Consider the following 144,179-nt stretch of genomic DNA (forward strand, 5'->3'; position numbering starts at 1 on the left):
CTAGAAGTGTAGAGTTTACCTGTAAATCTTTGTGACTGTTTTGACTATATATACAGTGGCAAATATCACTGTAAATATTAAAATATTTTTATAATTGCTCTTTTTTTCCTAGGAGGAGAGTATCTTTGGAATTGGCTTTGTTGTTTCTGTTGTTGGGGTTTTTTTTTTGTGTGTGTGTGTTATCAGTAATTGTGTCATGAAATAATATATCCATAATTCAAATATCAGATCACACAGATTGTTTCTGCCCTTGAAGAAGTAGTTAAAACTAAAACTGCAGAATTCTCTAATCAACTACTGGATTACACTTGGTTGAGCTGGCTAGTGAAGTTTCTATTACCATACCGAAAGCTATTTTCTCCTCCTCTTTTTTACTTCTCACTGAAAGAGAAGCCAAGAAGAAGTGGCAAAATCCACTTCTTTCTGTATTTGGCTACATTTAACAACTACATGCCAAACATTGCCTGTTGCCCAGAATTCATGTCTTTGGTTGCCTTGTTTGTTTGAAGGGGACTGGAAACATGAAATCAGTTGAGAAAATTCTGACTCAGAGAACTGTCTGGCTTTTCATGTTAGCTTTTCAAACTAGAATAGATATGACCATGTTTTTAAATGATACCAGAATGGCTAATGGGGATGTCTGCATGTTTTAATTCTGGCCATAACATGCCCTTTTTTCATCTGGACTTGGGGCAAATTTTGTGCCTTGCTGATGATCCTTTACAAACTCAGTGCCACTGAGGTTGTCTGCTTCTCCTGAGGTAACCTTGGAGAGGTAGAAATCCACTTCCTCAGACAAAGGCCCCTCTGCTACCAGTGGTCTTTCTCTTAACCTTCCCTCACATGACAAAGGTTGTGTGCTGATGGCTCCTCATGCACTGAAATTGAAGGTAAAGGACAGAATTGTCAGAAGAAACTGACGGTTGGCTTAAGCAGAATATGTGAGATTTTTAAGTTTTCTCTGACTTTTCCACCCATCAAGTCAGCTCATAGGTCTTTATAGTGCACTTTTATTCCTCAAATTCTTCAAAACAAAAAGGTGCAAAAATAAGCTCTTCTTCCTGTTCCCAAGTTTTTACAGCGAGACCATTCACTCTGTAAAATTTGATTTCATTAAGTATCATTATCTTGTCACTACACTTTAAGAAAAACAGAGGTCACCGGCCACCCTAGATACTGTGTTAATTCACATTGTATGTTTTCAGCTAGATCTTGACTGAAGATAATCAAAAGAAAATAAAAAGGAGGTAATAAAAATATCTCACTGTGATAGTATCACTACTAAAGGTAATGCTTTGCATTGATTGAATATATTCCTCTTCCACAAACATTAACTAACAGTGCTTTCTTAATTTAGTCCTTTGAGGGAGTAGAGGGTCAATCCTGAAAATAATTCAGGACTGGTGTCTATAAAATCTCCACGTAACTGTCAGGAGTCTTTTCTACATATTTTCATAGCTAAAGCCTGGTTGCAGAGACAAATTCCTTGGCCTGACAAGTTGGCATATGTGGCTCTGCAGCACTGCCTAAACTTTGGGGGCAGAATATGAAAGCCAATTCTCAGACTGACTTTTCTTTTTTTCCCCTTTTTTAAAGATAAATTGTTAGTATGTTCTTTGAGAAGATCTTGAACCATTTGTTTTATGCAAAACACTCAAAAGATGACAAGAATTCATCAACTGGATTTATCATTCATTAACTCAGGTGTAGTTCTGCATCCTGAATTTTCTACAGGCTTGGACAAGAAAACAACAGTCTAGAAATACAATGGTCCAGTGAGGTCTTGACTGACTTATTGCTGTTCTCCTCCTCAAGCAGAGGAACTCAAGAGAGTGCTGGTGACTTGTCATTGCATACTAGAGCAAAGGTACATTCACAGAAACTCAGCTGCAGAGTACAATGGGGTTTTTTCTGATAAGACTGCAGATAGTGGAGCTGTGGCTCTATGAATGCTAAGCAGGTTAGATGTAAGGGAATAGTTTTATCCTCAAATCCCTGCATAATTCAAGTGCCTGTTGCCTGTGTTTCCACTTTGTTCCTCTGGTTCTGGGAACAACCAGAGTTACCTCACATTTCTCAAACAGCTTTTTGAAGTTAACCCCAGTGTTTTCTCACTAAATTGCTGAGTGTGCCACAAAGCAGGGGCTGTTAATAAACTGGGAGCACAAGCAGAAATGCAGCACAACTAGTTTTTTCCATATTCCTGTTTTGGAAAGTCAAAAATACTGAAGTTTCATATGAATCATAATGAAGCACATAACTCATTATTCTGCATGATTTCACACAACATGTAATTGTGCTGAGCTGAAAGTGTAGGAGTAAGAGTTTCGCTACATAGGCAATGCAGAATAAAGGTGAGAGTTACACTTCCCCTGCCCCACTCCTTAGTCAGATCATCCATACCTTCTGCTTGTTTTTCTTTCCTGAAGAATATGAATATCATCCATATGTCTATTTCCCTCCTGTATCTTTTGATGACCTTGGCTATTGCAAATCAAGTGTGAAAGGGAGAAATCTCCAACTTGTCTAGAAGGCAGCAGTTTGATACGAGAGAAGAAAACCAACCAGAGCCTCTGCTAGAGGAGGACCACCAAGCCACGGAGACCACAGCTTCCACAAAAAGTGCTTGGCAGCTGCATTGCGGTGTCCTACCCTCTGAGCACCTACAGCTCCACACTGTCTATGGTGCAGCTCTCTCTTGTTCAGTGATGATTGAAAAAGAAATGGAAAGAATGAAGAGGAGACAAAACAGAGCTTCAAAATTCATTGATTCTGCCCTCTTGCTACTTTTTCTGGCATCCTTGTTGACTGTCTGATTCCCCGTTTTGTTTTTCATGTACTTGTGGAAGATCCCACAGCTATCTCTGCATCTTCACTGAAGTCTGACAGCCTCTTGGAATGAAGAATTGTAGCTAAGGAGAGCAAGAGGGAGCACATTCCTACCTGTGATGTTTTTGTAAAGAAACCAAAGTGTGCTGAAGAAAATGAGCAGTGCAATTCTATCCTTGGCTACAGAGATCAGGCCTTTGCACTACAAGCAGGCAGCCCACAAAAGAGGCAAAGGCAGGATGAGTTTTGCTTTTCTCTTTGACTTCTAATCACATGAAATCTTCTTGGGTAAGTGAAACCACTAAAGATGCAACATCCTGTGACTGCCAAGTATGATGTGACAATGTACTTCTCATCAGTGGCAGAAACCAACAATGATAATAAACATCAATAATTTTCCTAACAAAACATCTTAGAAAAGGAGTTAGACTGAAAGAATCATCACTAAAGGTAAACATATTACATGAGATAACAGTTATCTAATACACATTTTAAAAGCAGAACACCTTCCCGTTTCTGTATTTAGAACACTTGGCAGGAACCTCCAGCCATCCTGGTTCTGAAAACAGTGAAAAACCATGCCCTGTATTATTATCCACAGAAGAGGTTTCATATAATTCTCTGAATTCATTCACACAAATGAACTACACACACACTTTTAAATGTCTGCTGGACTGAGCCCTAGGCACCTAAGCTGCTTCAGTGGGATGGAAGAATTGATTCTTTCTGTGCCAGCAATAGCTGATCACACCAAGTCTATGCACTTGTAATGCACTGTGTGAATTTTTTTTACAGCACTGTAGCACTATATTTCAGGAAGACTAAAAATAAAAACTAATTATAGGGCACATATATGCAATTTAGTGAAAAAATGTGTTTTGCAGAGTGTATAACTTAAGACAATATTTCTCAGAGGACTAAATAGAGAGTAACCTGATATTTTTTGACAGCTAACTTGGGAAATTAACAATTTTGTAAAAGTTGTGTAAGTAAATTTTATGCTATGGAGGCCAAGTGAAACTTAAGAAGAAATTTTCTCCCTGCCCCAAAGCTGCTGTGAAGACCACACAGCAGCTTTTGATAGTGTTGCTTTCTGCAGTGAAGAATATAAGGATCATTTGTGTTTAGTTTCAATCTGTATAGGTGTTACAGCAATATTTTATAGTTATACATATCCATGTCCAAAGAGTCCAAACTCAGGGCTTGGTTATGGTGGTGATGCAATGGTAGTGGCACCTCATGCTAGGGGGATGCTTCTCATTCTCTTCCAAATCATTCTGGTTTTCTTCCCACAAAGGTTATTTGTACTGACGTGTGAAGGAGAATGCTCTGAATGTCACAAGCTGAGCAATTTGTTTAGGCAGAGCTCATGAAGCTATGGCACTCACAAATGAGATCAGCAGTCACTCAGTTGCACATGGAAACTGGCAGGGTGAGGGCAGAAGATCAGAGTTGCTGTTTTACATAGACCTTGTTACAGCCTGTTTTTCATTTGTCTTTGGGCCTTGCTTTATATTATTTCTTGTTCTACAGCCTCTGTAGAGTTTTATTTTGTCACTGGAATAACCTGATTTCTCCTGAGCTTCCTCAGGCTGGAATGGATGTGTTTGGTTTGCTTCATGTCCCTCTCTTTTTGACTAAAAAGTTATCCCCTATGCTGTAAACACCCCTGAAAAAGTTTGTTTTCCTTCTTCTCAGGTTGTTGCCCAGCTACCTATCTCCTTGGGGAAGACGTAACTGAAAGCATGAAGGAAAAGATGATGTGGAGGACATTCTGCTCTGTAGTGCCTTCTTCATTATGGAGCCTGGTCAGAGTTGGGGAAATTCACACACCGCTGACATAGAAGAATGTGGCACCCAAAAAGCTTGACCAAGAAAAGCATTATGCTCTTCCTTCGAAAAATAAAACAACTCCCAGACTCTTTCTGCTGCTGCAGAAGTAGCATGTGCCCAGATATGTTCCCATCCAACAAAGCATTTCCAGGGATGTTTAGATGTGAGAAGCCAGAGCATTGTTAGTACTGTGACTTCAAATGCATGAGTCCACACATGACTTACTTGGCTAGCAGCTATAGCAACGAAACAAGTTTTGCCAGTAGCTTGGGTCGACATAGTCTTTTTCCCTTTAAATAGGTCACAATAATTTTTTTTGATTTGCGCTCTTGTTTTTCCTGGATTCTTACCCTGACTGACAGATAGCCTGAAGACATGATGTTGCAAAGGGCTGTAGGTCCTTTGAGAGATTCAACCCTCATTCTTCAGTGCCCTTTGTACCTCTGGAGAAGCCCCCGTACAGACAGAAAGGAGGTGAGTGAGGGGAGAAGTTGGGGTCAGGGCGTTCTGTGCTATGCAAGTTGGTAATTGTGCAATGCTGTGTCCTCAGACAGAGACTTAAATTGAAGTAGTGAACTCCAGTGTCTCCCTCCACCTGACATCTCCCCTTATTTTACCAGAATTCATTGCATACAGGCCATGCAGGAAATTGAATGTAGTAGATATACAGTTATATTGGGGAAAAAAAATGACTGTGTGAAATCAGCATGTTTGTTTATCTTACAGACTGGTCACATGAGAGAGCCCTCACCTCCTTTCATGGGTGAATTGTACAGATTGTACCTTCAAGGGTGAAGGGGGACAAAACAAGACCATCTGTCTCACCTGCCAATGGCAAGTGTGCTGACAGGAGTTGAGGAAGAATTATAGAACAGCCAAACAAATGAGGAATGTTGCAATGATCATTTTGAAATACACTTGTTTGTGATGAGCTGTGACTCTGGCAATATTTACGCTATGATTAAAGCCAAAGTGCAGCACTTGCAGTTTTAGTCTGGATGACTTTTAGGATAGAAGCAGCTGCTTTTACTATTCTAACATTTAATAGTGAGAAAGCAGACATCAAAATGCTCCTGACTCTGGGACTGCATTAACTTAGAGTAGGACTTTTGCAAGAGGTGGCTGGCAGGATCTTTTCACTGCCAGATGCGTGTTACCTACAACTGACTCACAGCAGACAGGCGTTCACAGTTAGTTGCCTATCTCTCTATATTCACTTGCAGTTCCTCTTTTTTATGTGACAATTGCAATTACAATGAACTCCTAGCTGGTTTATACCACACCACCTTAGTGCTCCTTGAGGATGCTCTCAGAAAGTCCTTTACTCTGCCTCCCACTCCTCCTTGATGCCAAGACTGAACTTCCTTATCTGTGTCTATGCTAGATTGTCAGTCTGTCTCTGTGTCGGTAAGCTCCAGGCAGCTGCTAGCAGCCTTCTTACAGCAGTCCTTGCAGACAGACATGCATGTTATTCTCTCAGCACTACTGATAAACAAACTGCTGCAGCCAGGAAGAGGTCAGAGATGGCCATTTCTTTGTGTGGCTGGTTGTTGATGCTGTTGGGAGGCACATTTTACAAACTCATCAAATTCCCGTGTTTACCAGTGGAAGCTGCATGTGATAACATGGGGGAAACAGCTCCTCTAGGTGAATCAAAACGTCAAGTTCCTGTTAGTTTACAGAAACTGAGCTTCAGAATATAGGACTGTACTCCCTCCCACTCCTGCCCTAAGAATATTGTCAAATACCTAGCTAGTGAAAATCGCTGGCTTACTGGCTGTCTTAGCAGGGGAAAATGAGTTCAGGAAAGTAAATGTCTATAGATTATGGCCTCCAAGAAGATCTTTGCTTCCAACAAAATCTTCAATATTCAGATTCTCACTCCAGTTCTCAAAGGAACTCTGTTTTTTTCCACAAGTTCACAAAATACTTGCAAGTGCAGGGAAGAATCTTCACAAACACTGGTTGGATGATTCCTCTACTTAGCTCTACACATGTTCTTTTGTTTTTTTCCTGTACTCAGCTGCTGGAGTTAGTTTTGAACAGTTAAAAGAAAACACCCTCAAACACTTAAGGAGGAGAGGGGAAAGAATTAAAACCCCTGTTGTTCAAATTGGAAAATGCCTATCCAAAAAACTAAAAGAACTGCTTACTTTGGGAAATTTGTTCATGCAGGTTTTGCCCTTCTCACCTGTCTTTAATTTTCCAATTGAAGAAATTTTTTTTCCTTTCCATTTCAGGCAATGAAGCTGACTTCCTGTCTTCTAAGTCAATGCAAATGTCTCTGAGATCCTAACCAGTGTATTTTTTTTTTAACTGCTGGAAAGGTAAAAATTGTACTTCTGCACTTGCAGGTATGAAAGCAAGTGTTATCCACATCTGAAGCAATGATGGACCCCTTGCCTGTCCTGAGCAGCTTTTCCCCACAACCCAGCCCTGTCCTTCCTATTTATTTATTTTGATCGATCTTTGCATTTACTTTATCCATGAAGATGAAATAATTCATAAATACAGACTTCCAAAGCCCTGATATATTAGTGTGATTTTCCATATATATAAATAAAAGACAAATAAAATAAGTAAATAAAAGACAAAACATACAGATAAGTAGACTTAGCTTTCTTGCACTCCCTTTTATTACATATACTCACTACTTTGAGACACAAAGACTCTGGAAGTTGTATTAATGAGCATCATTCTCCATTCACATCAAGCATAACCTTCCCAATCGGCACATTTCCCTTCAGTGCAGAAAACATCACAGGGTATTGTGAGGAGGCTGCATCATTGATAAGTCTGCAGCTGATGTTGTTACACCAGAAACAGCCTCTTCCTGGCAAGCAGGGTCAAGGGGTGAGAAGACATGTGCTATAACTTCTTTAGTGAGAAAACACAGACCACTTAGAGAAAAGCTCACCCTGATCTACAGTAGGTTTAGCTGTGATACTGTCCACAGTCTGGTATCCGGCTGCAGTGCCTGGGAAACCCAATATCCAAAAGCAATTCCCTGATTCTTGGTCACACCTGATCTGTTATCAGGGTCTAAGCTGACCTCTGCTCTGGCTCTCAGGGGTGGCAATTTCTTGGGAAGGCTTTCCCTGAGCATGGCCCCCCTAGACAACCAGGGCCATGTCAGCTATAGCATGGCAATCCCTGCTGCTTTGAGGGTGAAGAGTGTTCTTCAGAAGCAGAATCCTAGAGAATCCTTTAAATTCATCAGGATTTGTTGAAATAGGAGGGAAAATGCTTTCTGGTTCACTTAACAGAACCAGCATAGTTCATTGGCTTGGGTTTTTTAATGCTTTCCCAGACAGAGTGATCTAGACTCAGGTGTTGAAACCATCAGTCGTATTTGGTGTGCAAGAAATAGAAAACTGAGCCTTGCTTTGTAATAGTATTTTGAATTTAAATAAAATTTCCTCTATATGTTGGTTTAGAAAGCAACATTTGCAGCAGCTGCTGCATGTCTATTAAAACCAGGGATTTCCCCCCCTTCTTTTCACACTGAAAGGACAGCAACAAATCCAGATGCCAATAGACTAAAAATATCTGATGGGTATAATGAAAGAGATGAAAGGGGTCAGATGACACACAGATAAGTTTTGCTCAAAATTGTTTAACAGTAAGTAGTACCAAATTTGTTCTTCATGTTCTTTGGCTTTCCATTCACATTTCCAGCTAGCATCTCTTCTCCCAGTGCTTGTTTTGTCACAGCCAGGAGTTATTTTGAAAGGCCCAGCTGGGATGGTATGGTCCACATCTGTGACAGTGCTGCAGGACCACATTGTACCCTGTACAGCTCTCAGGAGTTTAGCAAAAGTAATGTCCATTTGAAGGCATGAGAGCTCCTACAGCACTGAGACTTGAACCAATTTTAGAAACACAACCTGTGCTGAGCTGCAGCCCCAGGTGTCTCAGGCATGGCAGGACTATTATCTGTGTGCACACCAGAGGGTTGGGTCAAGGATGGGTTCTGTGACTTCAGAAGTGCCACAGGAATCCTGTGGTGCAGGTAGGAGCACAGCAAACATCCTTTTCCTTGCTTCATCACCCTGTCTTCATCACCAGATGGACCAGAATTAGCTGTACCCAGGGAGCTTGAGAAGGAAAGGCCTACAGATGTCACTTCTCCATTTGCTAACTGGAGTAGCCTAGTACTGAAGAGAGGGTCCCGAGTCAGGAGAGGTGGTGCGTTTGATGTGCTGCCCTTTCCTCCACAGCAGAGCAGATGTACTTGATACTTAGGGCTTGCCTTTGTGGTTAAAGTTTTCCCAGGGTACAGGCTCTCCCAGCTCACATTTGCCTGTGCTTCTGGGTTTGGGATAGTTGCTGTTTCTCTAGAAGCAGGTAAAGTGCTGTTTTTGTTCTTGCCGTTGACACCTAGACAGAGTTTTGCTGGAGCTTAGGAAAATGCTTTAGCTGAAACAAATATTGAAGTCAAGCCTTTATAGTGTTTGAAACAATTTATGGGTGTGGTTTACCAAGCAGTTTAGCTGATTTGAACCAGCATTACTGCTAAAAAAAGACATTCTGGCCCTTCCCTCTCCTGGCACTTCTCATTCCTAGTCTAAGCTGTAGAAGCAACTTCACTGGGGCTGTAGACAAAGCCTTCAAAGACAAGTGACAGGTTCTTGTTGGATCAGTGAACTGAACTGGCTGAGCAGGCCAGGTACTAGTGTGAGCCCAAAAGACTGCAAAGCAAGGGTGGACGGGACAGGTCTCACACTTTTAGTGCAACACAACTTTAGATTAGTTTAAGATACTTGGGGAAAATGGACCATCAAAACTTAGTGTTGAGATTAGAGTGCTGACTTCTGTGTCAAGCCATGCAGAGATTTACACCATCCAGAATCAAATACACCTACCCTTACTTACACATAAGTAAACTCTCTGTTTCTCTATTTTTGTCAAGATATTCTAGACTAAAGTAAAGTAAAAACAAAAATTAGAAAAAGCAAAACATGAGAAATTCAGAAATTGCTGCAGCAGAGTACCTAACCCTGTCAGCTCTCCTTACTATAGTTATAAATATGAATGTAGTATCACTCACCAACTAACCTTCACATAAGAGTCATCAACATTGGTCAGATTTGTTCATCAGTTGCCAGCAGTCTTACAACCAAAATACATGGACTAAGGCTTTGAACTGTGGCTATCATCCAGAAGAGCACCTGCTCCCTGCTTTCTGTCCCAAACATGTAATTATGTTAGCTGCTGCATGCTTAGTTTTGGTTGGTCTTTCCCACTAGCCTCTAACCGTTCTTCTTTTACAAGACAGTGTCAGTAAAGTTGAACACAGCACTTTCTAAGCTGGCAGAATTAGACTCACTCTTGGAACTAATGCAAAGGGACTCTGACAGAACTGGAAGTACAGGGCTCTCCAGGAACCCATACCAGAACACGTGCTGGTTTTACAAAGAGTAGCTTATCTTAGTTTCCATGTGCCTTGTTTACTAGAACTGTGGATGAACCAGGGCCACCTTCTCCCAAGACTCTGTCTGTATATGGGGAGTAGTGCACAACATTTGTCATTGCTTCCAGCTGTTGCTTAAAACTGTCTCTGCTCCCTACAGAAAGGAGCGTACATGCTTTGCAGAGGTGAATGCCATCAATATGTTTTCCAGTCTGGTTATTTCAACACTTAATTATTCTGTTCCAACTCCCCAAAGTGTTTTATTTACTTTGCTCCTTGGCAATCACAGGGAGGATTCAGGCAGCAGAGGTTAGGAGGAGCACATCTGGCTTTGCAGATTTGACATTTTTCCTGCAATTTGGTGCCCTGATGAACTAAAAGCTGAATGGAAGGACTATTTACACTATAGCAAAGTCACATAACTTGTGAAGTCTGTTCCTCATGCAAGAACATCAGCCTTTTTTTGACCCCAGGCTCTAGTTTCAGTCCCTGGCATCTGAACACTGCAACTTTGATCAACAGTTACCAGTACATATGAACCCCAACCATTCAACAAGTTTGAGAAGCCACTTGTTTCACACATTTCCTTCTTTTTCACATTACCATTCTACCTTCATCACCAGTCTCTTTTCACATAATTAATAGAAATTGCAGAAGATGACAGAGAACATTGAATAAAGTCTCTCTTTCACTTAAGTCTTGCACTGCAGCCCTCCTTTCTCCACAGGCGCATCCACGTCAGCCCCTTAGTCATGTCAACTATCACATCTCTGCCCATCTGGACTAAGACAGTGCCATTCATGGCTATTCTTGAGAAATATGGGAAGACAACATGTCAGCATGTCATCTGAACTTGTCTCTACCATAATACTACAGCTGTGGCTTTAAATACTTTTTGCTATATAACATGATTTGGACAACATCTCATCAACTGTAGGACTGATTCAAACACAAATAGGAGGAAGGACATCCTCACAATTAAGCATGTGTCAGATGAAAACTAAGTGGCAGAGGCAGTTTAATAACCTTGCACCACGCCCTGTCTGATGGCAACAGAGCATTCAAGAAATCCCTGTTGTTGGCTGTGCTAATGGAGGCCTTGTCTGAATTAGAAAACATAATGCAGTATGTCTCCTGTTGGGATATTTAAGTGTTGGGAAGCACCCTCTGGTCCACAGTAGAGAGTCTTCTCCTAAGCAAATACAGGTAACACTTCTACCAAGCAGACAAGGCAGAAGTCAGTCTCTGTCTTGGTGTGAGAGACAGAGACTGACTTCTGACTTCTGCTCTTAGAAAATATTTCCAATGAGAAATTCCAGCTGAATTTCTTAGTCCTATTTCAGAATACAGCCCAAATCACTTACACTACAAGCTTTCCATACTCCTTTACATTTTCTAGATTTGAAAAAGACAAAAGAATTTACCTGGCAGATAAGTTTTAAAACTGGAAGTTGCAGAAAGAGAATAAAAACAGGTTGTTACGTATTTGTACCTGACTTTATTGCTTCCCAAAATTGTCATTAGCATTGTTTACACACTTTACTTTTTGAGGCTAACCTCAGCTGGATAAATGTGCAATTGTGGGCAGATAACAGGAGTAAAAGGATAGGCAGAGAAACGTAAGTCCTTGTGTGGAACTGCCACCAGCTCTGCAGGTGTGTTCCTACAAGTTACAAAGGGAAATTGGCTTCAGGTTATGCAAAGTGTGGCTCTGGGCCTGTTGGATATTAAGAATAAGATTGCAGTAGCATAAGTGGTACTTGTAGGTCTAACTACCTGCAGAAGGAGCCACAAGCTTCATGCCTACTGTGTATGCATGGATCTACAGGACTTTATATACCAGCTAGGGAAGGTAGTCTTCATTCACTCCTGTCTTTTATGCAAAGGAACACAGAAGTCATGACTCTGCTGTGGTAGTCCCTCTGTAGATGTGTAAGAAGGAGTTGTGACTCCAGATTGATAGTGGATTAAAGGAGTTTTTTCCTACCAGGTTTTGAAAGTAATTTTTCTAATGATAGAAACAATTTGTGTATTACTTCACTTACCAGTCAAAGTAACAGTTGGCAGCAGTCTCTATTAATAGCTTATAGAAACTTGTACAGTTATGTTTCTTCATTGGAGAAAACTTCTCTTTTAAAGATTTCATTGAAGCCACATCCTAAAAACAGTGTGGATCAGACATAAAGATAACAAATATTTGCTGAAAACAAGAAAATTATTTCACTTCTGAGAATGAAAAAGTGAAATACAATGAACACTGAAAGAAGCAGGAACGTTTCCCTTACTGATTAATGCAGTGGTACTGGACTTCACACAATTACACATGAATGTCAAACCTGAGTTTCGTGAGATCCCTTTGTGCGTACAAGGTCTGTTCTTGAGCTCACTGGTGGAATGTGAAAGATTGCTTTAAGTCAATTACACTATAAAGAAAAGCATAAAACAGTTGCTGCTCTATTCAATCCAAGGGATGTGATATTTTGTATTTGCAGGCAAAGCCATAGGAAATTCTGAGATCACATCCACACTGCACAGCTCAATTTTGCTGGATTGGCAGCATGGTTGAACTGATAGTAGAGTGGCCCTGGGACCATTGCCTTTATCTGGCCAGTAACAGCAAGTACCTCATCCATTTGCTCTCCTTCTGTGCAACACCTGGCTCACCTGGTGCCACAGACAGCATTTTGCATGAGTGATGTAGCACTTTTTCCTGCAGTGAGTAATTTAAAGTGGAAGGGTGGGTCTGATAAGGGAATTGTAAAACCACTGCACCGGCACAGAAGACTGGAACATTTAAATAACTGAATACCCTTACTGAAGAAGAATGCATAAAACAAGCCAGAATTTCTCCCTGATGTGCTTTTCTTTGGTGGCTGTAGGAGTTCCTATAGAGCTTTCCTAGTCATGATAGTAACAAGTAGGATAACTATGGTGCTAAGTCACAGCTGGCGAAGTGCTTCTTCCTGTAACCCTCCTGAAAGATCCTCTCCCTGTTTTGCTAAGAACAAACAAACACTGGGTCTTGGAGAATGAATGGCAAATGAGAAGACACATGTGGCCTTTGTATTCTTTCTGTACATCTGTCCTGCACACCCAAATTAATACCAGTAGATCAGGTTCCTTTCCATATTTCCCTGTGAAGACAACAACAAGTGCTTTGCAAAACACTTCTCAGACAGATCGTATTACCTGAGATAAAAAGGTCTGAAAGTCCTATTTTTCTCAGTTGCACTTGCAAGCTCTGGGCCTTGATTCAGTTCCTTAAGCTTCCTCTGAAACCTTTACTGGCACTTGACTACCAGGTCTAGCAGCTGCAAATGGTATTTCCTTCTGACTGTGAACAACTGAGGAAATTTAGCCCATCCTATCTGATGCTAAATTGGTTATGGTGACTCACCTACTTTTATGCTTTCTAGGCTAAGTGCTGCAACATTCTCCAGCTGCCAACACAATCTGACGGGTCTGTAGAAAATTTGTACTGAAATTGTTCTAGTTGCAGAGGATGGTGGTTAATTCCTTATGTACAACCAAATCAGAGTCTAATCATAGCTAACAAAGCCTTTCATACGCCTGCAAAGTATTATCTTTCCTGGTTCTTCTGCAGATACATACCTTAGGAATTATGAAATAATCCACAATATAGATTTAGGAAAGTCAGATCTTCTTCCATCCTGCAACTCACCTGGGCTTGGCACTGGATTTCATATATACTAACACATCACCTTTGACACAAAATTCCAGACCTGTACCTTGTATTTTCCAGTAATAGAAGTTTTGGCTTAGCAGTAACTGATTACACTCAGCACTATGCAGAGTAATTTTTCTCACATTTGCAACCAATAGAAAGAACTAAAAAAATATGCTAAAAGCTACAAAGTTATAGTCCTTTGTAGGTAAATTTAGTGACAGCAAGATTTGCTGCTGACCTCTCTGCACTCCCTTTGCTGAGCTGATTGCTACATACATTTTGACTTGTAAGCAGTCCTGTGTAGGGGGTGTGCAAGTGAGACTAAATTCATCTCTTTGTGGCCAGGCTAAAATATCAGATTTTGCAATGCAATGAGCAGCTTAGCTCAAAAAATCAAACATATGGTGACTCAGAGAGTCATACACATTACATCTTTTAACATAAGCAGTCTAACACCCCACATGCAAGAGTCCTCACCTCTCTCCCACATTTCTCTGACAGAAGTTTTAAAATTTGTAACTTTACCCTCCCCTCCCTTTGCATCATATGCTGGTGTTTCACACAGTCCTTACTCACTCATGCAAATTCCAATCTATCAGCTGCCTTGCCCCACAACCTGCTGAGGTGCAGTGGAAGCATCCTGACTATACTTCCAATGCATAAGGCCCAGAGCTTCTCCAGGTTTGTTACACTCAGCTATGGTGCTGCCTGAGTCCACAGGGAAGATGTCTCATCGAGCTGCACACTGGATGCTGTGCAGCTACAAGAGAATGTGTACTCATGAGCCTGGACCCAGAGCCACTAGAAATGTCTTCACCATTGCAAGTAGGTGCTACCTTTCTGCAGGAGGAGTAAGTGTGTGCCGAGGCTATCAGCACCTCAAGAAATCCATGTAACATGCAGCATTTCCAAGCATTCACTCCTGTTTGAAACCCCTTATTGCCCTCCCCTATATTCACCTTAGTCTCCCTCTCTGCCTAGGTGGTGTGAGTGTGTATTTGTAGTGTAGGTGTCCTGCACTTGGTGGTAGCAGGGCCCAGAGTTTAGGCACGATGGTCCAGGTTTGCTTTTTCTCAGTGCAGGCCTGTGATTTTTAAGGTATAACCAACTGACTCAGCAGCGTTCTGATGAGCGATCTTTAAATATGTGTGTGCTGGTGTTGGACCTCACCCCAAGTACTCTGGCTGGTACAGAAATGCTAGGTCAGTTTGGTTGATACAAAACTGAACCAGGTCCACCGAGATCCTCATCTGGCTTGAAGGTAGCGTTAGCTGATGGTCCCACTCTTCCTGTAGAGCTTGTTATGATGAATGGTATAGCGACACAGAGAAACACCATCAGTCCTCTTCTATATACAGCTCATCTGACTTTGGAGACTCAAACACTTCTACCTGAAAAGTCTGAGTGCCTTGGCTGTAACCTTGTCTGAAACCAAGTACCTTGGGCATTGTTAGAAACCATTTTTCTTCCTCTTTTCTACCCACTACCTTGTATTCTGAGTCAGCTAACGACTGAAAAGAAAGGCAAGTGAATTTCTGGTCCTAGTGGTTCTTTGTGACCTGCTGGACTGAGTTTAACAAACAAGTCAAATAGAAACAATTTTAATATTGTGTAGAGAGCTTTCAGGCCACCTTCAAAGAAGGTACTGCACTACTCCATCTTTAAAGAGATCTCAGCCCAACAGCATGCTTCATTTACTTTCTTTGGACTTACAACTTGGGCATTACTCCTTCATTTCACTGGCAAAGCTGAAATAGTGATGTGATTCAAACTGAGGCACTGGTTTTAAACAAGGATTCTGCAACACAGCATCTGCGAAATAAAAAGTTTGCAATGAATGAACCCCTTGGAGTGAGGAATAGAGCCAGCAGTTAAGAACCTGAAATTGGTTCCAGTACAGCCAGCTCTAACAGCTTCACTGTTGCTCTCATTTACGGAACTATGCTCTGGCTTCTTGCTATTCTTCCTGGCTCTGTCAATCCCTTGATATTTGGGAGTTTCTAAGTCCCAATAGTTTCATAACTCTTTCTCAATCACTTGAATCCCAAGAAGTCTAAAACCTGCCTCCAGTTTACACTCTTTTAAGGTAAGAAGGATCATATATATCTACCTCTACCCAAGGCCATCCCAGATGCCCTTGTCCTATGCTCAAAATCTTTTGCCACTGATCTCTTGTAGCTTTCCAAACTCAGCAGTAAGGTCAGCAGCAAAACTCCCAAAGAGAATGCAAGAAGTAAAATTCAATACAAACAGCAATATGAAGCACTTTTCCTATCCAGTGTGTGATACTACATGCCAGGGATAAACCACTGGAAAACTGATTTGCATGACAATAATCACTTCCTCTCTATCTTCTTCAGAAAATTTCTTGGGAATTTGAGTCCAGGTGTCAGTAGAATACATTTCAAAACTGCAAGACAATTTGTAAGGCATCTTGGCCTTGCGGGGCTGTGTTGCAACCTTGAGAGTTTGCCTGTATTATGGATTTTGAAGACAAAATCAAAGTTGGGACTAATCTGCTTTATCCTCAAATCTGTGTGTTTGCAGGTCTGCTCTGAAGCTACAAAGATGGTTAGCATCCACTTTCAGGTATTTCACTGTCAGGAGCAGAGCTTAGCATGTTCCTGCATGAACTATACACTCTATATATTTATAGCTAAACTTTTTTTGATTCTGCAAAGACCTGAATCATCTCTGTTTCTGGACTGAGTCAGGAAGAATCAGTGCAGCATTTTTTAAACACAGTTCTAGAAACCCTGGAATGCAGCTCTGCTCCTAGTTGCATTCACTAAACAAAACAGGGAATCAATAAAAGTGAAGCAACTGAAGGGATGGCTACCTGAATCAGCTAGCCCTTTTTTTTTTTTAATTGTAATTTGGGAAAGAATTCTTTTTGTCAGTGTCATAGGATTTGTAAGAAAGTAATCCAAAGCTATCCTATGACTATGACTCACTTGCCCGAGCCTATTACCATGAAAACTGTACATGATGCAAGAGGCTGACTGCTAGTCAGAGATCCATCATAGCATCCATTAAGTGATTTATACTCCCAGGGCTGCATTTTACAGTAAATGAAAGCAGAGAACTGTCAGGAACACGCTGCTTAGAGGGGAAAAACAGAAAAAGAAGTAAAAGAAGAAATGAATCAGTGTTGCTAAGTCACTATGCATCTTGAGTGCACGTGAAACATCTGGGGAGGCAGGCAAGGCAGGAAACCTTTTCTGGTAGAAAAGCAGAAAGTTTTATGACATGAGTAAGAACCCTTTCACATACCAGAATCCAACAGAATTACTGAACACATCAACATATGGAAGGTGAAGCAAGGTGGTGGTCATGAATTGACAACCAATATGGGCTGGAGAGAGCTGGGTTCTGCACTGAGGCACTTTGAGCGGTGGTGGGAGATACTGAATGCAGTTTGTCAGAGGCAGAATATCAAAGCACAGACACCTCAGGGTAAGACTGCTCATTAACAGACTGCTTCTTACTGACGACTAGACTTCATAAAAGTATCTAACTAAGGAGCCTAGTGATACACAGGGAAATATTTTATAAAGCAAGGGTAAAATAAGCAAAGAAAGGCACTGGGAAACAGCAACTAGCATTCTAGGAAGAGTCCACTTGGCAGAGGCATTGTGCAAAGCTGCCTGCATAGTGCCACACCAAGGCTGTGCAGCTATTAGGGAGTGATGCTGAGAGTTTAAAACAAGTAGGACCAGCACAGTCCCTTGTATGATGAGGGGATCTTCAATTTGAAGGAGCATTAGTGCAGCACAGGCTCTGATGCAATGTTCTCTGCCTCTGCGGCACAACATCATCTGGAGGATTCCCAATGACAATGTTGCATGTGCTGTTTCAGTTGCCATTGTAAAATGACACAAAGCTATGGGGCAATCTGCTTTGGCCATTGGTGAAAATGAACGCAAATCCCTCTGCTGCACAGGGGCCACCTCTGCAGCAAACAAACAAATAAATAAGTAAATATTCCTGGAGTGTCGTATTAAATCTCTCTGAAGCGAAACAGGAAGTTCTCAGAACTTCAGAAGGCAGCCATTAACACTCCATAATCATGACTGTAAGGAAAAAGAAGTTTTGGTACCCTTTAGCAAGAAAATGTCATCAACAAAGACGCAACAAGCGACAGTTTATTTGTAGAAAAATCCTTTAAAATTTTACTACATTGTAAGATTAAGGAAAAAATAGTCTTAATGTATGTACATACAATATATATAAACAAACACATATCGCACCATGAAAATTACATGCTTTTTAGAACAGAGAATGGGTCATATTCCCTCATATCAATTTAAAGTTATCACTGCAAGAAACCTTGCTTCCTTTTTTTTTTATCCCCATCAAAGTTTTCAAGTACAGGAAGTAAGTAATGCAGGATCTACTAGTAGAAAACCTTTGTTATACACAAATTACAACTGACAGCTAGACAATATTATTCTGTAGTATCCAACACCTGTGTTTTTTGAACTCTATAATGATATGAGCTTTTACCTGAGGTGCATGGAAATCATGAAGCATGATAATTGGCAAGTTTAAGAGATTTTCACATGATTTGACTGTAATTGAAGTTGATCAGGTATCACATGTCTATACCCATAGTACTGGCACAAGAATGCTCTGCGTGAGTCATCACCAATGTCTTAGAAGTGCAGGAAAAATTAACAGGCAAGCACCACTTGCAATGATAAGCATGCAGACAATTTAAGTGAAACAGAGGTAGCATGTTCTTGTAACTCCAGCAGGGTCATTCAAATCAGCTGCACCCTCCCTTCTGCAAAAGGCACTCACTTATTTAGCTAAAAACAATGCGCTAAAATTTGGTCAGATTGATCACAAATGGTGGATTTCTCTCCTTAAAAATATAAAAAAATGTCAAGCAGAGGACACAGTGAAAAGAAAAATAAAAGGGCGTAAGAAATACAATTAAGGTAGTATGTGCTATTCCTCTCCCCATACCTTTTATGGGGAGCATTATATAAAACAGTTGCAGTACATAATCCAAAAGTTAAGACTTTCCAGTTGAAATGGCAGTATTAAGCAGCACATTCTGTATCAGGAATAGTTTTAAAACACCAGAAAGTACAACTGTCTTTTTAATAAAGAGCAACAATTCACAGTTAGGAGTAGAAAGTTTATGCACAAAAAAAGGTGGTGCTAGAGAAGAATTCTTTGATGTAAAATCTCATAAATTAGTATGCACTGTAACTCTTATCCCATATCTTTATCCTTTCTGCACTTTGAAAGGATGTCCATGCAAAACACTTCCTCTTACCGTGACACTACAGAGCTAATTGAGTTATAAGATGTGCCACTGTTGCAACTGGAAGCATAAGCCTCTTGACCATTAGCATCTAAATTAATTTTGAATACAGAAGATGCCTTCAGCAAAAAATCTGCTGCATCTCTGCGACCTAATTCCCTCAGCTTAGACATTAGGATACCTACAGTGCTCTCAGGTGCATTACCCCACTCGTGTAGAAGGGCATGAACTGGGCTTGAAAGAAAGTAGTTTTGTGTTCCATTATTTGTATTGTACTTTGCAACAAGATCAGGGAGGCCCAGGTTCATGGCCAGAAGGCACCAATCTTTGCCCATAGGATCAGGAGGATCCAAAAGTCGACTTAGTTTTCTCCTGGTAAGTAGATTCAGATCAGAAACATGAATATCCATTCCTAGACTTCCCTGGGAGTAGACATCAAGACACCCGAAACACAGTATACTGCTAAAGCTCTCTTTATATCCCCCCATAGTGTTAGTTAGTGATGTCTCCTTTTGACTCTGTGCACGGAAAAAGTCTCTAGGCTGGTAGACCATTACTGGCTCATGATGTTCCCTCAGTTGCTGAGGACTAAGGTAGTGTTTCCCGGTCAGAAGTCCTGGTAAGGTTGTGGCTATTAAATTATCAATGGTGCTGCACACAGAATCCAGAAGTAAACAGCACTTGATCTTCTCTGTTTCTAGTCCTCTAACTTGAACCTCTATACCCTGACCATGGTTGACCAGCAGCACTAAAAGCTCAGCTCCACGATTCATAATCTTTGATCCGTTTACCCACAAACGGATATCAGCATCTCCCTCTGTGCTTTGCTGATGAATCCATCTGCAGAGATTCACCTGAACTTTATAAAAAATTCCACAAGGAAATGGGGTAAGATGTTCCACAGGAACGATTCTAACACCACCATAAATCAGCACTTCATCCTCCTCATCTGTCCAAGACCTATGGAGATTGTCAGTCTTTATGAGAGCAGGAATATCCACCATTGCTCCACTGCTAAGGTCCCTTGCACAAATATCCATGGCATCCAAGATCTGTATCAGTTCTTCCACGTCACTGTCTGTCACTAGACGCTGGATGTCCTCTATAGTGTACCGACCTCTATAGTGATGGAGGGCCTTTGGGTTCTCCACTGACAGGATTTTTCCAAGGACATTTGAACAGAGCCAGCGAGGATCCAGAAGCACAACATCTTGGACAGTTTCACTCTGCATAATGTTTATCTGTTTATAAACATGAAAGTTACTGTTTTTATCTTGTATGGTACAAGGTGATAGCCCATGTTTTCACCTTCCTAACATACTGACCCAACCATCTGATCAGCACTGATCACAGGAGAAAAACAAACAGGGCATTTTAATATCTGGAAAGCGCTCAGAACAAAAAGCAGATTTTGTTCTTGACTTCCACTAGTAATGAAACCATTAGAGCCCCAGAGCTGGAAAGCCTAGTCATGCCCTGCAAGCTGCTTACATGTTATCTATGATTCAATTTCTAATGGACCCACATAAATTTTTCATATGCAGTGAACACCTCATTGAAGATTATAGCATACTGATCCTTTCTCGGCATTTATGATCTTACAGCTACAGCTATAAACTGTAATTCTTCCTTTCTCAAAGAGATTGTGTGGAGTGAAATAGAAGCTACAAGACAGTAACAAAAAGCATTACTAATCAGTCTCTACTTCTTACGATGTTCAATCCAAAGAACTTGACATTTGCTTAAACTCATAAAGCAATGTTCTACCAGAGCAGTGCCTTGCTAACGAAGGGATTCAATTTAGATCAAAACACTTACCTCTCCTATGCTATGCAACTGCTGTGCAATATGTCGTAGATCATTTTCGCTTGCCAGGGGATTAAGGTGTTCCTGTACATCATACACAAACTGCTGCAAGGACATCAACTGGTTGGGTCCATTGATTTTTCTCCATGAAGGCAGTGTGGAGATTATTTTTTCACACAGATGAGTCATAGGTGGGCAAGTCTTAAAAGAAGCACAAAAAACATCCATTTGATAATAATGGTACTATTGGTTTGGTGAGGGTTTTTTATTGTTTTGTTTTGTTAGTCTAATGCATTCATAATGTATACTCAGATCTAAAGAGCTACCCTTGTCCTGGACCCTTTCATTTAGCATTCACTTGCCATAAGATCTATTCACCTTTTCTTTAAAAAGTGAATGCCAGAAACCACTTTTTCACTGAAATACAAATATCACCACAACTTGCCTTCATGTATCTGCAAGTTAATCTTCATTTCTGAAATTATCAAAACTGATTTTAAATCTGTACCCATCAATATCTGTACAGGACCAATTTACTTCAAAAGGTGAGGCAGCTGAGTAAAAGACACAAAGCAAAAATGATACTTTGATGTATTGATCGTCTTAGACTTCACTGATACCTTCTTCCTACACTCTCAAGCCAAAGCAGCACTCCTTATGTAGAAAAACCCTTCAAGATTTCAAGCTGGTGACCATGGCTATAATAAAGTTTTTTTTAGAGAAGAAAAGTTTACTAAATCAAGAGACCAGCGGGAATGTAAAATAGGCTGAATTTTTCATAAAACTGAATATTTTCCTCAATGCACAGAATGAACTCAGTAATATGTTCACTTTTAATTAACTTAAAGAAATATCTATCAGAAGTACCTGCAGAAAATCTTGTGTTCATCACAACTAAGAGGGCCTTTGAACTGAAAATATCAAATTTTTTCCTTTCAACAGACAGCATTTTGGTGACCTGCTTGAAGCAGCCACTATTTTCAAAATAATGACTGAATCTTTCATGTCAGAAGTTTGTCCACCACCAGATCTATCAAGCATGCTGCTAAAAACATGGGAACAGCACTGATTTTTATGTTTAATAACGTTAGTTAGAAATTTACAGTAAATTATTACACAAGATGTTGACATTTTGGTTGATTCAACACAAAGCATTAGACATTACTTACAGAAATTATTTGGCTTCTTATTTCTTGCAAGTGATTTCGGAGAAGCTTCATATCTTTAGACCCAGATGCTCCAGCATCCAAAACAAATAACTTTTCTGAAATCTGCAAATCATTTCCAAATCTAAAAGACAAAAATTATAGTTAGTTTAGTCCCAAATTCAGTTTATTTCTTAACACAGTTGTACTTCAGTCTTAAATGACACAAGATTTTTTTCCTCAAGGAATGATGAAGTTTAAGCAATGATTATGCTAAGTTATTTTATATTCATAGACAATATACCTGCTCTCTAATTTTCTTGAAAATAAGCAGGTATTGAGAGAAAATTCTTTTCTCTCATGATGAAGGCTGAAGATGTGTTAGAAAATTGTAACTGCATCACATGACTTGCAATTACAAACCAAAATATTTTACTAGAGAAGGGATTATGTGAATTAATTATTTTTAAGGTCTTAGCGTTTCTTCTCTCTTTAAATGGTCCAGTTGTCATTGTTGTTGACACCAGCTTTCTTTCTCACTTCCTCTTGACTTTTCAGCTACACAAATCTGTTTTCCTAACTCTGAATACATTTGCATTTAAAAGGATTCTGACACCAAAGATTACACACAGGTATTTCCTATCAATTTATTTCAGCATATTAGGATACTACCCCACCACTATTGTGCTGGAATTCCTACATCTGTTTCTTGTACAGTCCAGACAAATGTCTGTGCTCACAGGTAAGGGTGGTTTCTTGTAGCATGTGTTACCCATGTATGTGCTCACTGTGAATATAAGTTATTGTTACTCCAAAAAATAGTATGTTCATGAAAAATTAGCACGTGCTCTAGATATTTTCTGAAGAATGTTAGAACTTTCCCAAACTTGTAGGTATCTCTTGGATGACCTTGTCACCTGTGTGACTCCACAATGTTCAGCTTTTTGCAAACTGTGCAGGGAGTAACTCCAGGCTCTGATTAAGTTTTTTCCTACCTATCACCCAATCAATTCAGAGCAAAGCATGGTTCTCTGGTAAAGTTCCCTCTTTTGTATGCAGAGTTTCTGGCTGAGAACTGCCCACTTTTCTGAAAGTGGTGCAAAACCTGAACACCAGGATGTCAGACAGAAAGCTGAAATGGGTCTTTGGATGTATTCCAGTGTTTGCCAGGTTAGAATTCCAATGAGACATCCTAAGCCACAAATCATTTTGACACCACTTGGCTCATTGTAGCTCACTCAGGCAGCTTACTCACTGTAATATGGGTAAATTTTAGCACAATATAGGCTTCCTGAACATATTCAAAATATAATATGTGTTATGGGTTCACCCAGGTGGGCCTAGATTTGGGCTCTGAAGTCTGCACTAGGCCGAAGCTGTCAGCTGACTTGAGCTGGGCTGAGCTAACAGCTGACCTCTTCTAGCCAGTAACTTTGTATTCCATACCACATTATGACATCATCTCCAGGGCAGTAGGAACCAGTGTGGGAGTGGTTAAGGCAGTCACTTCTCAGCCTCCTCTTGGGAGGACGCACGATGCTGTCCCAGGGGGGATGGAGAGGACCAGGCCCACCACTGGCTCACAGGGTACCTCAGGAAAGTAAAATGTGTTGTTCTGGGTCTCTCCTTTCTGCTTGGGTTTGTCTCCCTGGGGAATAAGCTTCTTCTTAAGTAATGTGTAGTTAAGACAGTAGAATCTGTGTGTTCGTTAAGAAGTTGAGGTGGGGAACTTGTTGTTGTAGACTTGTTTGAGTGTATATTTGTACTCTCTTTTAATTGTCTCTTTCTTTCTGTGAAAAATATATGTAGATTTAGTATAAATGCAGTTTGAAATGTTTTTTTTTCTTTCCCCTCTCTTTTCCTCCCTTTCCCTGGTGTTAGGAGGGAGGCTTTTCTCTCTGTACTTGGGGGGGTTGGCAGTTGCTTATCTCAAACCAAGACAAATATGATAAAGCCTTTTTCCTTCTAATTAACATGTTTAAACACTACATATAAATACACTCCCCACTTACCTGTTCCTGATTTCTTTCAACAATGCCATGTCTTTGTCGTACCAGAACTCTCCCCCAACAGGCCGAGGAAGGTTCACTATATCAGCATGTGTGGCAACCAAAACAACACGCAGGGGACTTTTCAGCTTTCCACCAAATGCTAGAAAAGAAACAAGAGGACTCCCTCATAATGAGATATGCCTATGGACATGACGTGCCAGGCTGAGTGGCAAAATGCCAACTGCCCAGCACAGAGTTAGAGTGTCCCTCCCACTCCAAGGGAAAAGTTAAAAAACAAGCAAAGAGGAGGAAGAAACCCCAAATCCCGAAACAGCAAGCTTCTTATACAAAAGAGAGACAATTAAAAACAGAATATGACATAACAGATATATATACAAATGTGGAAAAATCCCCAACAACAACCACCGAGTTTGCCCACCCAAAAAATACAGATTCCAACCACCCAGATCACAAAAACACCCCAACAGACCCCCACAAAGGACATCTGGCAAGAGCGGAGAAAACCAATGACAAAAATAATGTGTACTTCCTCAATCAAACAGCTGTGAGTGGTGGTAAGGCCCAACACTACTGGTGTGGTGGTAACATGTTTGCTCAGTGCCAGCCATGAATGGGACTGCCTACAGTCCCCCCTACACCTGCTTTTACACTTGCAGTGATGTCAGATGTTAGGAAATATCTCTTTGGTTACTCAGGTCAGGTGATGCTTGTCCTGTCTAATCTACATAGCACTTTCAGGGCCTGCTAAACGAAGACCTACTAAACTAAGGCCTAATGGCTATCTTACTGAGCCAGAAAAGCAGAATTACATCTCACATTCTTCATATCAAGCACTTTTGTAGTGGATTTACCAATTCTAAGCACAGCCATTAACAGTATAACCACTGGTGCTTTGGTTATTATGTGCTTATAGGACTGGCTATATAATGTTCAATTTTAACAACTAGACTACTTGAATAACATCAGATACATTTATATTACATTGCTTTATTGTTTTCACAAAAATAGTAATTGATAGCACTAATGATACATCTATTAACTACAAAGTATGATACTGTGAGGAAAAAATAAATAGAAATAAGAGCTTCTTAAAAGGGTTACTGTATAGTCTTTGGATGGTCCTTAATACTACAGTTGCAGAGTAGAGGACTGTATGTAGAACACAAACTGTCTACAACATTCATATGTTGATATGAATGCTACTTTGCAGTACTTACACAAACAATGACCTCTCACTTAGGTGAGAGTTAAGTAGGAAAGCCTGGCAGAAACCATGAAAAAGAATGAAAAAGAAAGAAAGATACAAATGGCATGAATGAGGTGACAGTATGGAACACAGAGTTTGCAATCTTTTCTCAAACTACTTTTCCAGAAAAGGCATCATTAGACTATTTTAAGAAGAGACAATATACCAAATCCTGCTGATTTAGCCTGAAAAAAACTTCACATGGGAGAAATACACTTATATCATGGCTCAGTTCTCACAAACTAAGAGCTATATAATCTTCACTCGTTCATAAAAAGCTACTTTTTTATGACAGTTTAAGGACTTAGACAAAATAACTGGAAAATAATTCTAAAAGTTTAAACTTTTCTGGCAACATCAGTTACTAAACATTACGTGAGTTTTGTAACAATAAAAAGATGCATGGGTACCCCAATTGAGCTGATCAGTATGAACACAGATTCAAGCAAAGTATCCTGATAATCAGATCAACAAGAAGGAAAAATAACTGAAATTCTGACTCTGTCAAATCAAGAACTATGTTTCTTTGCTAGACTGAGGAGCCATGGAAACCTTTCAGCAATTGCAAATTAACTGTACTTGCAGCTTTGACAGTTTTCTGCAAATTTCTGAGCTTTTACTTCCAAAGGCAATTTTTTGCTGCTTAGATCTAAATGCTCATATTGTTAACCTTGTGATTTGATCTAAAAAGAGAAAATAGAATGAAGATGTCTGAACTGAATGTTGGTCTTGGCTTCTTAACTGGCTGAGAAAACATACACAAGCAAGGAGCAGAATGCAGAAAGAGAGAGGAAATACTCTTTGCACTATGTCAGTGTTCAATATGCTTGTCTGGTGAATCCCTAGCTGTGTTAAAAATGTCTCTCAATACTGTTAGCTCCACCAGCTGGAATAATCTTTCAGATTATGGAGCCAAGACACATGTCAGAGTTCTGTTAGCCCATGAAACTGTCAAAGTCTGCTGATAAATACTCAGTTACACACAGAAAAAAGTTAGATAGTATATATACACCTAGATGAACAGATGTTTCAAGAAAAAAGTGTTTTAAGTTAATTGGTTTGCCTGCCAAGTGATGTTCAGTGTGCTAGAAAACCTGAATATAAACCAAGTAAAATTACTTAAAACCTATGCAAAATCAGAAAATAGGTGAAGTTGAAATTTACAAGAAATATTTCTGTACACCTTGATGCACTAAAAAGTTACCATATTTGAAGTCCAAATGCAACTCCAGTTAAACACATTAAAGGTGCACATATTCAGGGGTGATCCTATTCCATCATGCTGTTCTGTCCTGTCCTCACTGACAAGAGTCACTAATTTATGTTGAAAACACTGTTAATTGGGGACAGGTAGTAGCAGAATTTAAGCAATGAGCCTAAACTTTGCTTTAAGTGGTTCCAACCCTCCGAAACACTTTTCCATACAGCTTATTTGACATAAAGGTTCATCCACCATGCACAGACGTAAATTCCAGTGACACAAGAGGTTGCACTGTACCTCATGGCCCTTTTTAATTGGACTAAGTGGTGTGTACAACTCTTCCAGCTTCTTCCACAGGTGAAATTCCCTTTTTCTAAGAAACCTCATGTGAAGTTTGTTGGAATACATAGGGGTGAAGACACATAACTGCACTTAATATGGATGATGTACCAAGTTGCAGAGAAATACAGGAAGCTCTACTCTACGGTCATCTAATACTTCATTAATAGGCAGAAGAACATACCTATTGGCTCCTCAACTGGGACCAACGATTTCAGGAAATTGAGCCAAAAGGTCACTTGGTTTAACTGGATTTCATAAGGCTCCTCAAGACTAAAAAGCACTATGTGAATTGCAGTGTGATCATTTGCAGCAAAATAATCGTAACAGCAGAAGTACACAGGATTCCCAGAGAATTCCCAGATGCTGAAATCACCAACTCCTGAAAAACAGACAAACAGATGAAGAGATCACACTTCATCAGTAAGCATGATACATCTAGTCAAAAGATTTAATCTGATTTAAACTTTCACAAAGAAAAACCATATGCACGTGAGAAAGCAAGACTGCAAATGCAATCATGAAAGGGAACAGAGAGTTTCAGTCAGTTTCAGAGGCTTAGAAGTTGGGTCCTCACAATCTGTTTCTCTCTCACATTCACTTCTTTAGAAAATTCAGCTGGGTGCCACATGGAAGCATCTGTGTTTAATGCATGCAGTCTTATGCATTAAATTGGGCTTTGCCTTGCACAACAGCAACAGATGTTGCAAGTGCCTCAAAAAACCAAGAATAATGGCTCCTATTCTTTTTCTGTTAGCTCCCCAAAAGCTTAAAATGTTTAATAATTTTTCTTCTTTCCATGCCATGGCTGATACTAAGATCAGCTGGAACATAAGCACAAAGAAGCCACTTTGCTTTACAGAATTGTGTTGGTAAATCAGGACTGAAGAATCATCATGTTAAGGATCCCCAAACCCTCATGCTTCTTTTGCTAAAAGTATTAGCGTGCTGCACTGCACAGCACTTCCCAGACACCTCACCTGACAAGGGCACTTGTACTACCTCTAGTTAAATAAATGCTGATTAAGATGCACCTCAAACTCATAGAAGGAAAAAAGCCAGAAACCATCAATGTGCTGCCATGAGTACAGCTATTCAGAGTTCAATCATGTGTACACTTTAGTTGTATATGAAAACAGCACTGAGAAAGAAAAGAAGCCCCTTCTGACAGTCTGTGCCACAATTCTGTTTCGCTGCAGAATCTGACACAATTTCAAATTATACTGAAAGAAGATATCAGCCTGGACAAAAAAGCTTTAGCTACATGGCAAACTTTTCAGCATCTCAGATAAATATTTTGTCACTGCATTCATTACTGTGGATACACTGCATTCATAAATAGGTTTCTCTCTCCAAAATAAAAATCTATTAATACTAACTCAGCCTCAAAACTCTAGCTGTTAAGGCATGCAAAACATTTTACTTATGAAGAAGAGATGCTACTGGGAGAGATGTCACCATTCATATAAATAATGATTAGTACGGCTGGTGGAGTATAAGCACCATTTGTGTGGTCAGAGTCAAAAGTCATATATGTACTTATGACAAGCTCTTTGACTGACCCCTCTTACTGCTCACTGGTTTCAAATGCAAAGCAGTTAGCTTTCTTGGAAAAAAAGAAATTAAATCAGAAGCTCCACTCACCATGATTGATGAGCTTCAGGGCTCACCAAACATGTCCCAGCCCTGTCACAGGGTGAGAACAGCAGGTCCTTTGTATAGCTGGGAACCACTTAAATGGTGAGGATGCTTGGCTCTATGGGATCAGATCAAATCTGATAAAATCCCCAAAGGACATACTGGTCAAGGAGCCTTCACACTAACAGCCATGTTGCCAACATGCTCCTGTTATATCAAATCCCTTCTTTCTACTCCCCTACTTATTCCTCTCAAAAATGTTTCTCTATGATACTTATAAAGATCTGACATGAGTGAGTACAACATATATTAAGGTACAGAACCTCAGGCAGATTTACTTTCTCCTTAAACACTACCATACCAAGCCAGAACTTTCTTCCATTTTTATTTTAAAAACAAGCTAAATGGCATAAACTGTCCTGCAGCATTAGGGCAGCCCAGCCCAGGACTCTGCTTACCATGCAAGCAGGCATTCTGGATGTCAATGGCCTTGGTGGACTGGTCATCAGCAGAGAAGTGAGAGTGATGAGCAGGTGACACGAAAGTTTCTAATACTCCTTTGGTCAGGCCTGGCTCAAACATCATACTGCGGCTTCTCACACTGACATTTTCGCAACCAGGATAAAGATTTGTAATACTTACTGAAACTGGGTCAGGGAAAGGAAAATGAGATTACAAACCACGTGAAAATCACAACCAGATCACTTCAAAACAAGTATGCAAGACATAAAGGCAGATTAAAAACCCCAAAGTGCTCTTCAAAGAAAGGAGAGGACTAAGATGCTGTGAGCATACACAGCTACATCCTTATTCTGAATGATTGAAAGGAAAATATTAGCATGATCCCATACAGCACTTATGTCCACTAGCAGACGTACCGTTGAGTGGGAAGGACAGGAAAAACCTGAATTATATATGTATGAAAGGTTTCTATAGTTAAAGTTCTATGTTGTCAAGATATACTGGTGGGTTTTTTTATCTAAAGGTTGCAGTTTCAGACCACAGTTTATTATTATTGACATGGAAATGTTACATACTCATAGAGTTGATTCCTGTAAGAGACGATAAAAAATATAAATGTGTAACAACTGTTTCTGCAGAGGTGGGGGAGAAAATCAGGCCCCTAACCAAAATTTTATTATTAGTAACCCATTTTTTTAGGTTATGCTTAATTCGGATTCCCAGAGTGTAAATGAGAAGTGAAGGTACTTCCTAACTGACTTGCACCATCTAGTGGGTAAGGCAAACATTTCTTTCCTCCACTAGATGGCAAATTCTAATATTTGGATAATTTGTACTATAGAAATTACCTGTTAGCAGTAAAAGTGTATTTTCACATTTGATCTCCTAGTGTAATATTTAAAATATTTAGGTTCTTGTAAGCAAATATATGGTGAATTCACGCACTCATTTTTACAGAATTTAAACAAACATTAACAAACAGATCATGTGATAAGTATAGACCAAATTGTGCTGATTTAAGTATTTATCTGATTGTGTCATTCAACTCATAAACATAATTTACATGTTATATAACCATTTACATCCAGAAAGACATTCACTGAAAAAAGCAAAAAACAATCCTGCAAATATTAGAATAACACCATAGAAGCTTTGTCTGTATAGAAATGCACAATTTTCTGCCTTTGTATCTGGGTGAGCTATTTTCAAGTGCATGCTTCAAAACGACAATTTTTATGACATGGATTTGCCAGTGTGACTGGCAGTCTTTCTGATTTTATGATGGTGTGAGCACACAGCACCTCCCCCTTTGGTTCTGTTACCAACCAACATAAAAAAAAATCTAGCTTCAGGCAAAACCTTCCTGCATTGTATCCAAGAACTGATATTCCTTGAGTAACTTATTCCCCTTTGTATGATACAGTAAATTAAGATAAATAAATCAAGAACTTCTGCTTGATTAATTTTATCAAGTTCTTTATTCTGTTGTCACAGTTGTGAGCCCTTTGTGTTAAGTAAACATCAAATGCAGTAACAATCTCTGTAACAAGGATCTTGTCTTGTTAAGCCACTCCATGAATGCCTTACAGCTTCCTCAGGTGACTAGAGAAGTAGAGATGAAACCTACTCCTAGCACTGTTCTAAAATTACTGAAAAAAGATGAACGAAACTCAAACTTGCAAGTATTCTCAAAAGGTTTGTTCTAAAAAGGCAACTAAACTAAAACTCACATAGTGAGGCTATTTCTAAGCCTCAGTTTAAACTGTTGCTCCTCGATATGCTTAGCTTGTATACATTGTGCAGCCTCTCAGCATTAGAAAAGGGACCTGGACAAATAGTTCACTGGTCTTTCCACTGTCCTGTGGGTTTTTCCAGAGCTAAGTACATGCTCAAGTGTAAACCTAGCTAGATCCTCATCTTGTAGTTCTTCTCACTTAGCACAGGCCAACTGGTACTGCATGGGCAATATATTCCCTAATAGTTACATTTATTTCAGTTTAGAAAACTTCCATTTTCACATTGTTTGGAGACAATTTTAGATATCTCTAACTGGGACAGTTCAATCTGGTACCTTTTGGAAAAGCACTCCAAAGCATCAGGGGCAGTTCTGAATACTGTTATTACTTAAAAATCACAGAAAATGCAGCAATTGTTTCAATTTTGTGTAACGTTTATTGAAGCTCCTCCAGCAAAAAGGAATCTGGCCATGACACTGGTGTTTGTAGCCTAGGGCTCTTTGTGAAAAATAAACAGTCTTTACAAGTCCTCTCCTTCACTCTCCAAGTTCACTTATCCAGCACGTAAGCAAACAAAACCTTAACTACTCATGTATCTACACACTAGCTGGTCCTCTTCTTCTTACTTTAGGTACAAACCTGAGCACAGAGAAGTCAGTCCCCTCTCTGCTTTGTTTTGATTTCTTTCACGCTTAGGCTGTCTAGCCAGTGGCTCTTCCTTAGGAGCTACAGAGACTAAGAGGAAAATGTTTTCACATGCAAACATTATGGCTTCGAAACCATACCTGAAGGTTTGGAAGACAAAGGAGATGGAGGAAATCTGCTTGAGCTTGTGGAGGAGAGCCTAGGCCTACGTCTACGGAAAAAGCTTCGTATCAGGCCGCACTTGAGAGACTCCACTAGAGTGGTTTTCCCAGCACCAGAGTGTCCAAACAACTTCAGTTTGATACGAGGCTGTGGATTCTGTGTGTGCCTCAGCTGCTGGATGAAAAGCCCCCGGTGTGTATCCTAAAATTTAACATAAAGAAGAAATCAGAATGTGTGGCAAGGAACTTCTGTCTCCCAACAAACTCAAAACATGGAGTTTAGACACAGGTTTCTTGCCAGATTCATTTTCATCTGCTTCACTGTGCATGTGATCACTTACTGGCAGAAGGGCAGGGACAGGTAGACAAGACACAGATTAACGGTCCCTCTCAAGAGGCACCTTGAGGTTTAATGAAAATGATACGACTTCAGGCTCAGCATTAGTGAATGTGATCATTTTGGTGGAGAGGGTAAAGGAGGAAAAATGAGCCTCTTCTAGTTCTCCTTACCCCCATCAGTCTCAGTAGCATAACCAATATCCATAATCATATATAACACACATGCAGCACTGAAGAATTTTGCTGTCACAGCTACCACCTGAATAACCTGCAAGCTTGATGTGCACTTTTCTTTATCTTTTTCTGTTTCTCATATTTGGGAGAATTATAAGGAAACAGGGAGAAAGCAGAAAGCTGGAAGGGCAAAGGAACTAGCTTCACCTGTGCTTTCTTCACTCCCCCATTTAGAGCTGAGAGAGAGGCTCTCTTGTACTGTATTTGCACTGAACTTAACATATAGGATGAGTCATTAAATGGGAACCTACAGCCCCTCAGAATTATAAGCATGCAGTAATTGAGCTGAGAAATTTGACAGAAAAGGAGTGCATACAATTTAGTTTCTTCCTTGCTAACAGGCATTTATTTCGTAAGTTAGTCACAACGCAAATACTGAAACCTCAGAGCTAAAAGAGAATCCTCTACAAGAGCCACTGTGACAGTAGGTTCTTCAGGAGTGTGGCTAGCAGAGACAAAATTCTTCACAAGCACTGAAAATTCAGTGTCAGGTACACTCTATGAGATGACACTGACCATTTTGAGTAGCACTAGAATATTTTCAGTGGTTTGTGTAATCTATTCATTTCAATTGATCAAATTTGCTGTTGCAAAGTATAGTCTAATGAAGTTATGGTTACATATATTTTTCCCACATATATACTATAGACAGGCCTTCAAAAACATATACTCCACTATCAAAAAGAGTTACAGTTACTACTGTCTCTTTCAAAAGAAATTTGACTTTCTCCCTTTGTTCTAAGTCAATTTGTTGTATTTACATATTTACACCATGATTAAACCCCAAATTTACCCACCCACACGTAGACAAAGGTAAGAGTTTGGTGTGAGAATACAACTATGCAAAATGGAGCCTGTTACAAGACATTTACAAAAGCCATTATAGGAAAGAAAGCCTGGACTTTGCACCTTCTCACATATTCGCAAATACATATTTTACAATACTAGCAAGTATAGATTTGTGGGCAGGCATAAAGGATTCTACCTCCACTTCTACCTGGTGCACACCATCTTCAACTGCTACTCTGAAACGGTCATTTATTTCAGTTTTCCACAAACCCAACAGCATAATTATAACAGGATTATTATAATTGCTCCGGCTCTTGCCTGTAATCTCCAGGCAAGTAGTCTCTGAGACTTCCCAGCATGCGTGATGCTGCCTGTCCAAACAATCAATGCCTATCAGATGTGTCAGACATATTGCCTTACAACAAGCCCAGGTCAGCTTTTGGTTCTAGCTGACAGGAGATGTGGATATACTAAAACTGCAGAATTGAAAGACCACATTGAGAACTTATGAAACTATTCCATACGGTATCAGAGTTTTCATAAGGGGCACAAACACCTCATACTTCATAACTCTAATCTAAGTGAAATGGTGGTGCTGGGGAAATAAGTCAACTTGTGGGATGCGCTTATGCTTAATAGTTTATTTTTTACTGAACACCTTAAATGCTTTGCTCGGCACTGTCAGAGACAAAGAGATATAGATCAGTGGTGCAGACTAGCTTAGCTGCCTTCTTTAATATGTACATACTCGTTTTAATTGTGGGCATAATTTCTAATTAAAGATAGGAAAAGGGGAAAAAAAAGACACCATTCCAGCAAGGAGTTTTGTAACAGCTTTTTTAGAACGGCTTTGATTACTATCTTATTGTATGATTTCCCACTGTCAAACTTTCCTTGGTATCTTAAAAACATGAAAAAAATCAGTTAAAATTCATGAATTGCCAACCTTTTTAAGTCTTGCAAGCAGACTGGCTACATGTTCATGCTGCTCTGCTCTGGCGAGATCTTCTGCTGTTTTCCCATCCTGTTAAAACACAAATTATTAGCAGCAGTCACTCAGCTGCTCAGCACAGTAACAGAATTTGTCAGATGTAGATGAAAAAGGGAGAAGAAAAAAAAACAATCAACAACCAGTAATGATTAAGCCCCACCAGAACTCCCTGGGATTGTTTTATTTATAAATAAAAAAAAATGGATGCAATGCACAACAATAAAATCTGGATGCCACTGTAACAAAATACTTTGAATTCAGAGTTGAGAGCAAAGGCAACAAACTTCCCCCTGAACTCCTCTTCTCACCAATTACAGGGTGATAGCAATTTCTAGATATTACCCCATGAACAGATCTAGAAGTTCACAAAGAGGGGATAAATCAGCATATTCACTCACATGGATAGCAGTTGAAAGTTTGCTTATCCATTGATAAAGACTGACAGTGGCACTTCCGGAGGATTCCAGAGAGCAAGAACTTTGTAAGGAATGCAGTTTAAATTGCATCAGCAAATTTAAAAGGAGAAGCAAAGTTGCCTTCAGCATTCTAGTCTTGCCATTTAATTATCTATGTTCCACAGATCAGAAGTTTAATATTAAAAAAGACTGAAAGAAAAATTGCTCACTACTTTCACTCTTACAGCTACTTTATTGTTCCTGTGTTGTTTTAAATTTTGGTTAGAGGTAAGTAATTTAGGAACACTTTGCTACTTAACTTTCTCAGATAAGGGCTCTCAATTATTACATAGTTATACTGGAAAATCAAGATCTCGTTTTTCAGGTTTCCATCTTATTTATTTTATTAATTAATTTTACTAATTTTTCTCACAAAACTTGCATTGTCTTAAGAATTTCCTGAGGTTACTTTAGCTATTACCTGTACATATGAAATATGCACCTTCTACACTCACAGAAGCCACTTTCAAACTTCCATAAAATTTTTAGGTACTCCACATAGTTCAGTTAGAACAGGACCAGAGCTTTAGCAAATAAGTCAAAATTGTAGTTGGTGGCATGAAGTGACTAAATTTGCACCAATACCTTACCCTTAAATTACTCCCATAGTTGATATGTTATTTCAACTTTAGTAAATAAACATCTCATTGTATTTTCAAAAACTAATTTTCCTTAGAGAAGACGTATCAAAGGGGAGGAATCTCTTTGTTTGTGCTGACCCTACCCTCCAGATGGCAGATACTCCCGAGTGCCTGCTGTACAAGAGGAAGAGTGGCCTAGATCTGGGCAGCTACTCTGCCATCAGCAGAGCTGCTTCAATATTTGTGGTGTTTCCCAAGTTTCCAATCTTGGGCAGTGCTTGCTGGGGAATTAAAAATGCTCAAATAAAGAAGAAACCATGGTCCCCTTCTTGAGAATCTGTATGGTAAAAGGATGTAGCCTATACACACGTAAAGTAGGAATTCTACTCCCCAAATCTTTGGCCTCCTCTTAAACCCAAAGCAGGACCGGTACACCCCTGGTGCTGCACTCTTCCAGAGCGCAGCATGTTCTTGTTGCAACGTAAGGCTGGAGACAGCCTGGGAAACTCCAGCACGAAGCACATATGCAGTGACAGATCCCCACACAGGCATTGTCCCTTTGAATCAGAGCATGTCCTACACCTCTTGATGGGTATGCCACAACTGCCTTGGCATGGCTTGGGTAACTTCAGACCCTCGATTGCTCTGTGTCATTGGTCTCATGGCTTCAAACCTGACTTGGCTAAACAGCTGTACTCTTGTACATTGTTTGGTTAGCTCAGTCACAGCACTTTGAGCACACACCTAACAGAAGTAACCATCTGGTATTTGGCTAAGTGTGGGTGGTAGTGGCTCAGACAGAGCCTCACTGATGGTCAGGTTGTTTAGTATCAGCTATTCACTTTGTTATCTCCTTCGAACTGATAAAAAGTATTTTTATATTGGGAGGACAGTGTCCACACAGGGAATTATACCAACACAGCCATCATGATATAAATGAAGTGCAACAGCTCAAGAATTCCCGTAAGTGCCTTTTTATCTCATCTCCCTCGTATGCAGTAGTGAGAATATGTAGACATAATGGGACATAACAAACAAACATGATAAAAATCGTTGGCAAAGGAAATCTATAGAACATCCCCTGCATGCATGTTTCATTATTATTGGTTAATAGGGGACATGACAATCTACAATCCAGTAGTTATCCAAAAGTAACTATGAGGTGCTAAACTTGTTTAAGACACAATTCCAAGTTCACTGGCATTCTTCTGCTACGTGACACATGCTTAGAGGAAAAAATTGCAGTGCTAAATCTAGAGGAAAACAAAAAGTATTTGTATTTTCTACTTAATGACACAGAAGTTTTCTCCTTTTTCTCTCCATTGCAGCCATCTCAGGAATAATTTGTTTGGAAAAGAATTTTGAAAAACATGGACTCAAATCTGAAGACAATGTGTTTTCAATATACACAGCAAAAGCTATTTCTGAGCAGACTACAATGGTTATGGTGAGTAGCACTACAATATGATCCATTGGATCAGAAAGTAAAACATGGCTATTTTGTTCAAAACCCATGTAATGGTGTGTATGTTGTCTGTAATGTATTGTGTGTTTATGAGGTATTCATGATGAAGGACACAATTGTTGCTGTGGATATGTTAGAAGGATGTTTCACACCTTATTGAGAATGAAAAATACTTTCAATGGTATTAACTGGAAGAGTTGTGCTGGCTGATCTGACACAAATGATTTGTTTTAAAAGGATACTTGCATGCTAATTCACTTTTCCATGCAAGCACATACGTCCAGTCATAAAAATAGATCTTTTAAAGCCCATGAAGGCAAGGAAAGTATTTAAGATGCATAAAATGCACTTGTATGGCAATGTGAAATAGTGTACATCCTAATGACAGTGGCTCACTGAGCTTTTAGAAAACACAATGATACAAGTAATTTTTAGGTAAAGAATTATTAGGTGTAGACAAAATGATAGCTGTACTGCATCATTATCAGTTCCAAATTCAGTAAGAAGGGATAAAGTACACAACAGAGGTATAATATATACTACTCATGTTATATGACATTCAACAGACTTCTTTTTGTTCATTTCAAAATGTATTGTTCTTTTCCTACACTCCTTTATGAGTTTGTTTCCTACTATCATGCATAAAAGAAGCAAGAATAACAACATCTCTCAATACTTACAGAGGTCAATGCTTCTACATTGGCACCAGTAAGACAAAGGAACCGGACAACATCAAGAATGCCATTGTTTGCTGACAGATGTAAAGGTGTTCTTCCATACTAACATGGGGAAAGAAGGGCCATTACATTAGTTGAAGAACTTCACTTCGAATTTTATGACTAATAATCAAACATATTATACAATTACACATACTAATATACAGCAAAGGTCTTGAAAAAACTGCAAGAAAAAGTACTTTTGGTTACAGCTTAAGCACAACTGCCTCAAGTGCAATTAAAACCAATGGATACAATGACTATTTAAAAAATGGTAAACAACTTTATAGCTAAAACCCTCCCAACTGTAGAGGAATCCTTTAGAGCTTCTCAGGCCATATTTGAGAATGTCTTTCTAATTCCAGAACACTGGACTGCATTCTTAAGTAATATGAACCACTTAAACAACAGTAATTCCTTAACCTTTAAAACTCTGGCTTCTATTTCAACCCAAGTATTACTGAAGATTAGCCTTCCACCCAAAGGAATAAAAAGAATGAATGAAAGAAGTCAGCCTGAAAGATTTTCAGTGACTAAGTGAAGTGACTGTAAAGTGTAGCCTCCCCATTTTTTAATTTTTTCCATGAATTTCTTCACTGACAACAGGCTCTCACAACATCCATATATGTTTTTAACATTTTTCATTTGACAGCTGATGATTTTAATTATTGATACCCGAAGTGATTGCACTGGACAATCCTCAAGCCTTGTAACTTCTGTTAGCAAGCTAGTACAATGTCAGTGCTTTGGAAATAAATAAAAGTGTTAACTAGCAAAGTATTATTGCCAGAATATGTACTTTTCCAGGAAAAAAACCCAAAGAAGTAACAATACCTGAATCAAACAGATTTCAGACAGCAACATAAAGATTTCTATAAGTAACTTTTAAACTTTGTAATGTATATAAAATTTAAATAGGGCAGAGAAAGACATTCAGGCCTAAATATTAAACTCTAAGGACCACAGCCTGTCAGCAGAGTTCAGTGGCTGACCTTCACCTATTCAAACTAAAACGAGGAAAGTTTCCTGACACAGCTTACCTTTCTCTTAAAGATCTCTAGAAGAAAAGTCACAATGTTAAGACTGTAAAGCATCACATTTAGTTATCCCATACATTGCATCACAAGGGCAACAGAAGCAGCAAATGAGGCACTAGTGTCTCAAAGTCAAGGGGCACATAATTAAACATTCTTTTTTTCACATCAGAGAACTTGAAAAGGTCATCTAATGCAATAGATGAGCTATTGTTGTTCAGCGCCCATATTCCATTTACCTTATTAGTGACATCCAAACTACAACTTGCTTCACAGAGTGCCATCACAATAGGCACGTTCCCATCTTTGCAGGCCACATGCAAGGGAGTGTTGCCATGTCTGTCCTGGAAATCTACAGAACATCCTTGATTGATGAGAGTTTTAACTACTTCTATTTGACATCTTCTCACAGCAAGATGCAGGGCTGTATGACCATCCTGAAATCACAAGACAGCTGGCAAGTGAAATCTAATAATGCTAAAAATCAAAGCATTTAGCACAGTCACAACAATCTCATGTAACTAGATCCATCTCCTTGGCACAAGAATCACAATGCTTTTTAATTTGAAAATGCACAGTATCTGCCAGAACAAACAAGCCATGGGATAAAAGCAAATTTCTATTAAGCCACTGGGCATTGTAGTGGAAGGGATGAAACGCAGATACACAGTCTCTACTAACAGCTTTCCTAGGAGATGGGAGAATGACCAACAACCAGCTGAACACTGCAAATCCTACTGAAAGCTAGTGTTCACTGTCAGGAGTTAGTGATGCAAAAGTCATGCAATCTGCTTAGAGATCAGTAACTTTGGAGATACAGCTTTCTGTGTAACAACTTAGAGACAATGCAACTGGATAAAACAATTGTTTTAGAAGTAAAAACTTTTTTCTGAGCTTACTTTAATAACTATTTAGCTGCAGTAAAGTAGCTAAAAGGACAACCATACAAAAACATAAGCAATGAAATTCCAAATTAATTTGTTTGGATTACACTATGAAAGACAAAAGCTTACTCTGCATCAAAGAGAGTCATATTTTTAAATAGTTCTTATTGGAAATGGGTGTGATTTATCCAACCCATTGGAATCAAAGATGAACAGCAAATCCACCTCTTTTTCTCTTAAGTTGATAGTTGGTTGCCAATTACCGAGCCCACTACTCCTAACATTTTTCAGAGAGTGGTACTCATGAGGTAATAATTGATAAGGAGATTATGAATTATCAAAAACCCAATCACAGAAAACCCATCAGTGGCCAACCTGAAAGACTACTTACTACAGCCATAAATAGTCTCTATGTGAGTTACTAAGAAAGAAAATTCCCCTCTAGGAAACAATGGTGACTTGCAACATTAAAATGAAGAAATTCAGAGATAGGTCATCTGTGACTTCTGGATGTAACTAACCTTGTCTGTCGCATGAAGGTCGGCTCTGTGTTCTGCCAAGCATTCCACAATATCATGGTAACCCCTAGCAGATGCTGTCAGGAGTGGAGTCTCCCCTTCTTTGTTTTTAACATTCACATTGCAGCTTGCTTCACAGAGTGCTTTGGCAACAGAGTAGTAGCCATGCCAAGCAGCACAATGCAATGGGGTTTCTTCTTCCTACCAGTATGGAAATAAAACAACCAGATCTGAACCAGATCTGAAACTCCAGGAATAACAATTCCCAACTTTAAAAGACAGAAAGATGACATGAATGAAAAAATACAGTCTACTAAGTAAGCCCTGTAAAAAGATGTTGTTATTTCTAATGCTGACATTCTCAAAGCAAGAGTAACTTCTGCTGACATACCAAGTGATTATGATACCTTGCATGTCAGCAATCATACTTTAAAAGTATCCATGCTCCTGAAGCTAATTGTCTTGGTTCTCTCACTTGAAAACCGATCCTAATTCACAAGCAACTTCTACATCCTGTGTAGAAGACTAATCCAGTGTTTAAAACAGATTGATCACCAAGATGTAATTCCCACTAGACTTGCAGTTTGAGGTGGACTGTTCAGAAAACCCATCCCAATGATCTAGGAGTGTACTTGGAAACCAAAGTCCTTCCAACACACATCACAGCAACCCTTTGAAACTGCCTGCATTTTGAATTCAGTGGTGACTAAAGTACTAATTTGCTTTTTGCTTGAACCCAGGAAACTTCAAAACATTCACCTTCAATCCCTTTATACATCAGAAGAGTTAGTGGAACATCACTAAAATACTCAAATGTTTCACAAAAGTATGCTAAAAGCAGCCCACTGAAAAGCAGAGAGGATTAAAACCCACCAAACAAGTAATTAGATGAAATTCTAAGAAGTGGTATATCCTTTCTGTATCTGGCAAATATCAGTTAGGAGACAGTCCATAGTAATAGCACAGGACATGGACTGTACTCAAGGTTCCTGTAAAAATCTGAGGATAAAGAAACAGATGAAGAACATGTCCTGTGCTCCTTTGGCCTAGGGCTGTTTGAAAAATACAAAGGTAGCCCTAGAGGATGCAGCTTTTGGGGAGGCTTGTGGAACTCACACAAACAGTTAAATTTGGGTCAAATGGATTTTCTTTTTCTATTAAGCCTTTTCTTTCTTGTTTTCTCACAACAGTTCAGAGCTTTAAAGAAACCCTCCCAAGCCCTCCTCTCATTTTCAAAAACGAGCTTGACACAGCAGAAAAAATCCAGCAGCAGCTAAAACGAAGCAGAAATCAAGGTGAAAACTAATAAAAATCTTTAGCTTAACTCACAGAGCACACACTACTATGCATTCCTTTGTGGTGTTGAGTTTCTTTATCTTTAAGCTTTCATTTTTGAGAGAATCTGTGTTTTCTAACAGTAGCTGGATCTTGCAGGTTTTTTGCATACTATTAAGAGCTGTGAAGGCCTCCATAATTGTTGATTTTTTTTCAAGTGCAAACATGCCAGAAGCTACAAGGCAAGACTTAAAAGTTTTGACTACTCATATAAAGTCTTATTATGAAAAAACCCAGACAGTGTTCATGACTTACCTTGTCCTGAAAGTTTGGATTGGATCCAATGCTACAGAGAAACTGAACCACATCCACATGCCCGTACCGAGCTGCAACATGGAGAGCGGTCTCCCCAGACTGCAAACACAGGAGAACACACCAGTGTAAATTCATGTGTCACCCCTGGATACACATTGTCTGTACACCCTGTGCAACCTGAATGCTGGTGTTCTAGATCACAGCTACAATGGGATTACTAAGCAATATGAGGAGGAGGCTGTGTGTGCAACTGGTGTTGAAACAGATGTCCACCCCTCCATCCTGCATATTCATATGTAAGCCCAGCACCTTGGTATATCATTTGGTCATTTTTTCTAATTATTTACCACACTTATTTAACTACATGAAAAAGTATTTTTATTAGGAGAGTAGCCTCTTTCATAGTAGCCTTACCAAGAGTCAAACACTGATTTTCCTATGTACCTTGCCTTGCACTAGTTTCCTCAACAAAGCAGACTGTGTTTGACAAGTATAATTGCTTCTGTATTGCAGCTTTGGCTAGTAAGAAAATATTACTATGGTATAAGACTTTAACAGCAACCAGTCTCTAGGACAAATGTTGCTCAAGTAACACTGCTGAAGACAAGGTAAAAGCTAATCAGTTTTGTTAGCTAATTGTTAGGCTCAACCCAATAACAGTCAAATTTACTTGTCAGATGAAAGTGATTTTCAATGAAGAGCAATGAAAAACAGAATCACGATTTCACCCCGAGTTCCAATGAGAAATCAAGTCTTCAAGTGAAAATTAATTTAGGTTTGTACTTCCCCACCTACCCACCATGTACTCACCACATTTAACATGCACACTTGGCTAACATTTGTCAGGAAAATAATCAGTACATCAAGCTACTTTAAAGCTCTGTTATCACAGACCTCTGTGTCAGCTTAGAAAACCATACAAAAAAAGCCAGTCACACTCTTGGAATTATGTCTCCACAGAAAATCCTTCCAATTTTTGCTAAGATAAAAGTTATAGAAAAAGGCTCTCTGCATGAAAAAGGAGTTATTTTCTTACCTTATCCTTAACATCCAAAGGGCATCCATTATCACTAAGAAATTTCAGTGTTTCTACATGACCATGTCGAGAAGCCCAGTAAATTGCATTAGAGCCAGCCTGTTAAAAATATTTGATTTCAGAAGTTACTGATCAATTTACAATCCTAATTCCAGATGTTCAACTGATGTATACATCCACTTGGACATACACAGATACACTGAAAAGCTATTCAAGCTTATATGAACAAATTCGATTTTTAAAAAAAATTCAAATTGGTTTAACAACCCACATACCAACAGTGACAACAAAAACCTCTCTATGCAACGATGATTAACAGGATTACTAACTGTTTGCAAGGATAATCCTCTTCTCCCTTGCTAGAGAGTTTTTTAGAAAGAACAATCATGAGATAAAAACCTTTCTTGTTCCATCTACTAGATGGAGAAGCAGACAGTTCTTCAAGTTTGCTTTAAATGAAAACCAGATTATTACAGCACATTTTGGAAAAAAAAGCTTTTTGCAAAGCATATCGTCCATCAAACATAAGTTTTAGTTGCAATATTCCCCTTGGCTAATATGTATATTTATAACTGCATATTAAATGAAGTTTACAATTATGTTTTAGTAATTTGAACTGAGTCAGGTTTGTAAGCATGAACTACATTTTAGGATAAGTATTCAAATTACTTCAGCTAGTAAAGTGGTCAGAATCAGAGGATATGTACTTGTAATGAATGACATTACTAAAGATTTGCCTTCATGTTTTTGCTGTGGAAGACAGAAGACAGGACCTACAGCTCAGATTTTTTAATTTCCAGTACAACTTGGTCTGAACTGCTTGTCTGCTGCTAACTGTACTGAAAAACTTATAAAGAATAGTTGACAAAGCAGAATCCCAACCTTATCTTGAACATCAATACGAGATCCACGCTTTAAAAGCAACTGAAGCATCTGGATGTTTCCACAGCCAGCAGCAATCAATAGTGGAGGTGTTCCATGCTAACAACAAAATACAAACAAGAATTATATATTTATTTTTTGAAGGATTAAGGAAAAAGTAGAATAGAAGGTAGGTACTGAATGTTGTGTCTAGATTTCCACTTTCAAATTAAATCTTCATGGAATACTGTATGAAAATAATTCATCTCTTTGTTCAAAAAAATTATTGTACAGTAATTTTCCATATTTTAGAGATGAAGTCACATTGACTAAATTATATGCCAGAAACTCAATGTAGGCTTTTCAAATTAGGAGTATTAATGTTAGCTCTCATGAGACTAGTTTGGCAAGGACACCCCCCTTTGCAATTTCTTTGTAGCTACCATACCACCTCAAAGACACAAGCCACCAGCAACATCTAGGAAAATTAAATGGGACTGCACCATTAAAACAAAAACCACAATGTTTTCTTAAATGGCTCAAGAGTCCATTGCAGCAAAACAACAGACACTTTAATTTTATATTGCTTTTTATTAATATTTCTCAAAGTACTTTGTACTGAAAGTCAGTATAACCATTCAAAAAAGTAAAAGTTAGAGCAAAGATGATTTATCCAAGGTTAAACAGCAGAGCCAGCACAAGAACTTGGCCTCATCTCGAAGACTCCCATTAGTGCAGCAGTAGTACAGTGAAATACTGTAGTGGGCAAGTAATTTCATTACTGAAAAAGAACACTACATGTACACATTAGGTTCACATAACCTCCTTCTGCAGTTTCAAACTTCTGTTTCTAACAATGCTTTGCAAAGTCAGTTTTGGCAGCCTGGTTATTCCTACATATTCTGCCATCTTCATCTGCCACAAGAAACAACAAATGCAAACAAAAGCAAAGGCTGATATCTGATAGATTACAGTTCTTGACAATAGATTTGAGTAATATCTTTCAAACGCCTAGGCAAAAAATCCCATTTGGGGGTTCATTTTAAAGCAGCTTGGGAAGACTGAACACATCCTCCTAACAAAGAGGCAGAAATCTCCCATCCCCTTGTCTTTTCATTTCAGGTGTTACATTTCTATTTTACACCATGTTGCTCTATCCAACAGGGTTATAGCTAGTCCCCCACGCACTTCAACAAAGACCCACAATACCTTGTTGGGTTGATTGACATCGTAATTTGTCAGAGATCCCAGAAGGTGCTGCAATCCAGGAACATTGTCATCATTGATGGCATGAATAATAGCTTTCATCACAAAAGAATCTTCCTCATCCTTGCAATTAAATGAGAAAAAGAAAAATTGTTAGCTTTGAGAAAAACTCCCTATCTCAACAGCTGCCAAGACATCTAAAACAACTAAAAACTAAAATTTTCAAAGTCATTTTTTATAAAACTGTTTCAGCTGCAAGTTGTAATCCTTCAAGAAGCATATGGCTAGCATGTACATATGTTATTTGAAAACCCACACCAAAACCCCTACACTTTTTCAAGCACAATATGCTTCCATCTTCTTCACACAAAACCCCATTACTCACTGAGAATCCAAAGAGGTTCTTTTATTAGCTGGTTTCTTTTTCCTCCCAGCACTTTCAATTGATGCAATACTTGCATGAAATGAAACTAATTCCATGGACATATGCGAACATTAAAAAAACCCAGAGGTACACAAATACTAACTTGAAGTATCAGGTTTTGTGCCATCCACAAGTATCACACAGAGAGACCAAGGTCTTACCTCCTCTCTCCTGAGGTTTCAGATTTTTTTACGACACTAACATTAGGCTACAGTCCTTTCTTCAGGGACACAGGAGTGAAATGCTGATGCAGTGTTAAAAGACATACAGATAGCTGAGGTGAGGGGAGAGGGCAGGGAAAGGAGGGCAAGAAGGATAGAACAAAGAGCACAGAAACAGAAAGATAAGAGAAGGAAAGGAGGAAAACTGAACATGGAGTTGCACAGGAGGGATAAGGGGAAGATCATACACATAAAAAGTGCTCTGCAGAATTTTTGAAGTTTGATCCTATTAATGCACAGAAAAGATGATATTACCCAGATCTAAACATATTAACATACATCCTCTGCTGAACACAGGGAATTTATGAAGTGTGTATTAAAACTTGTGGAGTAAGCTACAAAGAATGTTTTTGGACTTGCAAGCATTTGCAATTGCAAAATATAAAGCAATTGCTTTTAACTACTCAACTCAGTAGTCCTATATAACACCACCAACTGAAAACTGGAGAATATTAAAATATCCTCCTTAAATAACTGCTTGTTGTGATACTGCTGTCTAGCACTCATTGGATTTAAGAGGGTCTGAATGATTTTGAGCATTCAGGAAAAAAAAAAGGAGTATAAAGAATATTTTACTCTATACAATGAGTAGAGTAAAATTCAAATACCACTTTTTCACATTATAAGTGCTACAGTACAAAAAAATCTGCCTGAATCAAACTTCAAAACCAAGACAGATGAATTTTGACACTAGTTATCAGCCTCAGCATGGTAATTAGTTAGTTAAATTTCAAGGTCTGTGTCATGCAAAAGATCAAATTATGGATAACTGACCTCTGTAGCCTTAAAATCTATTTTTTCCTCATATGAGATTAATTATGCACATTTTCAATAGCACAATATTTTTATTAATTGGAAACTTGTGAATTTCATATGTGGTAAAGCATTCTAAACATGTAAGAACATACTTACCAGTGTATCATCACTTCTAGCGACACTCATGTTACTTCTGGACAAGAAAGATCTTGATAATCTTTGGCACAAGGATATTAAGCGCACTGATTGCTTTTAAAAAATAATAATAAAAAAGCTACATGTAAAAAAATTAAAACAGACACTGTTGATAAGATGCTATCGCAGATATTTTAAAGGAATTAGCAAATAAACTCAAGTTTGACTTCAACACTACCATCTGCTTTTTATACCGCATTTGAAACTTGAACTTCTTTTGGCATTTATAACCCAAACAGAAGCACAAAACAATCTACACACAAGCATTTGTATGCAGATCATTTACAAAGAAGTCTTCTCCCATACCGCCCTGCTCAGTTAATTTATTCCAAATGAAAAAGGAATGAATGTGTTTTCTTTCTTTTTCTCCACTCTTAAATGCACTGATAGTTTCCTGAAGCAGGGAATGCTACTTCATTTGTGTCACACATTTTGATGCATTATAGAATGACTTACTTTCCATTTTCGTCGTGCTGCAAACTTTTTGAACTTCTCCATATTCACTGCAGAAGCTTTTCTGCTAAGTGCTTGCTGGGTGTCTTTAGGCTATAAGCAAAAGAAAAACAAAGCTGTTCTAAAATATCCCATAATTTCTGTATGTAAGACTGACCTTCAGTGCTAGCATCCACTTAAATGATAGTAGTACTCTAATCATACTGGAATAATAAAGCAATAGTAAGCATATAATTTTAACCACGATCTAGTGTGGCATATAGATGGAATTTCTTGAGAAAGTGCCTTAAAGGAAATACAGACCTAAGAATATTTTGTGCAATACAAAACATAAATGTGTTTCATTTTAAATACCAAAAACCCCCTGCCTCTCTGATGGAGGCATTTGATTTCTAAGATAAATCTTGTCTTCTGGGAAGGTTTCCTGGCTGATTTTAAATGCAATCGAACTTTCTTACAGTCTCAGTGGATGCTGCTGAACACGCCCCTGATACCATCACATCACACCTACCAGTGCAGCAAGCTCTAAGTTGCATCCTTTGAACTTCTCATGGTCTAGTACTAAACACCAATGACTAGTGGACCATACAAATTTTGCATTTTATGATCCTATACTTGAAGACATTTTTATGGAGAAATCCTAGAATCATAGGAAGGCTTGGGTTGGAACAGACCTTCAAAGATCATCTAGTTTCAACCTCCCCTGCCATGGAAACATAGGTAAAGATAGTGATGTGAAAAGGGAAAAGACGGTAAAACCAGTGGCATGGGAATAGAATGCCCAGAAAGTTAAGATATAAAACAAAGTAACAGGGTACAAAACAACCTGTCTCTTTGCAGGAGTGTGAACCATGGTCCCTCTGAAAGACAATTCCTGCTTTAGTGGTTTAAAATAACATTTCAGTATGTTCAACACATTTCAACTATTCAAGATTATCTCAGCAAAAAATCAGCAAAGCATGGTCAAATTTGTAGCTTGGCATACTGGTGTACAACTGTCTGCCCTAGATGTTGTACTGTGAACTGGAGCAGCTGTGGCACAGATAAATATTCTGCTAACTGGTTCTCCAGGAAGTGGAATAGGGTCAAATACCTACTGTGCATCTCCTGGACCTAGGAAATAAATGGCACTGAAAGTATTTACTACTTACAATCATAGTGAGATATGGAATTAAAATAATTGCCTTCCAGGTATTACTACACATGTTAAGATGAATGATGGATGCTATTTTATCCCTCTCAGCCTAGTAGCATCACAACAGCTCCATTCAAACCACACACTGAAACACTGAAGGAAGAAGTGGGCCATCAACCTGCATCAACTGCTTTCTTCTGTCTAAGGGGGAAGGACAAAAGAAAGATAGCCCCTTTTTCCCCCCATCTAAATAAGGCACTTAGAAGATGAAAAATTAGAGGAAATTGGATTGGATTCAGAGTATGCATCTTTGCCAATGTAATGCCCTCTGAAGATTAGCTTCTCTGTCTGAGCATGTTCTTAAACTCAACAGTGGGCTACTTCCTTACTGCTAACTTACACAGAGCATGTATTAATGAAGACCACATGCTGCCCATGTTAGTCTTCATACAGACAGCTTTCCAAAACAGTAAATTATATTAACAATCATGTCAATGTTCCTTGTAAGGGAACGTGAAAAGTGAAGGCAAAGTATGAAATGAGGAATGATTAAGAATAGGACAACACAGAATGAAGTACATGCTAACCTTGATCCAAGGATGCCGCAAACTGTCTTGAATAGTCATTCTCTTCCTTTAAGACAATAAAAGACAACTGTTTCAGATAGTAAAAAATACATACTGCCTTATGTTTGTTAAACTACCATCTCGAACTATCGTGCAATTTGAAATACTAGAGATGTAAGCTGCAGCAGTGCAAACACAAGAAAAACTCACTTTGGATCCTTGACTAGAAGCCTTCGTATGAAGTCTTTAGCTAGGGCACTGGTATTACTGAAGAATTCCTCTTCAAATTCATAATTCACAGCAGACACATTTGCTAACGTTTCCTGTTTGGTTTCTCCAAGAAATGGAGATGCACCACTTAGACTGCAAGAAAGAGAGAACAATTCTCTCATTACACATTGTAGCATTGCTGCTTCAACCCTCTGAGATCAAGTAATAACAGAAAGAGACTGTTTTTCTATTCCTCTTTAAGACTGCAAACATATTTTCATGAAGATGTGACCCAGCAGGACAAAAAGCTTTGCTGTAATTTCAAAGAATACTGGTTAAGATAAAGCTGTAGGACAGCCACCTACAGATTTGAAGATTTTCCAATGCTATCTCCATGCTGATTAATGGCAATTCTTTCAATAATTATATTATTGCTTTTACTATCATACAACCTGAACCATGATGTGCAATCAAAATGGCTTGATTTGTACAGACACCACCAAAAACCCAGATGACAGAATCAGAATTAAAAAGCAACAGCATTTGCAAGAACCACACATAGATTTTGGTACTTACAGAATATAAGTTATTACACCAATGCTCCTGGATTGAAGGAAAAACAAACAAAAAAAGGATGAGGGAGATGAGAGAGAAACAGATGGAAAGAGAGAGGAGAGAAAAAAAAAGGGTTAGAACATAAGAATAATCAGGAAAGATTCATTTCAGGTAAGGTACAATAACTTACCACATATCTGCTTCAAGACCAAGAGGTTCATAATTTACAATTTCAGGAGCTAAAGGAAAAAGCAGGAAGATCAGCAGCTAGTCAAAGAACATATCTAAGTCTGACTCTGAGCCTATGTATGTCAGAGGTAGTAAGCTAAGATGCTGACAGATAAAACACCTAATACAGATATAAGTTGAAACCAAATGCTACAAATTTCTTATTTAAATTTCAAAATGCCATGAATTACACACAAATTACATAATCTGTAAATCACCACACCCAGCTAAGCCACAAATTCTATTTAAGAGACAGAGAAAGAATAGTTTGAAGAGACAACAAGTTTTCTCACCAACAAACTCTGGTGTTCCAAAGATATTTTTGAATTCATTTCCGAAGTCAATTTTGTGCGCTAAGCCAAAGTCAATAATCTTAATTCGAGGCTTTGGTACATTCCTGTCCAACAACATTATGTTTTCAGGCTTTGAGAAGGCAGAAGAGGGAAAGAAAGAGATATTACACAGAGTTACCAGTATTTGTCAGCACTGAACACTTCTCTTTACCACCTTTTAGACTCTTGAATTGTGTTGTACACAGAAAAATTCTCTTTTCCTACTATGATCTAACATATGCTAAAAATTAACTACAATAAATTAGGGTTCCATGTTGATGCTGGAGTGCTACAATTTCCACAGGGCCAAGATTTTATGTCTTGTAGATAGTCAAGATGTCAACAGTCACAGTTTTAATGGAAACTGATTCTAAATGAAGCACACTTGTCTTGAGTAAAGATCACAGCCCCTACACTGTGGCTATTCCAGCAGTGTTGGAAGCTTGCAAGAAACAAAGACCTATGAACTAGTTACTGGCCTTGGTTTACATTAGTCCCTGAAAGAGTTTTCTTTCTCACCACATAAGCAATCAGGGAGGTACATCTTGTTGCCTTTGGAACTCCTAGGGAAACTTTTGAAGTGACCTGGCTTCCAAATTTTAAGGCTCAACATATTTAAGAAAAAGCAAAAAGGGCAGGCTGCACTGTCTTTTCTAGCTTATTTTGAAATAGGGACTTTAGATTACTTTACACCAAAGACTTGCAAAACCAGAACAAAGAAGATAAAACGACAAGATTATCAGCAAAGGAGCCTGCTTCTACACTGCATCACTTTAACTATACAGAACCAGCTACTTAATGTCCATATCCTGTCATGTGCATAAGCTGGTGTGCTCTGAAGAAGTGCTGGAGCTATATCCACCCTGCTCACATTGTTAAGGACTTCTGAAGTCATTAAGGACAGCTCTTCATCACCACCCTTCTTTTACCTCTCTTTCCCAAACACAGGAGCTAATACGTGGAAATGTAATTTTTCCATTTCCTCCCTGCATTCCTATTGCATGCTTTTATTGTTCTGCACATTTTACTTCTTGCTGCCTACTTTAATTTACAATCTTTTGGAATGCATTGTAAGAATGACTTGTTTTATTACAAACACCTTGGCAAAAATTCACATTTCAAATTGCAAGAAATATATTCCTTACTAGGTTTCTAATTGTTTTCTCTTGCCGACTGTCATAGAAAGACCAAATGTATTACTGAGGTAATGAGGATGAAACTGGAAAAGCTGTGCTTACCCTGTAACCCATTCGTTTCCCTACCTCATCCCCAGAACACAGCACCCCTTTCAGAACTATGTTGCAATATAATAATCATGCCTCCTTTTCCTGTTACAGACACAGCTTCCAACTTCATCAGACTTCAGGGAATGTTTAGTTGCCTAGCTTTGGGTAAGATCTTATGGACAAAAAGATTCCAAAACATTAAAGAGCACTAACTGAGTTTAGATATAAAAAGCTCTGCTTTCATTATCAAAAGGATGCAATTAACAGCTTTTTTGAAAACAACCAAAAAAGCCCCAAAAGGAAGAAACCAGAAGAGGAAATTACTTGCTGTCTTCTCCATAAAAAAATCTTTGTACTTAACTCTGTACAGTTTCAAGTTAGCACCTATAAAAAACGTTCATGAACAGCAAAAAACCCCCAAACCACCAGTTAAAATAGGCATCCTGTTCAGAATATTTCATGCAGATCCTATTCCCATTAAAAAAAATCGTAGTTCTCATCTCTAGTTCAAGTTTGTTTTTCCAGAATTGTTTAAGTTCATCAGAAGCTGTCATTTCCCCTGAAAAATCTTACATTAAAAACAGACGGGAACCATTTACAGTTCAGTAACTTCTTTTCAATGGCTGAGCTTTCCACTGTCTGCATAAACTAGTAAATCAAAGCTATGGCCAAGATCTGCATGATGGCTGATTTGTGGCTATCGCTACAAAGGATTTTAATGGCTGTTGGTTACAGCTGTTTAGGTTTTCATCAGCTCAACACACCTTAAGGTCAAAGTGGGCAATTTGCAGAGAATGGAGATACTGAACACCATTAAGTATCTGTTTGAGGAATTCTGTGGCCTCTTCCTCCGTGAGAGATTCTTTCTCAGCTAAGAAGTCGAAGAGCTCTCCACCTGCAACACTTGGAGAGCAGAAGAAGAGTTATTGACAAGCCTGCTTTAACCAACGGGTTCCTTTCAGCATAGCTGTTCTCAAACCAGTGTTGACAAGCATCCATATGCTTTAAAGGCTGTGAATACCAGAAAAGATGATGAAAATTACTTAATTCAATACCCAAAGTAATTAGTAACTCCCCCTCCTCCCCCTTGAAAAGAATACAATAAAAAGTCATATTTTCAGACAAAAAAAGTTTAAACCCCACAAACAAACATGGTTAAGACTATCTAAATTTAAATGAAGTAAATGCCTCCTCTGTATGCACATTTAAAAGAACAAAATGAGAAGTAAGTATACTACAAACATACTAGTGTAATGGGACATTACATTATTAGAAAATAAAACTTGAATTAGCTTATATCAGTAAAACATCAAATTTTCACACCTTCATTGGAAAATACAAAATTTAGAGCTTACTTTGAAATAGGGACTTTAGATTACTTTACACCAAAGTATTTTGCAATAGTTACTGGCAGCTGTCCTGCTATTCAGTTTCTAAACTCCTCAAAGCATTTAAGTCTTTGAAAATATGTTCCATTCTTTGAAAATATATTCTGTTCTTTGAAACAGCATATTTCATTCAGTGCTTGTGCAGTATTTGTCCTCTAACATTACCACACCTTTTATACACGGAAAAGCTCTTAAGACTGTTTTCAGCAAGTGTTCTGGCTGCGCAGACAGAAAGAAGGGAGGTAAGAGGATCCCTAAGCACATCTAGATTTTTGCATTTGGAAGAGAGAGGAAAAACTGAGGATGAGCTCTTCTAATCTCAGTCAAGCAGCTCTTAACTCAGTCAACAGCATAAGAGGTACTGAAGTGACAGGAAACAGGAGCTACAGCTATTCTTAAATAGCAGACAATGACCTTGTTTAAGAACATATAAGGAGACGACTGACCACTGTGGGAAACCCTTTTCCGGACCTATAAAAGCAGCATTATTACCTAGATATGCCTTAGAGACTGCAAGATGGTCAAAATAACCCCCATGTTTTGTATTGTATTGATATTAAAACAAATTTAGAAAGGGCATCCTAACTTATATTGCTTTTCTGTAGGGAAAAAAAAATCTCTTCACAATTTAAAGCTCTGATTATGAACATTATAGGATTAACATGTAACAATAGTTAAACAGTTTGGGCAAATTTATGGAAATACATTTGACTTCTTTATCATGTCTACTTTTTAAGAGACTTAATCTGCATTATTGTAATGCAAATTGCATGAAAAGTGCATTTTAATGAGTTCTTGGAGTTTCATTGAGCTGCCTAGACAATAATGACAGTATTGTTTTTGGTATTATTTGTGTTGTAGCATTTTCCACATGTCAGTTACTGAAACGAAGTGCTATTGAAATGTCAAAATTATAGACTGGAAGGATGAGAGGTCATTGTAACATTTTTTTTTCTTCTTGTAGAGACATTAAAATGGAATTCCTAATGATTAAATACAACTTGTTATTTTACAGAGGCAGGTCAGAAGCATTTTACAAATGGACACACATACATATTCTCTCATTCATTGCTTCTGACTGAAAAAACATAAAAGGTTTTCAGGCTAAGGCCTGTATCTCTGCAGCACTTTGTGATGATGAACACAGCACTAGATGGTGACATTTCTAATTACTGGACTAAAGGACTTATGCATCATGTGAAACTTGCTTCCACATGTTTACAAGTGGATGCTTGCTGCAGTTGCTGGGAGGCTGCAAACTGGAGTACAGCCATGCCATGTGGAGCAGGCAGACTCCACTGTGGCTACTGTCCCAGCTGTGGGCAGCTGTGGCAGTAGCCACGGCAAAACCCAGCACCTTTATACACTCAGTATGATCTGACACTAAGCTAGCAATCACAGTTTGGGGAACCAGCAAAGCTGGATCCTGAGCAGAGGAAAAGCCTGGAAGACTGCACTGAAAAAATGCATCTGGTTCACTTTTCACATAGATTGCCGACTCTGTGCAGTGGAAGTGTCTGCTGCTGCCTAAAGCCTTCATCAGCCATCACAAACACAGGAGAAGTACTCACGACAGGCATTTGCAGCAATGCCAACTCAAGCACCGTGCTGTCCACTCTGCAGTCTCAAACAGACTGTGACAATGTCACACAGGTATTGAAATATTTTATGGCTGGCAAAGTTTGTTCTTGCTCTTATTGGCATTTTCAAGATATGGAGTCTGTGAAACTTACTAGTCACCGATGAACAGCAGCACTGATTACAGACTTTCCTTTTAGACCCCAAAAGAAAGATTTAATTCCCAAAGTTCATATCATCTAATATAGAAACTCAACTGCATTTCTGCAAAATGGAAAGAGCCTCTTCAGCAATTATCCTGACTTGTGCAACTTCATACCCTGAAAGTCTGCAAGACATTACAAGCCTGATGTACATGCATTTTTTCACTTTTCAAGGACAACACATTTGTGAATAGTTAATTGCATCAGATCACATCTTTTTTAGCACTGCTGAATACTATCCTTCTGCCTTTGCCACACGCTAGTTGTGACATTTCTTTAATGATTATTTCATAACCTTATAGTAGCATGAAATAAAATGTCACCCGTATTTCACAGGTAATATATCTAGCACTTACAAATCTTGAACCTGAGGGCCAGAAAAGCTAAAAGGCTTGAAATGCTTTTTCTTTTTTTCTTAGAACTGGAAGTTCATTAGCAAAAGTGGTGATTCTTTGGATGCCTAAGTACTGTCACCTGAAGTGACCTGGCAGCCCTCGCATAATGAGTAGGTGAGTGAGGAGAGACTGGCTGTAATGCACTCAAGGGTTTGATTCAGATGCCCTTGTACCTGTGGTCTACAAGGCTTTGGTGTGCCACTTCACGTTATACATTTCACTCTTAATGTCTCAGATGAGATTTTATGTGGGCTGACCTCAGAGAGCAGGCCATTTTGAATTCTCCTGCTGGTAATTCCTGAGCTGGAGAGGGCAGGCTCAGTAACCCGTGTTCTCTCTCCGGGCACGGCCACTGCTGGCAGGCACAGTGCCCATTTGCATGATCCTGCTCCTAATTTTACTGGTATGGACACAAGGCATGTGAGAAACAGGTTTTTATAGTAATGATGACTAAAATGTTAAACAAGCATGGATGAGAAGCTTCACTTGGAAGCTCAGAAATGCCTGGCTTCCTGGAAAGCTCCCTCTGCTCCAAGCAACCTCCAGGGAAGCCCTTCTCATATTTGTAGGAGCTGCGACCCATGTCCCCATGGGAGGGCAGTAATAGCAGTTGTTTCTTAGCTTCCTCTTCACACTTGGCAGGAGACTGCTTATTCCCTACCCTTTTGCTGACTCTGGCAGGTCTGATATAAAGCTGTACGTACACAGGAATACAGAAAACCATGGTATCACTGCAAGACAATTACCTCAAGCTGAGTCACGGGGTGTTAATACAAGGTCTACAATCAACATACTCTGCAAGTTTGGCTTCCAAGTTAATTCACTGAATTAATGTCCTCTGGTCTATCAGCAAAGCCTGGTTTTACAGGTTTCATAAATAAGGTTATATATCTAGAATAACTAAATGATCTTGACTGGACTCCCAGACATTGCAGGTCAAGAAATGGATTAGAAGAAGCCAGTAAAGACACTGGCTACGTAAGCTACTGCAGTCTTCACAAATCTCCAAAAATGCTGTTGGGTCTTCAAGTCTAGTCCTGTGCCTCAGCCAGGGTAACACAGTCCCACAATACATAAACTCCGTACATTTTATTAACCCATAGTCACCCTCAGAGGTGGAGCCAGAAGCCAAGCAGAGAGTGCCATACTGATACACACTCTACCTGTGTATATCCCACCTCACACACAGAAGCAGTGTTAATCTCAAAGAGGTGGCACAGACAACAGACCCTTTGACTGATCTTTTTGAATGTTATCTTATCCCAAGTAGGGCACTGTTTCCATCTCCATTACAGTGGAGCCTTGTTTCTAAGTCAGCTTTCCTTTCCAGTTGCTGGTGCACAAACACCCTGCTGAAATCCGACTGAAACCAGATCAATCCATGGGTTTTCTGAGACACAGAAACCTGCTCCCAGCCTGCCCTTGGGGCTCTACAGAGAGGAGCAGGTAGCCAGCTCATAAAAGACTGCTGCCCCAGCCATCAGCTGGATGAAGATGGCTTCCTGAAGGGAGTAGAGGCAAGGGGTTCACCAAGCACTACTGCTTTGTCCTGCAGAGCAATTCAAACTATCTGTAGCTGGTATCCTCTGGAAGCACAGAGCTCTTCTCTGTTCAGTTCCTCTGTTTGCTGGTAGGAATTACCAGACAGCTTCCCATTAGGTTCCTCCTGTGCCCTAAGACAAGTCTGATTTCCAAAGTGCAAGTAATTAAATGATGGACAATAACCTATACCCCTTCAGGTTAACACAGAAACTTGATTACAAGTCAAGTCACAGCTAAATTTCTTTATGGCTGCAAAGCCTCTATGTTCACCTTCACGTACTATTTTCTTTTAAAGCATTACTTCTTTAATGTTCCTCTATAAAACTTTTCTGTTTATTTTTAAATTGTCATAGTTTTGCAATCATAATAGATTGTTCAAATATCTTGCTCAATAAAATAAAAATTTGTGCTTTATGGCAGTCATATTTGAATCTTAAGGGGCATGTTATATTGTTGATCATGTTATAACACAGAAGATCATCAGGGCTGAGTAAATCTGTTTTCACTGTTAACATGACTACCTCTTATGTTGTTTTCAACCAGCAGACCACATGTTTTTAGAAATACTCTGCATAAGCATTTTCACAAAGAGTAAAGTTGGTATGTGTTGTTTCCCTGACATTTCTAGGCAGAAGTGTTAGCTTTCCTGAAATGAGACAAGCAAATTAAAGCTTTCAGTCAACTGCATTCTTTTTTAAAAATTGCAATAGTGGTAAAACCATTTCCCAAAGGAAGGTTGACAGATGTGATTGCAACTCACAACTCCCTCTGGGAAAGAAAATACATTATGTCCCCGGAAAAAGATTTCTGGATAGTGCTTTTGCAAGCTGCCAGGCTTTCTTAACTATGAAACAAAACTGATCACAAGATCTCAGAGGAAGTCATTACGGGAACCTGCTCAGGGAACTGAGAAACAATTAACCTTCAAAGTCAGCGTGATCACCTTCTAATGAGTCAGTCATATGCTATGATCACACTGCTTACAATGTAGTAGTACCTAAATGGTAATTAATAATTATCTAAGGATTTCTAAGGAACTTAAAAATCCACAAACCCAAACCCCTTGAAGGAACATTTATCTAGCTTAGATTTCAAAATAACAAAAACTAAGTTAAAGAAGAATCCTACCAGTTTATTCCATTTTTAAAGCAATTCCATTTCTAAATTATTCAATTTCTTCTGTAGTCCAATCATGTCTTCTGTCAACTTGTAAAAGAAATGTTTTCCCTGAGGATTCTGTGATCAAATATGACTTGTATGACTCCTTGTATTATTTTGAAACAGAAGTTGTCAGCCCAAGACTAAATCCATATATTGCTACTTCTGTTTATGTAAGGATAAGGGGGTTTACATGCTCTTCATTTCTCTTTATGAATTGTTCATTTCCCAACCCATTCCTCAGAAGCACAGAGTGTGCCAAATATTTTGAAAGAGCAGAATAAGGGCTGCTAGTTCACTGCATTACCTATTGGCTGAACAACACTGCACACAATTTTTTCTTTATCAGAAAAAATGAAGGCAAGTTACAGCATCACTACACCTTGTCAATTGCATTTCTCCAGCTTCTATTAGGGACACCAACTGTTATGAAATCCTCTCTTTATAGTGCCTAAGTTCTTCAGTTAACAGTGAATAAGAAACATTAGCCTCAATTGCCAGCCAGAACATAGGCACCAAAACCTGGACTATAATTTAGGCAGGTAAGTCCCACTAAGAGGGAGACAGAACACTCCTGTGAATCTTTCCTGCACCCAAACAGCACTGGTATTTCAGTTTCCATCACTGAAGTTCCTTTAGTGCCCAGAATCCAGATAAAGCACATGGTTACTGACATTTTGGCCCAGCAGAGTGCCTTAGTATTTTGATTCCATCTACAAGGTTCAAATTTATTATATGAAGAGCATTCAGGTTTAGTAAACAAGAGGGCCACACATTTCAGTCAGGGACTGCAGAGCCCAGGAACCAATTCTCCCTTCAGGTTATGCTCCATGCGTGGCAGAGTCACTCCAGCTTTGGTGTTTTTCTTTTCAGCCCTGTCAGGCCTTTGTTCTTGTTTGTCTACACATTCTCTGTGCATCTGTCTGTGGGCCCGGAATTTAGGATTTTGAAATTCAATCGTGGCACAAGATCTACAAATGTCACAGAGTTTGCTGACCTGCTGTTACATCCCAGAAAACACCAAACACTTAATCCTCCTCTCAAATTTCAGTGCAAAGCCACTTGACAACAACTTTCTTACTTAATTCCAGGTAAAATTAACAAAAATCTCAGAGCTATTTCTATCAAAAGACAACTAAAATTAAAGGAACACTGTACAGACTTCAAGCCTCTCCAGAATACAAGCTATTACTGTCTGCCAGAGTATAACTGTAACAGGTTAAATTAACAACCTAATAAGATAGAAGAGGGATTTAAAGACTTCATCATTATTTGCTCTTACCTACTCTTCAATGAGAAATTTGTAAAATTGCAATAATTTTTATACAGGGATCATCACCATCTCCCTCCACTGTTCTGTTTTGGATAATATTATGAAGGTACCAATGAAGTGGAAACACTCCAAGACACTGAGATGCTCAAACTAGGTTTTAAAGAAAGTTTATATTTTTAAATAAAGCATAAAGCATTTAAAAGCTTTCAATTTTTTTTTCAAATTTTAAAAACACATACTCATTTCTCAGAACCATGTTACAAGAGCTAACCCCTGAAATTCAGATTTCAAATTCAGAAAAGAAGGTATGTATTTTGCAGAGAAAAACATGAATACCTAACTCCATTCGCAGAAGTGGAAGGAGTCAGCTATTGCTATCAAGTCATTTTAAAAGGTGAGAACACCTGCATTGCTTTTGCACATGCTAAGAAATTACTATACAATTTAGGATAGAAGTATTCTTTGTGTTGCACCAAGAAACAATAACCAAGACTCTACAAAGCACCACAAACTGAGTACATTTTGCAGGTCTACAGTAAATAAAGACATAATAAAGTGGAAGGAGGAACAAAACTGAAGAGAGAAATTATGCATCCAAGGCCAGCAAAAGGAGACACAAGAAGATGCAAGACATTCTTGAGGAAGGAAAATAATGATCACTGTGCAGAGACACCTGTTTTCTAGTCTGTGAAGTCTGATAAAATGATGGCTTCAGTAGAGCCAACTGGAAATAGCTTAGTATTGCTACGACTCCAATTGCTGCAACTGGATAGAAAAAAAGTACTACTAATTCAATTATTTGTGCGATAAAAGAAAAAAAAGAAAACCATTTTTAAGTTAGATGTAGGAAAAGACAATGTCTTTCAGTTTGTATGTAATATGTATAGCATTCCCTTCAAGATGATTAAACAGTCCATAGAGTGGGAATTTCAAAGGCTATTTCCAAAGGAAGGAGACACTTGCCAGTAAGACTAGAATTATGAAAATATGCCTGACTGCTCTAGATATACTGAAAGACTACGATAAAGGAAGGTGAAGTAATGCTGTACAAGGGGTATCTCATGCTTGTGTGTGATGGCTGAATATTTTAAGGAAGGATTTTATTTTAAAAGTTTCAGAAATTAAATGTTGCATGGAACTTGTTTTTTTTGGTAGATGAGTTCCCTGACATAAGGTAGTTGAAAGAAAAACCTCCAAACACCTACGTGGATAAAGTTGTTGATATGTCCCTCTGCTTTGCATTCAACCTTGCCACTGCAATAATTAACTAACTGCCCACATATTTCTGCATGTCAATCACGACCTTGAATAGAAGCATAGAATGGTTTGGGTTGTAAGGCACCTTAAAGATATGTCGTTCCAACCCCCCTGCCATAGGCAGGGACACCTTCCACTAGATCAGGTTGCTCAAAGCCCCACCCAACCTGGCCTCAAATAATTCCAGGGATGGGGCATCCACAGCTTCTCTGAGCAACCTGTTCCAGTGCCTCACCACCCCACAGTAAAGAATTTCTTCCTATTATCCAATTTGAATCTACCCATTTTCACTTTGAAGCCATTCCCCCTTGTCCAGTCAGTTACTCACCTCTGGGAAAGAGCTGATTAATAAGACAGAAAATTGTTTAGAAGGCTGTGTATAATCTCACAGTGATTTTGAGAACTACAAAACTTTGACACAATCCAAGATACAAAGGGATTGTTAACCTCATAATTTCCTCTTCGACCGTCTAAATAAATAAATGCATTGCCTTTATAATATCCAAAAGAACATTTCTTCAACTTAAAAGACTCACAAAGGAGTTTGAAATGTGGAAAAAAAATCTCCAACTGAAATGACATAGGGGTTGTTAATTAGACAAAACAACTAGCTAAAATGCAACGTAAATAGTTTGCTGAACTTCACGCCATTCAGCTTACGAAATACTAACAGATTGTCAGAAGAAATATCTTCTTCTATTCAAAGCACAGTAGTGGCTGCACACTGACACACACAGCAACCTTGCTGCCAATAAAGCTTCTATTCCATGTACAAAGTGGGGAGGTGGAACAATCCCGTTCCTCACACCACTATCCATGATCACCAAGTCTTCCTCACAGCTTTCAAGTACAGGCACTGGCCTGATTTCATCTGGACAATTACAGAGCAAAAAGTGCTGCAGAACACTGAGGTCATAGAGCCAAAGAATGGGAGATTTAGTATCAAGTGAGGGGAGAAGGAAGCATCACACTTATTTTGCTGTGGATGCATGACACATTTAAAAGAGTTCTGAAGAAATACAAAAAGTAGTCAGACTGTGATGCCAAAGGAGTTTTTGTTCTGATTTTCACATTTTGTAGATTTTAGGAACACAGTAGTTGTAGATTTTTAGAGGGTTAATATTCCTAACAGTTTAAGTTTAATGCCTTTCTATCACTACCCCTGTCCCAGAACTGGTAGCTCAAATTCCTTTAGTTAATTAATCTTGTTTAGACTCCTTTCCAAGGTAGAGCTGAAGGATATCAGAAGGCCCACAGAACGAACCATAAATATAAGGTCAGAGTGACCCAAAAGCCAAAACTGGATGAACTCCAAGAGACCTTTGTGTGCCTGAGGAAGAGGAGCTGATGAAGACAGAGGGTCTTGACGACCCCAGACCCAATTCCAGGGGTTGGTCCAGGGGTGGGACTGGGGCTGGACTGAGAAATGTGTAAAGCAATGATTGGAGGGATCTTATTATAAAAGCCATGGAAATAAGAACTGAGACACATGGATGTCATCCTGTATTCCTGTGGGCTGTAGGCCCTGTGTTATTAAAGGACCTTTACTTTTTATCTTACCCTCCACTAACGTGGCTCAGAGTCCTGCACTGGGGGAGGGTCACCCACGGCATCAACTGTCAGGAACTTCTACTTTAAACAGGATGATAATTTAGCTTTAAAAAACCAAACTTGTTAAAATTACTCAAATTTGGCAAACTCATGCAAGTGTGTACTTCTGGAACTAAAAAAACCAAGACAAACTACAAGTATTATAAGAAACCATCACATGCTGAGCTAGAATTGTAAAAATACATTTACATAAAAATAACAAAGCAGTACATGCATGTATATACCATACAAAGGTGAATCTCCCTGTTTTCTTCTTTCTGCAAATGTACATGTTACTGCAAGCATACAACAGTGAAGGATCTTTATAAGGTAAGTGGAAACATCACTTAACAAAACTAATAAATAGGAAAACATAACCTACATAAGAAAATAACATGAACAGCCAAGGAAAGGACAAAAGTGTTGCCCAAGACTTTGGTACTAAATCTTTTGCTTACGAAAAATACTCTAAAGCATATTTAGCTGATACAGAGCAAGTATGGCAGTAATACAGTGTTAGGCATGCAATCTGTGTAAAGACATGCACATGCCACCAGCATGCACTCACAGACTCTTAACAGGTGAATAATGCTTGGGCCTACACTTGCAGTCTTTGAGGAACTGGAAGCTAGACTTGAAAAATTGCAGAAGTCCCTGCTGACATATTTATCTCAACCTATTAGCCCTGACATTAAATGAAAAATTGGGAAATAAGACAATAAGAAACAATGTGAAAGTCCAATCCACATGTCAAGAAGCCAGAACTGGGAAAATTCTGTTCTGTTTTATGTGGGTTAAAAAAGGAGAAAAAGCATTCACTGAGGTCACTTTACACCAACATGAAACACAGTCAAATTTGCTAAGCCAACCTCCACTTAGAATCTTTACTTTCCTCTTGCTCTTATCTTCAAATCAGTTTATTTACTTCCAGCGTATTCTTCTGGATCCGTAACATCAACAGTGATTAAAGTAACAAGCAGAAAAATTCCCTAAATATAGAGATTTTTTTTTAACCTTTGCAGTGCATTTAGAGTGAAAGATACATGTAGAAATCAGAAAGCTACACCACTGACTTAGAAATAAAGAATTACAAGGCTACTGCCTATCTTCTTTTGACGTGATAAGGAACTCCGATTAAATCACTGCAATTCTGAGTGTCTGTTAAAAAACAAATAAAGAAATACTGTGCTACTTCTTCAGAGGTCTCTAGAGCTACTTACAGTTCCAGAATAAGAATGACATCTGTTTTGTTTTCATAAACATCATGAAGCATAATCACATTGGGATGTCGAATCTCTTTTAGGATGCCAACTTCTCGCTCAATATCTTCCCGGCTTACTCCACGCCGGCTGGATTTTGTTCTCCTTTTCTTGATGAATTTTGCTGCAAACTGCTGACCAGTACTTTTCTCGCGGCATTTTTTCACCACAGCAAACTGCCCACTAAAATAATAAAAAAGAAAAAGATTAATGTTTCGTTAAAGAAAATTTAGAGTTAAGAACAGCCTCTATTTACTGTAGTTGGGGAAAACAGCTGTTAGCACTGCTTGACTAAATTATATTACTGCTTTTTATGCAATCTAGAGTAATACATGAATAAACCCTAGAAGAGGCAGAAAAGCTAAGATATGGCTTTCGTATCCCACAAATGTACATATTTCAGCATGTCTGTAAGTAAAAGATAACACCTGTGAGGATTACTGCATTTTTGAGAAATGTTTGCACTGGGAATTACTGGGCAAAACTGTAGTTTCTGGATTTCTCCTTCCATTTGCATGCGAGGTGCTTTTGGTGTGTGTCTGTTCTGCAAGTGAAACAGTTCTTAGTTTCTTATAATTTTACTTTCTTACAGTATCTGTCAATATTCACTTTACTTGCAGTTATTATTATCACTTTATTATCCTCAACCTTGCTTTTCAAAAAGTTTTTACAACACTGGGTTTCATGACACTTCCTTTCATTTTTAGTTTCAAAAGCACTGACTAAACACAGTAATATCAAGAATTACAGTTATTGTATCATGTTGTTAAGTACAACAAGTTTGAAGATGAGGAAAGTACCAAGACACTGAGAAACAAAAACCTGTGTTTCTTGTACAAACCAGAAGAAACTCAAGAAAGCTGCTAACTGCAGCCTGTTACCACTGAGGTGCAAGCCTGCTGTTGCTACATGCACACACTCATTTATATCAGAAATCTCCAGTAATCTAATGTTGAGTTAAAGTCAGAACAGGACTTCTGATACTGCTGAGTTTTATTTTTATATTTCCCTACTCTCTTGCTGAGAATTCTCTAGAAATTCTGCTCTTGGGTTTTTTTTTCACCATATGAAAAAATGGTAGAATTACCAAATAATACTAATGAGAAAATTTTCTGAAGTTAGCCTACACTGTTAATTGAGGAAGTGCTGCTCTCTAAAGCAGACTTAGCACAGCAATTAAGTCAAAGCTGACCCTGGTAGGCTTGACTACCTGAACAGCCATGTAGCATTAGGCATGTGTAACCACAACCAGTACCTGAAACAAAAGTTAACTTGTGTTAGTGGTTAACTGATTACTGCTGGTAGAGAGATCTCTAAGAAGATGCATCACCTGCAAAAAGGGCATCACATAACGACAAAGTGCCAATTGGGAATCACCCAAAGCTACACATTTCATGCAACCATTACTATGCTGAACCCAGACTGAACCCTGAGTGACAAATTTTCTTGAACTGGACATGCAGCTGGGCTAGGCTAAATGACTGTCACTTGCAGAAAGCGGGACAGAGATGTGTCCTCTCCTACAAACTCCTAGAAAGGGACTCCAGAGTAGCCACTACCATTTGGGAAATCTGTGAATGCAGCCAAGGGTAGTGAAAAAAGTAAATTCAAAGAGAAGCAGTCAACAGTCTTAAGCTGAGGTGTGGTTTTATTTCAGTGCTATAATCACCATTTGAGTTTCATTATTCATTATTTAATGAAATCAGTTCATGAACTTGAGATGATGCTATGTTGCATGACAAAAATCTTTACCTTAAATTTCACTCCTCAGCAATTCTGCACAAAGTTGTCAAGGGTCAGACTTATCACATGGGGGCCCACATGTTGTTATTACAAACTGCAGTGGACAGGGCAGTGCTTTAGAGTGATGTAGCATATAGATTTTTAATATAGCTGTATAATTTCTAACACTAAAATAGCAATTAACAGTTACTAAACACCCTTTCTCATGGTTTGGGTAAAATTCTAAAAATTCTTGAAATTTTGTTTAATGTTCTTTCCAAGAAAAAAATAGTTTAGTAAGGACATCTTGGTTGGGACATGTACCTAGAAGGACATAGTAAGATATCATTGTAGTAATGCAATAGAAGGCGCAGAAACCTTGAAGAAGCACCAAAGAAGGCACGTGATGCTGAAGATGATGATGGTGAAGAAGGAAGGGCTCTGGAGACTTTCGAATCAATTCCAGGGAGGTGTGCCAAGGGGCAGACCTGAGGGAAGTTCTGGGGGCAGATGATTCTCAAATTGGGTGTATCCATTATATATGAGAATTAATTAGTACTATAAATTTGTAGGAGCCTTACGCTGTATCATGCATTTAAATATTTAATGTATCTTAAAGTGCTTTAATTAAAGACCAGTTCTCTATTTTATTTATGCTAATTTTGTCTTGAAAGTCTTTTTTTCTATTTTAGACATCAAGACCACACCATATCCTCTTCTCTATGACATGTAGGCTGGAAGATCAGTTTCACTCGCTCAGACTTGGTCTGCTAGTGTTATTAGAGAAGCTCACAGAGAGCTCAGACACTCCTGTGTAAGTGGCAGAGAAGGCACAGATCTCTGGAATATCTGTGTCACCCTAAACTGGCAGCAGAGAGCTAGACAAGGTAACCTAAGGTACTTCAGCCTTCTCCGCTTGGTTCAATTCAACTTCACAAAAACTCTTCCTGCAAAAGTCGCTCTGGGTTGGATCGCCCAGGTCTAAGCAACTTTGCACTGTGGGACAGCCAGCCAGAGTAGAAGTATTTGCACTGCTGCTCAGAAGTGAAAACAGCATTTCTGGCCCCTGCTTACAGGGAGAAAAGCAGTGATTCTCTCACAGTCTCTCCCACAGCACGCACAACTCCAGAGAGATACAAAGCTTTATTTAAAGAGCAGTCAGCTCTGCAGAAAGTTCACAGTTTAGAGAAACAACAAAATTGGGGAAGGGCAGTGGACAGATGTTGGCATAATTACAACTCCAAACAGCTAGTCAAGCTTGTGGGCCACAAGGAAGTAAAAAGTTGCTGTTTGTCTTTTGACCACACAACTGGCTTTCAACCTAGAAGTCTAAATGGCCTGATAGAGGAAGAAAAATGTTTCTGCTCATCTCAATGCTTGAATGCTAGTGGCTAATCACCTTCTTATCAATGCCCACCCTGTAAGTTTTAAAAAAAGCTTATTTTCATTATGAAAAACCCCCATGAAAACACCCCAAACCAACATACCCCCCCTCCCACCCCGCCCCGCAACCCCCAAAATGTCCTGCCTCCTAAAAACCAAAAATCCCCACAATGTAAATTAAACAAATCCAACACCCAGAAACATCAAAATATTAAATGCAAAATTACTTCTAACAACAGCTTTGGAGTAGAAAAATAAAACCAGAACTACACAGACATACAAAGTATTTTGATATCCAGGAAGATTTAATTACAAAAGTTGGTGGTGATTGAGAGTTGTCCATGTTTCACTGATATGATGATAGTACTATTCATATTTGAATTACATCATTCCCCAAAGCCACTTCACGCTTCCAATGCTTTTAAGGCTAAGGCTGTTTAATCTTATTTTGGCAATGGGTCAACTATGATGTTACTATGATGTTTCAACATGAGATTGACCTACTGAAACAAAAGGGGCCACGTAAGAAAGTAGATCTCTTTCCCCTTCTGAGCTATGTATTTTATTTTTTTAGCCTTTAACTTTCTCTGTCCACAACTTCTTTGAAGGATGTCCTAATCTATCACAATTCAATACAGAAGTCTTATGAGAAGACCAATACATTGTTTGAAATCACATGACTTTATAGACTGGTCTCATTCATGTTTTATAGGATGTAAGGCTCCAAAAGTCTTTGACATTGCTCAAGACTGTAATAAAGTTATGAACTAACAAGTATCCAGTATAAGTGCCAGTTACACACCAAATAACCTTGTTATTGTTGTTGTTGGGGTATTCAGCACAAAACTGCACAATTAGTTGTTTGTTATTAAATGCTGTACATGCAGATCACATTAAGCTGCAAAGGGGCTATTTCATGCCCAGGTTCCCTAAGCCACACCATTTTACAACTCTCTCTAAACTCCTGTTTTAAAAGCAGAAGAGATGTGTAAATCAATGGCATTTACTGGGCTTTTCCCTGTATAACTGCAGCAACAAGCTGTTTTAAGTCAGAACACTCACAGAATATCCAGTAATATCCTCCCACAGATCCTACACTTTCAGATTCAGCATTCATTCATACAGCGTCTTCAAAGCCAGAAAAGGCGTTTAGTTTTTTAAGTTCCTTTGCTCTTGTAGGTTTGATTTAAAGTGCACACAGTCAAAAAATACAGCCATTTTAGAAGACAATTACATCAACCCATCCACACCCTCCGCCCTGCCTTTCTCCACACCAGCCAAAGTAAATAACAAACTCACGGTTTAAGTATCTGACATAATTTTTTTCTCACGTGGATGAATCGGGTTAAACAGGAAAGGAGGACGACAGTTTGATGTGAGAACAAATATTTCTGCTAATAATAGTAATTTGTTTTGTGATGTTGTAATTCTTACTCAACTAGCATTTAATTACTATTCTAAACCCACTCCTTTTAGGACACTTGGCATAAATACACATCCACATTCAGGCTCACTTCTGAACAAGTACTAACCCATTACCTAATCATGACATTTCTGCATCCTTTTTACATCATTAGATGACACACACTGCCCTTTACAATGCATGTATGTATATGCAAAAGTTATGCAGTTTGGGGATGGAAGCAGCAATAAAACACCTATATGTAAACCTTTATTGGTCCTGACTTGGTAGGATCATAAAACAACTATTCAGGAGCATGAATTAAGGAAAGTTTTAAATACAGGGACAGTTGTTTTGAATCAAATGGAAAACACATAAAAAGTCCTTTCATTTTTTCTACAAGGATGGTCACAGTGATTAGGGGTGACAGACACCCAGTCCCAGCCATCTGCACACCAGCTCTTCCCAGCTACTTCCTTCTGTGAGGAAGAAAACTCTTGCCCAACTCTTGTCCAAAGAACTGTTTGAAAGAGGTCCAAGTTGGACATAGAGGTGCTCAAGTAACGCCCAGGAACAAATTTTCTAGTATTTATTGCCACAATAAGTCAAGCATGGGACAATTTTCCATGCCATCTTCTAAGAACTGTTTTCCAAAGACAAAGTTTAATGGGAGTACGAAATAGGAATAAGGAAGAGGCATTATGTTGCCATCAGAGGTGTAAAAGGTCTTGGTATGTGTCTGACACTATTTTAATAATTTAGTATTCAATACACAACTCTGAAAACACACTATATTAAGACCCAACTGCTTTTACTCTTTGCTTGACTCCTTTTTTAAAATTACACTAATTTAACAGAAAGAGATTTACACAATACTATAAGATGAGCCTATGAAAGAAACTGCAACTGAACCATAGAGTGATTTGTTTTCTCCAATAGAACATTTATTGGCATAATGCAGACAGTTCTGTCTTTCCTCAGAGATCTGCCACAGGGAAAGACAAGCAAATAAGGGATTTCCATCCCTAGCACCATCCCAGAATCAGTCAGCTCTACAGTCTGCACTGCTGCTCATGTACCACTGTCTGTCACCAAGGGCATCTGAGCCGCTTCTGCTCATAAGGTTAACTCTCACAAAACTCACTGGTGAGGCAGCAGTATCCAAGTCTTTTTCAAAGAAAAGGAAGGTTTCTCCACAAACCATGAGGGGTTATAGCTACATTAAGTCCCTCTCTACCTTCTAAACCAAGCAAAATTACATTTTCAGTTCAGCTGCAAGGCCGAACTGGAGACAAATTTTTTCCTCTCCTCCCTCTATCTCCATTATGGTCCTGTAAAAGTGGGTAAGTCTTGGTTAACAGGCTAATAGAGCACTCCATGCAGATGCAGCTGGGAAGCAGTTGTGCTTCATGCGTAACACATTCAAGAGACAATCTATTTCACAGAACAGCAGCTTTAGCAATAGCTACTACCATTATGCCTGCAAGAAGAAACCTTCCCTTATCCTGACAGACAAAGAAACTGGGGTTCTCCAACACAAGATATCTTGTCAGGCAGTTTCTCTTAGTGTGTATGCACATCTTTTCTTTCCCCCAGAGAGGGCATGTTAGGGGAATGTAATGGTCCTTTTACCAAATCACATTTTTAATTTTGCAGCCATCTAAACAGTACAGGCAGACAGGGAAAGAATGCAGGACTGACTGATAAGGTCCTCCCATATTTGTTTTGGCTCTCAAAGTTGGAAAGTCAGAGTACAGTGCTCACCATTTTTGTGCTCCTCCCCTTGCCCTGCCATGTTTAATTCTCCAGCACACAAGCTGACAGAATGCCGGAAGAATTTTTAGCTGCCAGCCCTCCAAGTACTGAAAAGCTTTGAAAAGAAATGGCAAAGAACATCACAGGACAGCTGTATCTGAAAGATGTGTGGATGCTGAATAGATGATTAGCCTATTTATATACAAATGTTTCTTTTTTAACAGCTCTAAAAAACCAGTTTTCAATGTAAGTAAAAAGTTTACACTTTCAGTGCTGACGCAGACACACACCTCTCAACTGACAGTGGAACTGTCTGCCTTGTTTTCATGGTGGAGAAATGCTTTTCCACAGTCCACAGTGAGTCCAAGTGGCAGCACGCAAAGTACTTAATCACGTGGTAAAATGAAGGAACAGCACCTGTATTCTTGGTAGAAGAAAGAGCTGCAAGGACCTGAAGACTGTCAATCACCATAAAGTTGTTTCAACTGCTCGTAAAATCTTGTTATTGGAAAGGGCAGGGTGGCCATAGCACAACAGAAGTAGGAACTTTGGGAGACACATGAAAAATGCAGTACAATGAGGCAAAAAAAGGAGTTACACATGATACAGCAATTAGGCAAAACAGGGAAATAATCCTCAATGATGTTATGAGTAATTAAGCAGGAGAATAAGGCAGCTGAAATCTGACTGTGTACCACAGAGATCACTGTTAGGAATTGTCTTTTTCAAGTACTACTAGTACAGAAAAGCAAATATAAGGGCTTAACTAAATTTGACTAAGAAACTATAAAAAGGAGAGTGTTGCACGTGATGCCTTAAGATTTCTAGTACAGTTGTACATTTTAATATAGCTGTATAATTTCTCACACTCGAAGGAGCTGCTGACAGTTTCTAAGCCTCTTTCTCACGGTTTGTGCCACATTTTTGAAATTCTGTGTAAGTCTTTTCAAGGAAAAAGATTTCACCAAGGACATCATGTTTGGGACACATGCACCTGAACCAGAATAATAAGACATATTGTAGTCCAACGGGGCTCCAACGGGGCAGTTCTGAGGGTGGTATCAGGGGCAAAATGGTTTTCGGGTTGGATGTACCCATTAGATATGATAGTTGAGTAGTGTTATAAATTTGTAAGAACCCTCTACTGGGTGTGCACCTGAAAGGTTTCATTAAGGAACTGCTCTCTACTTTATCTATACTAATATTGTTTGAAAGGGTTTTTTTCCACTCAGTTTTAGGCAACACCAGCACAAAGGCAGAAGAGTGTTAGCCAATTGTGCAATATCTTTCCAATCAGAAACTCTTTCAGAGTTAAAATGAAGTTGCAATTCACACCTATCAGTAAAATGCATGTTGATACACTTTCCTGAGAAATATTTTGGAAAAGCAGCAAAGACAAAAAGAACAAGGACAGCAAGGAAGGGGAAGCAAAGGGGGAAATAAGAAATTTATAAGGCAAAAAAGTCTACTGACAACTGGCATTTCCCAGTTTCTGAGTTCCTCGTTATGCACAGATATGTTTAGACACTTACAGACTCCACGTCTTTTAAATTCTCTTTCCTCATTTCTGACTTAGAGTATTCTCTGGTGTCTACTTACCAAGTTCCCAAAGTACCCTGATCCCACTACAGTGACTCAACGTGTGTGATGATTAATTATCCTTCAGTACAAATACATCAAATTTTTAATTTAAAGTTATTTTACCAAAATATCCAAAGCACAAAAAGGACCTCCTCCTTTATGTAATATTTTAAGCAAAAGAACCCCCAACTTTCAAAATAAACTCTATACTGTATAAAATATTTCCAATTAGAAAAAACGTTGCGTTATCAGATACCCTTTTTATCTCCACAGATCAACTGAAACGTCTGTTATACTACCTACACAAACACAGTTTGAACAGTGCAACTGTAAACTTATTAATTAAATTAACAGAAACATTCTGAGAGTATCTGTAACAAATGACAATAAGAAGCAGCCAGAATTTGAGGTTTCAGTGTAAGAAGCAGGTGGGCCAGGTTAACTTTTTATGCATATTTACAGACTAAACCACCTCCCATAACTGTGTATAACTGAAGTCAGGTTGCAGGATAGACCAGAAAGCACAGAATTACACTGTTGTGGTTTAACCCCAGATGGCAATCAAGTAGCATGTGGCCCTTTGCTCACTTCTCCATGTTGAGATAGGGAAGAGAATCAGAAAAAAAAAAGTAAAACCTCGTGGTCTGAGATAAGAACATTTTAATAGCTGTAATGAAGTAAAATAAAATACTAATGACAGTTAAAACAGCAATCAAAACAAGAGGGAGAGAGAGAAGAAAAAAAACTAAAGAGAAACAGGAGATGCCCAGCACACAATTAATTGCTCAGCACACTCTGACTGATGCCCAACCCCACCCCAGCAGTGATTGGCTTCCCCTTATGGCCAACTCCCCCCATTTTATATATTGGGCACAAAGTTCCATGGTATGGAACCTCCCTTTGGCCAGTTCAGGTCAGCTGTCCTGGCTGTGCTCCCTCAAGGCTTCTTGTGCACCTGCTCATTGGCAGAGCATGGGAAACTGGAAACTCACTGACTTAGGGTAAGCACTACTTAACAGCAACTAGAACACATGGTGTGTTATCAACCTTATTCTCCTACTAAATCCAAACCACAGCACTGTGCAAGCTACTTAAGAAGAAAACTATAACAGCTAAAACCAGACACATGGAAGTAAGGAATGTGTCCATTCTACTATTTTCTCCAGCATTTTATAAGCTCATGCCTCATATTTTTGTGGTTTGGTTATTTTAAAAGCAACTCATGCAGAAATCCTCTTTGTGCTGTCAACCTCTGCATGTAACGCTGATGGAATTGGAGGTCTCTGTTGCTCTGCTGATTTCTGAAATTTCATTAGGCTGCTAACAGACCTCTCTAGATGTTTGCTAAGCTTGTAGAAAAGTCATTTTCTTCACTGTTTTCCCAGAAACCCAGAGGAGCCACTAGCCCCAAGGAAGGACATAACAGTATGATAAGAATTTTATGACAGATCTAAGTAAGGTATCTCAGAAAGATACACACTGTTTATTCTTATTGTTTCTTAAGTGCTTCATATTTCTTCAAGTAGTGTATGAAAATTTCAGGGGAATAATTACAGTGCGAGCAGGGGGGAGGGAAAGAGAGAGAGATGAAAAGACAGAACACTACTGTTTCTTCTGTGCACAGGTAAGCAAATGCATCCAATACTGAGTGGAAGACTATGCTCCAAAGTGGTTGAATGTTTATCATAGAATTAAGCCACGCATTAAAAAGGCAAGTGACTGCCATTGACAAGGCTCACTGCACCGGTCACTGACCATTTACAGATTGGGTCAAGATCAGATCTCACTGAACACAGCTTCCCAGTATAGGAATTACTGTTAAGCATGAGCAGATTAATCAGATGGCTCTGGCTGGCTCATGGAAAAGGGGATGAAGAAAAACAGCTACTGTATTTTGAAATGTTGAAAGTAACTCCAAGCAAACCTGTACTACTTTCCATGTACCTTCCACAACACCCTCACCTAAAAGGAAGGGGCTGAGTTGCTTGGGATTTTCTTATTCTACTCAGAGAACCACGATAAAATTTTTCCAACATAGTTACTGTCAGACAAGTTAAACTGTTGCAGTGAGAATGCAAGCACACATCTCTGCATACATTTGCTGAGCTGAAAAGCACTTATTAACTAGTACAGTCCATCATGCAGAGATGATGGAAAGTGGATCCTATGTATCAGCAGTTTGGCAGTAAACATCAACAGCAGATGACTGAAGAACTGTTTGCATTTAGGAACAAGAAGCTTAGAAAAAATGTAATCTCACAATGATTAGGCTGAAATTCGTGAAGTGGAACAAGAGACAAATAAATAAATATGCACAGTATCTCTCTGTACATCACTATGAGCATTGTAAAAACAGGATAAAAACACAAAGATAATATTTGGTTTTAATTTTATACACACTATTTGTGAAATGAACAGATATTTGATATATTTTATCATAAGAAGTAAATGAGTTTCTGACCTTGAAAAGGGTTTTAATTAGAAACATAGCACCTTGAAAAAGAAATTAAAAGAATTAAAAAGCCTAAAATATACATATTCTGCAGATGTCCTTTGACTGAAGGCTGATGCTTAGCCCTTGCTAAGTATGGGTGCTATGTAACCAGATGAGAGAGCAGCCCTCTCTTTAATCCAAGAAGAGCGTCTTCACATTTTTTCCCTTTAGGGATGGTTTTGTTTCAATTCAGGGCTCAAAACTGAACAGGATTTCAGTGAAGTGTGTTCAGACTGGGTTACACCTATTCTTCCCATGGAGCTGCAAATAGTTCTGCTTTGTGATTCCCAACACTTGGTGTATGACCTTGGAGAGGGAGGAAGAGTGGAAGGAATTACAAAAAGTAAAATTAGAGATGCTTTAATGTGTGACTCAATGTGAAAAGTTATGAAAACGCTTGAATAGTGGCATAGGTTCTGTTTGAAACAGGCCATTTGCATTTTCCTTAGGTAGTCCACCTCCTCTGTATCTGCTTCATGACTTTAAAGGGATGTATGGTAAGTCATGATGCACCACACATTAACAGAATCATAGAAGGGTTTGTGTTGAAAGGTACCTAAAAGGTCAGGCAGTTCCAATGCCCCTGCCATGGGAGGGACACATTCCACTAGACCAGGTTGCTCAAAGCACCACCCAACCCAGCCTTGAACACTCTCAGCGAGGGGCATCCACAGCTTCTCTGGGCAACCTCCTCCAGGGTCTCACCACCCCACAGTAAAGAATTTCTTCCTACTATCTAATCTAAACCTATCTTCTTTCAGCTTAAAGCCATTCTTCTTGTCCTGTCATTATATGTCACTGTGAAAAGTCCCCCTGCAGCCTTTCTATAGGCCCGCCCTGTCCAGGTATTGAAAGGCTGCTGGGAGGTCACTCCAGGGCCTACTTTTCTCCAGGCTGAACAGCTCCAACTCTCTCAGTCTGTCAGTATACAGTGCAGTATATTTCAGACTGCCACTACAGTATAGGAACAAGTAAATGTTCAAACATAATATGAAAACAATATTAGCCTGTTAGGGCACATCTAAAGAAGGGTCATGAGGATGGGCCATGAGGAAGCCTCAAGAAGAGTGGCTGAGGTCACTTGGTTTGTTCAGCCAGGAGGAGACTGAGGGGAGACCTCACTACAATTTCCAACATCCTTGTGAGGGAAAGTGGACGGGCCGGAACTGATCTCTTAACTCTTGTGACCAGTGATAGGACTTGAGGAAACAGCGTGAAGCTGAGTTGGAGGAGAGTTAGTTTGCATATTAGGCAAAAAGCTTTTCTCCCAGAGGGTGGTTGGGCACTGGAACAGGGTCCCCAGGGAAGTGGTCACAGCACTAAGCCTGATGGAGTTCAAGAAGCATTTGGACAATGCTCTCAGACACATGGTGTGACCCTTGGGGCTCTCCTGTGCAGGGCCAGGAGTTGGACTTGGTGATCCTGATGAGTTCCTTCAAACTCAGCATATTCTGTGATTCTAGGAATATTATTAATGTTCAAGACCATTTTAATTGCCAAAATAAAGGTAAAGATATTAAATTACAGCCAAGCATTAAACCAGAAACATGTATTGCAAATGTAATACAAACAATTCACATGAAGAACATAATCTCTGAAGATTTAATCCACATTGAACTCAAATTTATTTCTACCTAGAGATACCATTGTTCAAAATGATGAGGAAGAATATGGGAGAATGGAAAGCTTTGTATAAACCAAATAATAATTTTTGTATATACTTCAACAAATATATATTATCTAAACTGCACTGTCACACAAAGCATGCCATTGTGAGACAGTTAAGGCTTATAAAGGCATTTCATAATTGTTTAAAAATATTAAACAATTAAGTTTACCGAGGACTTCAAATAAGAGTTAACATCTGTAAACTTTAATTGGCAGACGACAACTCAATAATGTTATAGAAATTTCACTAAGTCCGTAGGAAGCCACCTGCTCAGAAGAAAATACTTTGCAAGAAATATATATCATAAAGGCCCTGCACAACCTTGAATGCTGCCTAAATTGTGTGTTTATATATACTACATTACTTAATCTTAAATTCATCTTAACTTTTTATTGACTTTTCTAAGGGAAATAAAAACTTCCAGTGACTCAACTTCCCTCAGTTTAGATACTTGTAAAGTGAACTTAAGTTCTGTTCTGCCAAGTTGTCTTCAAATTTCTTATGGCATTGAAATTAACCCCTACATTTTTCATTTCATATCGAATAAAAGAGGGATCTATACAACTTACGTGCAAAGTAAATGAAAAAATACACACATGAAATCATTACTTTGTGATCAAGACATGACACAACCTCATAGAAAATGTTATCTAAATGCCTAAGATTTAGTGCCAATGGATATGTTAGAAGATTTAAGCAATCACACACAGGTCTTCAAACTATTTCTCCGGGTAGATTTCTCTTTCCAACAAAATGGAATTTGTTTGGAAAGTACTTGAAGATTCATGGAAATTGCTCCCATCTGTTAAATGTAATACTGCATCTGCTTTCCCATGAAGACCTTTGAATAAAGTGTTTCATCTCTTTTAACATACAGCTGCAGCCATCTCATGAGTTTACTGAACCACTTGATTAGAAATAATGGCAGGGGCAACAAACTTTACAAGTCCAAGATTTCAAAGAGTTTGGAGCATGGCACCTGCTACTACTCACTCTGCTTTTCTTTCTTCCACTCCAGTGGTGACCAGTTTTCCTGCTTATAATACATTGCATAGACTACCCTTATTCTCTCTCACCAAGTGGTTTACTGTGCCAAAATTATGAGACACAGTGCAATGTGCACCAGTTTTATTTTTTTGCTCTATGCATAGTCTCTCTTGGTCAAAGTTCTGCAATACAAATAAACCACCACTCACTTCCCTTTCACTTTTTTAAAGCAATAACTTTTGAAAATAAGCTGCATGGTTTCACAGGCTGTTTATCTCTGGTGTTTATCACCTTCAGCCTTCTTCATCCCTTTCACTGTGCTCTTTTGATACAACTGAAAGGTTTTCTTCTCATGATTTTCACCACTGTTGATCCACTGTGTTTATTTTCCTCACTCAGCCCTCTTAATTTCGGACTTGTATGATCTCCACCTTCACCTCCAGCCTCAGCACTTTCAAGTCCACCTTCTCTTGTACCTAAATCGAGGCATTTAAGCCATTGTGTCCAAAACTTTATAAAATTACAAATTCCTCCTCACTACTTCCACCTCTGCTCTCTTCTTTACTGCTCTTCCCTGTGCTTACATGTCCATCAGACTCCAGTGGGATGGCCGGGTACTCAAGTCTCTTCCTCAGGCTCAACTGAAGAAAGGAATCAATACTCTTCATAAAGTCTCTGCTAGAAGTGATGTCCTTCTCCAAATCACCCTCTTGTTGTCTGAGCATGACACTTGGTTTCCTTCCAACTTACCTAGCTTACTTTCACGATAAAATGGCAAAGCTCACCAGAAACATAACTGAAAAAACCTGCCAAACCACCCTGACAATTACGCTTCTGTTCTGGATTAAACAGACTGCTGCATCTCAAACATGACATTCACACCTGCCCAGCACTTTTAATGCTCAGTAGAGCTATTTACCACGTAGACAGAAACAATTCTTCAAAACCTATTAGGTTCTCAACTATGGATGTATGAAATGGATGGACTCATAGCATGTCCAATTTAATACAGTTAGTCTTAAACAAATTCTTTACTATAATCTAAGAAAAAAGAAATAAACAGTAAACTAACTTAATAATCTGAAGCTTCTACACACCTCATTAAAAATACAAATATACTACTTTCAAAATTATTATTCTTTTTTATTTAGATAGCTGGATGATACTTGTAGAAAGTCTTTTAAGAAAGAAATAAAAAGTAAAAACATATATGCACAAAGACTAAGTATAACTTATCAGTTAAGCAGCAGATGGCACAACATGCAGTTACCCATCAATCTGGAACACTGACAAAAGGATTAATCTACAAATCTTGCTGTAAAACCAGCATCAATATAGAAACTATCTGCCTTCCCCTCTCCCATGTCCTGCCCATCTCACATGTATATTAAAAAAATCTGTTCCTTAGGCAATAGTATTTCAGTAGGAAATTCTTGGATATTTACCTACCCATGTGCTTTTGGGTCCAGGCCAGTTCATTTTAAGTACTGCCCCATTTAAAGTACAATCTGAAGTTCCTGTATTTGCCAAGATATTTCACTTACTGAAATTCTGCTATGTATGAAATTTCACACCTCTTTTCTAATAATAATAATCCACTACTCTTCCCAAGATGTAAATATGATTTTTTTTTAGGTTTGCTTTAGGTTTTTTATCTTCTCACTCTCTCTCCTGCACCAAATTATTTCAATTATTGATGTCAACAGTCTCACCATAAATGAGCTAAATGGAAAAAATTATTCAAAACCACAGTCCAATAATTTTTCGTTGGCTTACTGCATTCATGTAGCTCTTACTTGGATCATCCAATTTTTTTTTTAAATCACTTCAAAGATAGCGAGGGCTGAAGCATTTGTATGCTTTCCAATCTGAGAGCATAGTACAGATTTAATAGCTGGAGAAAGGGGAGAGAAAAGACACTGGCAAGCATTTTATTTTAGTTTGTATAAAACCAATTTCTAACTGAATATCCCTAACTCTCTAACACAACTGCCCAAACCCCTTCCTTACAGGGGAAATAAAGTCTGTGACCTAGCAACTCAATCTATGCATCTTTATGTTAAAATACACTGAAGATCTCTGCTTCTTATTAATTTGATACAGGCTGGGCACAGAGTGGCTGGAGAGCAGCCAGGCAGAGGGACCTTGGAGTACTAATTGACAGGAAGCTCAACATGAGCCAACAGTGTGCCCAGGTGGCCAAGAAGGCCAATGGGATCCTGGCCTGTATCAAAAATAGCGTGACCAGCAGGACCAGGACAGTGACCCTTCCCCTGTACTCTGCGTTGGTGAGGCCACACCTTGAGTGTTGTGTTCAGTTCTGGGCCCCTCAGTTCAGAAAGGATATTGAGGGGCTGGAGTGAGTCCAGAGAAGAGCAACAAGGCTGGAGAAGGGACTGGAGCACAAGCCCTATGGGGAGAGGCTGAGGGAGCTGGGGGTGTTTAGCCTGGAGAAGAGGAGGCTCAGAGGTGACCTCAGCACTGTCTAGAACTACCTGAAGGGAAGTTCTGGCCAGGTAGGTGTTGGTCTCTTCTCCCAGGCACTCAGCAATAGGGCAAGGGGGCACGATGGGCTTAAGCTCTGCCAGGGGAAATTTAAGTTGGATATCAGAAAAAAATTCTTTCCAGAGAGAGTAATCAGGCATTGGAATGGGCTGCCCAGAGAGGTGGTGGATTCACCATCCCTAGAGATTTTTAAACACAGATTGGCCGTGGTGCTGAGTGCCATGATCTGGTAAATGGACAGGAGTTGGACCAAGGGTTGGACTCGATGACCTCCAAGGTCTTTTCCAACCCAATAGATTCTATGATTCTATGATTCTACTGGTTTTGTCTAACACAGAAATATGTTATATTAGAATTTTGTGCTAAAACAACAATCACAGTGCACTTCTCAAAGTAATGGATGAAAATCACCAGTGCCAAAACCAGCTCTTCATTAAAAAACAGTGTTCTCTTTCTCTGGTAGGATTTGAAAGTGGTGGTGTACAGCACTAGAGACAGCAAATTTGGAGCATGACTGCTAAATAATTACATGGGCTCAAGTTAAGGATGCCTTTTTTTGGTTTAAGTGCTCCTTGTGGCACAGGTTTGCAGTTCAACTTCAAGATGGAATTTTAGATGAGGGGAAACATAAAGTTTTTGGAGGGCTGATTAGCTAACTTTTCAGAACTTAAATAAGAAATAAGAACAGATCACTGAACATTAAAAAACTTGTATCAAGTTAATATGAGAAATGGGTGTACCATCATCTTATTTCTCTACTGGATCTCTTTCATTTAGGAAAAAAAATAGCAACACTACCTCCATCCCTTGGGATTCCAAGCATTTGTGTTCCAGATTCTTAGTGGGATACACTTTGTCTCAAAAAACACCAAATGGTCCATGCATAGTTTTTAATGTGTTTTCTGCCTATAAGCACTTACTTTGACCCATCATGGAAAAGCCAGCAAGAAGCATTTAGTTAAGAAAAGAGTAGTAAAATATTCATTTTTCAGTGTCAGTGCTGCTATGGAGAGAATACCATTAACCATTTTTTATATTTATACACAGCTAAGTTGATCTTTTGAAGCAGAGAAACGGATTACGTGGTTTCTAGAAGAGTCATTATGTTCTAGCTTCATACTTTATATAAACCATTTCACTTCTGCAACTGGATAATGTGCACAGAAACTCTTGTGTGTAAGCTTTGACCTGATACCACCTCGATTTCTGACCTCAGAAGTCAGTATTTTGAAGCAGTTCAAAGTCCACATGCCTCCTTCAACAATCTCTATGAAAACTACGAAAATGGTTACACTGAAGGAAAGCCTGGAGACTGTTGTAACCCATGCTGGTACTTCTATTAATGCAAGTAGTATGCTCAATGGATATTAATAGCAATAATAAATACAACAAAAACCAAACAAAAACCCCCCAGCCTCCTCCCTCCCCCCCCAAATACAGTTACAAGGCCATATCAGCATTGCTAAAAAGGTAGTTTCCTAAAATTCAGGTTCTGTGTTAAGACAAGGAGGATTTTTTTCTATTTCTGGTTTTGACTAAGGAGGTTTGTTACTGAAAAAGTTATGTATCTAGAACGGCTAACAATACATCCAAGTTTCATTTTTTACAGTAATTCAGTCAGTGTAAAAAAGATTCTAGTGCATCAGTTGCAGCTCTCAGAACTGCAGCTCTTTCTACTCAGATGAAGAGTTAGACACAAGAATAAATACCTTCACGTGGACATCAACTTAACAGTCACTGCAAACTGCAATTGAAATCCTTTCTTCCCTTGTTCCAAGAGCTGAGAGAAAAGGAGTGCACAAAGTAGAATCATAGAATCATAGAATCGATTGGGTTGGAAAAGACCTCCAAGATCATCGAGTCCAACCCTTGGTCCAACTCCAGTCCATTTACCAGATCATGGCACTCAGCGCCACGTCCAATCTGTGTTTAAAAATCTCTAGGGATGGTGAATCCACCCCCTCTCCGGGCAGCCCATTCCAATGCCTGATTACTCTCTCTGGAAAGAATTTTTTCCTGATATCCAACTTAAATTTCCCCTGGCAGAGCTTGAGCCCATCGTGCCCCCTTGTCCTATTGCTGAGTGCCTGGGAGAAGAGACCAGCCCCCACCTGGCCAGAACTTCCCTTCAGGCAGTTCCAGACAGTGCTGAGGTCACCTCTGAGCCTCCTCTTCTCCAGGCTAAACACCCCCAGCTCCCTCAGCCTCTCCCCATAGGGCTTGTGCTCCAGTCCCTTCACCAGCCTTGTTGCTCTTCTCTGGACTCACTCCAGCACCTCAATATCCTTTCTGAACTGAGGGGCCCAGAACTGAACACAACACTCAAGGTGTGGCCTCACCAATGCAGAGTACAGGGGAAGGGTCACTGCCCTGGTCCTGCTGGTCACGCTATTTTTGATACAGGCCAGGATCCCATTGGCCTTCTTGGCCACCTGGGCACACTGGTGGCTCATGTTGAGCTTCCTGTCAATTAGTACTCCAAGGTCCCTTTCTGCCTGGCTGCTCTCCAGCCACTCTGTGCCCAGCCTGGAGCGCTGCAGGGGGTTGTTGTGGCCAAAGGGCAGGACCTGCACTTGGCCTTGTTGAACTTCATCCCATTGGAATCAGCCCATCTCTCAAGTCTATCCAGATCCCTCTGCAGAGCCCTCCTGCCTTCCAGCAGGTCGACACTCCCTCCCAACTTGGTGTCATCAGCAAATTTGCTGCTGATGGACTCAATCCCCTCATCTAAATCATCAATAAAGATGTTAAACAGGACTGGACCCAATACAGACCCCTGGGGAACACCACTGGTGACCGGCTGCCAGCTAGATGCAGCTCCGTTCACCAGCACTCTCTGGGCCCGACCCTCCAGACAGCTTCTAATCCAGGAGAGAGTACACTTGTCCAGGCCATGGGCTACCAGCTTTTCCAGGAGTATATTATGGGAGACAGTGTCAAAGGCCTTGCTGAAGTCCAGATAGACACATCCAGAGCCTTCCCCTCATCCACCAGGTGGGTCACCTGATCGTAGAAAGAGATCAGGTTGGTCAGACAGGACCTGCCCCTCCTAAACCCCTGCTGGCTGGGTCTAATCCTTTGTCCACCCTGAAGGTGCTGTGTGATTGCACTCAGGATGAACTGCTCCATAACCCTGCCAGGCACGGAGGTCAGGCTGCCAGGCCTGCAGTTGCCAGGGTCCTGCTTGCAGTACAGGAAACCATTTTTGCACTGCACAATTGGAACTGTCCTACCTAACCTGTAATTGGCAACTTCCACCCTTTTGCTTTATATATTATGGCTATGTAACACTACACCAGAGATAAACCAAGTGAGTAACTTGGGAACACTTGGTGGAGGGATGAAATGTCTCAACACAGCTCCAAAATAAGCAACAATTTTTGAATTCATAAGTTACTTTGTAAACAGAGTTTCAACAAGTGTATTTTTCCAGAAAGCCAGTATTCTCATTGTAGGTGTGAAACAGGAACGTGGTACCCCTCCAGAGAGCAGCATCAGAGTTCCATCCCTCAGCTGTGCTCTGCTCCTGAGAGTTATATATAACCAAGGGGGAGGTTTGAGCTTCTTCCCCATTGATACCACCAGCAGTGAGTCTCTAAATTCAGTTCCTCATCTTGCCTCTACTCCGGACCTCCCTGCATGTAAAATGGATGAGCAGGGACCTGGAAAAAAAGAAGCAGAACCAGTCACACTGGCATTTCAGTATTTCCAAGGGAACTTGCTCTGAAGATCAGTTCCCTCTCCATCCTTCAAGGTATTTTACTGCACTCTCTTTGCTGTCATGACTTCCTCAAAAAATAACTAGAAATTCACTTCTTAAAAGCATTAACTCTTTACATAACAGATTTCATAGGCTTAGGCATGAGTAGTCTTGACATGCTGGAAGGACACAAAAGGTTTTTGGTTGATTTTAACTCTACATAGGAACTGTCTTTGGGAAGTTTTGGTCAGATATTTCTGTATTATATGATATTCTAATAAAAAAGTTGCCCACAATTGACAGGTTGACTTATGGAAGATGTATTTGCTGTAGTTACTAAATATTTTTGTATATGGAAATAAGTCAGAGTCAATTCTGAAATATTTCACTTCACAAGCCACAGCCTACTTTGACCTTTGATTTTCTAGATACAGACTTTTTAAGTAAAGATTGTAAATACTAAACAGCAAAAAATCCCTAAATTTCCTTGTATCTATTGCTTTCTCAACAAAGGAAACAGATAGAAATGACTCAGCTCCAGTAGTGCAAGTAAAGCTGTAACTAATTTTTGCTTGATTTTTTCTTACAAATCCAGTTCACAAAGGCATTTTATTTTTCCATCAAGAACACAAATACCACTGATGAATTTCTTTCCTTTTTCTGTCATAATGCAACATTTATCTCCATAAGTTGCATCTGCTTGAAACAACACCTGAAGCAAGGTTTCTCGTAGCAGGGACTGCTATTGCTTCATTCACAAGACCACAAATCTCTCATAAAAATGCTATGTCAGTTGACCATGTGCCTCAGATGCTTTCTGGACAGCCACCCCATGCCAGTGAAACTGTAAGCAGCCTGTCTTTCCTGCTGCCAGCCACCAGCTTTCCAGCCTAATACAAATTGTCTTAGGGAGGCCAGCACAATGTGCTCTCCCCCCAGTTACATGCTTTTTTTTTTGATGTTAAAATGTCAGACAAAGAAAAATTGCTTTGATGGGGGCTACTCTTGGCTCATTACACAGGGAAACCTCAATGAGGAACTAAAATAGAGAAGGAGATCAGTATGGTAGTGCATTTGCTGCAAATGACCTTGCAACATAGTTTGACGAAGAACAGAAAATTTTAATTGTAATTTTTAATTCTGAGGAAAGAGGGCATTTAGGAAGCATTTATTGTACTGAATAAGAAAACCTGTGCTGCCAGTGTGACAAGAAACGTTTTCTTGTTTTACCTTTCATAAACTTTGTGTTATGTCCAGCCAGAGAAGGCAGCAGTAGCTGCTCCTTAGGAAGTCAGCACTTCCTGAAGTAGCAGGATGGCCCAGTGTTTTGTAGGGTGGCTCCCTCTCCATTAATGGTGTCTTAGTAACCCACTTTGTATTTCTGCTCCTCAGATGTTCAGCATGCCAAATTCAAACAAGAGTCCTGCTACCCCTCTACCCCATCCTATTTCTGAAATTATTTTATTTGCTCAGTCAATTTCACCAAGTTCTGAAATGCTGGATGCCAAAAATTTCTGGTATTTTCCTGCACTGATGACAAGCTGGTGAAGCCAGCATCACCCCTTACACACTCGGGAGTCTTGAGGCAAGCCCCTCCACCTGTGGTAGGGAGATAACATGCAGATTGGGTTGGCATGGCCTCTGGATCACTCCCTCCTGCTGAGGCAACTGCTGAGAGTCCAGCATGCACCAAGGAACGCAACAAAGTGTGTGCCCAGCAAGAGCCAGACAGCCTTTCACAGGCACTGCCACCCTATTGAGACTGTTGTCATTGCAGGAAAGGCTATTTTGTTATGGCAACCTGTACACTACATCCACTCTGGCCAGCTGTGAGCAACCATGTGGCATTCTCCTTGGCAGTCACAAAAAAACTGATGGAAGACACTCATGATCTTGGTAGCTTGTCAAGAAAACACAGTGGCACCCAAGTTTGCACCTGCAGAACAACATTTGTATGTCAAAGTGCCCCTTCCCTCACAGGTCACATGTTTCTCTAATATTCACAGAAAGAGCTGCTTTGGCCTCACACTTCCTCATAGCTGAATGCTGACAATGTGTGAAAGGAAAATGAATTTTCAAAGACTAAACAAAAATATATTGGCAGAAAATAAAGACCGCTGTCTTCTGTTACCTAGAGTGACACCAGTGACATTTTTCTAGAAATCAGAGTTTGCATAGGTGTTACTAAAGTGTAACCATAAGACTGTGTAGCTGACAGAAGTGATAGTGTGTTGGTGGTGACAGAAAAAGGGAGCTGGGCTCAGCTGCTGCAAGTGCACAGCAATTACTGCAGGGTTGGCAGTCAAAAGTGAACTTGCAGGCTTGACATGGAAATCTGTCAAACGGAACAGAAAATCCCTCACCACCTTTCTGTCTGAAAGTGTACATTCACACCCAAGGAGTCAGAAAAACTTCTGAATTAAATTTTCATTATCTTGGCAACAACAGTAAGATTCAGCTCTTTCATAAACAGCTTTTAGGCTTAAATTCACTGCCATTCTCAATGCACTCACTAGGTACAACTGAAGATATTTACTGCTCTTTTTGAAAGCTTTCTCAAAGTATGGAAGTAAAAAAAATAACACAAAAACTTCAGTTTCAGAGAAAGTTTATTTCCAACTTTGCATCAAAGAAGATCTGAGTAAACAAGATGAAATTCCAGTAGGTTCGTAGGTTCAGGCTTACCCTTGAGAATGAACTGTGTAAATACAAGCGTTGCTGCAAACAGCCAAATGCAACCGTTGTCAGGGATACAAAAACAAATTGACTTCACAATGAGTATAAACTCTTCCCAACAAGGTTCCTCAAAATCCAGGTTTCCTTTGGAAGAGGCAACAAAGTAGCAGTTGCCTGGGAAAAGAAAAGTTACTGTGTAGCTGTAGACCATTCCCCCAACCCCCCCAACCATTTCACCACTGTGCTAAAACAAGACAGTTTATCAGATATGGGAAGATGATAATAAGATGAAACTGGATGACAGAGAGGCACCCGCTTGCAAGATTACATGCTCTGATGAGCAGGATGCAGATGCCAACCGCTAGCACTACCTAAGCACAAATGCAGTGTTCTCATGACTGCAGATATGGGGGCACTGGAATTATGTGGGCACAAGGGACACTGCCCTCCTCTGAAGACATTACAGAAAATTTACAACCACGTGGAAACCAGATGGCCACCAAGAAATAGTTACTTTTTCTGGTCTCACGTGATTTTGCATGCCATAATGCTGAAACTCTTCCCAGTCTGCCTCATGGCTAGCAGTACGAATAAACTTCAGTCAATACCACCACAGTAGTACAAAAAAGGGCAACACTGGTATTCTAAAAATGAAAGGAGGCAAAATAGTAGCTTTTTTGAATTCTAAATCTGTGCTCCAAAGTTAAAGCTTAGGAAGGCCACACACTAAACAAACATCTACAGTAAATTAGGGGAGTGCATAAAATTAGTGTAAAAAGCAGTACTATAGAGAACAATATGAGACTTGCCTATGCAATTTATTATCAATTTATAATTTTCTTCACTCACAGTCCTCTAAATAGTATTTTTCCACAATTCAGTTTAACTAATTTTTATATTAACATCACATACTTTACACACATTTGTTGGGCTGGATTGCCAGAATGGTGGTAATTCTGTAGCATATGGCACTGCAGAAAGGGTCTCTAACATGTTCCTCCTATGTCTGGAAGTGAAGCTGGTTCAAAAATGTCCACATGTACCCTTTTTAACCCTCTGCACAGCCAACTACTTGTAACTGTTGTCATACCTCTTCTTAAACAGATCTCACAACCCCAAAATTTACTTCTAACCATTAATGTTCAATGATGCAGTTCAAAAGATAATTTAAAAACCCTATTCACAGAAGGCATGGAAGAAAGTGCTACCACATCCTAGGATAAAATGGCAATGAGCTGAAATCCTTCGTACCAGTGTTGTATCCTTCATAAAATCAGAGAATCATAGAATGTCATGGGTTGGAAGGGACCTTACAGGTCATCTAGTTCTAACTCCTCTACCATGGGCAGGGGCACCTTCCACTAGACAGGATTGCTCAGACTTCCATCTAACCTGGCATTGAACACTTGCAGAGATGGGGCATCCACAGCTTCTCTGGGAAACCTGTTCCAGCGCCTCACCACCCTCACAGCAAGGAGTTTTTGTCTAATATATAACCTAAACCTATCCTCCTTCCTTTGAAGCCATTCACCCTTGTCTTGTCACTACCTGCTTTTGTAAAAAAATCCCTCTCCAGCTTTCTTGTAGGCTCACTTCAGAGACTCAAAGGCTGCAATGAGTCACCTCAAAACCTCTTTTACAGGCTGAACAAACCCAATTCTCTCAGGTTTAACTTGTACAAGAGGTGCTCCATCCCTCTGATCATCTTGGTGGCCTTCTCTGGACTTGCTTGAACAGTTCAGTGTCTGTCCTGTACTGAGGATTGCAGAGCTGGATGCAGCACTCCCAGTGGAATCTCCTGAGAGTGGAGCAGAGGGGTAGAATCACCTCTCTTGACCATGCATATTCATTCCAGGATACAAATTACCTTCTGGACTGTAAGTGCATTGCTGGCTCATGTCCAGCCTTTCGTTGACCAACAGTCCCAAGTCCTTCTTCTCAGGGCTGTTCTTGATCTGTTCATCCCCCAGCTTGTATTGATAATGGGGGTTGCCCAAACCCAGGTGCAGCACCTTGCACTTGGTCTTCTTAGACATCTTGAGAATCCCATGGGCCCACTTCTTCCACTTGTCCAGGTCCCTCCAGATGTATTCTGTCCCTCAGGTATGACAACAACACAACTCAATTTGGTGTCATCTGTAAAATTCCTGAGGCTGCACTCGATCCCTTCATTACGATCATTAATGAAGAGAGTAAGTAATGCTTGTCTCCATACAGACCCCTGAGGGACACCACTGGTTACTGATGTCCACTGGGACTCTCAGCCACTGACCACTACCCTCTGGACACAATTGTCCAACTTTCTTATCCATCTCTCTCCAATTTAGAGAGAAGGATGCTGTAGGATATTGCATCAAAGGCTTTACAGACGTACAGATAAATGACTTATGTAGTCCTTCCCTTGTCCACTGATGGAGTCACTCCATCATAAAAGGCCACTAAGTTGGTCAAACAGGACTCGTCCTTGGTGAAGTTGTGCTGGCTGTCTTGAATCACGTCCTTATCCTCCATATGCCTTTGTATAGCTTCTAGTGCTCCCTCAGTCTTCATCCTGCCATCTGCCTACTCGAGAGGTGTAGGAAGAGAGGTTGCTAATAAAGACTGAGGCAAAAAAGTCATTGAGTACCTCATGCTTCTCCTCATCCATTGTTACCAGTTTTCCAGCATTGTTTATCATGGGAAGTACACCTTGGTCTTCCTCACCCTATCCCTGCACAACCAAACTTCATCTCTGTGCACTTCCCAAGTCAAATGCCCTTGTTTCCACTGTCTGTGCATTTTCTTCTTTCCTTTAGTTTGACCAGCAGCTCCCTCCTCAGCCATGCCTGTCTCTTGCCTTCCTTCACTGATTTCTTGCTCTGGGGTTTGCAAGCTATTGTGCTCTCCCTAAGACTTCCGTAAAGATCTGCCAGCTCTGTTTCACTACCCCGTTCCCTAGGGAAGTCTCCCACGGGATCTCACAGAACACTTCCCTGAAATAGATGGAGGTCTGTTTTCCTGAAGTTCAGGGGCCTGACTTTACTTTGCAACTGACCCATATCCCTGAGGACTGCAAAGTCCACCAACACAGGATCACTGGTGGCCCAGGCTTGTCTCCCATCTCGATGTGCCCAGTTACCTCACTTGTGCTGGTGACCATCAGACCCAGTATCACATCCTCTCTGGTAGGGCTGTCTATGGCCTGGCTGAAGAACCCCATGCATTCCAGCAGTCTCCTGGATTACCTTCAGCTCGCTGTGCTATTTTCTCTGCAGATTTCGGTGTGCTTGAAGTTCCCCAGCAGGACAAAACCCTGCAAGTGTGATGCCTCCTGTAGCTACTGCAAGGCTTCATCAAGTCAGTTAGAGGAAAGCCAGTACACTAAAATAAGCAGAAGAGACCTAACAAAGAGAGGCAAAGCAGAGTAGGTGGACAGCGGGATGAAGACTGAGGGACCAAAGACCCTCCCACTGTAATAAAAGATGAAATTTTGGAGCACCTGAGGAAATTGAATGTACAAAAGTCTATTGGACCCAGTGAAATGCATCCCAGAGTCTTGAGGAAGTTGGCTGATGTCATTGCCAAGACACTCTTCATGGTATTTGAAAAGTGGTGGTAGTCAGATGTAGTCCCAGGTGACTGGAAAAAAAAGAAACGTTGTACCCATCTATAAAAAGGGTAGAAAGGAGGACCCTGGGAACTACCAAGTGTAACCCTTGCTCTGTGCCTGTGAAGATCATGGAACAACTGACCCTGTAATTTACAATTCAATAGAAATGCACAATATAATAAAGATACTCCTTTACTATGTCATCTTCTCATCCCTGGAAAGTATTGATGTGCAGCTTTGATAGTGGAGAATTTCAGCAGGAATGCTTGTACAGACAACAGTGAGGTTGTGCCCCCAAACAAAAAAGTGATTAACTCAACTGTTGCTTCATTATGAACAGATAAAAAGAACACTTTATAGCCCCACCTCTGAAATTGTTCTTCATTTAGATTCAGAGTAATCTCCTCTAACCTAAAACAATGGAATGCTCATCCTGAACATCTAGAGCTGCATTGGTGAAAAGCAATGTAGCTACTGCAAATGGCAAGGAAGACACAGTAACCCAAGCTTTAGAAGCCTCTGAAAATCATTTGAACGTGACAAATGTTAAGATATTTAACCTAACTCCTGAACATCTTCCTACCCCATATAAAAATAGTTACCTTCCAACTTTCAGAATAAAAATTCTAAATGGCTACAGAGAAATTAAATTTTCCATCACAGTTACATATGAATAACGAAAGTAAATAGTAATAATTAATACATACATATTAATAAATATTAAATAATAAATATTAATAATTATTAATTATTAATGTAAGTTAATAATTAATATATATTAAAAATTCTCTATAAGATGTCTTCTGATACTTCTGGTCCCAGCTTCACTGTTGTTTTGTGATTTTTAAGCTAAATTTTCAGGGGGGTTGGATTTATTTTTTTATATATTCCAGTAATTTTTGGGTAAAACCAGCTATCACTGCTTTAAAAAAGAAGCAACCACAAAAGTCAATGGATGAGAATTCACAGTGTATCAAGGTGAGATTGTTACCACAGAGGTAGATAATACAGGCAGAATGCCACACAAATATAGGCTCAGTGCACATCACGGGCAAAGGAGATACTTTCAGACTAAAATACTGAAGATATTCCCAACCTTTTAGAACTATAAACATCCTGAAAAACACCAACCTCTGTCTGTTTTTTTGAGTAATTAAGTACAGAAAGGTGCATTTTGACACTTGGAGATAAAGTCAAGGAAAATATCCAAAAGGCAGCAGGAAGTGAAAACTGTGTTGAGAATGAATAGCTGCCAAAGTGCAGAAGACAAGTAACAAATGTAAGCAAAGACAGCATCCGAGACAGAGCAGAGGGCAGTGATGTGTTTCTTCTGATGGCATATAGAAACAGACCCTCAGTACCAGGAAGAAGATGGAGAAGGGAGAACAATAGGTAGAATACAACTGATTTAAACAAAGCTACACATATAAGCAAGGTGTCACATGTATTTAACAACATGGTCTGAGCTTTATCAAGATTAACCAATCTCTTCCAGTGCAAACTTGAAATATGGGGAAGCTACTGAAGAGAGAGGATGAAGATCAGCAATCCAGGCAGCACCTGAAACTTGCAGCTCTTCTTCACTTTTGCTAAAGCAAGCACCCTGTCCAACAGTGCACAAGGACAAAATCGTTACAAATACATATTGTAACACCAGATTAAATGTACTCTTACAGTAAGGCCACATGGTGCATCTGAAAAATGTGCATTAACTACCACCTCCATGAAGGAACCTGTACCCCAAACCCATCATGCACACTTTATAACCACCAACAGGGTGATAGTAACCATATTGATAAAGCTCAGCCCTTTCCCTAAAGGATGGACTCAGTTCTCAGTTCAATGAGCATCACATTATGTTATCTTGCTTTTCGAAGTGCTTCAGGTCTAATTGTAGCTGGAAAACTGTTTCAAAAGCTCCTTCTTTATCTCTATGTCAGCTCTTTGTTATTCTTGAGAATGTATGAAGGACCACCAGCACACACACGTTATTACAGATAACATTACTTAATAGATAGAAGAAAGTTGTGTTCAAATGAAACATCTGAAAAGTCTTATAAAAATTCATAGTTCCCCCAATGAACAAGAGAATTGATCATACTCTGCTAAGCAATTAGGTCAAACTGTGCTCTTGAAAATTAGTTTAGTGCAACTAAAGGTCAAGGAATGAAAGCTGTGAGAGAGGAGATGAAGCAGAAAAGAAGTAGAAGGATTTAACTCTCAAGCATATACAACGCCCTTGCCAGAAAGAGGAGCTGCACTGTTGTTAGAACTTCATCGTGTATGAAAGGAACATTCTTGGCACTGAAAAACTGGCATCTGTGTACAAATAGAAAAAGTGTGTTCCAAGTTTCAAGCTCTACACAGAAACAAAAAGGAGCTCCTTCACATCAATGTGCACACCAGTACTGTCTTGTTCCTTCTAAATTACACTTTTGTCCATGGATTGATGTGGCTTAGTCATCAGGCAAAGAAGTATATTTTCTTTACTGTTAACCAGAACAAAGAGATATTACACGCTTCTACAGAGTTTCGTAATTCTTTTTTTAGGAATAGATTCTCTAGCATAAGCAGGAATTCTGATGTCAGATTCTTTTTCTTATATTCACATTTGGGTTTTGGAATGCAAATTTGAATGAGAAAAGTACTCTGGGTCTATGTTGGCAGCAGATGTTCAGAAGAAAAGGCACACTGAAAAAGCTGGAAGCATTACTGAAGGTTTGACGATTCTGTCCTCCTGGAAACCTGTAAATTCTGCAGATACAAAACAGAGACATGCTAACACAGCTTTACAGATTACAATAAGAAGTTGGCTGAATTGTTTTTCTGAAAGTAGCCCAGAAAAGACTAAATTCCCTTTTCACTTTCTCTAGTGCTTTGAATGGTTAGACGGGGTGGGTGAGAGGCAAACACCAGACAGGCATAGACAAAACCGGCCCTGCTTCCTGTATGTATATAAACAATTCAGCTCTGTCTTCAGTTTCGTGTTATCTATCCAGCATTCACTTGTACAGTCTGGGTAACACCAGACATGCAGGTTTGTCACTGTGCCAATAGACAAGACAAAAAATGCAAGTTATCAGCATCACTGGAACTTTGGACAAAATATTGAGCAATGGTCAGACACCACTTTTCTGCTCTCCAATCCAGCTACTGCCCAGCAGGAACAGAAATTACACTATCAGGAAAAAATTAAAAAAGCAAATCGTTGGCTATTCCTTTGTAAGCATAATATCTAAATGCTGTGACTTCCGCACTTTAGGAGCTGTAAAACTTCTCACTGCTCAGGAGATAAACAATTTTTCATGGCTCCTTGTTGAGAATTCATTTTACCATACGATTATGTTTCACTTTTAAATTTCATCTAATATAGTTCAACATGAGACAAATGCAAAAGTATTATACAGACAGTTTGAAAACCTGAGAGTCAATTTTTAAACAGTCTTCTCCATGGTATGTTCAATCTTTTTTAAAAATTTTTCTTTTTAATATGAGACTAAGCTATAGTGCAGAGCTCAAGGGCTCTCAGCTTTCTAGAATGTAGGCACTTGTACGCTACAGTTTGCATAAAGAAACACTGTGTCAGATTGACAGAATCTTGGTATTCTGTGGTTCTTTCAGTGGACACTTCTGAGTCACTAATATTTGACATATGCATCATTAAAAGACAATAAGTGCTGACCTGTTCTGGAGGACTCTGGAGCTGCTCCTTTGCACTAACAATGGGAATAAAAATAATTCACTGAATGTGATGACGTGACAAATATAAGATGATCACAACCAGTATGAAAGTGAACTCAGTCTAAATACACATGTATGATTCTGGCAAAACTTGGGGATGCTAAACACAATAAAAAAGTGAAAATGTGAGAAGTCTCATGTCTCAAATGCCAAACTACAGAATGCAAAGAGCTGGACAGTACTTAAGAAAATACTTCTCACAGAAGACTACCCATAGACACAGCAGTTTAAAATACCGATGGTGAAGTCCATGATGAAATGTTGTGGTATTTAATGTATAAGCTGGGGGAATGTATATGGCTGTAAACTTCCAAAGCAACTGGATGCCTGGGCTGGAGCTTGTAGGAACCCATTTGTTCCGAGTACATGTTCATCTGGTAAAGCCTTTTCAGAAACCACCTTACAACAAGAAAAGCACTTGTGAACAGCAAAAATGCTACTTACCACCATGTATGGTATGCAAAAGTAAATTTACAGGTACTTAAAGAATCAATGCTGACATACATACCCATATAAATAAAGGACATGCTATACCTTTACCAGAACTAGAGACTTAATGTTTCTGCTGTTCTTTAGTACTTCATTTTCCCCTTCTTTTGGACTTCTCTTAAAATTTGTAAAACAGATCAGCAATTTACATTAAATTAAGTTCATCTAGCTAAATGTTAAAAGACACATGTGAAATAAATCTGACTTGGAACTGAATATAAAAGCTCCATCATCACTTGCTCAGAAAATCCTAAACCAGAAGTTGGGGTGAATATTAAAACATATTAGTAGAACAAACATTTGATTTTGGTGATGCTGTTCTTGCTGCTATTTCATAAATAGGATTGTCAGTTTCATGCTTTCTTTCTAGCAAAGGGTTCTGAAGCATGCCTGACTGGGTATCTGTCCTTCGGCTTGGGAAGAAAGAGTTTAGTGACAATGCTTATCAGTTCTAACTTACGTGACCCCCTCTTTCATCACAATGACAGCCTTCCTTTATTTCACCTTTTCAGAAACTCCCTGTTTGATACCATATGACCTATGATCTAAAAGGGCAATAACATCGTGTCTATAAGCAACATTTCTACGCAGATTTTGACTTTAGAAGATATTTATGTTGAATGGGCACATATAAAACACACAAATACATGGTATTTTCAGCACAGCTGCACTTGCTAGATACATAAAACAATGCTAATGTAAGAAAACGCTGCTTTTTCACTGTACCTGAAAAAACATATAATGCAGTTATAGGGTATGGATCCTTCAAACACTTGCTAGAAAAAGTGTGAAACCTAATCATTGAAATTAGAAGTGAGGATAGACTGCAAAGCCCCAAACAGATTATGACTCAGCTTTCCCAAGAAATGCTACAAATTAAAGGTGTGGAATGGATTTCAAAATATTTCATTATTTTCTATTTCTTCTATGTATGAAAAAACACTGTAAAATCCACAGGTATTACTAGCCTTTCAGTATCAGTGTACAGAGTGAAACAACCTCAAGCTTATGCTCCACAGAAGATGGAGGGATAATTTTTTGTGTAGAAAAATTCTGGGGTTTCTCCTCCAATTATTATTTTGGTGTTAGCTAAATACATAAGAAACTCAATAAGCTATAAACACATAATTTAAAGCAGTGATGAAAATACTTGTTTTTCTTGACTTAAAGGCAGCTTTTTAAGAAGACATGACATTATGAACAAAGTTTATGTCCCGAACACAAATCTCATACCAAATGCCTTAGTAACTGTCTATATACATTATGGTTTTATGAGCTGCTTTCTACAGCCAAATAATTGCCTGCTTCCCCAAATCTTCAGCTGTCATTCACAACTATTCACTCTTGCAGACATCCTGGGCACTAAGAACTTAGAACTCTAAAACAAAAGAAGATTCCATGTCAACCTCTGTGCAAAGGAGGGCTTGTCTAGCTATCTCATGGCTGCTGGTGCAGGAAAACACGCTCAGACTGTGCTGTCACCAGTCTCATTGTCCTGGGGTAATCACAGTAAGGTTTTGTTTCCTGTTTCAGAGCGGGTCTTCCACGAGGTCTCAGCCGGCCACTCCTGCACGGCACTGACGCAGAGCACACAGGGCGTGGGTTTTACAGTGTGGTTCAGTAGGCTGAGCCAGCACTTGTCACAAAGAGTCTTCCCCATACTGCTAGCCCTGCATTCCTACACCAGCGGCTGGCACTGAGCCTTGCCTGACGTGCCCATCGTGACCCAGTTCAAGGGAGCTCAATCTGTAATCCTCTCCTGCTTCCAAGCTGCCCCCAGGATGGTGCCAGTGCCAGCACAGGAGAAGCAGCAGGAGAATGCAGCTCAGGAGGTGAGGAACAGGACCATCCCACTCACTGACCCTTGCCTTAGGCTGGCTTAGCCACTCTGTAAAAACATCCGAGTGGGCTGGCAGACAGATAAGGGCAGCACTGACCAGGAACTAACACACACTTGGGAGGAATAGAAATGTATAGGTTACTTTCTAGAGGAAAAAAAGGGGCAGCAAAAGTGGACCAACTCTGTATGATAGAATCTGAAATTGTTCTTCAGTTAGTGTTATAATTGGCAGCAAAACCAGGAAGACAAATCCTTCTTTTAGACAAGAATGTGAAGTAAATAGTATCAGAAGGCCCTTTAAAATAAAAAGCAATGAGAAAAGCTGGGACATTAGGAACTAAGCCATTCCCTGACATGCTTTCCTTTCCCAAGGAACCAATCGCAATTCTATGCCAATGGCTCTCCTCATGGAAATAAGAAAATACTTCCAGACAGATAATATACCAACAAAGTCCAAACTCTCATATCAAAATGTTTGAAGTCTCTGTTTGAAGGGAAAAAAACCCATAACAAAACACAAAGACACACACGCACGCACATACACACACACAAACTCAAAAAACGCCAAATCAAAATAAAACCTCCAAAAGATCAAGAAAGCTGAAGGAGACAAGTAGAAATATCTGTCTCTGGATCACCTTCATTAAACATAACAGGAGCCAAGCATCCCAATAAAGGATTCTGAGCCAGCAAGAAAAAAGGTAGCAAAAGAAAATGATAAACTGCCAGTTTTGTTGATAAGGTTATTAAAAGTGCAAAGTTCTTGGTCTCCAAGTTGTTGGACCCAAGTAAGACGCCCACTAGTATTATTTTATCTTGCGGATAAGCATCCATTACTTGGAAGAATAACTTAATTGTAAACTATGCCAGAATAGAATACAACATTGTCAATAAACATAAAAGTTAGCTCCACTCAGTTATACCTACATAGCTGGGCAAAGTAAGCATGGTACCAAATAACAGACACCACAAAGGGTATGCATGATTTTAAATTTTACACACTACCTTCTCGGGCTCATTTAGAAACACAGGATTACAAAGTAGCATCTCAGCAATGAAGTCCAATCCTCTTAAGATGCAGACAACTCTTCAATAGTCAAAAAAAAGAAAACAGTGATGATACGAGAGGCTCCATGGCACTTCTCTGTATTCACAAGACAGTTAAAAGTCACCGGATTCCAGAAAAGGAACAGCCTTTCTCTGTCCCTTCAGAGCACCCCAGGTCCAACAGACTTTGTGACCAGGGAAAAATGTCCTTATGCTTGTCAGTTCCCATGGCACATAAGCAGGTGGTCTAAATAAACATTCTACAGGTGCAGCCCCCCCAGTACCTCAAGACTAACAACAACCACTTAGTGATACTTGAGAGAATACTGAGGAAAGGTACAGGAGAACAGAAGCACATTTACCCACCAGGCAGAAAGTGCAGTTCCTCAAGTAACTTCTGAAAACTTAGAAACAAAGTATTTGTTGCTCACAAATAAAGACAGTGGAAATAAAATACTTCCAATACACCAGTTCAGTTAAAGGCTTTTAGCATTCTGTTTAAGCAAGAAGTATACATACAGAATGCTACTGTCCCAAGCAGTTTTTTTTTTACTTTCCAAAAGCTCACTCCTATGCATAATCCAGAAAAAAACTCAGTGTACAGACAGTTATAATTTACACTATGAACTCTCCAAAGCTTTGGACATGTGCCCTTATGTTTGTGACCACCCAGTAGGCTATTTTGCTTTCAGTTAAATATAGGCACGACCATCTAAGCTTCATAACAAACAGATATTTGCACCTGCAAGCAGATGGTACTGGGGAACACTTGCTCTAGTGGAGTGGCCCACCACCACAGTGCAGGGACCCTGCTGCTGGTCAAGGCACACATGTGGTCTGGGCAGCCATGCGACGATGCTTCCTCCTCAACAGTTTGGCCCCTTGAAGGAGAAAACGTCTGGCACGTTAGCTTGCACAAAGAGGAGGGAATAAAGGAAAGGAAATATAACATCTCAAACCAAGAGAGTAAGGTTGCAAACCATCATCTGGATTGATCATTGTAGTTTTACAGCAATTCTAAACTATGTGAACTGTTCTGGATTTAGGTGAAAAGCACCTAATACAAGATACTCTCCTCAAAATCAATGTCTGCCACAACTGAAAAAAATCCCACTAAGCTCCAAAACACCAAAACTATAGCACTTTTTGTACAACAGGAAAACATCCTCAAGGACCACAATATGTCTGGAAACTCTGAGAGTTAAAACTGATCCAAGATATCCACAATGACGGTGTCATTATCAGCCTTCTCCTTCTTCAGAACAGTATCATTCAATTCTTTCCTCTAATTTTACAAGCTCAATCTTGATACAATTTAGGTTCCCTGTTCACACTGGTTTTTATTTCAACAAGTCCAGTGAGGTCACCCTCCTTGAGGGAAGCAGCCTTTCAATTTCCAGCCTGCAGAACCTTCAGTTAACACTGTAGATGTACATCTAGTTTATAAAGTTACTTTGTTTCCCCAACCATTTTAATTCTTCCTATGTACTAAAAAACCCCCTATCACTGCAAGCTTGGTGGTGCAAGGCTAAACATACTGAAGTCTTAAATCTTCTTTCTTACGAAGTTCCTCCCCAGTCTCTTTGAAATGGAGGGAAAAGACTTGGAAGTACAATGTAAAGCAGGACACAGCAAGGTTTGCACCAGGACATGCCTGGCCCTACATTCATCTCTGGCATTCCATAACTGCACCAAACCCAGCAGGATTGTCACCCATCAACTGACCAAAATATGCAGGCTCCACTCTTACCATATCACCTCCTAGATGACAAGATGTCAGAGTTTAACAGCCTTATCTCTATTAGACTCCTTAGGACAGGCCTTTGTACGCAGTTTGGCTAAACTTCACACCATTTACGTTAAGCCAAAGTTCACTACATGAAGAAGACATGCAATGAAACAATTTACTCTTGAAAATCTTTAGGCTTTGTCCACACTTCTGTTGGCTTCCAACTATCAGCCATGAGCTCATGATGGCTATCTACTATCCTGCATGGCAAGCCAATGAACGCTTTTCAGGTTTGGTGGATAATTCTCCTTTGTGTCAGCCATCCTCCTCAAAGGGGGTCAAAATACAGTTTGAGAAATAACACTTATTTGCGACAGAGCTCCTACACAAGCCACAACCATCCAGGAAACAAGCTACTGAGCCACTGACTGAACAGGCACCTTTTCTTCAAAATATAAAATTGCACCAACAAGTTGCACAGGCTTGCCAACCAAGCCAACTGAAAACAGAAAGACAAGATTCACGCAACCTCCTCCAAAATTTCTCTGACTAACTGCAACAACCATTCATGAAGATCACTCCAGGATTATTGCACCACTCACAGTTCTCCTAATTCCCAGTTTAAACTTCCTTGTTGTCCGTTTATATTCTCTACCTTTGTAGTAAAGTGACTTGTTATCTCTGTTTCTCCTGCATATTTAACTTGAGGTAGATTTATGGAGGCAATCACAACTCCATGCAGGCTGAGATTTCACAGTCCTTTCAGGTCATCCAAGAGTGCACCTCAGGCATAAATTAGATATAAGGTGGGTTTTTTCTTCTCTTTGATGGCAGCACTACACCAAAAAACCCCCAAAACCTTCACAGAAACAACAGTAGAGGAAACTGATACTGGTCCTTTCAGCCAGTGACAGCACGGCCTGAGCCTGGCACAAAGCTCTCATGCACAGCTCCAGCACAGAAACTGACATACTCAAATATCCTAAAGGGAAATAATGGGGAGTTAAAGAAACAAACACCAAAACCCTCCCACAAAGACAGAATTACAAAGGGAAAGCCTGGAAAGACAGAATCAAAGTTTCAGCACACCCCTAACATACCTGCTCCAATACTGATCATGCCTCCCTGAGCCTGGACATAAGAAAATTTAGATGAGCATTTTAATCTGCTTCCTGATGAGTTCAGATTTTCAAATATTTGTGCATTTAAACTAAAAAGAACAGAATAATCTGTAGTCTCTATAACAATATGTTTTAAAATATGTACAAAGCAGTCATTTTTCTCCCCCAGAGTGAGAAATAAAGTAAGTAGGACCAAGTTATATCCAAAAAGCATCAGCACTTCTTGTGGTTTTCATGAAGCAGACCTCTGGGCACATTTTATACAGCAGTAATTGTCACCAGTAGCACTGTATGGTGAGCAGCCTCTTGCAGCCTGTGCAATCAGCAGCTTTTAGGTTATCATGCATTTGGGAAAAGAAGGCATTTTGAGGGATGGCTGGAGGTAAAGTGACTTGAGATGCCTAATTTTCCCAATGTGCTTTCCAGTTAAGGAACCTTCCTGTCCAGTACTCCAGCAAACACCAAGGCCAAGACTTGTAGACAAGTAGAGAATAAGCAATTTTCTCCTCTGAGAAATGACAAGACTGATAAAAGACATACACAGTTCACAAACAGCATAGTAATTTGAATTTGTTCTTTGCTGTGACTTAAATTTCACAATTTTTAATTTTTTAAATAAAAACAAAAGAGCACAAAAAGAAACCAACTAATGAACCAGGTTTCCTGATCAAACAGTGGCTTTGTGGCCAATATTTTTAGAGTTCCTCCCCAGGTCCTTATCCCTCAAAAACTCACAGAGTTCACTCAACGTAATTAGCTATTATGTTCTACTGGAATTTGCATAAAGCAGTTACAAAAACAGTGAATCACACACTTGCAGCATTTGTCACCGTGTCTGTAGGAATAACACAGGAAATGGCACCGCAGAGATCTACACCTGCTTCTGTAGAGTTTAACCACATTACTGCTGTATGAGAAGGAAGGTTAACACAAGCCTTTTAATGGAGCAATGAAAATGAGGTTACAGCAAGAAAATCCAAGGCAAAAGAAACTGGAAATTTCAGTGTATCACCGTTAAAAATTTGATAGCTTACATGTAATACTTTCAGCCTTTTAAAAACCATCATTCACGTTGCTCCTTCCCCTCATAAGACTTTCTACTCTGATAATACATAGGGAAAAATGTTACACTATAACATTAGTAAAGATGGTTGTCACAGGTCTTGAATGTGACCATTCTGAAAGTAAGTATCACCTCAAAGGAGTTTAATATCCTATACATCTTACAACAGAGCCTGGCAATACTCACACTATTTCAGTACTTTGCCTAGTTAGCAAGATTGGGTTGAGCTGCCAAGCCTGAAAAGTGTCATGAAGGTCAAATTCTAGTTGCCATTCAATTTGTTTGGTTCCTCCAGTGTTTCTACTTGCCTCTCAATACAGAAGTGCAAAGTAGTTAAAGTTACAATGTTAGGGTAGATGATGAACAACTGCTGCAGTTTTAAGAAGCAGCGTTACTGAAAACTGGTATGTGAATAATCAAAAATACATACATCCATATATGCATATATGTTTGGCCTATTGTAATGGTTTGACCCATGGCTTCCTCAGTAACCATTGTATCTAAGGAAGTTACAAGTATTCCACACGTGTCTTCCACGTAGCAGTGGGGGAGTGGTTGTTCCTTTGTTCCGGTGCTTGGCTGAGGAGCTGGAGGGAGGTGGTTGAAGCCTGGTCCCTCCGGTGCCTGGTGGTTCTCCTGTCCTGGGTGAGATTGTTTCATTCTTGTTCCCCTTCCTTGAGGTTTTTAATTGTGTTTCTTTTGATTCATTCGGTTTCTTTGGGTTGGGTTGGTGTCTTCCCTATTTCCCAGCTAATCAATCCCCTTTTCTCCCTTCCCCTCTCCCCTGGGAGGTGGGATCCTGTGTATTGTGTATACAGTGTGGTTTGTAAATGTTAGTAAATATAATTTATTCTTTTTATTCAGTTCAGTTTCTTTAGAGTGCGTTTCTTTTCAGTTTTTTTTTCCTTTCCTTTGCTGGGAAGGTTCTGGGAGGGGGAAGGAGGGGGGCCAGTCCAGGGTTGGCAACAGCTAGGCCAAACCTGCGACACCTATATATTCCCACTTACTATAGAAATAATTTGCCAGCATCTAGGGGAAAGAAAATATGTACCTTTTCCCTCCACTATGAAAGGCAAAAGAACGTTTTTCAGAACGTAAAAGTACTTCCCTGCTTAGTGAGCTACCAAGCAAAGCAGTCCCCAAAACTGGCAAGATTCATTGTAGCTTTGCTTCAACAAGTTGCAAGAGTTCCCCCAGTGAGTGCAAGAAGCTTGACATTCAAAACTGTTGGACAGCTCTTCCTACTTTCTGAATCAACAAGAATCTAAAAATTGCAAACCACAGTGAAATTTAAACACCATTCGTCAATTCCAAAACTTTACTTCAAGTTTTAGGAAGTACATGAAAGTTGAAAGGAAAATAAAACAACTAAAAAGCAAATGTGGAGGTAGGGGGTGAATGAAGAAGGAGCTGCCTGTAAAAGCAGGAACTAAATCCTTTCAATCCACATAGACAAACACAGTATATATTTAGTCCATAACTTTGCTGGAGTACCTCTCCCTAAAATTATTTAAGCAACACTGCGTTTCTCACAAAACTGCATGAATTTGCAAGCAAGATCAGTCACAGGAGATAAAAAAATATTTTTAATAGTTTGGAGTGGTTTCAAGATCTTTACTTGCTTGCTAACCATAGTGAGGATTTTAATATTGATGAACTCCTGCCTTTTGGGCAGATCAAAGTAAAAGCACTGCAGCAGGGTATTTAAAATGCACAGTCACACCACCTGCAACTGCAAGCAGAGTTAAAATGACAAAATATCTTTAGCAAATCTACTTAACACATCTGTAGGTAGTCTGCATCTCACCAATGGCAGTAATATATATAATTTCGAATTTGTAAGATGAAAAGTGCATGGAATGCATCATATACTAACCAAGAGCACAATTTTCTTACATATTCTAAAGGCAGCACTGGATTCATAAGTCTCATGAGACTGCTTTGGTACAAAAGCTTAAGACAAACCAACCTGAACAGCCACAAACATGTTCAAAAAAATCACATACAGCCAAGAAAAATAAATAAGGGTGATCTCAGCATTCACAATACTGAGTTTCTTTTTTCTTATTTGCCCTAGGCATAAATGAAAACAAACCAGAGAATGGAATAAAACTCAACCAATTTGGTAAAAGGACAGGGATTGTTTATTATTTTTTCTGCAAAAGCACTGTGGAATAACAGAAAAGTAGAAAATATCTTTTTTTTTAAGGCCAGGCACCCTATTATCTCTTCTCCTTGTTTTCAACAACTCTAGGTTTTATGCTAAGAAACTTAATCCTCCTTTAATACCCTCAACCAAAAATTTAATTTACAGAGCCCATTTGCTTTCTTCAAGACACCTCTCTTATTCAAATGATTTTTTAATTCTAGTTACTGTCAGAAGTATTACAATGTAATAAAGACTTAAATAATTTACAAGGCAAAACAGGGAAAATTATTAAAATATCTGAGTATTTGCATCTTCACTGAGTTCTCTCAAAAGGCGGGTTGGCCTAGGAACTTCAGAATCCTTTCATTCAAACACAACTCTACCAATAAAAACTCACCTGTTAATTTATTCACCTTCTTTGCTCCATGCCTACAGCCAAGAGGAAAATAAAATAATTCTTCCATGAGAAGGGGAGAAGTAGGTTGATTTGCATAATTAATCTTTCATCATTGCTTAGGTCAAGTAGTAAATGACAACCTGGGTTCCTAAGTGAATGCGGAAAATTTTAAAGTCAAAGGTATTTTTAATATTCACTACTTTCTAAGTTTTGAGCCTCAGGGTAACTACATTTATATGCAAACCTAACAGTCAGGCATAAATGAGGAATGGAAAATGACAGATTTACAGAAAATATTTTGTGCAACTCTATAAATTTAAGTTTAAAAAGAAGTTAAAAACAGTGGAATAACCCAGCTTTCTTAAAATGAATTGAAAGCTTTAGCCCTTTTAAATAACTGTATTCCATTCTTAAAGCAAAAGTCCTGTCAAACATTCACAATGTTTTACCATCCACTGATATTTTCTTATAAAAGTAGATAAAATTGATGAAGATCTTAGATTTCTTTATTCTTTTTCAAGTGAAAACTAGAGTAGATTTTAACATTCTCTAAAAGCCATAAAATATTATGGGTTTAGACTGTATGCCAAGCTTACGTAGCATTAGGATGAATGCTACAATACCCTGTCTCTAAATGAGCACAGTAATATACCATTCTTAAACTGAAGACCTTTGCCTAACACTCTACCAATTTGAAATACTCCATTTGCTTTAGGTTTTTTTGTTGTTATTTTACTACCTAACATTTTCAGTATTTGCACTTTCCCATACTGTAGAAATTAAATGCCTGGTCTCCACTGATGTGTTCTACTGTGTGCAACTTCCAAAGCACACTTGTTTGGAAAAAGCCTCCAGATACTTAAACATTTCTTATGTAATTGGCCTAAGGGCAATTGTTCTATGTCATAAATATGTATCAGGGAGAAAATTTGCACAGACACTGTCTCTTTAAAATAAATACAAAAGAAGTTACATAAACCTTAACACTTTTTAAATTTGAATACTGACATTGTTTTCTCCCTGAAGAACCTTAAAAACTCATAATATATCTGTGTCTTTATTTTCTTTCTATAAAGTAAATCAGTACCAGAGTCCAGAAACCTAAACCTGAATTTTGGAACACTACATGTTCTTGTCAGAAAGACTGGAAAGCCAAATTGAACAATTTTAGCTGTCCCTTCCCCACAAATGTTCAGACCATACAATATGAATTTATGCTTTAGCATAATATGCCTTTCTATCAAGTTATCCCATAAATTCATTTGACTTCACAACACAGTCTCTTATTCTAGATGTACGAAAATGCCAACCCAGAGCACTACTGTGAAAATAAAAATACACAATTCATCATGTCATGTCAACAAGCTTGCACATAAATGGGATGAAGTTTATTTTAAATACAGTACAATTAAATTTCTTATAATATTAGGGGCTTTTTGCTTGGTTGATTGTAGTCTTGGTGGGATTGGGGTTTGGATTTTTTTATGGCTTTCTTTTTTAAAAAATAATGACGTATGTCTAAGTTCCTGCCTACTCAAGTACCTTTTTCACAACATTTGCTAGGACTGGACTTGTCACTAGAAAGGTACGCACAAGTAGACATGGGAGCATCTTCATACACTGCATGCCCTATGTTAATTAAACACTGATCCTAAGCTTGGAAATCACCAAGAAGAACACTAGTGGTGTGCTAGAATTCCATGGAATTCCCTCTTAGAGAAGTGGGAATGAAGATGAAAAGGACTCACAGGTTACACAAGTCGGTGTTAAAGTAACAGTTTTAAACGACGGAAAGCACTAAAAAACAAGGTATGACTAATGGCGTGAGCTCGGAGGAGCGCACAGCTGCACAGCATTCGAGAACCAAGGTTCCAGCGGGCAACTCTACATCTGCGGCGCTTAGCTTACATCCCCGGTCTGACCTCCAGCTCCAAGAGCGATGCACAGTGGTCTTCACCACAGTACGATTGATATTAAAGTACAAACCTTCTCTCACTTCTTTAATCCCGTTATTAAAGCAAAACCCAACATGCAATACACAGAGTCCTTCACACTACTGACAATGCAAACTTCTCTGCTGCAAACCCAGCCCGTTTCCAGTTATGCGCCTGGCGAACTGCAGCAAGCCTCCCACTGTCACGGCAGCAGCAGGTACGCCCGTGCGGGCCGTACAGCACCGAGCAGGCATCAGCCTGAGAAGGTACCGGTTCGAACTGTCCAGATCCTAAAATCCCATCAAACCCGTACTTAAAAAGCAAACACGCGGTAAACTTCAAATCCAGCTCCCCTTCCCGTCTTGGGGCGCCTTAGGACGGGTGGAAAGGCAAGCCAGGGGTGCGCCCGCCCCGCTGCGCTCAGCGGCCGCGGCTTCCCGGTCCGCACCCACCTGCCGAGGTCCTCGCCCGTCTCGTAATGCTCCTCCAGGTTCTCCTGCCGGAACACCGTCATGGTCGCCGCCTGCCGCCGGCTTCAGCCTCTGCTCGGCGCCTTCATCACCAGCGCCCCGGAGCCGCCCCGCGCTCGGCTGCGCGCCCTGCAGAGCAGAGGAGCGCGGAGGTGAACGCCCCTGCCCGCAGTCCCTCCGGCGCTCCCTGCCCTCCCACCTCCGAAGGAAGCGGGGCCAGAGGGTGCCTCCCCTGCCCCTGCCCGAGCGCGGGGAGAAGAAAGCGGCGCCCCCCGCCCCTTCCCGGCAGCCGCCCAGCTGCCGTGGTGGCGGCCGGCGCCCAGCGCGCCGCATTCCTCCGTGGCTCCGTTGCCCGGTCAACCGAGACGTGCCGCGGGCCTGCGGCGGGAGTTCCCCCGCGGGGCATCCCCGCACCTGATCCTAGGCGAGGCTGGGGATCCCCCCGGCGCCGCCGGGCCGGGGCTAGCGGGACCTGTTCCTCCCTCCCGCAGCGCCTCCCGCTCCAAACCCGCTCTCCGACTCACCCTCTCCCCGCTCCCGCCGCGGCTGCCGCCACTCCGCGACCCGGGAAGCGGCGACAGCGCCGCGGCCGCTCCCGGCCGGCGCGCAGGCACCTCGCGGCTCCGCGGCGCGGCCAATGAGGAGCCGCCGCCCGCCGCGCAGCGCCGCGCCCGCCCCTCGCCGCGGCCTCCTGGCCCTGCCCTGCCGCCGCCGCCGGGCGCTCCGGCCAGGTGCATCCGCCGCGCTGCCCTGCGCCGCGCTCCGCCCAGCCCGGCACGGCACGGCCCCAGGAAGCCCGCGGCGGCGGGGCCCGCCCAGAGCGGGGCTGCGGGCGGCTCCCGGCACGGCCATTGTGTGCGCGCCCGGCGGCCGCACCCTCCCGGAGCCCGCGACTACCCCCGTCCCCGGGCAGGGGGTGCGGGGGCCGGGGCCAGCTGAGGGGCTGGCGGCCGCTGCCCGCCGTCCAGTCGCTGCTGGCGCCCTGGTCTACCAAACAAGCGGTCCTCGTCCTGGTCCCGGCCCGCGCCCCGGCCGGAGTCCGCCGGGCTGCCGCCCGCAGCAGCGAGCTCTGGAGGGCGGCCCCGACCCGGGCACGCCGAGCGGCCTCGGGCACACCGAGCGGCCCCGGCCCCGTGGCGTTCGCGGGTATTCACTTACCAGGCCACAATAATGAGGTTGGGGTTTGTTTTGTTTTGTTCTGGTTTTTTTCGGCTGGTTGGTTTTTGGTTTTGTTGTTTTGTTTGGGGTTGTTTTAATATAAGATACATTCAACTCTCTTGCAGAATGTTGCACCTTATTTGGGGTTTTTAACTCATGTCCTCGCATGTGGTGCTACTGCTGCGGGGGCTCCCCTGTCCTAGCACAAGATGTTTTCTGTAGTGTATTGGTTCCACAGCGAGTTGTAGCTTTGAGTACTGGTTACATTCTGGAGGCAAGTTTTTACCTTAGTTGCTCTTTTTTCCTTCCCCATCCCTTTTGTTCAGTCTCAAAAGAGCACATGATGTCAAGTAGCTGAGCAGCTTTTAAGTTCCATCTGAACTTTTGGGGTCTCTCAGAAAAAGAATTGCTCATCAAAGGTGAAAAGAAGTTCGATGAACTCATATGATTTTACATTTACTTGATTTAGCACTTCAGAGAATCTGACCCTCCTCGGGTACAGGGCAACAAGCAAAGAAGCCCCAGGATTAAGTGAGTCACTGTGACCTTGGGCAAGCCTCAGTTTTTTTCTTTTTCCTGCAGTGAGGTCATCTGTAAAATGAAGGGAGTGTATTTGGGTGGATTGCTGGATGTGAAGTCTCATAAAGCCACCTGCAAAGAGGCCAGCATGGTGGCTTCTCCTTGGGCTGAGTTCAGATTAAGAACTATGCACCCCTCTTTCATTTATAGCCAGAAATGCAGGAGTATGATGCTTTGCCTTTGCTTAGCCTATCTTGTACATATTTATCGCTAAGAGGTTTTCAAAGTCATGACTCACACAGTTAAGGCTGTCAGATTTTCAACACAGCTCCAGGCTTTTAACAAACACTGGATACAAGTTCAAAAGTTCATTTTAAATTTGGAGATCGTTCCTTTGCTGACAATGAGGACAATTACAGTAGCAAGCCCATGGAATTTCCAACACTGCAGGCTTGCTTGATCTTTAGATGTTTTTCACTTCTGTGTTTTGGTATGTTTTATGGTGGTCGGGAGCTCATACAAGATTAAAGTTTGTTGTATCTTCTCTGTATTTTGCATTGCAAACACTGCTCATAAATGCAGTTCAGTACTACTCCTTATGTCCCAGCCCTGCTTCTGAAGCAAATGAAAGTTTGCTACTGATTCAAGTGAAGCAGGGGCACATTGGAATCAATACACCATAACTGAGATAATCACCCAATTGCAAAGGAATAACAGAAACATGAATTGCCTAAAATGTTTCTCTTTTCAGTTAATAACTGTATCTGAACGGGGAAATCTTGCAACTGTCACCTGCCCATCTAGGTCTGGGATGCCTGAATACTGCCGTTCAGGCCCCTCAGTGGACCCGAGAGTTGTGTTTGAATACTCTTGTGGCAGCAGCAACAGCACATCACCATGTATGCATGAGAGGAAGTCAGGGTCCACTTGAGTGAAGATAGCCACAATGCCATGTCCTTGCTGTGGTACACACAGGTACAAAAGAAGAGGTGTGCCACCTGAAGCACTGTTCCTGTTTCTTCAGAGGAGTGATCAGATCATTGTGTCTGATGCAGTCCATTTTTAAAGGTCTGATGCAGTCCATTTTTAAGTGGCTTGCTGTCTGGGAAAGCAGCCTAGCTGAAAACCCAGCACGATTGCTATGCCTTCAAAATCCTCATTGACTTTGAGAATTATATTGGATTGTGCATGTAGTAAATGGGATAAATAATGTTAAATTTCTGTCAAATGCAATTCAGCAATTGTGGTTGTGATTTACACTTACAGGTTTAATAGCACATTGGATGAAATCCAACCCTAATAAACTCAGTAGGAAAATCTCCATGATTTCATGGTTCCATGATTTCAAGCCAATGTGTATTTTTTGCTTATTGTAATAGAAATAATAAAGTGAGGTTAATTCCTTACTTACACCATGGTAAATGAGGAGTGATACTCATTATTTCACCGTGAAAGAGGCTCAGGAGCAAGACTAGTAACTATAAATGTGTTTTCAAAGGAGTGATTTGTGCCTGTCAGCTTACTACATCAAGTGATTCATACACATTTTGCTGTGTAGAAAGGCATTTTGTTTATCAGTAAATATTACAAAGAATTCAAATTTGTAGAGAGTATCTGCATCCCAAGCAGTGTTAAATGAAAAGAAAGCTACATTGTTTCTTCAAGTCAAATGATTTATAGCAAGCGTCAGCTGCTTTGCTTCTGAATCTACACAGCCTTTTCTACATGAAGTTAACAGACAAGAAGGCACATTAAGTGTGTTGTTTCAGGACAAATCTTTTCAAAATCACTGGCTGATTAGTTTCTGACATCCAGGTAGGATGCCTCTCCAAATAATGTAAAACACTAATTATAGCAAAGAACTTAAATTACTTAGGCTAGCCATGATTTCTTCTGTGTATAGTTTTCTTTTTAAGAGATCGGCCTTTGTTTACAATATGCCTATAGAAGCAATTTCCTGGGTTGTATGTGATGTTCTCTGTGCTAATTCATAGGTTTTTCATCTCTATTTTTAAATTTCTTACAAGACATTCTAGTTACTGCCCCTGAAAGTTGGTCTTACCCATCAGACACCCCAGAGATGACACCAGAATTGAAATATGACCATTAGTGTCACAGAGCCACTCAGTTCTGGCAAACTCAGAGCACTTTTCCTACAAAAGGAGTTCCAGATGTGCCAACTACTTTTGTGATAAGGTGTTGCATCCCTCAGAAAACAGACTGAATACACCAATTCCTTTCAAAAAGACCTGAAGCTGCTAAAAAAAGGTAGGACCTGTAGACTAGAAGGCAATACTTTTAGTACTATAACTAGACTCAACTAAGTGGTGGAGAGTAAGTTTTGCAGGTTGGGGGAATAATTCCTTAGCCTTTCAATCAATAAACAAAACACTCTTTTGTTTAAAATTGCAAAAACTGCTTTGAATGCTGTATTTTGGGTGTGTTATGGGTTCACCCAGGTGGGCCTAGATTTGGGTTCTGAAGTGTGGACTAGGCCGAAGCTGTCAGCTGACTTGAGCTGGGCTGAGCTAACAGCTGACCTCTTCTAGCCAGTAATTTTGTATTCCATACCACATTATGACATCATCTCCAGGGAAGCAGGAACCAGTGTGGGAGTGGTTAAGGCAGTCGCTTCTCAGCCTCCTCTTGGGAGGACACACGATGCTGTCCCAGGGGGGATGGAGAGGACCAGGCCCACCACTGGCTCACAGGGTATCTCAGGAAAGTAAAATGTGTTGTTCTGGGTCTCTCCTTTCTGCTTGGGTTTGTCTCCCTGGGGAATAAGCTTCTTCTTAAGTAATGTGTAGTTAGGACAGTAGAATTTGTGTGTTCGTTAAGAAGTTGAGGTGGAGAACTTGTTGTTGTAGACTTGTGTGAGTGAATATTTGTACTCTCTTCTAATTGTTATTGTCTCTTCCTTTCTGTGAAAAATATATGTAGATTTAGTATAAATGCAGTTTGAAGTGTTTTTTTCTTTCCCCTCTCTTTTCCTCCCTTTCCCTGGTGTTAGGAGGGAGGCTTTTCTCTCTGTACTTGGGGGGGTTGGCAGTTGCTTGTCTCAAACCAAGACAGGGTGACACACAGAAGACAAGTTCATAGAAAATTATCAATGTCACTCTTCTAAAAGCATCTCAGAATGATTAGTGCCTCTTTTGCTCTAGGTATTTATGCCAGTGCATCATAAAGAATAAAAAAAAGGTCTTGCATCTTCCAAGAAACTTACAGCTAACCTAGAATCTGTCAACTCATTTGTTTATTCACCAGAGACACCACGTACATACCCCAGCAAAGCTTTTGAATAGCTATTTGGAACAGTAAATAGTAGCTTAACTACTCGACTGCTTAAATGTGCATGTCTGAGCATCTTCCTGAAAAAAGCCAAAGCCCAGAGTAATGGGCAAACCGCTTACAGAGTCTGGGTTATGAAAGTGAATGCCATTCTTTCTGTGATGATACCTCCACAGGGAAGCTCTTCTCCACTGGAAAATGCCAGCTATCAATGGAAAAAGGAAGACTCACATCTACAGTGGATGGGTCTTTCCCTGAAGCTGAACTATGATTATGGAAGCCTCTGACAAATGACCCAAGAATAATCACTAACCAAAATCATGGCTAAACAGCAATTACATTTTTCTGACTTAAAATACCTCTCTCATGTAGGTTTGTTTGCTGCATTATTGTATGTTTATTTAATAGAAAACAGTGTGTGACTGAATTTTTTGACAGAACTGTTCCTGTCTGAAAAGAAGGTTTACTCCAAGTCAAAATATTTTGACAAAGATTGTGTTAATGTGCAATTTCAGTAAAGTAAATGTATATTTTGTTATATTTAATTAAAGTATTACTTTTAATACCATACCTTTTTGTTGCATACAGGATTACATATTCTGTAAGGCAAAAATATATGTTCTAAAGTAGCATAAGTAAGTTCTTTGTTTTCTTGGCTTTCTAATTCTGAGCTCAAAGAATTTGATCTCCTACAAAAAACCAATCAAATATGTAACTGCAGGTTTGGTAAATTTTCTTCAGTCAGATCTAAGAATATCCCAAGCCTACATTAGAAAGAAATCAAGAAAGTTCTTGCCAGAAATCCTTGGTCATTCCCATGCTACTTCAAGAATTTTACAGGGAAATTGAAGAACTTATTTGTACAGTATATTGCACTATAAACCTTGAACTTGATTGGCATCTCAGTATTGTGATATGCATGCTTAATAATAACATTTTATAACATTTGCTATGATAAAACAGTAAGCTTGCATCGTCTTTTGCGCAATATGCACTGGATTTCCTGCCACTCAGCTTTGAAATGTGAAAGTTCATCAGACATATATTGGTAATACAAGATACAACAAAAATGTACTTACTTAGATAAATAGGTTTCTGGGGTAATGGATGATAAGATGAGGTAGTGCTTGGTGTCCTGTCTTTAAGTCTGTTTATTTAATTTTTCTACAGGAGGGTCTACAATTCCAGTCACCAGGAAGGCAAACAAACAAAAAAAAGCATATATATATATATAAAAGAAAAAAATTTAGTAAGGGTAACTAAATTTATTTAATCCCTTTCATTCAATGCTCCCCGAATGCTTTGCAAGCACGGTTCCTCTAATTATGTCTGTAAGAGTGAGGTGTGAAGTAATTATGCTTGTAGATACTGAACAGGTACACAATGCTCTCACCAGAGATGAGAACCAGCTTTAGAGAAAGCCACGTGGAGGGCAGAGAAGGCTGGTAAGATAGTGCCTGTGGCGGTATCTTTTGGTGCTGTAATCAGCCAAACCTCTCACACCACTTTCCTGCTGATGTTAGCTGTGAGAAGGTAAATGTGCTTGCTGACACTTGGCCTTGGCTCGCTGCCTGCCAAAGCCACCCGTGGGTTCAAATTCCTTTGGCACAGTACACGAATATGGTGGTCATAATCTTATCCTTAGAAATAAATGCTGAGTAGTGTTTAATGTAATCATTTTACAGATAAGGCATTGGAAGTGCAGGCTGGATATGAGGTTTAACCCCAAAATCATGGATATGTATTTAATGGTGGGAAGTATTTTTTCTTTTTTTAGCTAAATGCGTCTAAACTGTACATAAAGAATGGCTGCAGGATCTGCCTGATTTGCATAGCATTGGACTTGAAATAAATGATAATTAACAGAAAAAGATGTTATCCTAACTGTTAACTCCTTATTTCAGTTAGGCTCTAAGAGTGCCGCTGTCAGCTCCTGTGAGCCCACACACCTACATGATGGTATTTCCTTGGAGGATGTCCTGTAAAAATCTGGATATAAAGTCATGAATGCTTTTAAGTGCTGCCCCAGATTTTTCCTGTCTCAGTAGGTCTGGCATGACAGATATGCTGCTGTGAACTCCACATTTAATACCTTGCTACTACAGCTAGCATTATTGTATCTTCTGTTTTGAAACAACTTTTGCCAGGGAATCTCAAAATCTGCACACTGATCCAAAACTCTGTCTTCACACTGATACTCACATGTGCCTGTCATAATTTTTGTTGAAGAAAATTCATAATGGAAGGCTTGACAGAACAGATATAGCAGGTGATATTTAAAGGTGAAAGGGTGGGAGATTTCTTTTCTTGGAATAGTACATGATCCAGGTTCCTCAAAATTCTGGGGAACCAAGGGCAGCAGGTTGAAAATCATAAAAGGGGATTAATTTATCAACTGCCCAGCATCCTGACTAGCTCTAGGTGGAGAGTTAAAAGAGTAGCAGTCTCCATCTATTTGTGAAATGCTTATGTGTAAAATAATTGACATTCCAAAAAAAAGCTGTCTGACTGTTTTGCAGCACTTGCTCAGTATATTTGGGCATTTCTGAAGACAAAACAACCCTAAGAATGAATGTACAACAAACAGAAGTTGCATGGAATTGCCATCTAGATGTTAGGGAGATAAAGTAATCTTGTTTGCCATGTTTCATGCTCATAGATTTCATCTGCCTATCTTCCTTACACGTATGGGTGGCAATGAAACAATTGTGCTGTAATTTCTGTAGAGAGAAATTGAAATCTGCGCTCAGTTTCCTCTGTGTGATTCCTTTGCTGGGGTACTGCCCACAGCACACTCTGATCCTGCATTTCTGTGTCTGTGTGTGTGCACCATGCAGAGAGCTCGGCAACTAAACTTTTGCAAACTGGCAGATTCATCAAGCAAAAGGATATGGAAAAAGAGTATGAGGGGCTTCTGTTATGTAAGTGTTTTGGTTTAAAACCTTGGCAAAATGCCAATTATAAACCAAAGCAATAAAGTTCCCTCCACTCCATGACGAGAAAAGGGAGAAAAAAAATCTGGAATCTTCAACATGAAGTAGAAAGTGGGATATATACTTATACAGAAGAGGGAAAATTAAAAGCAAACTATAATATAACACACCTATACAGAGGTAGAAAGAAACAACAATAACTCCACACCAAGTCACCCACTCAGTAATACAGATTTCATCACCCAGACTCACAAAAATGCTCCAAAAGACTCCTCCTGAGAAACACCCAGCAAGAAAGGAGGAAAACTAACAATAAGATGTTTACTTTCTTGAACCAAAACCAGCTGCAGAGTAGTGGTGCGCGGCAGTGAGGCCTTGTTCCCCAGAACAACACACACATCCTTCCCAGTCAATTAGCATGAAGGAAAAAGAAGGAGGCACTTCCCTCATTCCCTTTTTTACCTGTTTTGATGTTAGAGGATAAGGAATATCTCTTTAGTTGCTTAAATCAGGGGACACCTGTCCCTTCTAATCTACGTAACACTATCTGGGCCTATTAAAACTGAGGCCTAGTAAAATTAAGGCCTAATCTAGGCCTAGTTAAAACTAAGGCCAAAACTACCACAACAGTAAGTGACATATAATCTTGGTGAGCTGATTAAGAGATGCTACATATTGTTTAAGTACTGTAACCCAGTCAGTTAAGTTACCTGTGGTATAGAAACAAAATCTGTCCTGGTAGAATTCCAGTTTCTGAGGTTGGTCACTAAGTTTACATGGCACAAAGAGTACTGGTTGTGATGCCCAGTGATGCCGAAAGGGTTTTTGTTCTGATTTTCACATTTTGTAGATTTTAGGAACACAGTAGTTGTAGATTTTTAGAGGGTTAATATTTCTAATAGTTTAAGTTTAATGCCTTTCTGTCACTACCCCTGTCCCAGAACAGGGAGCTCAAATTCCTTTAGTTAATTAATCTTGTTCAGGCTCCTTTCCAAGGTAAAGAGCTGAAGGATATCAGAAGGCCCACAGAATGAAACATAAACACAGGTCAGTGACCCAAAAGCCAGAACTGGATGAACTCCAAGAGATCTTTGTGTGCCCGAGGAAGAAGAGCTGATGAAGACAGAGGGTCTTGACGACCCCAGACCCAATTCCAGGGGTTGGTCCAGGGGTGGGACTGGGGCTGGACTGAGAAATGTGTAAAGCAATGATTGGAGGGATCTTATTATAAAAGCCATGGAAACAAGAACTGGGACACATGGATGTCATCCTGTATTCCTGTGGGCTGTAGGCCCTGTGTTATTAAAGGACCTTTACTTTTTATCTTACCCTACACTAACGTGGCTCGAAGTCCTTTTTTTGGGGTAAGGGTCATTCACGGCATCAGTTTGGCGCCCGAAAGGTGGAAGCCATGACCTGCTGCATTTTGTTTCCCTGGCCCTCCCCACTCACTTAAATTCCCCTAGCTGCAATTTAGCTCAAGGTAACACAACCTAAATATGTCCCACCTTGGTATAGATAGCTACAATAGCCTGCTGGGGATCAGGGAGTCATGACAGTTTACCTCATAGCGCCTCTTTGCTGGGATAAGCTGGGAGTAAACATGGTGGAGGCAGGACTCTGGGACAAAACAGTATTTTCCAAAGTAAGGCAGGATGCACCTGTAGTATTGAGGGCCAGTAGTGGGCACTTCCCATGTCATGTCATTTATGTGTGTTAAAATGAAGGCAGAAACCGTTTTTCTCAGTTTAAATAATCCTTCCCAACATCCCTTCAATTAATTTAGTATTCTATCCCCTAAACTGGTTTATTGTTGTATCAGAGATAAAGCTGAACAAGTGACTTAATGAGTTCAGCTTCTAGGATAGGTGGGTTATTTGTTCTATGTTTTAGTGATTACTTTCTTTTGCACAGTTTTCAAAGAAAATAGCAGTGGCTGCATACCTACGCACTCAACCCAGTAGGATATTACACTGAATCAAAGACTTTCCTTCTCCAAATACTCCATAAGCTTGTCAGCTACAAACAGAACAAGTGTGACAAGTGGGGGTACTGCTGTATTGCAAAAAAATGAATGTATTTTTTTATTAGTGATTGTGACAGTCCCCCATTAGAATGGAAACTTTATGCAGGAATCTGTAGCTGAGATTCACCAAAGCAGATCTGGAGGTCTAGATGTTAGACTTTTAATCTGGTGAAGTAAACATCTGCTTACATAGGTACAGACTGAAGAGTTTGTAATCACTCTGCTGGGTGAGTGTGCAGCATCCTGCAGAATGAAGGGTGAAATTTTTACTTACGTGTTTAAATAAAGGGACCACTTTTGAGATCCAGAGTCTCCTTGTGACTTCAAGACACAGGGAGTACCATGGGTCCACCATTAAAATACAGAAGGTTATTCTAGTATTCTCAGACATGATTAATTTCTAATCATGTTACAAAAATGATAACACTATGTACATATTGCTTAAATGGATCCCATTGTATCCCCAGAGAATTATTAAGTGGGAAGTAAGCCTTCAAAATATCTTATTCCTGAATTAAACAATACATGTATTAACAATGATGTCTCTTATAACTGAAACCATATTTAGCAACTAATTTGACTGACAGTCAAGGAGAGAGTTCTGTCATGCTGCTCTTTGTTTTTTGTTTTCATTGACCTTCAGCTATCATGTTGTTGCAAAGACCTAATGCATAATACTGTGCAAAGCACTCTCAAAGGACTTTTTTTTAAAAAAAAAAGAAACACATACCAATATTTAGAAAACCAAAGTATTTTGCAAGTTACCCAGTGAGCGAGAAATACAGTCAGGATACATGATAGAACAACAAAGCCATACTAGGAAATCCAGATTAAATACTAGAAATTACTATTAACAATCTTGTGAATATTGCTCAAGGGGAGAGGCAGTCCTGAATCCATCTGAGGGAGGTGGGTGGGCTGGTGGTTCAGCTGTAAAACTGGGACCTCTGACTCTGGAGCAAAAGCTGCAGTAATGGAAAAGGACTGGGACCAGATGAGGAGGAAGGAGGGAACTCATGTCTTTTCAATGCTTTTGGTAAATCTGCAGCTGCATTGCTTTTTGTGAGTAGTGAGAACATGAAGAAACACTAAAGAACACTAGCCACTATTTTCAAATGAAGTGAAAACTGTTTTGTGATATTAAATGTCAGAAAGTTACCCAAGGCTAGTACTTTAGCTGATGTTAATCAACATGATAAGCAGGTTTGGTCCTCTAAACTAATGGAATCAGTATAACTTAAAAAAGGTCAGTATTTAAGATGCATGAGCCATTTTACTTTACCTCTTACTATGACTTGAGGGATTTAATGTTTTAGAAAGCATGCATGAATCCAACCATGTGAATCCATACAGTTAAATGCAGGGCTTGCAGGGCTAGATACTCAGCATGAGAATGGTAACTGTACATTGTTTGAGAATAATTACATGGAAACCAGGATTTAGTTTTTCCCCCTGGTACAAGCCTGTTGAATTAGATTACATTGTGATCCAGTGTTCAAACTGTGGAATGTGTTCAGCACGCTCTGCTTGGCCTGTTGCTGCACTGTGGAGGTGCTAATTTTGACGTTACTGGGGTGCAAGAGAGAGGTGACACACTGAGTTAATGCAATAGCACTTTACCTAAGAAAATCAGGGTTCTACTTCAAATTTGACATTGCTCTGGCAATGCCAGGGTAGCGTAGGTGCTTGTTCCCACCCCTACAAACAGACAGAGTGCAGTGCTGTAGAGCTGACAGCAGCAGTTAGCGTATGTGCAGAAGAGATTGGGACTGCGGATGGACGGATGCTAACAGGCATTGTCAGAGCGGACCAGACTGGAAACAATTCAGGCAGCACATCCTGTGCTTCCTCAGCACACTGAGAATTCACTTGGCATCTCTACACCTGTCAAAACAATAACTATTACATCATCCACCCCAAAACATGCAGATGAATAGAGGCTGGGGGTGGGGACGCTTTGCTGATTATTGACTGTAATGAAGGAGAGTGGGTGGTGATTGCACATAGCAGAAAACCTAGAAGAAAGGCAGTATGATATAATTTCACGCTGGGAATCTATTGCTATGGCAACAAAGAAGAGATGTTTTTTTCTTTTTTATTTTGAAAAATAGATTTCAATATGAAAATATCACAAAAGCAGAAATCAGATTTCTAACAAATCTTTCCTTCTCTTTGCTTGTATTTTATTAATTTGTATTGTCACTGCAATATTTCCAAGTATGAAAAATAAATGTTCGTGGCCACTAACATATTCCCTAAATGAAATAAAGTACTGTTGTGTTAGCTTTATTGAATTTGTGTGAAGTTTCAACAAAACTCTGTTTTATGTTCTCAATGTTCAGGCTACAGATTGCTTAGAGTTTACATTTCTTTTACAGATTTTGAAATGTTCCTCCAGATTCAAGACAATTTTCTAGTTCATATAGATAAAGAATTAATGAAAACAATTACTTTTGCTTAAAGGTACTGAAGTAGGTTTTGATGGCCATTACAAGACACTCTGGCACCAGTATTTCACTTCAGGAACTGCAGCAGCTTGGGCTGATGAATAGTTGCTTGAGGAGGGAAATTTCTACATTTTCTGTGTGAGAAAGGTTAAAGCTTTGGAGTAACATTAAATGAAGGAGCAGTGGTAATCACCCCTCTCCAGGAAGAAGTAAAGCCTTTTGTCAGAAGGCCAGATGAATACTACATGGCTCTGTGCCGGCATCGCCTGCCAAAACCATGGAGTCACCACTCTGTGTCTGCTGGAGACAAGCTGCTGGTACAAGGAAGAGTGACCAGGTCTGGGTTTCTTTCCCTCTTCAGGGTTTAAATGACCATTTCGAGTTACTAGCTAAATGAGCCAAGGATTAGCCTGTACTGGAGACTTGCTCCCTGTTGCCCCTTCATTTTATAATTTTAGGCTACATCTCACCCTATTTTTCTAACGTCTACAATATGGGAATCACATTTGCTGTTTCTTTGCTTATATATGATGTTAATTTCAATTGCATACTTATGTTTACACTATTTTAGTCTACACCAGGCATAATTATATATTTTTCATTGTATTGATCATGAATTTTGCAATATTCACAATTTTTTTAATGATATTAAAATTATCCTTTTCCATACTTTTTTTCTTACATAGAACTTGCAAAACAGATATCTGCTTTTGTGAGACACACTGAAGCCCATGCACAAAAACCTCTGGGAGCATTGATGGTATTGACAGGCAAAATACTAATTTATTAAAGAAAGACAGCATGCCTAAAGCAAGAGACATTTAATCAAACAAAGCAATTTCTCTCTGTATGACTGCTTTGTACAAAACACAAACAAATCAAACTTAAAATCAAAATAAGAAACAGAGAAGAAACAAATGAGAACCACAGACTCAATTTGACAGAAGACAGAGCTAAATACAGAGAGGAGATTTAAGGGGTTTTTCCTCCAATGTGCTGAGAGGAAAAGACAAGGATACTGTTCAGTTTGAATTTCAGTTTAGAAGCACCTACTAGGCTGGGAGGTGCTGAAATACTGATGCTCCATATTTTCACTGCATTTACCATACATATATAGCAAATCAGACTACCAGTTATTACTCACCTTTGGACCATTTTGGAAACTTGGCTGAGGAGCTCTGTTATGTAGAGGAATCTGTGGTTGTATATAGAAATCTGTGGCTGGCACTGACCTTACTCAGACAGCTCTGGAGCACCTACTTCCTTTTCTTCATTAGCAAACAAGGATGCAAACAAGCCCGAGTATGTGTTGGGTGTCCTGAGATGCGAAGATTGGACAAAGAGGGAGGTCTTTTTAGGGTATATTGAGATCTGGCACTCTTTGGCTGGAAAAACCATCTGTAAGGAGCAGTGCTGCTGAGAAATTTTCTGAGGCCAATTTTTACTGTCTCTTCAAGTGTCTTGTCTATAAATTATGAATTTGCAATCAAAGGACTCTGTCCAGCAGACGAAGATTCCGCCACATAATTACTGCTCACAGAAACTGCAACACTCATATGTGGATGAAGAGGGACTGAATTACACTTCCAGGACACAGAAGAAATGCATATTGATCTCAGAGTTCTTGCTGCACAAAGAACAGGGACAGCCTCATGTGCTTTTTGGCCTGGTATCTGCTTTTAACATTTATTTGCTCTTCTTTTTCTCACAACATCACTACCAGTTTTCCTGCTGGCAGGCCCTCTGGCAGGAGCCCCAGACCGTCTGATGTGTGGAAGCCTTGGCACTGCTGCCAGTGTCAAGTGGAGTATCAGCTTCTGCCCCTTTGTGTTGCTAATAGAGCTTCAAATGAACATGGTTTTCCTGTGTGTTTGTACAGAAATTTCATACTGTTTATTTCAGAGTTGTATTTGTATTTTTAATATTATTATTTTTTTTTAAATACTAATCCCCAATTCACCTGCTACTAAACTCTTAAGCACTACTAATAGACTCTAAGCAATCATACACAGCAGGCATAAATCCACCTCTTGTGTTCTTCTAAGGCTGACAGTTATTAACAGAGACCTCTGTGAATACTATGAAGTACTTTTAGGTTGCTGTGAGTTAAGCCTAACTTACAGTGATATATTTTTGAAATGAGCTGGGTTTAGTATGAACCCATTTTTGTTGAGTATCAAACGCTAGGATTTTATGCAGCAGAGACCTCCCACATTATATGTAAAAGTACAGTAGCAATTTTAATTGCTGTTAAACAATACAGATTGACTCTGCCTTGCATCTGTGTAGGCTGCAGTAAAAGGTGCAGGGTTTTTTCTACAAAAAAATCTTTTTGAATTAACAACAAAAAAATTAGTAGGATTCCACAGGAATTTAGCATATAATAGCTATGAATGGAGAATTACATCCCTTCTGCAGTGCTCTCTGGGTTGTTCTAAGCATTCTACAGAAAGTTTGTCATCCCCTAGTAAACTTCATAGGAATTTCCCCTAAATGCTGTATTTTGAACTATTGGGACTGGAAGCAGATTCTAAGGGTTAGGGAACACTGTCACTTTATTGGACAATGAAAATTTTTCATTTAATCAGCCTTACATGAGTATCATTCCTCTGGGACCACAAGACAATCCAAAATGTTAATTATGGTGGTGCACTTACTCAGCAGCACCACTGTAATGGGGAGGGAAGAGGTGGGGAAGGAGCAGTGGGTGGGTGCATCATTACAGCTTTACCCTGGTAGAAAGAAGAGAAATAAGATGTTCATTCTTATCTTGAACTCCAAATCAGCAGTACAACCCACAGTATATGATGCAGCTATACTACTTCAGCATTGAGTACTGTTTAGGGTTCAGCAAATAAACGTGTTTTTAGATTGGAACATTTTAATAAATGTTGCATTGTGAGTGCTGGAATTGTGTCTGCCTGTGGGCTGCAGAAGGAAACCCTAGAGTACATCCAGGGAGTCATTCCCATGAATGACTAGTGTCTATGCAATTCTAGTATCATAGCAACATCCATGAGTGATGATCTTTGTTTCTGAGACTTATTTATATAAAACCACTGCTAGTGTGCAGTCTGCCCTTCTACTCTTTGCTGCAGTGAAAAGAAGGACTGCAGAAGTGGTCCCACCAGTTCCAGCATGAGTCATGGGGGAGTTCTCCATGGCAGGGGTACCACTTTGTGCTAGGTGCCTGTACAGCTATTAGTACCCACAAAGTTTTAATAATGAAGAGACTTAGTTTTGCAATGGTACAGAAAATCAAGAAATATCACTTAAAACAGTACTTCCCAGAGGTGCTTTCCTAAGAATAAGAAGGAATTTAGGAACTTATTGTGCTTAGACAGAGTAATGCTATGTGGCTAGCTTTCTTTGTGCTCACCAGGTCATGCTGCATGCACTGGTCAGGAGAAGGCAAGTTCCTTCAGCACACGACAGTGAGCAATTGGAGAAGGAAACCTCAGGTCTGCACACTCCTCACTCAGCTTCACTTCCTCTGTCCCAAGTGCAGTAGGAATAGGGAACAGAGACTTGGCTTTAAATCAGGACTACCAAGCAAGCAAAGGGGCAAAATTAATGTAGTGAGGCTTTTTCCCCCTCTGCTTTGGCAGGTAAACACAGAGAGGATGATGCTGGAATTTGCTCTTATATAGGAACATATGAAGACAATGCTGTGTAGAAGAATAATTGTAGTGCAAGTCCTTGGTCTTATAACTTTTGATTAAGCTACTGTTTCCACTTGGCCCTGAAACTTCTGTGCAAGAGAAAATGCTTTCATTAACAGTTTCCCTACAAAATTATAATCTACCACCATGTCAGCTACTTCATGGAGAGGAGACCAAGCAGAACAAGACTGGCTAGCCATAAAGTTTTTTTTTATTTTGTTTTCTTTTCTGTTATTAGTATTAGTTCATACATTTATTCAAGCTATAAAATAACCAGTTTTTGTGGTTTAGGAATAGCACTCCCTAATTCAGTGTCCCCAGCAAGACTCTCACAAACCAGAAACTGCTTGCATGTTTCCCCCCAATCCCTTTCCCCTTCCCTGTTCTGGGGGGTGGAGTTGAGACTTGGAGGCACAGAAAGGTGAAAATCACAGGCTGCAATAAGAACAATTTACTGGAAACAGCAATGAGATAAGAAATCGAATATTAACAACAACAATATAACAAAAATGTACAAAGAGGGTGATTTGCATGCAAAATGCTCACTGAACCTGGGACAATGAAAGCAATGGTGGATGGACCCTGTACTCACCACGCTTGCTGCCCCTGATCAGAAAGGGCTGCCCCTCTCAGAAGAGAGAGAGAGAGTCTTTGCCCTGCCCCCAGTTTGGAATAACACAATGCCTTGGCCACACCCCGTCCTGCTGATCGGGCTGGAACCAGGACACCAAGCCTTAGACAGTACTGGCTTGAAAAGGAAGAACATACATTAAAATCTTTAAGTTCTGTGTAGAGCAACAAAAACATACTGAGTTTTGTAAAATAAAACAGAGGGAATATTACATTATATACCTTATAATTTTCCATAATGTGGTAGAGCCTTTTTAAATGGAAGTTACTGATATGTGGCAACACAGATGCTTCTACAAAGACAAAGCTAGTGGTAACCTAAAAACTCATAACGTCACCAGGCAAAAAGTGCTGTAGATACAAAAACGTCTCAGAGTGTGGATGGAAGAGTATTTTATGTTAGCTGGGAGCCTGAACATTTGTAGTCTTGATTCAAAATGCAGCCTTTTGACAGTAATCTAAATTTGATAATGCAGGTGGTGGATCTAAACCAGGAAATCAGGAATGAAAAGTAAAGATGAAGATCAGACAAAAGATATCATTCTATGTGAAAAACAGTATTTCAGGTCATAACTACAGAACCTGGAAAGAAATGTAAATGTTCTTGTCTGTGCTACGAGAAAGATTCTCCTATGCATTCTCAAGCAGAGATACATGGTGGAGCCACATGTGCATGAATTAACCTCAGTTCCAGGATTTCAGGATTTCAGCTGGACAATGGGTTCTTAAACATTAGGCCTGGCATTCCACAGTGTGCAAGCCACATCTACACTTCACACTTTCATTAACAGAGAGGTCAGAGATGTGAGTGCTGCTGTGATTGTACCTGAACCAAGTGTTTTGCTTCCAGCGAAAGGTTAACATACTTTATTGCTGAGCATTCTGGTGTGGTCACAGCTCTAGATTTTTTTAGCAGCTATTTCCCCTCACACCAATGTGAAAATAGTAAAATGTGATCTTTTTCAAGCAACTTTATCTACAAGGAGGTGTCTTCTATATCTGACGCATTAGTTATGTTTATTAAATATTGTAGAGTGCTGTGGCAGCAAAGTCGCAGTTCCTTACAGTCTGAACTATCTTTATTGTTTCTCAGCAAGGCAGGAGCATACTGTGGAAATTGTAAAGGTGACATAAATCTCTCCAGAAGGAATGTGTGCCCTCGATGACTCCATTAGGATTTCTTCACTCTGGAATTACAGGTGTGCTATCTAGAGGACCTTAATACTGTGTAACTCTCTTTTAATTTAAAATTTGTTCTTTTATTTCTACAGTATACTTGTTCTCATCTCCCTTTCACCAAGTTTATTTCCTCTATATCTCTTTATCTGGCCTGGTTTCCTATCCTATACCCTCCTGGTTTTTGTTGCTACAGGCTCTTCTGCCTTGACCACTTCCCAGTACCTGGGCTCTGTCTCAGGCAGCTAAGACTCAGTGCACTGCCTGATCCCACAAATCAGGGCCAGAGCTGCAGCCTAGTGCAGTCCTGTGCTTCCTTCCTCTAGCCTTCGATCATCAGTTATAAACACTCTTTGGTCTATCAAATCTGAGACCAAGAAACTTGGAGCCTTGGCTTGTGATTCTCTTCCTCTTCAGTAACCCTAGAAATTATAAAGTGCACTGACAGCATCTGTCTGGATTTTCTGTGAAAATCCTAGAACAAAGCATGTTCCTAATTTAATTGTGCTTTTCAGTCATTATTTCCAGAAGCCAATGATGAATTCCTGATCTCTGATTTCCTCTTTTAACAGCCCATTAGGGTGACCTTGCAGTGCTTGGCAGTACCAGACACCTGACCTTTTTTCTTTGTGACATGTATCAGTCACTCTGGAGGTGTGATCTGTTTACAGCTCATGAGAACCTATTTGCCTCATATGAAGCTGGTGTCCTTGTTCACAAAATGAGGGCAAATTGTAACACCTGCCTCTTTTATGAATCTAAAGGGAAACCAGGACAGATAAATTAGAATGAGAAAAGGGAAACACAGGGGCAATGCCACTGATAGATAAATGGGAATGAGAAAAACAGGTGCTTATATTGGTGATGAGACCATGGAAAAAATTGTTGCCCCATGAATAAAGTAGATAGTATCCAGGAATTTGGTAACAAAACCAAGTCTATCAAATGAGGCAGATTCCATAGTGGTTTCTGACAGCAAAAGAGTTTTTGGAGAATCTCTTGCCTAAGATGTAGTTGTAAAGGACACAAATCACAACATTGGTACAGCATTTGCAGATTAAGCAAAATACGGAGTGTCAGATTTCCATGTGACCATTCATACAAGAATCAAGTAGGCACCTCCAATAGAAGAAGATAAAAGATCAATGACTACTACCATGTTCTTGACACAAGCGACTACTTCTGGTGTTTTTATGACATGGTCCCAGTTTGCAGATCATAAAAGAGAGGAGGCCTTTGTGGGAAAACACTGAAATGGACCTCAGAGGAGGACAGCACTGAGAAGCAAGCAGCTGAACCTTACTAACTGCATACATGAAAGACTTGTTGGAGTTCTAAAATTATGCATTTTATTTGTACAGTTTTTCGTTAAGAAAGTTTTCTGTATCACCCCTCCCTGTCATTACCATCTTTCTCAGTGTTGCCACCCCCTGCCCTGTCTTCCCCTGTGTTGCCTGGGGCTTTCATTGATCTGCTCGTTAAGCACCAACAACACGTCTGCCCTTTCCACCTGTTCTGCCCAAATCCCTGGGTTCTTATTGGTTAGTTCTCCTGTCATTTGACAAGTGTTTCCCCAGTGGCTATTTGGTTGTCAGTTGTCCACTCTGCTCCTGCCCTTGCCCAGTCGTGTCCAAGTTCCAAATCCTTCCCCACAGACCTCCCTCTTTCCAAGACTCTGTTCTTATTGGATGTTTAATGGTTGCTGACTCACTCTTACCCAATCCCCTTTAAGTTCCCACCCAGTTTCAAGTACCTTTCCTGACTGACCCTTTATAGGTCGTCTCTTTCTTTATTAAATGGTTTCTTTGTTCACTCAGTTGTGGAGTGCGGACTGTGTGCTTGGGAGCCATCCCCTTTCAGTCGGTGACCGTTAGGCCTTTCCATATAGTTCCTGAATAAAAGAACAAGATAACAGAAGTTGTACCCATAGTTGCCAGAGTCTGCATCTGGACTCCTATAGCCATCATGCTTCTCAGCAAAGCCTCCCACACAGATCTTAAAAGGACCCACTGGACCTTCTGTAAGGAAAGGAGGACAGAAATGTCCATTTCCAGTTCTTTGCTATTCAGACATTTGCCATTCTTGAGTGTTGTGAGTAGCTGCTATAGAGTGTAGGTAATGGCTGTAGTAACAGAAATAATTAATCTTAGAATCACAGAATCATAGAAGCGATTGGGTTGGAAAAGACCTCCAAGATCATCGAGTCCAACCCTTGGTCCAACTCCAGTCCATTTACCAGATCATGGCACTCAGCACCACGTCCAATCTGTGTTTAAAAATCTCTAGGGATGGTGAATCCACCACCTCTCTGGGCAGGCCATTCCAATACCTGATTACTTTCTCTGGAAAGAATTTTTTTCTGATATCCAACTTAAATTCCCCCTGGCAGAGCTTGAGCCCGTGCCCCCTTGTCCTATTGCTGAGTGCCTGGGAGAAGAGACCAATCCCCACCTGGCCAGAACTTCCCTTCAGGTAGTTATAGACAGTGATGAGGTCACTTCTAAGACTTCTCTTCTCCAGGCTAAACACCCCCAGCTCCCTCAGCCTCTCCCCATAGGACTTGTGCTCCAGTCCCTTCACCAGCCTTGTTGCTCTTCTCTGGACCCGCTCCAGCCCCTCAATATCCTTTCTGAACTGAGGGGCCCAGAACTGAACACAACACTCAAGGTGTGGCCTCACCAACGCAGAGTACAGGGGAAGGATCACTTCCCTGGTCCTGCTGGCCCCGCTATTTTTGATACAGGCCAGGATCTCACCGGCCTTCTTGGCCACCTGGGCACACTGTTGGCTCATCTTGTTTCCACACTTATGAAAAGAGATGACAAGCTTTGCCTCACCAAAACAATATTTTGCTTTCACTCATTAGGTGGTGAAGGAGCAGAAAAAACAATACTGCAAAGGTCTTCTGTCCAGGATGAGACTGTGCTTGTTCCCTGTTTCCAGACCTGAAGTCCATGAGGCCTGTTAGCCTGTTAAAGAAAGTTTGCTGATAAAAGACCTCTGACACCTGTTCAGGGCCATAGGAAGACAGCACCTTTCCTTGCAGTTAGTCTTGAATCTTTTCATAATTATACTTGGGGTACTTACAAGTCAGGGGTAATCACCATCACCGATAGCTCAGTTACACAGCTAAGATCATTTAGTCCAACACACAACTCCTGCTTTCTTCTCCCTTCAGCTAGACTACACTTCCTATGTTATGTTTTCTTCTGCTTTCTGTGCAGTTCAGACTTGGAGATGCAGTTCACTTCCAAATGAGGTAGGTTTTGTTAGGTTCTGTACTTCTCTGCCAGCAGGAGAGAACATTTCTCACAGAGGAAGCTGCATTTCAGGGCTGCTGAAGTTGCTTTTGATTAGTACCTTTGCCATTTAGTGGTGAGTCACCCCGTTCTTTCCTCCTGTGAAAGCTAATCTTAGTTGTTGTTTTGGGACAAATACCTTACAACTGCAGTTATTCACTAGCAGTGAACTCAGTTCCTTTCTATTGACAGCAAGCTTCCTACACTCTGTTGTCTTGTGATACACCTGAACCTAACAGAATCGCAGGGGATGGCACCATACCCTTCTGTGCTAAAAAGAACTTAAGAGGAAAACTGATACAAGAAGCAGAGAGGTGAGAAAGGGCAATGGAACACTCTTCCATGGAGATGTTTTAAGACACCTTTGCTTCTGACCAGGTGAAAAGGGAGCTGAAGCCATAAGAAACAACTGAGCCACTATTTAGCCTCTCACTATCCAAACTCAAGAAGCCCTATGTCCCAGATGAGTAGAACACCTCTTAATACACAGTGTAACATCCTTCTGCTGGAGAAGGGAAATCCATCTAAGAACGGTAATGCCTTGAGAGAAATGCTGTCACGGTCAATAATTAAGTTGTATCACTGTGTAAACACAGTTAATTCTGTATGCCAAAAAAGCTTTGCTTCCTGCTGGGGAAATTACCAGTGATCAAGGAGTGCCTACACCTCTGCTGCAGGCAAGCATAAGGGTTTAAATGTGTGCAACTGAAAATAAGACTGAGAACTAGAAAACAATCAGTTGCTCAGGCTGTAGTGGCAGTGGGATCTATCAACTTCATTTAGAGGTTTGTTCAACCCCATGCATATGACAGAATCACAGAATGGGTCAGGTTAGAAGGACCTACCATGGGTCATCTAGTCCAAGCTGCCTGCTCAAGTGGGATTATCCTAGAGCACATTGCACAGGATTGCATCAAGGTAGTTCTTGAATATCCCTAGTGAGGGAGACTCCACAACCTCCCTGGGCAATCTGTTCCCATGTACAGTTACCTGCTCCATAAAGAAGTTCTTCTTCATGTCCAGGTGGAACTTCCTGTGCATCATTTTCTGCCAGTGGCCTCTTGTCCTATTGCTTGGCACCACTGAGAAGAGCCTGGCTTTGTCCTCTTGGCATTCTCCCCTCAGATATTTATAGATATTGAGGAGGCATCCTTTTTGTTGTCTTTTCTTGAGGCTGAACAGGGCCAGCTCCCTCAGCCTTTCCTTGGAAGAGAGATGCTCCAGTCCCCTAATCATCTCTGTATTCCTCCACTGAACTCTCTCCAAGACCTCTACGACTCTCTGTATCATAGAGTTAAGAATGGTTTGGGTTGAAAGGGACCTTAAAGATCATCTAGTTTCAACCCCTGCCATTGGCAGAGACTCCTCCCACTATACCAGGTTGCTCAAAGCTGCATCCAACTCAGGCTTGAACATTTCCAGGAATACATTTGAGTATTGATAGATGCTACTGTGTTCAATGAATGAGTTTTTATATGGTTTTTCCAGGTTAAATGCAGTAAGGTGGCAATACAGTCTGAAGATCTAATAGCAGGGGAAGGAGAGATTCCCAGTTAATGTGTTTGTGCATGGCACTGGTCTCCAGGCTAACAAAGGTTTGTCACTGCAAGTTTGAGCACCTGACTCCCATTGTGCCCATGGGACTATCATGAGTTGGTTTGACTTCCAAGAAACTATACCTCAAATATGTCTTGATGACTTTGTGTAAGACAGAATATGAATAGGGTGATTGTTTCTCCAGAAACTGTTATCTTGCTTCCATTTGTTGCCTCTGAGTCAATCAGTGTTACACTATTGGGTTCATTTACTTGGTCCAGAATAACAGCTTGTTAAAGAGAATATTTATCATATTCTGTCTTCACCAATAGCTATTGACACAAGATGCAATCCTGAAGTTGCTTTGCATTTTTATAAAAAAGAAAAACGAGTGGTAGCAATGGGAAAGACACAACCTGGTCTGCAAACTTGCTCACTCTGTGTTAGTAAGAGATTTTACTTTCCGAACCTAAGGATCTCTTTTACTCTCATTCACCATTGGCTACCATACTTGTAGGGATTACTCACAAGGCAATGTAACATTATAAAGAAATGACAAATATTTCTAGCAGCCTTTAATCTACCTTCATGGGTAAGAAACAAGGAGAAGAGCCATTTCAATGAACTCTGCTTCCTCTCCGCCAAGTGTAAGATTCTGAGAGAGAAAATTTTGGTGCTGGGCAAATGGCTAAAAATTGCTCATTTTTCCCCCTCTAAACTTCCCATCAAAGACCATTTACTCCTTACCAAATACCGTTTTTCCTCTTTAGAACTATTTTGCTCTTGTGGGTTCCAGATTCCCATTCCAATGTATTTCTGGCGATGTTGGGCCTAATAGTTCCTAAGTTTGGTTGTTTTCAGAACATGAAACCAAAAATCAAATTAATCCTAGAAATCAGAATCTAGAAGCATTTATCTTTATTTTTATTAATAGGCTACACTCAGTTATGAAGCAGTACATGTCCACTTTGATGCATACATGGCTTCTGAACAGCCAGGTAAGTCCTGGAGTTTGCTCAGGATATAAGAACCAAGGTAAAACACTGATGCACTCAGGCAAATTTTGTTTTAGTGTCTGAGTGCAGAAAGGTTACATGACTTCATGTTTGCAGTAGTTAAATGCTATCAGGCAGAAATGGAAAGGAAATTCTCTATAATTCTTGGAATTCAAAACAATTTGCAGTGTTTATTGCCAGCACAGATTGTTCAGGTTTGGATGTTGACTGAAGGATTAAAAAATACAAGCCATGCGAAACTGATCACTAGTGAAAAGGACTAAATTCTTGTTATGGAAGGCACAAAACAGGAACCTACTTTCTACATCTGTCCTAGTTTAAGGGAAACCAAAGTGCTTACCAAGACTAGAGGAGGGGACTCTTCAATAACCACTTCACTCTTTATTAAATTTAAAAAGAACTTTAATTAGAAAATGTATGTAAAAAAGATAATTGTTCTTAACTACTGTGTATATATATACACATATATGTAGATATAGATATAACTATGAACAGACCAGAAAACTACTCCCCCAGCACCAAAAAAACAACCCCCAAAAACTTGTAATTCCCTCCCTGTGCAAGTATATTTGTGGACAGCAGGTGGCAGTGTCGCACCTCGGCTGGCTACAAGGTGAGTTCTCTTTTCCCAGCAACGCAGAAACAAGAGGCTGTATGACTTACGTGGGGGCAGGATGGAGCTTTTTCCATGGGGAAGAGCACTCTCTCCTTGTCCTTTGTTCAAAGAAGGAAATGCTGGTAGTTGAGGGGGTGTGGCAGCTTCTAGAAATCTCATTGTAGTCCAAGTTGGTCCCCAGGGGAAAAAAAAAAAAAGTCTGCAGTGTGTCCCAAAGCAGCTGTGACTCTCTCTCTCCTCTCATGCTCTCTGAAGCTCAGAGTGCCCAGAGACGGAGAGGGGAAGGCAAAGAGCCAGAAGGAGCTCTCACCAGGCCAGCAAATGGTGGCTTGCAGTACTACAGCTGCCCCAAAACGAAGTGCAGCCAGCACACAGGAAAAGTGTCTCCCCCTTCCAGATGCTGGGGGTTTGTTTCTCACCTTCACTCCACCAATCAACTGGAATCTAGAGTCGTCAACCACTCCTTTGTTCTCAGTCCTGGCACTTCAACTCCCAAAACCTTTGTGTTCGTAGGGAGGGAAAAATTCCCTGAAGGATCCCTTCCCCCCACCTTTCTTTTTTTGAACCTTTAACATACATCGCTCCCACTGTAGCTCCGCCCCCTTTACGCACTTCCTGTCCCATTCCCAGGGCATTTTACTACAGCTGCATCTTGCTCTTTAGAAACTGTCCCTTTTTTCTATCATTTGGGCCCTTTAATAGAAGTTGCAAGTCATGCTGGCTTGCAACAGCCCTGTGATGTATGCAAAAGAGCTAAAACAGGATCAGAGTCATATGTTTGTATTTGCTTATAGCCTAGGGAGATATTTGAACTCAGGTTTGCAGGACGAACAAGCATTTTCTTTTTTGTTGTTGCAATTCACAGTATGTTTCAAAAATGGCCATTGCTTAAAGCCCACAGCTTAAAGCCTAGTGTTGAATTTGTGCTTCCTTTGATAAGAAAAAAACACACAGACCCCATTTTGCTTGTAACGGTCTGAAAGAATGCCAAGCATAGCATCAAATGAAGATCTTTTATGTAGGTAGGCAAAAATAAACTGCTCAGTTACTGTCTTCTAAGATCTGACATTGAGGAATGCCTTTTATGAAAAACTGTTCCCTGTTTCTAAAAGAACTTTGCCTGGGTTCTTGTTTAGTAGCTCAGGACATAAATTTAGGTGGAACAAGACTTGCATTTTGCAAATTATTTTACATTTGATCATCTATGGTTAACCCTGACCATCAGAGCTGCACTGTTTGGTTAGTGAAGATTCCTGTGAAAAGTTTGGCCTGTGTGTTTTTCTTAATGCTTGCAAAGAGGTACTCCTGAACCTCTCTGGAGGGAAGGGTTGGGAGTGTCTGCCTCGAACAGCTAGGTCATTGCCCTGCATGTACAATCAATTGGGTGCTAAGGAGGTATTTGCTATTCCAAAAGTGCCCAAGAAGTATTTGCTAGTACAAGAAGTATCCATCAATGTAGCTGATGTTCCCCCCTTCCTCATAGGTCCTGCCAATAACAAGAGAGAAAATCTTTCATGAGTCAAAATCTGACAATAGTTTTCAGGCTAGCTGTATGTCTTGGTTTGAGATAAGCAACTGCCAACCCCCCCAAGCACAGAGAGAAAAGCCTCCCTCCTAACACCAGGGAAAGGAAGGAAAAGAGAGGGGAAAGAAAAAAACCACTTCAAACTGCATTTATACTAAATCTACATATATTTTTCACAGAAAGAAAGAGACAATTAGAAGAGAGTACAAATATTCACTCACACAAGTCTGCAACAAGTTCCCCACCTCAACTTCTTAACAAACACACAAATTCTACTGTCCTAACTACACATTACTTAAGAAGAAGCTTATTCCCCAGGGAGACAAACCCAAGCAGAAAGGAGAGACCCAGAACAACACATTTTACTTTCCTGAGATACCCTGTGAGCCAGTGGTGGGCCTGGTCCTCTCCATCCCCCCTGGGACAGCATCGTGTGTCCTCCCAAGAGGAGGCTGAGAAGCGACTGCCTTAACCACTCCCACACTGGTTCCTACTTCCCTGGAGATGATGTCATAATGTGGTATGGAATACAAAATTACTGGCTAGAAGAGGTCAGCTGTTAGCTCAGCCCAGCTCAAGTCAGCTGACAGCTTCAGCCTAGTCCACACTTCAGAGCCCAAATTTAGGCCCACCTAGATGAGTGGTCTCAGAAAGTTTCAGCTCTCTTAGCAAATGATCTCCATTGTACAAGGTAGCTCTGTGTGGGAGAAGACCCAGGATTCACTAAATAGCAGGAGTATTTTAAGCACTGGGCCTATGAGGATGCAGATTCTCCAAAATCTACTGCCCCTAATGTTGATATATTAACATCAGTAGTTTAACTAAAGTGCGTCACAAACATGTCTTCCCCATTGTATTTTTCCCTTAGTCATTCCCTGTCCAAGTTTCTTCTTCCCATAATCCCCTAGGGTTCCTTTCCCGTCACTTCTCCCTATTGGTTTATTGTGATGTTCCACCCCTATACCCCATTGGTCTGTTTTCGATCCTTCATTTGCATGCCTCTCAACCAGTGGGAAGCTTAGTACTGCCCCTTGTTCCAGAACCTTCCCTGCTGAACCCATAAAAGAGAGGGCTCCCAATAAAGTTTGCTTCTTCTGCCACCGAGCCTCCTGGTGTCTGGACCTCTCTCCTGGGTGCGGTGCTCTGGGCTCGCGTGGATCAGTGTGGAGGGAGCCTTCCTTGGCTTTGAGGGGCGAGAGCGAGACCACTCAGAGCAAAATCACTCACCAGCATTTGGTGGTAATCATCCACCCTTTGCTGTGGGTTCTGCTGTAGACTTAGCAGGTAGAAAAAAGGATACTTAGGTAGCAAAGTACATAGACAAATTCTCCAGGATGAGTCCCCAACCTTCTTGAGTGAGGATTTATCTTAGAGATTCAGTACTATTATTTTCTTCCCTGGCTTGCTGTGCAGTATTGAGAAAAGGAACATGCTAATGTGGTTTGGCTGTTCTTAAAAGTACAAAAAAATATATGAAAAATGAACATAAGTCTAAAACACTTCCTACAGTACTGTCGATACAAAGGTCAGAAGACAGTCATTGGACTGTGGCAACTATTGTGGGATTATTTCATCTAAAGCAAGGGTCTACAAAAATGACAGAACTAGTTCAAAATGAAACAGGATTCAGCTCAGGTGAATCAGCCATACTTTTACATACTGAAAAAAAAGATGTAATATACTATTAGAATAGAATGACTATTTAGTAGATCAAAGTAATCATCTGGACAGTTATTATCAGTTCTTATTGTGTGCTTACCTGGGCTCTTCCTAAAGATACTGAATGTTATTTACAAGTTGCTAAGTTTTCAAATATTGTACTTCTATGCATTTCATTTCATAAATATTTAATTTGAAGAAAATGGGTACATGAAATAAGATAGTTTTAACACTTTTTCTTGAGTGAAAATCAGAGCAAATTAATAGAAAGGAAACATAAGGACAAAGGTAGGTTGATCCCTACTAAGTGGTAAATTATTGCCCTGTAATTGCTACAGTTGGTAAATACAGCATTTCATTAATAAGCCTAATGTAATACTAGAAAACTCTTCTGTAAGTACAGATTTATTTTATTCTGTTTGAATTCAGAAAATCCTTTTATTACTAAGATTCTGAGCTTTACCCTCAAATCAGAGCTCACAGGAGATGGAGTATTTGATTTTGTAAGAAGTGTTCTGACCTTTATGCATTAAAAAATAAGAAGGATGTAAAAGACTAGGGGAGTGCAATATTCCCAATTCCATGTTTTAAAGTACTCTGTCAACCAAGGAAGAATTATTTCTATCTGGACCTACTGTATTTTCTACTCACTCTGCCTCCTTCTGTCAGCTCACAATAAGCAATTCTTGCTGCCTGGACAGGATGGTCCCTTTGGTTCTTTGGTCCCTATATGTCTGGTGTACACTGTCTGTTTGTTGGAGGGAAGAAAATAATGCAGAGAATCAACCCTCCACTCATTCTCATTTGGGGTCCAAAGAGTCTCTGCAAGCATCAGCCTTAAGGCTTCTCATGGTTACGGGAAAGATACCAGGCAGATTTGTACTCTTCTTCACTTTCAGGCCCCTCTTCTGCAGATGGAGGTTATGTGATCCCCCAACTGTTACTGTAAGGTACCAGCTGTGCACCTCTGTATGGAACCCTGCCATTGAAGATGGCAGGATTATCCATTTCTATCAGAAAAAATGTTTTGAATTCAATGAGCGTTCATTGACATGCATTTTTTCAATTAATTGTGTCAAACTTCTTTCTAAAACTTAAAAATTATTGAGGCTGAGATAATTTACATTTAAACAATTTATATGCTCTTCTGACTTATTGTTTAATACTTTTTTTTTCAGAAAGAATGAGTTACTCAGCCAAATGCTTTTTATGTTTCCTACATTGTGCACTCTACATTGATAGTCAACATTCCTCTCAAATTAAGTAAATACTTTAATTCTAGCTCTCTAACTGACACACTTGAAACAGAATAGTATTGTATGTGAGATAGTATTTATTTTGCCTGTTTTTGAGAAAATCAATGGCACATAAATACAGGAAAGCAGGAGGACACAAGTTACATGGTTTTTATTTTTTAGTAGGGGCAATTTACTTAGGTTCAATTATTGTCCACTGAGATTTTCCAGCACAATTTGACAGTAAAAAGTCAAGTATTTGTCAGAAAATATACATGTTTTTCCTGTTGTGGTAAGTTAACTTTTCAAGAAAAGTGAAGCTGGTAGCATCTTTTCACCATAAACCATGGTTATTTTTTGATCTGTAAGTACATATAGTGCAGTTGCTCTCAGGAAAAACACTTTGCATCAGTTAGAATGATAGTAAATTTCCAATACAGGTGTTTTTCCCAAAAAGGGATAGTGGAATGGGGCTCATTTAGGGTTGTTTCAGTTTTAAAATAGGTGAAATATTTTTGTCTTAGTTTAGAAGAAAACTAAGATATTTATTTGGAACAGTAAAGAAGGACTTCCCCCCCCCCCCCCATCACCACAGCTTTTAAATCTATGAGTTTTAATCAGAAAAATGTATAGGAACAAAGGATAAGAGTTCTTAACTACAAATATATATATATGCATATACATATATATATAACCAAAAGTAGGACAGAACAACCAACTATATTGTACTCCCAAAGGAAAGAACAAACCCTTTAAAAGAAACTGAATTTTTTGTCCCTGCTCTCTTGGTGCAATTATATTTACAGGCAGCAGGGGTTGCTGTTGTGCCTCGGCTGGCAGAAAAGTCATTCTCAGTTCTCTGGTAAGACAAAGATGAAAAGTGGTCTGTGAGGCGCTGACTCACGTGGGAGATGGAGGCCACAGAAGAGGATGGGGTGGAACTCTGGCAGGCAATGCAGAGTCCTCTCTTTGCCCTCCGGTCAGGGACAAGAGGCTATGAACAGGGGTTGGTGGTGGTGATGCTCACTCCTCTGCAGATGGAAAGCTGGCTTAGAAAAGGGATCTATAGCAAGTACGCAAGGCGGTGGCCAAGGCTTTCCCTTCCCTCATCTTCTGACAAACAGCACAGAGCACCAGAGCTGAGCTGGGGTCGTGGGTAGCCAAAAACCAGGGCAACTCAGCTCCCTCCAAACACCTCCACAAATCCAACAAAACGGTAGGTTACCCTCAGTGCAGTTGGCCAAAAAGTGATGTCCCACCCTGTCCAGAGAAACCTCTCCCTCCGCGCTTACCTCGTCAGCAATCGAGCTGGAATTCAAAGCAGTTGGCTTTTGTTATCTAGTGGCATGGGTGTTGGGTATTAGCTCCCAAATTCTGTGGTGGTAGGGAGAGAGAATTTCTTTAAGATCCAAAACTACAACAATTTTACTTTCTTCCTCCTGTAAACAAAATCCTGTACTGTCATCAAAAAGATGATCAGCTTATTTTAGGATACACAATTAAAGCAGAGACACTTTTCTTACTCCCAAAAGTAAAGTTCAACAGGCAAGTGTGCTCTCTGCGCAAGCTCAAGATGAGAAGTATGTCGGCAGCTAGGCAGACACCACTGGTACAGCAATGTGTGCTGACCAGAACGCTGTGAGGAACAAACTGGACTGTGAAATATGGAAAGAACAAGTTCTGATACAGACCCACACAGAGAATGGCGCTGGCAAACAGCCTGGACTGTACCAGCTACAAACATAAAAGACTTTGTTGGTGGGAGTTTGAAAGGTATGCATTTTACTTGTATGGGTTTCAGTTCAAAAGGTTTTATTGTCACCCACCCCCTGCATGGTTGCCACCCCTCCTGTGTGTTCCCCCTGAGGCATTATTCCTGATGAGTCACCACACCACTGAAGAGCCGGGGGGATTGTCTCCCTGGTTCGGACTGTCCCACCCCTTCACTCCCAAAGCAGCCATCGGTGGGGCTGCCACTGCTGCCACGGCAGTCAGCAGCTGGGACCAGCCAAGGCTTCCCCTGTTGGTCCAGACCAGGGTGGCACCATGTTGGGATTGTCCTACCTTGAAATGCTGATGTAGCTGTGGGCACCACACCTGCCCCTGCTGTCAGTTTCCGCCTCTAACCCCATTGGTTATCTCACACATCTATTCCCAATCCCTGGGTTCCTATTCCTGTTTTCCCTATTTGCTAGCCGAGCACCCAAGTCACTCCCCTTCCAGAGCCCGTACCCAATCCTGTCCAAGTTCCAGCACCTTCCCCTTAGAAACGTATATAAGCCTCGTGATTTTGCAATAAAGTGTTCCTGCCACAAGTCTCCCTGAGTGAACATCTCTCTCTTGTCCTCCCCGGCTCGGAGGGACCTGCAGAGACCGTCTCTCCTACTGCCTAATACCGCTTAGAACTCCTGACATTGTCATCCTTCTCTTCCAAGAATTCTTGCTGTATTTGTCACTCTCCCATGTCCTGCTTCCTCAGCCACTGTCCTGCAGTCTGCAGAGTTATCAGAGGATATCCAGTAAGTATTTGTGGGAGAATATCATGGATATAATCAGTGGAAAAGTTATTACAAAAAGTGGATCTATGATGATGACACAGCGCTAGAAAATATTATGCTGAGGAATGGCAGACAGAACAATAATATGGCTGCTGTAATAGTTTGGCCCAGGCCTTTGCCTGGTAACCAGATGTAACTAGGGAGGAGCTTGTTTCCTAGGTATTCCTCACCCATTCTTTTCCCCTCCCATGGGATAGGAGATGAGGGATAAGGGGTTTAGGCTCACTTCAGGTTCCAGTGAAGGTAGAGGGCAGAGAGTTCCCTGTTGCTGCTCAGTCCCTTATCAGAAACAAGCAGAAAATCGGGGAAATGGTGTGAGTGAGACCTCCCCCAACGTGCGAGGAAAAAAAGCTAGTTTTTTTCTAAGAGTAGTGATGGGATTGTGTTGTACTAGTTTGCTTGGTGGGTAGGCCAGAGTGTTCTTTTGTACCCATTGTTTTTTTTTGTTTTGTCTCTTCTTGTCACCCCTGTTTTTCCCTTCCCTTTTCCCCTCCCCTTTCCCTTTTCCCTATTGTGGGTGCAAATTGTATACATATAATTGTAGGTATTTAGAGAATATACATATATATACATAGAGAGAGAGAGAGAGAGAGAGAGAGTGAGAGAGAGACTTGGCTCAGCTTCTTTCAAGTCCTCTTTTTCCCTTTTCTTTTCCCTGCTTTGGGGAGCAGGGGGAGAAGGAGGTGTTGAGGGGGGGAGGTGGCTTGAGCTGGAGGCCAGGATAAAACCAAGACAAGTTTTCAATTGGTGGAGAGTGGGGGAATTTCTGACTGGGAGGAAGGAGCAGTGCTGGACCCAGCCTGCTGGAGGTACTTGGAGCCAGTGCCTCCTTCTGTGGTGAAAAATGCCATATAATAAGATGACTGCTGGAAAAGGAGCCCCTGCAAAGAGGAAACTTGCGGAATTGTTTACTGTGGGGGAGGTTCTAGCAGATATATCAAGAAAAGAATGGAAATAAAGTGTCCCTATAGGGCAGGGAGGCTTTAGATGCCTATACTGTCCTGATGTTAATTCTTCAAAGGAGGTTGGCAGTGATGCCTCTTACGTTGCAAAAGTGGAACCCAGTGAGAATGGACCTCTTTTTACTGAGTTAAAGTTCTACATGTGAGCTGCTAAGCCAGATGAAATTCAGAAGTGGACTAAGTCCCATAAACTGAAATATATAGGTGTACCAAGATATTGGGGTTCTGGCTTGCATGAAAAAATAGAAAAAGTTATTGATTTATGATACTAGACTGATTTGGCAGAGATCTTCAGAAGATATATGAAGAGAATGGAAAGCAATTTTCCCGTAAAACTGTACTACAATTAGGCCTGAGAATACTTGATATTCTGGAATTCATCCATGACCATGAATATGTGCATGGAGACATCAAGGCCGCAAACCTCCTTCTAAGTTACAAGAACCCTAATCAGGTGTACTTGGTAGATTATGGACTTGCCTACTGGATGGTTAGAGACATATTCAGTGTCACATGCCACAGCCTGAAATACATTCTGGGCCTTGAGAAGCAAGTCTTGTAGAGGTATGGTACTCCAAATCACATTGAGTCAGACAATAGGACCCATTTCAAAAATAATCTAGTGGCCACTTGGGCACGGGAGCATGGTAATGCATGGGTATATCACATTCCATACCATGCACCTGCTGCTGGGAAAGTTGAAAAGTGCAATGGACTGCTAAAAACAACCTTAAAAACACTAGGTGGAGAAACTTTCAAAAACGAAGATAAGTATTTAGCCGAAGCCACCTGGCTAGTTAACACTAGAAGCTCTGTCAACTGAGCTGGTCCTGCCCAAGCAGAATCCCTCCCCACAGTAAATGAAGACAGTTCCAGCAATTCACCTGAGAAGCATGCTAGAGAAATCTGTTTGGATTACTCCTCCCTCAGGCCAAAACAAACCCATTCGTGGGATTGTTTTTGCTCAAAGGCCCGGAAATACCTAGTGAGTAATGAAAGACGATGAAAAGATCCAGTGTGTGCCCCAAAGCAACTTAGCCTTGGGGAAAAGCTTATTATATGTTAATTATATGTGTTTTGCAAGAAACCAGATGCCAGATGAGAAAGACGCAAACAAAGCTAATACCAACATCAGTTCAATTGGATCTTTTGCCTTCTTGGTTACAGTCACAGCTCTGAGTTTAGGACTGGTTCACAGGTTGGTGCTGTTTTATCGTTGGACAGCTGTTTAAAGATGTTTTCCAGCTTATGATGCAGTTTAAATAAAACTATCAGGGTGTCCCAGTTGTATGTTTCCTTTAGTCACCCCCATCCTAGTTTCTTCGTCCCATAAACCCCTAGGACCATTTTTCCATCGTTTTGTCTATTGTGGTCCTTTATTGGCTGTTGTATCTGGTTTCTTATTGGTTGTTAAATATGCCTTCCTATTGGTTGTTAACTCTATGTTCTGATTGGTGTGTTTCTCAATCCCTTTCTCATCCAATGGGGATTGGGGAACCACCCCCTTTTCTGGAAGTTTCTCCCCAATACCCTCTTTGAGTGGGTGCTCTACCCCAATGAATTGCTCCTGTTTCATCCTCTTTCCTAATTGTGTTGTTGTTCCTCCTATCATCGTGGCACGTCTAGGGGCAAAGGGAAGTGGGAGCCGATTTCCCTTTCCTACAACCATAGGAAACCTCCCACAACAGGCCACAAGTATTCTTCTGCTAACATTCCTTGTCTTTGAGAGAGATGGTGACTGTTCAACCACCACATTGGGAACAGTATTTGTGGCAATAAAAATGTAGAGAAACACTTCCAAGATCCCCTGTTTCCTGACATGCTTTAGAAGTAGCCATGAAAGACATACTGTAGTTCCGTTTCCAGAGGTGTAACAGCATTAGGGATTGTTCCAATATTTCAAGGATTGACTACAAAGAAAATGGAGACTCCCTTTATAAAAGGAGTCACACAGAAAAGGCAAAGGGTAATGGGTCCAACTTAATCCTGGGGAGGTTCCAATTAGACACAAGAGGAAAAATCTTCACAATGAGAACAGTCAGCAATTAACATAATCTTCCCAGGGGAGTGTTGGATACCTCAACATTGAACACTTCTAAATTCAGCTGGACAAGGTGTTAGACTGTGCATTTGCCAAAAGTTGGATCTTGAGGTCCCCTCCAGTCTTGGTGTTCTATGACTCCATGATCTAATTAGGTAAACTCCGTCTGCCCGCACATCTGAATTCTTCTCATAACCTTCAGCCTTTCATTTGCATCCAAAAAGCATTTACATGTGGCTTACTAATGAACATTTTTATTGAAGTTTACCATTAAATAAAAGGCACCGTGCTACAAATTAGTTGTTATGTGGTGCCCACTCTGCATACTCACCAGGAAGCAGTCCTATATGAATCAACATCTGTGAACTTTGGCTCTAAAAACTTGCCTAATTGATTAATGTATGTTTGCTAGTAGCTTGCATCTGCCTGTAGCAAGGTTGTATTTTGAAGTTACACCTTGGTAATGTGTGGGAGAAGAAGTGCATTCACTTTGTTAATGTGGACAGAGACAGCTGACTCCAGGAAAAAACTCCAAGAAAAGAACTAGCAGGTAAGAATAATCTTTACTTAAAAACTCAGGAGGAATAAATAATTTCATAACACCTCTGATCTTCCAGCCTTTTCTTCTTGAAGACCAGGAAGCCAAAATTGCAAAGAGACAAACCCAGAATATAGCCCAGTAAAAAGAAAGTTCATTCACATGTCAGGGAGTGGGGAGTACTGTGGCTCTAATTAGGTTGTGGCGGCCAAAAAAGGAGCACTGATTGCAGGTGTCACACACAAGATAGTTTATTATATCACACCATGAAGAAGGAAAAAGAAAGAAAATAGAAAAAACAGCAAAAAGCAAAAGGTACTCTCAAAGTTACAGAGTATATATTGTAAAATCCCACCCATGGCCAGCAGCCATAGGTAAATAGCAGTGTCCATAAACTTTGTTACATCTTCTAATTGGATGCTACTACCTGTCCAGATGCACCTTTGTTTTATGAGAAATTTATCTCCCTACATTCTACTCCCGTGCTCGCTTCTCTCAAATCCTCTTTATCTCATTTTGTTTTAGTTAGCCTGCTAGTCTTTCTCACAGGATTAATTAACTCTCAGTGTTCTCATCTTGTACCAAAAAGTACCAGCCTACTGAGGCCTAGAGGGCTGCCTGCAGCCACAAAAGCCTTCCTAACTCAAAAAACCTTATAATCCTCAGAGTTACCACAGAGAAGCCACAATCTGCTTCCATCTCCCTGAGCCATGGGAAAGGCAGTGCAGAGATCTGAGCAGGTTGTCTACAAACGAGGCTGGATGTCCATCTTCCCCTGTGCCATGCTGGAAACACCATCACACAAAGCAGCTTTTGCAATGTGCTTCTCAAGCCTGTTAAAAGTTCTCAGCTGGGTGGATGTCCTTGCATGGGGCTATGCTAGCACAAAGAACTCTCACTAGACTCTGTCTCTACTTACCCAGCTCACAAAGCAGGGGTTAAGCTTTACCTGAGTAATTAAAGCCTGGTCTGTGTCTTTTCATTTTGGAAGACTAGTTGAGATCTGCTTCTGTTTTTTAATCCTGTCTTTGCTTTAGAGGCTGCTGTACACTGGCAAGGGTTATTGCATACTGATGTAGCAATCATTTAGCTTTGTAGAGCACAGAAGCTGCACACAAAACAATGACAGAAGGTGGACCACACTGTCACCCATCATGTGGCACTTTCAAGGATGGTGGTTCTTCTGCCCTAATGATATCAACACCAGCAGCAGATCTTACAGAAATGTGTCATTTCACAAGATGGGAGAAACAGAGGAGAAACGAAGTTAGCAGAGGCTTTTGGCTGGCAACATCCCAAAAGTTGCAGCTGTTCTCTGACCATCCTGACACAGCATGCCTGGAGGTAAGAAAGCCTTGTAAACACTTGCCATGAGTCTTGAGCAGAAACCATGGCAACATTAACTATGGCCATGTCTGACCAACATTTAACTTTGTATTCTGGCCCAGTTTTAGCTTTTCTGAGTCTAGACTGACCACTTGGCTCAAGAACATATTGTCCATCTCTTGGCTAGGTATTTTAGCCTGATTGTTTTAAAAAATATTTATGGAGTTACAGGCTCCTTTTTAACATGGATATTTCTTTATAATTGAAGCCACATCCTACCACTCACACTGTAATTCATTGTTTACTAGACAGATGCAAGACTTTCATTGGATTAGGCATTTCTCCCTTAAGACCTACCAGTCTCATACTGGTGAAAGGAAAAAACCCAGCATTGTGTATCCTTTGCCTTCAAGAGATATTATCACAAAAATTAAATTCTTTGTACACATCAATACAAAATGTTATCATAGCAGATCTGCTATGGAAAAACCCTGCTGGACAGAAAGCAGTTTAGAAGAGTAAGGTAATGTAAGTTCAAGAAGGGTCTGATGTTACAGAGAGATGAAAGCTATACAAATAATTTGCTTTCATCACAAATGCTTCTGCTCTATACAGTACAAACTTCTGTTCTGGCTGAAAATGTAGCTTGAGCACAAAGTCATATCCAGAGAGAACAAAGGACATAGCTTTACTTTCTGTTTGTACTGTCTCTATTCTATTTCTGCATTTCAGAGATGACTTTCTCATGAAATAGCTGTGATTTTACAGGGCTTCATGCTGCTGTGCTTAATATCTCTTCTGATTTGGGTAAAAACAATGGGAAGAAAGTTAGACAAGACCTTACAAAAGAAAAATCCATTCAAGAGTGTCTTGGTTTGAGATAAGCAACTGCCAACCCCCCCAAGCACAGAGAGAACAGCCTCCCTCCTAACACCAGGGAAAGGGAGGAAAAGAGAGGGGAAAGAAAAAAAAACACTTCAAACTGCATTTATACTAAATCTACATATATTTTTCACAGAAAGAAAGAGACAATTAGAAGAGAGTACAAATATACACTCACACAAGTCTGCAACAACAAGTTCCCCACCTCAACTTCTTAACGAACACACAAATTCTACTGTCTTAACTACACATTACTTAAGAAGAAGCTTATTCCCCAGGGAGACAAACCCAAGCAGAAAGGAGAGACCCAGAACAACACATTTTACTTTCCTGAGGTACCCTGTGAGCCAGTGGTGGGCCTGGTCCTCTCCATCCCCCCTGGGACAGCATCGTGTGTCCTCCCAAGAGGAGAGCTGAGAAGCGACTGCCTTAACCACTCCCACACTGGTTCCTGCTTCCCTGGAGATGATGTCATAATGTGGTATGGAATACAAAATTACTGGCTAGAAGAGGTCAGCTGTTGGCTCAGCCCAGCTCAAGTCAGCTGACAGCTTCAGCCTAGTCCACACTTCAGAGCCCAAATCTAGGCCCACCTGGGTGAGCCCATAACAAAGAGCTATTTACTTGCTGACAAAAAAAGTTGCTGCTAAGCCATGTAACTTGCACAAATACTTCTGAAAAAAGCAAACATTATCTATCAGCCCTAGTGACATATGGTGCATCTTCCCAAACTAAGGCTTTGTTCTCAGATCCCCCACCCTTAGCCCACAGCCTCCTGCCTTGCTCTAAACTATGACTCCAACACAACGTATGTTCCCCTTTCTCCATCTTCTGTATTTTCTGATCCATTTTATGTACTTCCAAAGCTGGACTTCACTTCCAGGATCTTGCCTTTTTTAGATTGTCAGATTCTCTGTATCATACATGAATATCATATAATTTCTTGAAAGCTGAAGATAGATTTTTGGAGATAGGTATTTGCAGCCTTGCCCAGAGTTATCCTGGTACTTGCAGAGACACATCCTTTTCCTGTTCTGTGGATGCTCTCAAATGCAGTAGATATCAACAGGACAGCCTGGCTACACAGGGCAACAGAGAACTGCAACACACTACCTTGCAGTTGTGGAAAGCCTCCAGGAGCTATGCTCACCAGGCCTGACTAGCAAGTGCTGAGCCAGGACTGTTATATAGCTTTTCCTTTCAAGGCATGTGGCATATCTCATGAGATAGGATCCAGATGTCAGAAGAATCTATGTTAAAAAGAGAAAGCTGAGGAGAAACTAGTAAAAGAGTAGTATTTCAACATTCATGAGTTTCTATTAGAGCAGTCCTAGCAAAGATGGGAAACAGATCAGCAACAGATCAGAATTAGGGAATGCCTTGTTTTAACTGCAAGTTTAGTTTCTTTAACTGATACAGGGCTGCTGTTACCTCTATACCAACACTAATTTTGATTCTGGATTCTCTTTCTCAGTATTTTACTGGGCCCATTTAGCATAACCTTTGCAGTGATACTCTGGAGCAGACCCCAAAAGCATAGAAAAATGCCTTGAACTTCTTTAATGAAACAAATATTCATATGCCTGTTTCACTGCGGAGAATGATAAAGGTTAGAAATTGAAAGATTAATACGAGTTGCTCCTTCTTCGGCTTAGTCTTTTGGCTTACATTTTAAAAGAAGTTGTAAAAAAGGAACTATATATTATATTCATTATTTATACTGCATCCACTCTCTATACTCTATATACTATAGTCACATATAGAGCGGGACCTGAATGAAAAAGTACCCCCAAATTTAGTATACAGAACAAGGCACTTTTGTTTATCCTCTGCACTTCACATGACAGTGTACAGGGAAGGTTAAAAGAGGAGCTCTGTGCCAATCATAAGGGTTACAATTGAAGGCGAAGAGCATATTAGACTGTGGCTGATATTTTTCCCCTTTTAGAAACAGATCTCTTTTTTTCAATTTAAAAAATACAGGTTAAAATGCTTGTCAGCTCAGAAAGATAACAAAATACACACAAGAATGCTATAGGAATTCCAGGGGCCATATATTGGCTTTCATAACAAAGGATTAGAACAAATCACAGGCAGCTTTTCACACTCATTTGGTTCATTAAATGCAAAATTTCTCAAGTTTATGATATATAGTGTGTGGAATTGTTGTATGAGCATCTCTAGCCTTGATAAATTGGATATACAACAATTGGATGTACTGCAAACTGGAGACCAAAGGCCTTAGCTAGTAATTGAAATGTTCTGCTCACATTCTACACATTCTGAAATAGCAAATTATGCAAGTAATTACTTACCACTGAGATATGGTTTAATAAAAGAATATCTGTGCAATATTTACAAAGCATAGTGTGCTAGTATACAGTCCAAAGCTTGGGTTTGTTTCATTTTTTTTTTATTGATGGCTCTTTAAGTGGCCAAGGGGCAATTAGATAACGAAAAAAGACAACTGAAATGTCATGGCAATGTATCTTTGCCATTGGCAATAGCAGCTGATGATATGGAAATAATTTTTAAGCCATGAGGATACTAGAGGGGCATATTTCTATTATATCAATCTTTGCAACGGGCTTGGACTCCTTAATAAACATCTATTTTGAGACAGTGCTGTTGTTTTCTCTGGCTTCATATTATAGTCTTTCTTTTGTTCTGTGCTTCACTGTAAAATATGCTAATATTGTGCTGTTAAGAGTGCAAAATCAAGAGGCATAAAATTATTTAGCTGAACTGTAAATCAGACCATGTAGGTTTTTAACAAGTAAGGTGTGCCTCCCTCCTCATAGGGATTTGAGGAATCTTATGAAGTGGAACACCTAAGGTCAAAGTCTTCCTTCATGTGCTGGTTTAAAGGCAAACCAGCAGGAGAAATAAACCCAACACAAAAAAGATTATAAGTCAGAGTTACCACTTAATAACAATATTACAATAAATGCAATGACACAAAGAGAAATTGGTTTTAATCCACAAAACCCAGAAGTATAACCCAGCACCCTGGGGCACAAACACAATGGTGTTTGTTAGCCCTTGGTCTGAGACCCACGTCGTTCCCCTGAGTCCAAAATCAAAGGAAGTGAAAAACCTGTTGGTGCAGATGGTGGTCACAGTCTGGTCGAGAGTGGTGGTCCCCTCCTGTCGAGGTCCTGATCCTCCTCTGGATCTGATGAGTGGTTCTCCAAGTCTCCAAACCCCAAAGATTATATCCCCTCAAGTCCAGGTGGGACTGCCCAGTACCTCCCTCAGGGTGGGGAATTACACAATGAGTGATCTCACTATGTGAGTCATGGGATATTCGGAATCATTGATGGACCAATAGCAGAAATGACACCTGAGACTAGGTGTGGAGGTGCTAATGACTTCCTGGAAAGGAGTTATGACAGCTCTTACCTCACAGGTGTCTTTCACACCCGTCTTATATCCTGAGAGGTTGGGTGTGCCCTGGGCAGCTGCTGCAAATGGTACATTGTTAGCAGTTCATGAGAAATGGCACAGAGGGTTTAGAACACGCAGCTTTAGTCACCCCCACACAGTGATAAACTGGTCCCAGCTTGCTGAACTAGGATACTTCATTAATTACAACTTTTTTAAAGTAGAAAAAAAAAGAGAATTCTGGTAAG

At 40.2% G+C, this 144,179-nt stretch overlaps 1 protein-coding gene across 1 annotated transcript; it reads right to left on the reverse strand.

Moving 5' to 3' along the window:
- Positions 1–17,888: 17,888 nt before the first annotated feature.
- Positions 17,889–104,139, reverse strand: DAPK1 (death associated protein kinase 1). Its single transcript, XM_071580178.1, has 26 exons — positions 104,040–104,139; positions 103,498–103,644; positions 62,034–62,255; positions 51,194–51,332; positions 49,165–49,294; positions 48,834–48,882; positions 48,665–48,691; positions 48,089–48,241; positions 47,900–47,945; positions 46,181–46,270; positions 45,686–45,778; positions 44,132–44,251; positions 42,944–43,042; positions 42,062–42,160; positions 41,026–41,124; positions 39,439–39,636; positions 38,273–38,470; positions 36,964–37,062; positions 33,738–33,815; positions 31,409–31,631; positions 28,884–29,072; positions 26,972–27,169; positions 24,002–24,140; positions 22,014–22,134; positions 20,857–21,045; positions 17,889–20,279 (listed from the first exon to the last, which is right to left on the reverse strand). The coding sequence occupies exons 2-26, from the start codon at positions 103,557–103,559 to the stop codon at positions 19,047–19,049; spliced, it is 4,293 nt and encodes a 1,430-aa protein (XP_071436279.1). The 5' UTR covers positions 103,560–103,644; positions 104,040–104,139; the 3' UTR covers positions 17,889–19,046.
- Positions 104,140–144,179: the final 40,040 nt, after the last annotated feature.

This window comes from Pithys albifrons, chromosome Z (genome assembly GCF_047495875.1).
Source record: "Pithys albifrons albifrons isolate INPA30051 chromosome Z, PitAlb_v1, whole genome shotgun sequence".
In the NCBI taxonomy this organism is placed as follows: domain Eukaryota; kingdom Metazoa; phylum Chordata; class Aves; order Passeriformes; family Thamnophilidae; genus Pithys; species Pithys albifrons.

Bases quoted from the DNA above. Each gene is read 5' to 3' on its own strand.
- DAPK1 (XM_071580178.1), bottom strand. From the start codon at position 103,559: ATGACGGTGTTCCGGCAGGAGAACCTGGAGGAGCATTACGAGACGGGC. The intron at 48,242-48,664 runs GTAAGTACCAAA...TCTTTCTTGCAG, and splicing joins GGTGTAATAACTTATATTCT to TCTAAGTGGTGCATCTCCAT. The intron at 29,073-31,408 runs GTATGGTTTCGA...TCCCTGACCCAG, and splicing joins TTTGTCTTCCAAACCTTCAG to TTTCAGTAAGTATTACAAAT.